Source organism: Equus asinus, chromosome 1 (assembly GCF_041296235.1).
Source record: "Equus asinus isolate D_3611 breed Donkey chromosome 1, EquAss-T2T_v2, whole genome shotgun sequence".
In the NCBI taxonomy this organism is placed as follows: Eukaryota; Metazoa; Chordata; class Mammalia; order Perissodactyla; family Equidae; genus Equus; species Equus asinus.
Window position 1 is genome coordinate 5,918,859 of NC_091790.1, and position 142,276 is coordinate 6,061,134.

The following is a 142,276-nucleotide window of genomic DNA, read 5'->3' on the forward strand; positions in this document are numbered from 1 at the left end:
TCCTTCCTTCTTCCTCTGGGGAAGTGTACCAGATGCGTTCATGGATTGTAAAAGCCTCACGGTTCTATTTCGGGTGCGTATTGATAACGTGACCTCACCATTGCTACTTAGTTTATGATCCCTGTCCGCACCGTACCGTGAAATCTGTATGTCCTAACACTGCTAATGTGATCTGCACCCGTGATGTGAAACAGTGAGGCCTGGGCCGGCCAAGCGGAACGTGGGCGCTTACCCGCTCCGCCACAGGGCCGGCCCTGAATTGGACTTTTGGACCAACCTTTTGCCTGAGCTTGGGAACACGTGGGCCTGTTTGGATTATTCGTGAAGGTGATTAGTAGTAACATCCTGCACGGTAACCTTTTCCTGGGTGCATGGGTTTAGCAGGCAGCATGTTCTGTGGGTAGTATTCCTCTTCATCTATTTGGAATGGTCTACCTTTCTGTAGCATCAGTACGCATTTTGAGGTGATTTTCCAGCCTTGGAAGTTCACCTTCTCTAGTCTCTTTCAGCCCCAAAGCTTTATGCCGTCATTCTGGACCCCATTTTGGATTTTTTGCTTTTAGGTGAATTTATTGCCACAAGCCTGCATTAGAACATCCTATATCTTTCCGATTTGCATCCTCATCGATGTAGACTTCCGTGTAGCTGACATCATCTTCCCCTGCGCAAGCCTAATAGCAGGCCCTCACCACACACTTGTGCCTCATCATCTGTTTCACCCTGTCACACCTCCCCGCTTTGTCTCTGGGAACCCCCAATCAAATGTCCCGTGCCACCTGTTCCTGACCGCTTGTTTTTTCCTCTCCTCTTAAGTGAGGTCCTACGGTACTTGCCTTGCTCCCTGGGGCTGGTTTCACTTCCCTAAAACCCTCACAGCCATTCTGGTGGTCACAAATGGCTGGATTGCATCCTTGGTTCCGGCTGACTGGTATGCCATTGCGTGGCTATAGCCCATCTTCCTTCTGCACTCGTCCCTTGCTGGGCTCCAGGGAGGCTTCCAAGTCTTGGGTAGTGGGAGCGACGCTGTGGTGAACTCAGCGGTGCACATGTCTTTATGCAGGAGTGTTTCCGAGTTCTTTGGATCAACACACCGCAGAGGAATAGCTGGATCATATGGGACATGGATTCTTCAAGTTCTGAGGCAGTTCCACACTGCTTGGCGTAGTGGCTGCACCGGTCTGCACTCCCACCAACGGTGCAGGAGGCTTCCCTTCTCTCCACCTCCTCTCTGACACTTGTGGCTTCCTGTCTGCTTCCTTATAGCCATTCGGACCACAGTGAGCTGCTGTGCCCTTGCAGTTTGCATTTGCATTGGCCTGAGGCTTAATGACGGTGAACAAGTGTTCATGCACCCGTTGGCCCTCTTTCGATCTTCTTGGCAGAAATCTCTGTTTCCATCTTCTGCCCAGGTTTTCATTGGCTTGTTGTTTTTTTTTTTTTCTTGTGGGGACGTGCGAGTTGATTGCATCTTTGGGCTTTTCACCCCTTGTCCGATGTGTGGTTTGCAAACATCCTCCCCCAGTCGTTGTGCTATCTTTGCATTCAGTCGATGGTTTCCTTCACTGGGCAGAAGCGTCCGCATTTGACGTGGTCCCGTTGGTTTCTTGTTGACTTGGTTGCCCTGGCCCAGTCGGACTTGCTTCTTCCAAACAGGCGGCTCAGACAGATGGCAAAGAGCACTCTGCCTAGGTCTTCTGCTACAAGGTTCACGGTTTCAAGTCTGCCATTCAAGGCTTTGATCCATTTCAGGTGGTGTGTGTGCCAGGTGTAACATCATGGTGTACTCTCGTTGTGTTCCAGGTGGCTGTGCAGGCTTCCCAGCACCGTTTATGGTAGAGACTCTCCTTTCTCCGCTGTCTCCTCTTGGCTCCCTGGTCGAAGATGGGCTGTCCATGTACGTTTGAGTTGGGCTCTGGGTTCTCGATTCTGTTGCATGGGTCTGTGTGCCTGTTTTGGGGCCCAGACTGTGCCGTCTCGGTACCTAGTGCTTCGTCCTATATGTTGAAATCGGAAAGTGTGCCACGTCCTGCTTTTTTCGTTTTCCTGAGGATTCCTTTGCCTAGTCAGGGTCTCTTGTTGCTGGCTAGAAGCTTTAGGATTCCCTCTTCTGTCTCTGTGGGAAACATTGCTGCAACTTTGACTGGGATTGCATGGAATCCAGAGATTCCTTGCTCTGGTAGGGACGTTTCCAGTGTGTTGCTGCTTCCACTCCTAGATCCTGGAATCTCCTTCTTTCTCCTTGTGTCCTCTTGAATTTCTTCCCCCCAACGTTTGTTAGTTTTCCATTGCCATGGCTTTCACCTGTTTTGCTAAGTTTCTTCATAGAGATCTCATCCTTCTCACTGGCATGCAGTTTTTCACTTTTTCTTTTCAGCTTCAGTCTCTCTATGCTTTGCAACTTTGAATCGGTTTCGTTCTGGCAGAAGTGCATCGCTGAGCTCACATCTGCTGGCAATGCTCCTGTATTTGCTGTGGAAGTCTGGCCCTGTCTAACGTCCCTTCCCATCTGCCTCTACACTACCTCGGACGCCTGCCCCCGAAGGCCTGAAGCAGTGGTGAGCAGGCTCACCCGAGGGTCCACCCGGCCCACCCCGGGCCACCGACCCAGAAGGTGCGGACCTCACCGCTGCACCACCGGCCGGCCCCTTTCATGTTCCGTTGGCAACCTGCAGTTGAGGGCAATGGGACTTGAATATGCTACTTGAGCCCAAGTCTGGCACTGTGTAGATGAGGCCAGGTTGTTTTTCGGGTCCACTGCGATGTCAGAGGATTTGTCAGAATCGTGTCTCTGCTGTCCCGGCAAGCTTCACGGACACACGGTTTCCTGGCCCGCTTGGAGCAGTCTCATAACTCACCCTTCCCACTTAGCCCAGCCTTGACCTTCGCTGCCGTCTTTTGGCTTGTGAATTTCTCTGCCTTTCAAACGTTCCAGCAGAGTCTGTCTAAAGACGGACATCATCTTTCATTGTGGATTATCCAGGGGTGATTTCTGTTCGCCTTCCATTTTCTGGGACCTTTGTCTCTTTTCCATAGGAGAATCGTCATGGTATTTCTCAGCTATCCCCCTTAGACATGCTTATCAGTCCGTTCCCCTTCATTCCAAGTGATTCGTTTGGCATTTCTGGAATCACCGTATGTTCTCTAGGCCGAGGTGTGAGTGCTTTCATGACTCTTGGTTGTTGTCTTTGAATTTGCACCGGTCACCTGAAGGAGTCTTTGCTGTCCTAGCCTGGGTCAAACTAAGCACTGGGAACACGTGGTCATCTGGGTTGGTTTGACATCCTGAGGTCAGAAACTCCAAACTCGAGGTGGTCCTGGCATCCCCCTTCACGGACACAATGTTTCCAAGACAAATTAGACGAATGTGATGAATCCCTCTCTCCAGGAACGATATTTTTCTGTCTCCTTTCCGGATTTGGGAAGTTTCGAACTTCACCCCTGATCCTGGAACGTTCCCCCAGGTGCCGTCTAGATACGGGCTTCCTTTATTTCTATAGGCTGTGCCATTTGTTTGCCTTACATCCTCAGCCCTGGCCTGTTTCTTTTTCTTGAAACAGAATTGTAATGTTCTCATTTTCAGCCCACTTCCTTACATGTGGTGTCAAAACACATAATCCATAATCCTTCTACGGCAAGAGGTAGGGGGAGAGAATTTCGATGGAGGCAAACTGAGCACACTAGCCTGGGCGGGCAGCCTTCACGAAGGAACGAAGCCCTGTGGAAAAGGGTGCTTTTCAGCACCCTTGTAGAGCACTTCCAAACCAAGAGACATAGCCCAAGCGTGACGGGGCTCCATTCCTTCAAGGCTTCCAAGACATCTCTTGGGACACATTAGCATGTACCCGGTGGGCCCCCGTGACGCCAGAGCTATGGAAAGTGAGACTGATCTGCAAAGAATGCCAGGGGCCTAGGAAAGGAGGCATCGAGTCTTCTCTTCAACGTCCTCAAGACCTCATTCTTGACTTTGGCTTATGCTTAAGGCAGAAGGACCACGTAGGTCTGATAAGGCCCAAGTCCGGCCTCTTGCTTCCAATCAAGTTGCAAGCTTGAATCAGCATGGCCTCCCCATAGACTTGAATAGATGACAACGTTCTCCTCTCGGGGCTTGTCCCTCTATTCTCGCTTCTTGCCAAGGATTCCTTTCTTACCCCTCGAATCAGCGTCTGTTTTATGTCTTCCAGTTTCTGTGTCCGCTTTCTGTTTCTCAAAGCTGTTTCTGGGTATCCCTCCCTGTAATAGCCTAGCCTAGGCCAATCCTCAGTCTGTAACCGTGCGGCCATCTTGGCGGACATGATCCTCGTGACGTCATAAACAACCTCAAAATTCGAAGTTGTCCTGACAACCTGCGTGCACACAGAGTTTCAGAGCCATCTCAGGCCAGTCTGACTCCTCACCCTTTCCTGGTAGGATAGTTTTCCTTTTTCTCGATTTCTTGTCGGTTTCTGTCTTGCTCCTCGAACTTTGGAAGGCCTGCTACATTCTCTCTAGACACTGGTTTCTGTCCTGTAAGATTATCCTGGGTTTTACCTCTTACATTTTATGTAGATGGCCAAGTGGGTGGACGTTCCCCAGAGAAAGTCCTGGACTCCCTCCCAAGTTGAAGTTGCCCGGGCAGTCCTCTGATGCGCAATGATCGTGCCATCTCCTAGCACTCTGCCGATTCCACCTTGGCAGGTCCCATGTTTTCCTTCCTTCTTCCTCTGGGGAAGTGTACCAGATGCGTTCATGGATTGTAAAAGCCTCACGGTTCTATTTCGGGTGCGTATTGATAACGTGACCTCACCATTGCTACTTAGTTTATGATCCCTGTCCGCACCGTACCGTGAAATCTGTATGTCCTAACACTGCTAATGTGATCTGCACCCGTGATGTGAAACAGTGAGGCCTGGGCCGGCCAAGCGGAACGTGGGCGCTTACCCGCTCCGCCACAGGGCCGGCCCTGAATTGGACTTTTGGACCAACCTTTTGCCTGAGCTTGGGAACACGTGGGCCTGTTTGGATTATTCGTGAAGGTGATTAGTAGTAACATCCTGCACGGTAACCTTTTCCGTGGGTGCATGGGTTTAGCAGGCAGCATGTTCTGTGGGTAGTATTCCTCTTCATCTATTTGGAATGGTCTACCTTTCTGTAGCATCAGTACGCATTTTGAGGTGATTTTCCAGCCTTGGAAGTTCACCTTCTCTAGTCTCTTTCAGCCCCAAAGCTTTATGCCGTCATTCTGGACCCCATTTTGGATTTTTTGCTTTTAGGTGAATTTATTGCCGCAACCCTGCATTAGAACATCCTATATCTTTCCGATTTGCATCCTCATCGATGTAGACTTCCGTGTAGCTGACATCATCTTCCCCTGCGCAAGCCTAATAGCAGGCCCTCACCACACACTTGTGCCTCATCATCTGTTTCACCCTCTCACACCTCCCCGCTTTGTCTCTGGGAACCCCCAATCAAATGTCCCGTGCCACCTGTTCCTGACCGCTTGTTTTTTCCTCTCCTCTTAAGTGAGGTCCTACGGTACTTGCCTTGCTCCCTGGGGCTTGTTTCACTTCCCTAAAACCCTCACAGCCATTCTGGTGGTCACAAATGGCTGGATTGCATCCTTGGTTCCGGCTGACTGGTATGCCATTGCGTGGCTATAGCCCATCTTCCTTCTGCACTCGTCCCTTGCTGGGCTCCAGGGAGGCTTCCAAGTCTTGGGTAGTGGGAGCGACGCTGTGGTGAACTCAGCGGTGCACATGTCTTTATGCAGGAGTGTTTCCGAGTTCTTTGGATCAACACGCCGCAGAGGAATAGCTGGATCATATGGGACATGGATTCTTCAAGTTCTGAGGCAGTTCCACACCGCTTGGCGTAGTGGCTGCACCGGTCTGCACTCCCACCAACGGTGCAGGAGGCTTCCCTTCTCTCCACCTCCTCTCTGACACTTGTGGCTTCCTGTCTGCTTCCTTATAGCCATTCGGACCACAGTGAGCTGCTGTGCCCTTGCAGTTTGCATTTGCATTGGCCTGAGGCTTAATGACGGTGAACAAGTGTTCATGCACCCGTTGGCCCTCTTTCGATCTTCTTGGCAGAAATCTCTGTTTCCATCTTCTGCCCAGGTTTTCATTGGCTTGTTGTTTTTTTTTTTTTTCTTGTGGGGACGTGCGAGTTGATTGCATCTTTGGGCTTTTCACCCCTTGTCCGATGTGTGGTTTGCAAACATCCTCCCCCAGTCGTTGTGCTATCTTTGCATTCAGTCGATGGTTTCCTTCACTGGGCAGAAGCGTCCGCATTTGACGTGGTCCCGTTGGTTTCTTGTTGACTTGGTTGCCCTGGCCCAGTCGGACTTGCTTCTTCCAAACAGGCGGCTCAGACAGATGGCAAAGAGCACTCTGCCTAGGTCTTCTGCTACAAGGTTCACGGTTTCAAGTCTGCCATTCAAGGCTTTGATCCATTTCAGGTGGTGTGTGTGCCAGGTGTAACATCGTGGTGTACTCTCGTTGTGTTCCAGGTGGCTGTGCAGGCTTCCCAGCACCGTTTATGGTAGAGACTCTCCTTTCTCCGCTGTCTCCTCTTGGCTCCCTGGTCGAAGATGGGCTGTCCATGTACGTTTGAGTTGGGCTCTGGGTTCTCGATTCTGTTGCATGGGTCTGTGTGCCTGTTTTGGGGCCCAGACTGTGCCGTCTCGGTACCTAGTGCTTCGTCCTATATGTTGAAATCGGAAAGTGTGCCACGTCCTGCTTTTTTCGTTTTCCTGAGGATTCCTTTGCCTAGTCAGGGTCTCTTGTTGCTGGCCAGAAGCTTTAGGATTCCCTCTTCTGTCTCTGTGGGAAACATTGCTGCAACTTTGACTGGGATTGCATGGAATCCAGAGATTCCTTGCTCTGGTAGGGACGTTTCCAGTGTGTTGCTGCTTCCACTCCTAGATCCTGGAATCTCCTTCTTTCTCCTTGTGTCCTCTTGAATTTCTTCCCCCCAACGTTTGTTAGTTTTCCATTGCCATGGCTTTCACCTGTTTTGCTGAGTTTCTTCATAGAGATCTCATCCTTCTCACTGGCATGCAGTTTTTCACGTTTTCTTTTCAGCTTCAGTCTCTCTATGCTTTGCCACTTTGAATCGGTTTTGTTCTGGCAGAAGTGCATCGCTGAGCTCACATCTGCTGGCAATGCTCCTGTATTTGCTGTGGAAGTCTGGCCCTGTCTAACGTCCCTTCCCATCTGCCTCTACACTACCTCGGACGCCTGCCCCCGAAGGCCTGAAGCAGTGGTGAGCAGGCTCACCCGAGGGTCCACCCGGCCCACCCCGGGCCACCGACCCAGAAGGTGCGGACCTCACCGCTGCACCACCGTCCGGCCCCTTTCATGTTCCGTTGGCAACCTGCAGTTGAGGGCAATGGGACTTGAATATGCTACTTGAGCCCAAGTCTGGCACTGTGTAGATGAGGCCAGGTTGTTTTTCGGGTCCACTGCGATGTCAGAGGATTTGTCAGAATCGTGTCTCTGCTGTCCCGGCAAGCTTCACGGACACACGGTTTCCTGGCCCGCTTGGAGCAGTCTCATAACTCACCCTTCCCACTTAGCCCAGCCTTGACCTTCGCTGCCGTCTTTTGGCTTGTGAATTTCTCTGCCTTTCAAACGTTCCAGCAGAGTCTGTCTAAAGACGGACATCATCTTTCATTGTGGATTATCCTGGGGTGATTTCTGTTCGCCTTCCATTTTCTGGGACCTTTGTCTCTTTTCCATAGGAGAATCGTCATGGTATTTCTCAGCTATCCCCCTTAGACATGCTTATCAGTCCGTTCCCCTTCATTCCAAGTGATTCGTCTTGCATTTCTGGAATCACCGTATGTTCTCTAGGCCGAGGTGTGAGTGCTTTCGTGACTCTTGGTTGTTGTCTTTGAATTTGCACCGGTCACTTGAAGGAGTCTTTGCTGTCCTAGCCTGGGTCAAACTAAGCACTGGGAACACGTGGTCATCTGGGTTGGTTTGACATCCTGAGGTCAGAAACTCCAAACTCGAGGTGGTCCTGGCATCCCCCTTCACGGACACAATGTTTCCAAGACAAATTAGACGAATGTGATGAATCCCTCTCTCCAGGAAAGATATTTTTCTGTCTCCTTTCCGGATTTGGGAAGTTTCGAACTTCACCCCTGATCCTGGAACGTTCCCCCAGGTGCCGTCTAGATACGGGCTTCCTTTATTTCTATAGGCTGTGCCATTTGTTTGCCTTACATCCTCAGCCCTGGCCTGTTTATTTTTCTTGAAACAGAATTGTAATGTTCTCATTTTCAGCCCACTTCCTTACATGTGGTGTCAAAACACATAATCCATAATCCTTCTACGGCAAGAGGTAGGGGGAGAGAATTTCGATGGAGGCAAACTGAGCACACTAGCCTGGGCGGGCAGCCTTCAGGAAGGAACGAAGCCCTGTGGAAAAGGGTGCTTTTCAGCACCCTTGTAGAGCACTTCCAAACCAAGAGACATAGCCCAAGCGTGACGGGGCTCCATTCCTTCAAGGCTTCCAAGACATCTCTTGGGACACATTAGCATGTACCCGGTGGGCCCCCGTGACGCCAGAGCTATGGAAAGTGAGACTGATCTGCAAAGAATGCCAGGGGCCTAGGAAAGGAGGCATCGAGTCTTCTCTTCAACGTCCTCAAGACCTCATTCTTGACTTTGGCTTATGCTTAAGGCAGAAGGACCACGTAGGTCTGATAAGGCCCAAGTCCGGCCTCTTGCTTCCAATCAAGTTGCAAGCTTGAATCAGCATGGCCTCCCCATAGACTTGAATAGATGACAACGTTCTCCTCTCGGGGCTTGTCCCTCTATTCGCGCTTCTTGCCAAGGATTCCTTTCTTACCCCTCGAATCAGCGTCTGTTTTATGTCTTCCAGTTTCTGTGTCCGCTTTCTGTTTCTCAAAGCTGTTTCTGGGTATCCCTCCCTGTAATAGCCTAGCCTAGGCCAATCCTCAGTCTGTAACCGTGCGGCCATCTTGGCGGACATGATCCTCGTGACGTCATAAACAACCTCAAAATTCGAAGTTGTCCTGACAACCTGCGTGCACACAGAGTTTCAGAGCCATCTCAGGCCAGTCTGACTCCTCACCCTTTCCTGGTAGGATAGTTTTCCTTTTTCTCGATTTCTTGTCGGTTTCTGTCTTGCTCCTCGAACTTTGGAAGGCCTGCTACATTCTCTCTAGACACTGGTTTCTGTCCTGTAAGATTATCCTGGGTTTTACCTCTTACATTTTATGTAGATGGCCAAGTGGGTGGACGTTCCCCAGAGAAAGTCCTGGACTCCCTCCCAAGTTGAAGTTGCCCGGGCAGTCCTCTGATGCGCAATGATCCTGCCATCTCCTAGCACTCTGCCGATTCCACCTTGGCAGGTCCCATGTTTTCCTTCCTTCTTCCTCTGGGGAAGTGTACCAGATGCGTTCATGGATTGTAAAAGCCTCACGGTTCTATTTCGGGTGCGTATTGATAACGTGACCTCACCATTGCTACTTAGTTTATGATCCCTGTCCGCACCGTACCGTGAAATCTGTATGTCCTAACACTGCTAATGTGATCTGCACCCGTGATGTGAAACAGTGAGGCCTGGGCCGGCCAAGCGGAACGTGGGCGCTTACCCGCTCCGCCACAGGGCCGGCCCTGAATTGGACTTTTGGACCAACCTTTTGCCTGAGCTTGGGAACACGTGGGCCTGTTTGGATTATTCGTGAAGTTGATTAGTAGTAACATCCTGGACGGTAACCTTTTCCGTGGGTGCATGGGTTTAGCAGGCAGCATGTTCTGTGGGTAGTATTCCTCTTCATCTATTTGGAATGGTCTACCTTTCTGTAGCATCAGTACGCATTTTGAGGTGATTTTCCAGCCTTGGAAGTTCACCTTCTCTAGTCTCTTTCAGCCCCAAAGCTTTATGCCGTCATTCTGGACCCCATTTTGGATTTTTTGCTTTTAGGTGAATTTATTGCCACAAGCCTGCATTAGAACATCCTATATCTTTCCGATTTGCATCCTCATCGATGTAGACTTCCGTGTCGCTGACATCATCTTCCCCTGCGCAAGCCTAATAGCAGGCCCTCACCACACACTTGTGCCTCATCATCTGTTTCACCCTCTCACACCTCCCCGCTTTGTCTCTGGGAACCCCCAATCAAATGTCCCGTGCCACCTGTTCCTGACCGCTTGTTTTTTCCTCTCCTCTTAAGTGAGGTCCTACGGTACTTGCCTTGCTCCCTGGGGCTGGTTTCACTTCCCTAAAACCCTCACAGCCATTCTGGTGGTCACAAATGGCTGGATTGCATCCTTGGTTCCGGCTGACTGGTATGCCATTGCGTGGCTATAGCCCATCTTCCTTCTGCACTGGTCCCTTGCTGGGCTCCAGGGAGGCTTCCAAGTCTTGGGTAGTGGGAGCGACGCTGTGGTGAACTCAGCGGTGCACATGTCTTTATGCAGGAGTGTTTCCGAGTTCTTTGGATCAACACGCCGCAGAGGAATAGCTGGATCATATGGGACATGGATTCTTCAAGTTCTGAGGCAGTTCCACACCGCTTGGCGTAGTGGCTGCACCGGTCTGCACTCCCACCAACGGTGCAGGAGGCTTCCCTTCTCTCCACCTCCTCTCTGACACTTGTGGCTTCCTGTCTGCTTCCTTATAGCCATTCGGACCACAGTGAGCTGCTGTGCCCTTGCAGTTTGCATTTGCATTGGCCTGAGGCTTAATGACGGTGAACAAGTGTTCATGCACCCGTTGGCCCTCTTTCGATCTTCTTGGCAGAAATCTCTGTTTCCATCTTCTGCCCAGGTTTTCATTGGCTTGTTGTTTTTTTTTTTTTTCTTGTGGGGACGTGCGAGTTGATTGCATCTTTGGGCTTTTCACCCCTTGTCCGATGTGTGGTTTGCAAACATCCTCCCCCAGTCGTTGTGCTATCTTTGCATTCAGTCGATGGTTTCCTTCACTGGGCAGAAGCGTCCGCATTTGACGTGGTCCCGTTGGTTTCTTGTTGACTTGGTTGCCCTGGCCCAGTCGGACTTGCTTCTTCCAAACAGGCGGCTCAGACAGATGGCCAAGAGCACTCTGCCTAGGTCTTCTGCTACAAGGTTCACGGTTTCAAGTCTGCCATTCAAGGCTTTGATCCATTTCAGGTGGTGTGTGTGCCAGGTGTAACATCGTGGTGTACTCTCGTTGTGTTCCAGGTGGCTGTGCAGGCTTCCCAGCACCGTTTATGGTAGAGACTCTCCTTTCTCCGCTGTCTCCTCTTGGCTCCCTGGTCGAAGATGGGCTGTCCATGTACGTTTGAGTTGGGCTCTGGGTTCTCGATTCTGTTGCATGGGTCTGTGTGCCTGTTTTGGGGCCCAGACTGTGCCGTCTCGGTACCTAGTGCTTCGTCCTATATGTTGAAATCGGAAAGTGTGCCACGTCCTGCTTTTTTCGTTTTCCTGAGGATTCCTTTGCCTAGTCAGGGTCTCTTGTTGCTGGCCAGAAGCTTTAGGATTCCCTCTTCTGTCTCTGTGGGAAACATTGCTGCAACTTTGACTGGGATTGCATGGAATCCAGAGATTCCTTGCTCTGGTAGGGACGTTTCCAGTGTGTTGCTGCTTCCACTCCTAGATCCTGGAATCTCCTTCTTTCTCCTTGTGTCCTCTTGAATTTCTTCCCCCCAACGTTTGTTAGTTTTCCATTGCCATGGCTTTCACCTGTTTTGCTAAGTTTCTTCATAGAGATCTCATCCTTCTCACTGGCATGCAGTTTTTCACTTTTTCTTTTCAGCTTCAGTCTCTCTATGCTTTGCAACTTTGAATCGGTTTTGTTCTGGCAGAAGTGCATCGCTGAGCTCACATCTGCTGGCAATGCTCCTGTATTTGCTGTGGAAGTCTGGCCCTGTCTAACGTCCCTTCCCATCTGCCTCTACACTACCTCGGACGCCTGCCCCCGAAGGCCTGAAGCAGTGGTGAGCAGGCTCACCCGAGGGTCCACCCGGCCCACCCCGGGCCACCGACCCAGAAGGTGCGGACCTCACCGCTGCACCACCGTCCGGCCCCTTTCATGTTCCGTTGGCAACCTGCAGTTGAGGGCAATGGGACTTGAATATGCTACTTGAGCCCAAGTCTGGCACTGTGTAGATGAGGCCAGGTTGTTTTTCGGGTCCACTGCGATGTCAGAGGATTCGTCAGAATCGTGTCTCTGCTGTCCCGGCAAGCTTCACGGACACACGGTTTCCTGGCCCGCTTGGAGCAGTCTCATAACTCACCCTTCCCACTTAGCCCAGCCTTGACCTTCGCTGCCGTCTTTTGGCTTGTGAATTTCTCTGCCTTTCAAACGTTCCAGCAGAGTCTGTCTAAAGACGGACATCATCTTTCATTGTGGATTATCCAGGGGTGATTTCTGTTCGCCTTCCATTTTCTGGGACCTTTGTCTCTTTTCCATAGGAGAATCGTCATGGTATTTCTCAGCTATCCCCCTTAGACATGCTTATCAGTCCGTTCCCCTTCATTCCAAGTGATTCGTCTTGCATTTCTGGAATCACCGTATGTTCTCTAGGCCGAGGTGTGAGTGCTTTCGTGACTCTTGGTTGTTGTCTTTGAATTTGCACCGGTCACTTGAAGGAGTCTTTGCTGTCCTAGCCTGGGTCAAACTAAGCACTGGGAACACGTGGTCATCTGGGTTGGTTTGACATCCTGAGGTCAGAAACTCCAAACTCGAGGTGGTCCTGGCATCCCCCTTCACGGACACAATGTTTCCAAGACAAATTAGACGAATGTGATGAATCCCTCTCTCCAGGAAAGATATTTTTCTGTCTCCTTTCCGGATTTGGGAAGTTTCGAACTTCACCCCTGATCCTGGAACGTTCCCCCAGGTGCCGTCTAGATACGGGCTTCCTTTATTTCTATAGGCTGTGCCATTTGTTTGCCTTACATCCTCAGCCCTGGCCTGTTTATTTTTCTTGAAACAGAATTGTAATGTTCTCATTTTCAGCCCACTTCCTTACATGTGGTGTCAAAACACATAATCCATAATCCTTCTACGGCAAGAGGTAGGGGGAGAGAATTTCGATGGAGGCAAACTGAGCACACTAGCCTGGGCGGGCAGCCTTCACGAAGGAACGAAGCCCTGTGGAAAAGGGTGCTTTTCAGCACCCTTGTAGAGCACTTCCAAACCAAGAGACATAGCCCAAGCGTGACGGGGCTCCATTCCTTCAAGGCTTCCAAGACATCTCTTGGGACACATTAGCATGTACCCGGTGGGCCCCCGTGACGCCAGAGCTATGGAAAGTGAGACTGATCTGCAAAGAATGCCAGGGGCCTAGGAAAGGAGGCATCGAGTCTTCTCTTCAACGTCCTCAAGACCTCATTCTTGACTTTGGCTTATGCTTAAGGCAGAAGGACCACGTAGGTCTGATAAGGCCCAAGTCCGGCCTCTTGCTTCCAATCAAGTTGCAAGCTTGAATCAGCATGGCCTCCCCATAGACTTGAATAGATGACAACGTTCTCCTCTCGGGGCTTGTCCCTCTATTCGCGCTTCTTGCCAAGGATTCCTTTCTTACCCCTCGAATCAGCGTCTGTTTTATGTCTTCCAGTTTCTGTGTCCGCTTTCTGTTTCTCAAAGCTGTTTCTGGGTATCCCTCCCTGTAATAGCCTAGCCTAGGCCAATCCTCAGTCTGTAACCGTGCGGCCATCTTGGCGGACATGATCCTCGTGACGTCATAAACAACCTCAAAATTCGAAGTTGTCCTGACAACCTGCGTGCACACAGAGTTTCAGAGCCATCTCAGGCCAGTCTGACTCCTCACCCTTTCCTGGTAGGATAGTTTTCCTTTTTCTCGATTTCTTGTCGGTTTCTGTCTTGCTCCTCGAACTTTGGAAGGCCTGCTACATTCTCTCTAGACACTGGTTTCTGTCCTGTAAGATTATCCTGGGTTTTACCTCTTACATTTTATGTAGATGGCCAAGTGGGTGGACGTTCCCCAGAGAAAGTCCTGGACTCCCTCCCAAGTTGAAGTTGCCCGGGCAGTCCTCTGATGCGCAATGATCCTGCCATCTCCTAGCACTCTGCCGATTCCACCTTGGCAGGTCCCATGTTTTCCTTCCTTCTTCCTCTGGGGAAGTGTACCAGATGCGTTCATGGATTGTAAAAGCCTCACGGTTCTATTTCGGGTGCGTATTGATAACGTGACCTCACCATTGCTACTTAGTTTATGATCCCTGTCCGCACCGTACCGTGAAATCTGTATGTCCTAACACTGCTAATGTGATCTGCACCCGTGATGTGAAACAGTGAGGCCTGGGCCGGCCAAGCGGAACGTGGGCACTTACCCGCTCCGCCACAGGGCCGGCCCTGAATTGGACTTTTGGACCAACCTTTTGCCTGAGCTTGGGAACACGTGGGCCTGTTTGGATTATTCGTGAAGGTGATTAGTAGTAACATCCTGCACGGTAACCTTTTCCGTGGGTGCATGGGTTTAGCAGGCAGCATGTTCTGTGGGTAGTATTCCTCTTCATCTATTTGGAATGGTCTACCTTTCTGTAGCATCAGTACGCATTTTGAGGTGATTTTCCAGCCTTGGAAGTTCACCTTCTCTAGTCTCTTTCAGCCCCAAAGCTTTATGCCGTCATTCTGGACCCCATTTTGGATTTTTTGCTTTTAGGTGAATTTATTGCCACAAGCCTGCATTAGAACATCCTATATCTTTCCGATTTGCATCCTCATCGATGTAGACTTCCGTGTAGCTGACATCATCTTCCCCTGCGCAAGCCTAATAGCAGGCCCTCACCACACACTTGTGCCTCATCATCTGTTTCACCCTCTCACACCTCCCCGCTTTGTCTCTGGGAACCCCCAATCAAATGTCCCGTGCCACCTGTTCCTGACCGCTTGTTTTTTCCTCTCCTCTTAAGTGAGGTACTACGGTACTTGCCTTGCTCCCTGGGGCTTGTTTCACTTCCCTAAAACCCTCACAGCCATTCTGGTGGTCACAAATGGCTGGATTGCATCCTTGGTTCCGGCTGACTGGTATGCCATTGCGTGGCTATAGCCCATCTTCCTTCTGCACTCGTCCCTTGCTGGGCTCCAGGGAGGCTTCCAAGTCTTGGGTAGTGGGAGCGACGCTGTGGTGAACTCAGCGGTGCACATGTCTTTATGCAGGAGTGTTTCCGAGTTCTTTGGATCAACACGCCGCAGAGGAATAGCTGGATCATATGGGACATGGATTCTTCAAGTTCTGAGGCAGTTCCACACCGCTTGGCGTAGTGGCTGCACCGGTCTGCACTCCCACCAACGGTGCAGGAGGCTTCCCTTCTCTCCACCTCCTCTCTGACACTTGTGGCTTCCTGTCTGCTTCCTTATAGCCATTCGGACCACAGTGAGCTGCTGTGCCCTTGCAGTTTGCATTTGCATTGGCCTGAGGCTTAATGACGGTGAACAAGTGTTCATGCACCCGTTGGCCCTCTTTCGATCTTCTTGGCAGAAATCTCTGTTTCCATCTTCTGCCCAGGTTTTCATTGGCTTGTTGTTTTTTTTTTTTTCTTGTGGGGACGTGCGAGTTGATTGCATCTTTGGGCTTTTCACCCCTTGTCCGATGTGTGGTTTGCAAACATCCTCCCCCAGTCGTTGTGCTATCTTTGCATTCAGTCGATGGTTTCCTTCACTGGGCAGAAGCGTCCGCATTTGACGTGGTCCCGTTGGTTTCTTGTTGACTTGGTTGCCCTGGCCCAGTCGGACTTGCTTCTTCCAAACAGGCGGCTCAGACAGATGGCAAAGAGCACTCTGCCTAGGTCTTCTGCTACAAGGTTCACGGTTTCAAGTCTGCCATTCAAGGCTTTGATCCATTTCAGGTGGTGTGTGTGCCAGGTGTAACATCATGGTGTACTCTCGTTGTGTTCCAGGTGGCTGTGCAGGCTTCCCAGCACCGTTTATGGTAGAGACTCTCCTTTCTCCGCTGTCTCCTCTTGGCTCCCTGGTCGAAGATGGGCTGTCCATGTACGTTTGAGTTGGGCTCTGGGTTCTCGATTCTGTTGCATGGGTCTGTGTGCCTGTTTTGGGGCCCAGACTGTGCCGTCTCGGTACCTAGTGCTTCGTCCTATATGTTGAAATCGGAAAGTGTGCCACGTCCTGCTTTTTTCGTTTTCCTGAGGATTCCTTTGCCTAGTCAGGGTCTCTTGTTGCTGGCTAGAAGCTTTAGGATTCCCTCTTCTGTCTCTGTGGGAAACATTGCTGCAACTTTGACTGGGATTGCATGGAATCCAGAGATTCCTTGCTCTGGTAGGGACGTTTCCAGTGTGTTGCTGCTTCCACTCCTAGATCCTGGAATCTCCTTCTTTCTCCTTGTGTCCTCTTGAATTTCTTCCCCCCAACGTTTGTTAGTTTTCCATTGCCATGGCTTTCACCTGTTTTGCTAAGTTTCTTCATAGAGATCTCATCCTTCTCACTGGCATGCAGTTTTTCACTTTTTCTTTTCAGCTTCAGTCTCTCTATGCTTTGCAACTTTGAATCGGTTTTGTTCTGGCAGAAGTGCATCGCTGAGCTCACATCTGCTGGCAATGCTCCTGTATTTGCTGTGGAAGTCTGGCCCTGTCTAACGTCCCTTCCCATCTGCCTCTACACTACCTCGGACGCCTGCCCCCGAAGGCCTGAAGCAGTGGTGAGCAGGCTCACCCGAGGGTCCACCCGGCCCACCCCGGGCCACCGACCCAGAAGGTGCGGACCTCACCGCTGCACCACCGGCCGGCCCCTTTCATGTTCCGTTGGCAACCTGCAGTTGAGGGCAATGGGACTTGAATATGCTACTTGAGCCCAAGTCTGGCACTGTGTAGATGAGGCCAGGTTGTTTTTCGGGTCCACTGCGATGTCAGAGGATTCGTCAGAATCGTGTCTCTGCTGTCCCGGCAAGCTTCACGGACACACGGTTTCCTGGCCCGCTTGGAGCAGTCTCATAACTCACCCTTCCCACTTAGCCCAGCCTTGACCTTCGCTGCCGTCTTTTGGCTTGTGAATTTCTCTGCCTTTCAAACGTTCCAGCAGAGTCTGTCTAAAGACGGACATCATCTTTCATTGTGGATTATCCAGGGGTGATTTCTGTTCGCCTTCCATTTTCTGGGACCTTTGTCTCTTTTCCATAGGAGAATCGTCATGGTATTTCTCAGCTATCCCCCTTAGACATGCTTATCAGTCCGTTCCCCTTCATTCCAAGTGATTCGTTTGGCATTTCTGGAATCACCGTATGTTCTCTAGGCCGAGGTGTGAGTGCTTTCGTGACTCTTGGTTGTTGTCTTTGAATTTGCACCGGTCACTTGAAGGAGTCTTTGCTGTCCTAGCCTGGGTCAAACTAAGCACTGGGAACACGTGGTCATCTGGGTTGGTTTGACATCCTGAGGTCAGAAACTCCAAACTCGAGGTGGTCCTGGCATCCCCCTTCACGGACACAATGTTTCCAAGACAAATTAGACGAATGTGATGAATCCCTCTCTCCAGGAACGATATTTTTCTGTCTCCTTTCCGGATTTGGGAAGTTTCGAACTTCACCCCTGATCCTGGAACGTTCCCCCAGGTGCCGTCTAGATACGGGCTTCCTTTATTTCTATAGGCTGTGCCATTTGTTTGCCTTACATCCTCAGCCCTGGCCTGTTTCTTTTTCTTGAAACAGAATTGTAATGTTCTCATTTTCAGCCCACTTCCTTACATGTGGTGTCAAAACACATAATCCATAATCCTTCTACGGCAAGAGGTGGGGGAGAGAATTTCGATGGAGGCAAACTGAGCACACTAGCCTGGGCGGGCAGCCTTCACGAAGGAACGAAGCCCTGTGGAAAAGGGTGCTTTTCAGCACCCTTGTAGAGCACTTCCAAACCAAGAGACATAGCCCAAGCGTGACGGGGCTCCATTCCTTCAAGGCTTCCAAGACATCTCTTGGGACACATTAGCATGTACCCGGTGGGCCCCCGTGACGCCAGAGCTATGGAAAGTGAGACTGATCTGCAAAGAATGCCAGGGGCCTAGGAAAGGAGGCATCGAGTCTTCTCTTCAACGTCCTCAAGACCTCATTCTTGACTTTGGCTTATGCTTAAGGCAGAAGGACCACGTAGGTCTGATAAGGCCCAAGTCCGGCCTCTTGCTTCCAATCAAGTTGCAAGCTTGAATCAGCATGGCCTCCCCATAGACTTGAATAGATGACAACGTTCTCCTCTCGGGGCTTGTCCCTCTATTCTCGCTTCTTGCCAAGGATTCCTTTCTTACCCCTCGAATCAGCGTCTGTTTTATGTCTTCCAGTTTCTGTGTCCGCTTTCTGTTTCTCAAAGCTGTTTCTGGGTATCCCTCCCTGTAATAGCCTAGCCTAGGCCAATCCTCAGTCTGTAACCGTGCGGCCATCTTGGCGGACATGATCCTCGTGACGTCATAAACAACCTCAAAATTCGAAGTTGTCCTGACAACCTGCGTGCACACAGAGTTTCAGAGCCATCTCAGGCCAGTCTGACTCCTCACCCTTTCCTGGTAGGATAGTTTTCCTTTTTCTCGATTTCTTGTCGGTTTCTGTCTTGCTCCTCGAACTTTGGAAGGCCTGCTACATTCTCTCTAGACACTGGTTTCTGTCCTGTAAGATTATCCTGGGTTTTACCTCTTACATTTTATGTAGATGGCCAAGTGGGTGGACGTTCCCCAGAGAAAGTCCTGGACTCCCTCCCAAGTTGAAGTTGCCCGGGCAGTCCTCTGATGCGCAATGATCGTGCCATCTCCTAGCACTCTGCCGATTCCACCTTGGCAGGTCCCATGTTTTCCTTCCTTCTTCCTCTGGGGAAGTGTACCAGATGCGTTCATGGATTGTAAAAGCCTCACGGTTCTATTTCGGGTGCGTATTGATAACGTGACCTCACCATTGCTACTTAGTTTATGATCCCTGTCCGCACCGTACCGTGAAATCTGTATGTCCTAACACTGCTAATGTGATCTGCACCCGTGATGTGAAACAGTGAGGCCTGGGCCGGCCAAGCGGAACGTGGGCGCTTACCCGCTCCGCCACAGGGCCGGCCCTGAATTGGACTTTTGGACCAACCTTTTGCCTGAGCTTGGGAACACGTGGGCCTGTTTGGATTATTCGTGAAGGTGATTAGTAGTAACATCCTGCACGGTAACCTTTTCCGTGGGTGCATGGGTTTAGCAGGCAGCATGTTCTGTGGGTAGTATTCCTCTTCATCTATTTGGAATGGTCTACCTTTCTGTAGCATCAGTACGCATTTTGAGGTGATTTTCCAGCCTTGGAAGTTCACCTTCTCTAGTCTCTTTCAGCCCCAAAGCTTTATGCCGTCATTCTGGACCCCATTTTGGATTTTTTGCTTTTAGGTGAATTTATTGCCACAAGCCTGCATTAGAACATCCTATATCTTTCCGATTTGCATCCTCATCGATGTAGACTTCCGTGTAGCTGACATCATCTTCCCCTGCGCAAGCCTAATAGCAGGCCCTCACCACACACTTGTGCCTCATCATCTGTTTCACCCTCTCACACCTCCCCGCTTTGTCTCTGGGAACCCCCAATCAAATGTCCCGTGCCACCTGTTCCTGACCGCTTGTTTTTTCCTCTCCTCTTAAGTGAGGTCCTACGGTACTTGCCTTGCTCCCTGGGGCTTGTTTCACTTCCCTAAAACCCTCACAGCCATTCTGGTGGTCACAAATGGCTGGATTGCATCCTTGGTTCCGGCTGACTGGTATGCCATTGCGTGGCTATAGCCCATCTTCCTTCTGCACTCGTCCCTTGCTGGGCTCCAGGGAGGCTTCCAAGTCTTGGGTAGTGGGAGCGACGCTGTGGTGAACTCAGCGGTGCACATGTCTTTATGCAGGAGTGTTTCCGAGTTCTTTGGATCAACACGCCGCAGAGGAATAGCTGGATCATATGGGACATGGATTCTTCAAGTTCTGAGGCAGTTCCACACCGCTTGGCGTAGTGGCTGCACCGGTCTGCACTCCCACCAACGGTGCAGGAGGCTTCCCTTCTCTCCACCTCCTCTCTGACACTTGTGGCTTCCTGTCTGCTTCCTTATAGCCATTCGGACCACAGTGAGCTGCTGTGCCCTTGCAGTTTGCATTTGCATTGGCCTGAGGCTTAATGACGGTGAACAAGTGTTCATGCACCCGTTGGCCCTCTTTCGATCTTCTTGGCAGAAATCTCTGTTTCCATCTTCTGCCCAGGTTTTCATTGGCTTGTTGTTTTTTTTTTTTTCTTGTGGGGACGTGCGAGTTGATTGCATCTTTGGGCTTTTCACCCCTTGTCCGATGTGTGGTTTGCAAACATCCTCCCCCAGTCGTTGTGCTATCTTTGCATTCAGTCGATGGTTTCCTTCACTGGGCAGAAGCGTCCGCATTTGACGTGGTCCCGTTGGTTTCTTGTTGACTTGGTTGCCCTGGCCCAGTCGGACTTGCTTCTTCCAAACAGGCGGCTCAGACAGATGGCAAAGAGCACTCTGCCTAGGTCTTCTGCTACAAGGTTCACGGTTTCAAGTCTGCCATTCAAGGCTTTGATCCATTTCAGGTGGTGTGTGTGCCAGGTGTAACATCATGGTGTACTCTCGTTGTGTTCCAGGTGGCTGTGCAGGCTTCCCAGCACCGTTTATGGTAGAGACTCTCCTTTCTCCGCTGTCTCCTCTTGGCTCCCTGGTCGAAGATGGGCTGTCCATGTACGTTTGAGTTGGGCTCTGGGTTCTCGATTCTGTTGCATGGGTCTGTGTGCCTGTTTTGGGGCCCAGACTGTGCCGTCTCGGTACCTAGTGCTTCGTCCTATATGTTGAAATCGGAAAGTGTGCCACGTCCTGCTTTTTTCGTTTTCCTGAGGATTCCTTTGCCTAGTCAGGGTCTCTTGTTGCTGGCTAGAAGCTTTAGGATTCCCTCTTCTGTCTCTGTGGGAAACATTGCTGCAACTTTGACTGGGATTGCATGGAATCCAGAGATTCCTTGCTCTGGTAGGGACGTTTCCAGTGTGTTGCTGCTTCCACTCCTAGATCCTGGAATCTCCTTCTTTCTCCTTGTGTCCTCTTGAATTTCTTCCCCCCAACGTTTGTTAGTTTTCCATTGCCATGGCTTTCACCTGTTTTGCTAAGTTTCTTCATAGAGATCTCATCCTTCTCACTGGCATGCAGTTTTTCACTTTTTCTTTTCAGCTTCAGTCTCTCTATGCTTTGCCACTTTGAATCGGTTTTGTTCTGGCAGAAGTGCATCGCTGAGCTCACATCTGCTGGCAATGCTCCTGTATTTGCTGTGGAAGTCTGGCCCTGTCTAACGTCCCTTCCCATCTGCCTCTACACTACCTCGGACGCCTGCCCCAGAAGGCCTGAAGCAGTGGTGAGCAGGCTCACCCGAGGGTCCACCCGGCCCACCCCGGGCCACCGACCCAGAAGGTGCGGACCTCACCGCTGCACCACCGGCCGGCCCCTTTCATGTTCCGTTGGCAACCTGCAGTTGAGGGCAATGGGACTTGAATATGCTACTTGAGCCCAAGTCTGGCACTGTGTAGATGAGGCCAGGTTGTTTTTCGGGTCCACTGCGATGTCAGAGGATTCGTCAGAATCGTGTCTCTGCTGTCCCGGCAAGCTTCACGGACACACGGTTTCCTGGCCCGCTTGGAGCAGTCTCATAACTCACCCTTCCCACTTAGCCCAGCCTTGACCTTCGCTGCCGTCTTTTGGCTTGTGAATTTCTCTGCCTTTCAAACGTTCCAGCAGAGTCTGTCTAAAGACGGACATCATCTTTCATTGTGGATTATCCAGGGGTGATTTCTGTTCGCCTTCCATTTTCTGGGACCTTTGTCTCTTTTCCATAGGAGAATCGTCATGGTATTTCTCAGCTATCCCCCTTAGACATGCTTATCAGTCCGTTCCCCTTCATTCCAAGTGATTCGTTTGGCATTTCTGGAATCACCGTATGTTCTCTAGGCCGAGGTGTGAGTGCTTTCGTGACTCTTGGTTGTTGTCTTTGAATTTGCACCGGTCACTTGAAGGAGTCTTTGCTGTCCTAGCCTGGGTCAAACTAAGCACTGGGAACACGTGGTCATCTGGGTTGGTTTGACATCCTGAGGTCAGAAACTCCAAACTCGAGGTGGTCCTGGCATCCCCCTTCACGGACACAATGTTTCCAAGACAAATTAGACGAATGTGATGAATCCCTCTCTCCAGGAACGATATTTTTCTGTCTCCTTTCCGGATTTGGGAAGTTTCGAACTTCACCCCTGATCCTGGAACGTTCCCCCAGATGCCGTCTAGATACGGGCTTCCTTTATTTCTATAGGCTGTGCCATTTGTTTGCCTTACATCCTCAGCCCTGGCCTGTTTATTTTTCTTGAAACAGAATTGTAATGTTCTCATTTTCAGCCCACTTCCTTACATGTGGTGTCAAAACACATAATCCATAATCCTTCTACGGCAAGAGGTAGGGGGAGAGAATTTCGATGGAGGCAAACTGAGCACACTAGCCTGGGCGGGCAGCCTTCACGAAGGAACGAAGGCCTGTGGAAAAGGGTGCTTTTCAGCACCCTTGTAGAGCACTTCCAAACCAAGAGACATAGCCCAAGCGTGACGGGGCTCCATTCCTTCAAGGCTTCCAAGACATCTCTTGGGACACATTAGCATGTACCCGGTGGGCCCCCGTGACGCCAGAGCTATGGAAAGTGAGACTGATCTGCAAAGAATGCCAGGGGCCTGGGAAAGGAGGCATCGAGTGTTCTCTTCAACGTCCTCAAGACCTCATTCTTGACTTTGGCTTATGCTTAAGGCAGAAGGACCACGTAGGTCTGATAAGGCCCAAGTCCGGCCTCTTGCTTCCAATCAAGTTGCAAGCTTGAATCAGCATGGCCTCCCCATAGACTTGAATAGATGACAACGTTCTCCTCTCGGGGCTTGTCCCTCTATTCGCGCTTCTTGCCAAGGATTCCTTTCTTACCCCTCGAATCAGCGTCTGTTTTATGTCTTCCAGTTTCTGTGTCCGCTTTCTGTTTCTCAAAGCTGTTTCTGGGTATCCCTCCCTGTAATAGCCTAGCCTAGGCCAATCCTCAGTCTGTAACCGTGCGGCCATCTTGGCGGACATGATCCTCGTGACGTCATAAACAACCTCAAAATTCGAAGTTGTCCTGACAACCTGCGTGCACACAGAGTTTCAGAGCCATCTCAGGCCAGTCTGACTCCTCACCCTTTCCTGGTAGGATAGTTTTCCTTTTTCTCGATTTCTTGTCGGTTTCTGTCTTGCCCCTCGAACTTTGGAAGGCCTGCTACATTCTCTCTAGACACTGGTTTCTGTCCTGTAAGATTATCCTGGGTTTTACCTCTTACATTTTATGTAGATGGCCAAGTGGGTGGACGTTCCCCAGAGAAAGTCCTGGACTCCCTCCCAAGTTGAAGTTGCCCGGGCAGTCCTCTGATGCGCAATGATCCTGCCATCTCCTAGCACTCTGCCGATTCCACCTTGGCAGGTCCCATGTTTTCCTTCCTTCTTCCTCTGGGGAAGTGTACCAGATGCGTTCATGGATTGTAAAAGCCTCACGGTTCTTTTTCGGGTGCGTATTGATAACGTGACCTCACCATTGCTACTTAGTTTATGATCCCTGTCCGCACCGTACCGTGAAATCTGTATGTCCTAACACTGCTAATGTGATCTGCACCCGTGATGTGAAACAGTGAGGCCTGGGCCGGCCAAGCGGAACGTGGGCACTTACCCGCTCCGCCACAGGGCCGGCCCTGAATTGGACTTTTGGACCAACCTTTTGCCTGAGCTTGGGAACACGTGGGCCTGTTTGGATTATTCGTGAAGGTGATTAGTAGTAACATCCTGCACGGTAACCTTTTCCGTGGGTGCATGGGTTTAGCAGGCAGCATGTTCTGTGGGTAGTATTCCTCTTCATCTATTTGGAATGGTCTACCTTTCTGTAGCATCAGTACGCATTTTGAGGTGATTTTCCAGCCTTGGAAGTTCACCTTCTCTAATCTCTTTCAGCCCCAAAGCTTTATGCCGTCATTCTGGACCCCATTTTGGATTTTTTGCTTTTAGGTGAATTTATTGCCACAAGCCTGCATTAGAACATCCTATATCTTTCCGATTTGCATCCTCATCGATGTAGACTTCCGTGTCGCTGACATCACCTTCCCCTGCGCAAGCCTAATTGCAGGCCCTCACCACACACTTGTGCCTCATCATCTGTTTCACCCTCTCACACCTCCCCGCTTTGTCTCTGGGAACCCCCAATCAAATGTCCCGTGCCACCTGTTCCTGACCGCTTGTTTTTTCCTCTCCTCTTAAGTGAGGTCCTACGGTACTTGCCTTGCTCCCTGGGGCTGGTTTCACTTCCCTAAAACCCTCACAGCCATTCTGGTGGTCACAAATGGCTGGATTGCATCCTTGGTTCCGGCTGACTGGTATGCCATTGCGTGGCTATAGCCCATCTTCCTTCTGCACTGGTCCCTTGCTGGGCTCCAGGGAGGCTTCCAAGTCTTGGGTAGTGGGAGCGACGCTGTGGTGAACTCAGCGGTGCACATGTCTTTATGCAGGAGTGTTTCCGAGTTCTTTGGATCAACACGCCGCAGAGGAATAGCTGGATCATATGGGACATGGATTCTTCAAGTTCTGAGGCAGTTCCACACCGCTTGGCGTAGTGGCTGCACCGGTCTGCACTCCCACCAACGGTGCAGGAGGCTTCCCTTCTCTCCACCTCCTCTCTGACACTTGTGGCTTCCTGTCTGCTTCCTTATAGCCATTCTGACCACAGTGAGCTGCTGTGCCCTTGCAGTTTGCATTTGCATTGGCCTGAGGCTTAATGACGGTGAACAAGTGTTCATGCACCCGTTGGCCCTCTTTCGATCTTCTTGGCAGAAATCTCTGTTTCCATCTTCTGCCCAGGTTTTCATTGGCTTGTTGTTTTTTTTTTTTTTCTTGTGGGGACGTGCGAGTTGATTGCATCTTTGGGCTTTTCACCCCTTGTCCGATGTGTGGTTTGCAAACATCCTCCCCCAGTCGTTGTGCTATCTTTGCATTCAGTCGATGGTTTCCTTCACTGGGCAGAAGCGTCCGCATTTGACGTGGTCCCGTTGGTTTCTTGTTGACTTGGTTGCCCTGGCCCAGTCGGACTTGCTTCTTCCAAACAGGCGGCTCAGACAGATGGCCAAGAGCACTCTGCCTAGGTCTTCTGCTACAAGGTTCACGGTTTCAAGTCTGCCATTCAAGGCTTTGATCCATTTCAGGTGGTGTGTGTGCCAGGTGTAACATCATGGTGTACTCTCGTTGTGTTCCAGGTGGCTGTGCAGGCTTCCCAGCACCGTTTATGGTAGAGACTCTCCTTTCTCCGCTGTCTCCTCTTGGCTCCCTGGTCGAAGATGGGCTGTCCATGTACGTTTGAGTTGGGCTCTGGGTTCTCGATTCTGTTGCATGGGTCTGTGTGCCTGCTTTGGGGCCCAGACTGTGCCGTCTCGGTACCTAGTGCTTCGTCCTATATGTTGAAATCGGAAAGTGTGCCACGTCCTGCTTTTTTCGTTTTCCTGAGGATTCCTTTGCCTAGTCAGGGTCTCTTGTTGCTGGCCAGAAGCTTTAGCATTCCCTCTTCTGTCTCTGTGGGAAACATTGCTGCAACTTTGACTGGGATTGCATGGAATCCAGAGATTCCTTGCTCTGGTAGGGACGTTTCCAGTGTGTTGCTGCTTCCACTCCTAGATCCTGGAATCTCCTTCTTTCTCCTTGTGTCCTCTTGAATTTCTTTCCCCCAACGTTTGTTAGTTTTCCATTGCCATGGCTTTCACCTGTTTTGCTGAGTTTCTTCATAGAGATCTCATCCTTCTCACTGGCATGCAGTTTTTCACTTTTTCTTTTCAGCTTCAGTCTCTCTATGCTTTGCCACTTTGAATCGGTTTTGTTCTGGCAGAAGTGCATCGCTGAGCTCACATCTGCTGGCAATGCTCCTGTATTTGCTGTGGAAGTCTGGCCCTGTCTAACGTCCCTTCCCATCTGCCTCTACACTACCTCGGACGCCTGCCCCCGAAGGCCTGAAGCAGTGGTGAGCAGGCTCACCCGAGGGTCCACCCGGCCCACCCCGGGCCACCGACCCAGAAGGTGCGGACCTCACCGCTGCACCACCGGCCGGCCCCTTTCATGTTCCGTTGGCAACCTGCAGTTGAGGGCAATGGGACTTGAATATGCTACTTGAGCCCAAGTCTGGCACTGTGTAGATGAGGCCAGGTTGTTTTTCGGGTCCACTGCGATGTCAGAGGATTTGTCAGAATCGTGTCTCTGCTGTCCCGGCAAGCTTCACGGACACACGGTTTCCTGGCCCGCTTGGAGCAGTCTCATAACTCACCCTTCCCACTTAGCCCAGCCTTGACCTTCGCTGCCGTCTTTTGGCTTGTGAATTTCTCTGCCTTTCAAACGTTCCAGCAGAGTCTGTCTAAAGACGGACATCATCTTTCATTGTGGATTATCCAGGGGTGATTTCTGTTCGCCTTCCATTTTCTGGGACCTTTGTCTCTTTTCCATAGGAGAATCGTCATGGTATTTCTCAGCTATCCCCCTTAGACATGCTTATCAGTCCGTTCCCCTTCATTCCAAGTGATTCGTTTGGCATTTCTGGAATCACCGTATGTTCTCTAGGCCGAGGTGTGAGTGCTTTCGTGACTCTTGGTTGTTGTCTTTGAATTTGCACCGGTCACTTGAAGGAGTCTTTGCTGTCCTAGCCTGGGTCAAACTAAGCACTGGGAACACGTGGTCATCTGGGTTGGTTTGACATCCTGAGGTCAGAAACTCCAAACTCGAGGTGGTCCTGGCATCCCCCTTCACGGACACAATGTTTCCAAGACAAATTAGACGAATGTGATGAATCCCTCTCTCCAGGAAAGATATTTTTCTGTCTCCTTTCCGGATTTGGGAAGTTTCGAACTTCACCCCTGATCCTGGAACGTTCCCCCAGGTGCCGTCTAGATACGGGCTTCCTTTATTTCTATAGGCTGTGCCATTTGTTTGCCTTACATCCTCAGCCCTGGCCTGTTTATTTTTCTTGAAACAGAATTGTAATGTTCTCATTTTCAGCCCACTTCCTTACATGTGGTGTCAAAACACATAATCCATAATCCTTCTACGGCAAGAGGTGGGGGAGAGAATTTCGATGGAGGCAAACTGAGCACACTAGCCTGGGCGGGCAGCCTTCACGAAGGAACGAAGCCCTGTGGAAAAGGGTGCTTTTCAGCACCCTTGTAGAGCACTTCCAAACCAAGAGACATAACCCAAGCGTGACGGGGCTCCATTCCTTCAAGGCTTCCAAGACATCTCTTGGGACACATTAGCATGTACCCGGTGGGCCCCCGTGACGCCAGAGCTATGGAAAGTGAGACTGATCTGCAAAGAATGCCAGGGGCCTGGGAAAGGAGGCATCGAGTGTTCTCTTCAACGTCCTCAAGACCTCATTCTTGACTTTGGCTTATGCTTAAGGCAGAAGGACCACGTAGGTCAGATAAGGCCCAAGTCCGGCCTCTTGCTTCCAATCAAGTTGCAAGCTTGAATCAGCATGGCCTCCCCATAGACTTGAATAGATGACAACGTTCTCCTCTCGGGGCTTGTCCCTCTATTCGCGCTTCTTGCCAAGGATTCCTTTCTTACCCCTCGAATCAGCGTCTGTTTTATGTCTTCCAGTTTCTGTGTCCGCTTTCTGTTTCTCAAAGCTGTTTCTGGGTATCCCTCCCTGTAATAGCCTAGCCTAGGCCAATCCTCAGTCTGTAACCGTGCGGCCATCTTGGCGGACATGATCCTCGTGACGTCATAAACAACCTCAAAATTCGAAGTTGTCCTGACAACCTGCGTGCACACAGAGTTTCAGAGCCATCTCAGGCCAGTCTGACTCCTCACCCTTTCCTGGTAGGATAGTTTTCCTTTTTCTCGATTTCTTGTCGGTTTCTGTCTTGCCCCTCGAACTTTGGAAGGCCTGCTACATTCTCTCTAGACACTGGTTTCTGTCCTGTAAGATTATCCTGGGTTTTACCTCTTACATTTTATGTAGATGGCCAAGTGGGTGGACGTTCCCCAGAGAAAGTCCTGGACTCCCTCCCAAGTTGAAGTTGCCCGGGCAGTCCTCTGATGCGCAATGATCCTGCCATCTCCTAGCACTCTGCCGATTCCACCTTGGCAGGTCCCATGTTTTCCTTCCTTCTTCCTCTGGGGAAGTGTACCAGATGCGTTCATGGATTGTAAAAGCCTCACGGTTCTTTTTCGGGTGCGTATTGATAACGTGACCTCACCATTGCTACTTAGTTTATGATCCCTGTCCGCACCGTACCATGAAATCTGTATGTCCTAACACTGCTAATGTGATCTGCACCCGTGATGTGAAACAGTGAGGCCTGGGCCGGCCAAGCGGAACGTGGGCACTTACCCGCTCCGCCACAGGGCCGGCCCTGAATTGGACTTTTGGACCAACCTTTTGCCTGAGCTTGGGAACACGTGGGCCTGTTTGGATTATTCGTGAAGGTGATTAGTAGTAACATCCTGGACGGTAACCTTTTCCGTTGGTGCATGGGTTTAGCAGGCAGCATGTTCTGTGGGTAGTATTCCTCTTCATCTATTTGGAATGGTCTACCTTTCTGTAGCATCAGTACGCATTTTGAGGTGATTTTCCAGCCTTGGAAGTTCACCTTCTCTAATCTCTTTCAGCCCCAAAGCTTTATGCCGTCATTCTGGACCCCATTTTGGATTTTTTGCTTTTAGGTGAATTTATTGCCACAAGCCTGCATTAGAACATCCTATATCTTTCCGATTTGCATCCTCATCGATGTAGACTTCCGTGTCGCTGACATCACCTTCCCCTGCGCAAGCCTAATTGCAGGCCCTCACCACACACTTGTGCCTCATCATCTGTTTCACCCTCTCACACCTCCCCGCTTTGTCTCTGGGAACCCCCAATCAAATGTCCCGTGCCACCTGTTCCTGACCGCTTGTTTTTTCCTCTCCTCTTAAGTGAGGTCCTACGGTACTTGCCTTGCTCCCTGGGGCTGGTTTCACTTCCCTAAAACCCTCACAGCCATTCTGGTGGTCACAAATGGCTGGATTGCATCCTTGGTTCCGGCTGACTGGTATGCCATTGCGTGGCTATAGCCCATCTTCCTTCTGCACTGGTCCCTTGCTGGGCTCCAGGGAGGCTTCCAAGTCTTGGGTAGTGGGAGCGACGCTGTGGTGAACTCAGCGGTGCACATGTCTTTATGCAGGAGTGTTTCCGAGTTCTTTGGATCAACACGCCGCAGAGGAATAGCTGGATCATATGGGACATGGATTCTTCAAGTTCTGAGGCAGTTCCACACCGCTTGGCGTAGTGGCTGCACCGGTCTGCACTCCCACCAACGGTGCAGGAGGCTTCCCTTCTCTCCACCTCCTCTCTGACACTTGTGGCTTCCTGTCTGCTTCCTTATAGCCATTCGGACCACAGTGAGCTGCTGTGCCCTTGCAGTTTGCATTTGCATTGGCCTGAGGCTTAATGACGGTGAACAAGTGTTCATGCACCCGTTGGCCCTCTTTCGATCTTCTTGGCAGAAATCTCTGTTTCCATCTTCTGCCCAGGTTTTCATTGGCTTGTTGTTTTTTTTTTTTTTCTTGTGGGGACGTGCGAGTTGATTGCATCTTTGGGCTTTTCACCCCTTGTCCGATGTGTGGTTTGCAAACATCCTCCCCCAGTCGTTGTGCTATCTTTGCATTCAGTCGATGGTTTCCTTCACTGGGCAGAAGCGTCCGCATTTGACGTGGTCCCGTTGGTTTCTTGTTGACTTGGTTGCCCTGGCCCAGTCGGACTTGCTTCTTCCAAACAGGCGGCTCAGACAGATGGCAAAGAGCACTCTGCCTAGGTCTTCTGCTACAAGGTTCACGGTTTCAAGTCTGCCATTCAAGGCTTTGATCCATTTCAGGTGGTGTGTGTGCCAGGTGTAACATCGTGGTGTACTCTCGTTGTGTTCCAGGTGGCTGTGCAGGCTTCCCAGCACCGTTTATGGTAGAGACTCTCCTTTCTCCGCTGTCTCCTCTTGGCTCCCTGGTCGAAGATGGGCTGTCCATGTACGTTTGAGTTGGGCTCTGGGTTCTCGATTCTGTTGCATGGGTCTGTGTGCCTGTTTTGGGGCCCAGACTGTGCCGTCTCGGTACCTAGTGCTTCGTCCTATATGTTGAAATCGGAAAGTGTGCCACGTCCTGCTTTTTTCGTTTTCCTGAGGATTCCTTTGCCTAGTCAGGGTCTCTTGTTGCTGGCCAGAAGCTTTAGCATTCCCTCTTCTGTCTCTGTGGGAAACATTGCTGCAACTTTGACTGGGATTGCATGGAATCCAGAGATTCCTTGCTCTGGTAGGGACGTTTCCAGTGTGTTGCTGCTTCCACTCCTAGATCCTGGAATCTCCTTCTTTCTCCTTGTGTCCTCTTGAATTTCTTCCCCCCAACGTTTGTTAGTTTTCCATTGCCATGGCTTTCACCTGTTTTGCTGAGTTTCTTCATAGAGATCTCATCCTTCTCACTGGCATGCAGTTTTTCACTTTTTCTTTTCAGCTTCAGTCTCTCTATGCTTTGCAACTTTGAATCGGTTTTGTTCTGGCAGAAGTGCATCGCTGAGCTCACATCTGCTGGCAATGCTCCTGTATTTGCTGTGGAAGTCTGGCCCTGTCTAACGTCCCTTCCCATCTGCCTCTACACTACCTCGGACGCCTGCCCCCGAAGGCCTGAAGCAGTGGTGAGCAGGCTCACCCGAGGGTCCACCCGGCCCACCCCGGGCCACCGACCCAGAAGGTGCGGACCTCACCGCTGCACCACCGGCCGGCCCCTTTCATGTTCCGTTGGCAACCTGCAGTTGAGGGCAATGGGACTTGAATATGCTACTTGAGCCCAAGTCTGGCACTGTGTAGATGAGGCCAGGTTGTTTTTCGGGTCCACTGCGATGTCAGAGGATTCGTCAGAATCGTGTCTCTGCTGTCCCGGCAAGCTTCACGGACACACGGTTTCCTGGCCCGCTTGGAGCAGTCTCATAACTCACCCTTCCCACTTAGCCCAGCCTTGACCTTCGCTGCCGTCTTTTGGCTTGTGAATTTCTCTGCCTTTCAAACGTTCCAGCAGAGTCTGTCTAAAGACGGACATCATCTTTCATTGTGGATTATCCAGGGGTGATTTCTGTTCGCCTTCCATTTTCTGGGACCTTTGTCTCTTTTCCATAGGAGAATCGTCATGGTATTTCTCAGCTATCCCCCTTAGACATGCTTATCAGTCCGTTCCCCTTCATTCCAAGTGATTCGTTTGGCATTTCTGGAATCACCGTATGTTCTCTAGGCCGAGGTGTGAGTGCTTTCGTGACTCTTGGTTGTTGTCTTTGAATTTGCACCGGTCACTTGAAGGAGTCTTTGCTGTCCTAGCCTGGGTCAAACTAAGCACTGGGAACACGTGGTCATCTGGGTTGGTTTGACATCCTGAGGTCAGAAACTCCAAACTCGAGGTGGTCCTGGCATCCCCCTTCACGGACACAATGTTTCCAAGACAAATTAGACGAATGTGATGAATCCCTCTCTCCAGGAAAGATATTTTTCTGTCTCCTTTCCGGATTTGGGAAGTTTCGAACTTCACCCCTGATCCTGGAACGTTCCCCCAGGTGCCGTCTAGATACGGGCTTCCTTTATTTCTATAGGCTGTGCCATTTGTTTGCCTTACATCCTCAGCCCTGGCCTGTTTATTTTTCTTGAAACAGAATTGTAATGTTCTCATTTTCAGCCCACTTCCTTACATGTGGTGTCAAAACACATAATCCATAATCCTTCTACGGCAAGAGGTAGGGGGAGAGAATTTCGATGGAGGCAAACTGAGCACACTAGCCTGGGCGGGCAGCCTTCAGGAAGGAACGAAGCCCTGTGGAAAAGGGTGCTTTTCAGCACCCTTGTAGAGCACTTCCAAACCAAGAGACATAGCCCAAGCGTGACGGGGCTCCATTCCTTCAAGGCTTCCAAGACATCTCTTGGGACACATTAGCATGTACCCGGTGGGCCCCCGTGACGCCAGAGCTATGGAAAGTGAGACTGATCTGCAAAGAATGCCAGGGGCCTAGGAAAGGAGGCATCGAGTGTTCTCTTCAACGTCCTCAAGACCTCATTCTTGACTTTGGCTTATGCTTAAGGCAGAAGGACCACGTAGGTCTGATAAGGCCCAAGTCCGGCCTCTTGCTTCCAATCAAGTTGCAAGCTTGAATCAGCATGGCCTCCCCATAGACTTGAATAGATGACAACGTTCTCCTCTCGGGGCTTGTCCCTCTATTTGCGCTTCTTGCCAAGGATTCCTTTCTTACCCCTCGAATCAGCGTCTGTTTTATGTCTTCCAGTTTCTGTGTCCGCTTTCTGTTTCTCAAAGCTGTTTCTGGGTATCCCTCCCTGTAATAGCCTAGCCTAGGCCAATCCTCAGTCTGTAACCGTGCGGCCATCTTGGCGGACATGATCCTCGTGACGTCATAAACAACCTCAAAATTCGAAGTTGTCCTGACAACCTGCGTGCACACAGAGTTTCAGAGCCATCTCAGGCCAGTCTGACTCCTCACCCTTTCCTGGTAGGATAGTTTTCCTTTTTCTCGATTTCTTGTCGGTTTCTGTCTTGCTCCTCGAACTTTGGAAGGCCTGCTACATTCTCTCTAGACACTGGTTTCTGTCCTGTAAGATTATTCTGGGTTTTACCTCTTACATTTTATGTAGATGGCCAAGTGGGTGGACGTTCCCCAGAGAAAGTCCTGGACTCCCTCCCAAGTTGAAGTTGCCCGGGCAGTCCTCTGATGCGCAATGATCGTGCCATCTCCTAGCACTCTGCCGATTCCACCTTGGCAGGTCCCATGTTTTCCTTCCTTCTTCCTCTGGGGAAGTGTACCAGATGCGTTCATGGATTGTAAAAGCCTCACGGTTCTATTTCGGGTGCGTATTGATAACGTGACCTCACCATTGCTACTTAGTTTATGATCCCTGTCCGCACCGTACCGTGAAATCTGTATGTCCTAACACTGCTAATGTGATCTGCACCCGTGATGTGAAACAGTGAGGCCTGGGCCGGCCAAGCGGAACGTGGGCACTTACCCGCTCCGCCACAGGGCCGGCCCTGAATTGGACTTTTGGACCAACCTTTTGCCTGAGCTTGGGAACACGTGGGCCTGTTTGGATTATTCGTGAAGGTGATTAGTAGTAACATCCTGCACGGTAACCTTTTCCGTGGGTGCATGGGTTTAGCAGGCAGCATGTTCTGTGGGTAGTATTCCTCTTCATCTATTTGGAATGGTCTACCTTTCTGTAGCATCAGTACGCATTTTGAGGTGATTTTCCAGCCTTGGAAGTTCACCTTCTCTAGTCTCTTTCAGCCCCAAAGCTTTATGCCGTCATTCTGGACCCCATTTTGGATTTTTTGCTTTTAGGTGAATTTATTGCCACAAGCCTGCATTAGAACATCCTATATCTTTCCGATTTGCATCCTCATCGATGTAGACTTCCGTGTAGCTGACATCATCTTCCCCTGCGCAAGCCTAATAGCAGGCCCTCACCACACACTTGTGCCTCATCATCTGTTTCACCCTCTCACACCTCCCCGCTTTGTCTCTGGGAACCCCCAATCAAATGTCCCGTGCCACCTGTTCCTGACCGCTTGTTTTTTCCTCTCCTCTTAAGTGAGGTCCTACGGTACTTGCCTTGCTCCCTGGGGCTTGTTTCACTTCCCTAAAACCCTCACAGCCATTCTGGTGGTCACAAATGGCTGGATTGCATCCTTGGTTCCGGCTGACTGGTATGCCATTGCGTGGCTATAGCCCATCTTCCTTCTGCACTCGTCCCTTGCTGGGCTCCAGGGAGGCTTCCAAGTCTTGGGTAGTGGGAGCGACGCTGTGGTGAACTCAGCGGTGCACATGTCTTTATGCAGGAGTGTTTCCGAGTTCTTTGGATCAACACGCCGCAGAGGAATAGCTGGATCATATGGGACATGGATTCTTCAAGTTCTGAGGCAGTTCCACACCGCTTGGCGTAGTGGCTGCACCGGTCTGCACTCCCACCAACGGTGCAGGAGGCTTCCCTTCTCTCCACCTCCTCTCTGACACTTGTGGCTTCCTGTCTGCTTCCTTATAGCCATTCGGACCACAGTGAGCTGCTGTGCCCTTGCAGTTTGCATTTGCATTGGCCTGAGGCTTAATGACGGTGAACAAGTGTTCATGCACCCGTTGGCCCTCTTTCGATCTTCTTGGCAGAAATCTCTGTTTCCATCTTCTGCCCAGGTTTTCATTGGCTTGTTGTTTTTTTTTTTTTCTTGTGGGGACGTGCGAGTTGATTGCATCTTTGGGCTTTTCACCCCTTGTCCGATGTGTGGTTTGCAAACATCCTCCCCCAGTCGTTGTGCTATCTTTGCATTCAGTCGATGGTTTCCTTCACTGGGCAGAAGCGTCCGCATTTGACGTGGTCCCGTTGGTTTCTTGTTGACTTGGTTGCCCTGGCCCAGTCGGACTTGCTTCTTCCAAACAGGCGGCTCAGACAGATGGCCAAGAGCACTCTGCCTAGGTCTTCTGCTACAAGGTTCACGGTTTCAAGTCTGCCATTCAAGGCTTTGATCCATTTCAGGTGGTGTGTGTGCCAGGTGTAACATCATGGTGTACTCTCGTTGTGTTCCAGGTGGCTGTGCAGGCTTCCCAGCACCGTTTATGGTAGAGACTCTCCTTTCTCCGCTGTCTCCTCTTGGCTCCCTGGTCGAAGATGGGCTGTCCATGTACGTTTGAGTTGGGCTCTGGGTTCTCGATTCTGTTGCATGGGTCTGTGTGCCTGTTTTGGGGCCCAGACTGTGCCGTCTCGGTACCTAGTGCTTCGTCCTATATGTTGAAATCGGAAAGTGTGCCACGTCCTGCTTTTTTCGTTTTCCTGAGGATTCCTTTGCCTAGTCAGGGTCTCTTGTTGCTGGCCAGAAGCTTTAGGATTCCCTCTTCTGTCTCTGTGGGAAACATTGCTGCAACTTTGACTGGGATTGCATGGAATCCAGAGATTCCTTGCTCTGGTAGGGACGTTTCCAGTGTGTTGCTGCTTCCACTCCTAGATCCTGGAATCTCCTTCTTTCTCCTTGTGTCCTCTTGAATTTCTTCCCCCCAACGTTTGTTAGTTTTCCATTGCCATGGCTTTCACCTGTTTTGCTGAGTTTCTTCATAGAGATCTCATCCTTCTCACTGGCATGCAGTTTTTCACGTTTTCTTTTCAGCTTCAGTCTCTCTATGCTTTGCCACTTTGAATCGGTTTTGTTCTGGCAGAAGTGCATCGCTGAGCTCACATCTGCTGGCAATGCTCCTGTATTTGCTGTGGAAGTCTGGCCCTGTCTAACGTCCCTTCCCATCTGCCTCTACACTACCTCGGACGCCTGCCCCCGAAGGCCTGAAGCAGTGGTGAGCAGGCTCACCCGAGGGTCCACCCGGCCCACCCCGGGCCACCGACCCAGAAGGTGCGGACCTCACCGCTGCACCACCGGCCGGCCCCTTTCATGTTCCGTTGGCAACCTGCAGTTGAGGGCAATGGGACTTGAATATGCTACTTGAGCCCAAGTCTGGCACTGTGTAGATGAGGCCAGGTTGTTTTTCGGGTCCACTGCGATGTCAGAGGATTCGTCAGAATCGTGTCTCTGCTGTCCCGGCAAGCTTCACGGACACACGGTTTCCTGGCCCGCTTGGAGCAGTCTCATAACTCACCCTTCCCACTTAGCCCAGCCTTGACCTTCGCTGCCGTCTTTTGGCTTGTGAATTTCTCTGCCTTTCAAACGTTCCAGCAGAGTCTGTCTAAAGACGGACATCATCTTTCATTGTGGATTATCCAGGGGTGATTTCTGTTCGCCTTCCATTTTCTGGGACCTTTGTCTCTTTTCCATAGGAGAATCGTCATGGTATTTCTCAGCTATCCCCCTTAGACATGCTTATCAGTCCGTTCCCCTTCATTCCAAGTGATTCGTTTGGCATTTCTGGAATCACCGTATGTTCTCTAGGCCGAGGTGTGAGTGCTTTCGTGACTCTTGGTTGTTGTCTTTGAATTTGCACCGGTCACTTGAAGGAGTCTTTGCTGTCCTAGCCTGGGTCAAACTAAGCACTGGGAACACGTGGTCATCTGGGTTGGTTTGACATCCTGAGGTCACAAACTCCAAACTCGAGCTGGTCCTGGCATCCCCCTTCACGGACACAAGGTTTCCAAGACAAATTAGACGAATCTGATGAATCCCTCTCTCCAGGAAAGATATTTTTCTGTCTCCTTTCCGGATTTGGGAAGTTTCGAACTTCATCCCTGATCCTGGAACGTTCCCCCAGGTGCCGTCTAGATACGGGCTTGCTTTATTTCTATAGGCTGTGCCATTTGTTTGCCTTACATCCTCAGCCCTGGCCTGTTTATTTTCTGGAAACAGAATTGTAATGTTCTCATTTTCAGGGCAATTCCTTACATGTGGTGTCAAAACACATAATCAATAATCCTTCTACGGCAAGAGGTAGGGGGAGAGAATTTCGATGGAGGCAAACTGAGCACACTAGCCTGGGCGGGCATCCTTCACGAAGGAACGAAGCCCTGTGGAAAAGGGTGCTTTTCAGCACCCTTGTAGAGCACTTCCAAACAAAGAGACATAGCCCAAGCAGAACGGGGCTCCATTCCTTCAAGGCTTCCAAGACATCTCTTGGGGCACATTAGCATGTACCCGGTGGGCCCCCGTGACGCCAGAGCTATGCAAAGTGAGACTGATCTGCAAAGAATGCCAGGGGCCTAGGAAAGGAGGCATCGAGTCTTCTCTTCAGCGTCCTCAAGACCTCATTCTTGACTTTATCTTATGCTTAAGGCAGAAGGACCACGTAGGTCTGATAAGGCCCAAGTCCGGCCTCTTGCTTCCAATCAAGTTGCAAGCTTGAATCAGCATGGCCTCCCCATAGACTTGAATAGATGACAACGTTCTCCTCTCGGGGCTTGTCCCTCTATTCGCGCTTCTTGCCAAGGATTCCTTTCTTACCCCTCGAATCAGCGTCTGTTTTATGTCTTCCAGTTTCTGTGTCCGCTTTCTGTTTCTCAAAGCTGTTTCTGGGTGTCCCTCCCTGTAATAGCCTAGCCTAGGCCAATCCTCAGTCTGTAACCGTGCGGCCATCTTGGCGGACATGATCCTCGTGACGTCATAAACAACCTCAAAATTCGAAGTTGTCCTGACAACCTGCGTGCACACAGAGTTTCAGAGCCATCTCAGGCCAGTCTGACTCCTCACCCTTTCCTGGTAGGATAGTTTTCCTTTTTCTCGATTTCTTGTCGGTTTCTGTCTTGCTCCTCGAACTTTGGAAGGCCTGCTACATTCTCTCTAGACACTGGTTTCTGTCCTGTAAGATTATCCTGGGTTTTACCTCTTACATTTTATGTAGATGGCCAAGTGGGTGGACGTTCCCCAGAGAAAGTCCTGGACTCCCTCCCAAGTTGAAGTTGCCCGGGCAGTCCTCTGATGCGCAATGATCGGGCCATCTCCTAGCACTCTGCCGATTCCACCTTGGCAGGTCCCATGTTTTCCTTCCTTCTTCCTCTGGGGAAGTGTACCAGATGCGTTCATGGATTGTAAAAGCCTCACGGTTCTATTTCGGGTGCGTATTGATAACGTGACCTCACCATTGCTACTTAGTTTATGATCCCTGTCCGCACCGTACCGTGAAATCTGTATGTCCTAACACTGCTAATGTGATCTGCACCCGTGATGTGAAACAGTGAGGCCTGGGCCGGCCAAGCGGAACGTGGGCACTTACCCGCTCCGCCACAGGGCCGGCCCTGAATTGGACTTTTGGACCAACCTTTTGCCTGAGCTTGGGAACACGTGGGCCTGTTTGGATTATTCGTGAAGGTGATTAGTAGTAACATCCTGCACGGTAACCTTTTCCGTGGGTGCATGGGTTTAGCAGGCAGCATGTTCTGTGGGTAGTATTCCTCTTCATCTATTTGGAATGGTCTACCTTTCTGTAGCATCAGTACGCATTTTGAGGTGATTTTCCAGCCTTGGAAGTTCACCTTCTCTAGTCTCTTTCAGCCCCAAAGCTTTATGCCGTCATTCTGGACCCCATTTTGGATTTTTTGCTTTTAGGTGAATTTATTGCCACAAGCCTGCATTAGAACATCCTATATCTTTCCGATTTGCATCCTCATCGATGTAGACTTCCGTGTAGCTGACATCATCTTCCCCTGCGCAAGCCTAATAGCAGGCCCTCACCACACACTTGTGCCTCATCATATGTTTCACCCTCTCACACCTCCCCGCTTTGTCTCTGGGAACCCCCAATCAAATGTCCCGTGCCACCTGTTCCTGACCGCTTGTTTTTTCCTCTCCTCTTAAGTGAGGTCCTACGGTACTTGCCTTGCTCCCTGGGGCTTGTTTCACTTCCCTAAAACCCTCACAGCCATTCTGGTGGTCACAAATGGCTGGATTGCATCCTTGGTTCCGGCTGACTGGTATGCCATTGCGTGGCTATAGCCCATCTTCCTTCTGCACTCGTCCCTTGCTGGGCTCCAGGGAGGCTTCCAAGTCTTGGGTAGTGGGAGCGACGCTGTGGTGAACTCAGCGGTGCACATGTCTTTATGCAGGAGTGTTTCCGAGTTCTTTGGATCAACACGCCGCAGAGGAATAGCTGGATCATATGGGACATGGATTCTTCAAGTTCTGAGGCAGTTCCACACCGCTTGGCGTAGTGGCTGCACCGGTCTGCACTCCCACCAACGGTGCAGGAGGCTTCCCTTCTCTCCACCTCCTCTCTGACACTTGTGGCTTCCTGTCTGCTTCCTTATAGCCATTCGGACCACAGTGAGCTGCTGTGCCCTTGCAGTTTGCATTTGCATTGGCCTGAGGCTTAATGACGGTGAACAAGTGTTCATGCACCCGTTGGCCCTCTTTCGATCTTCTTGGCAGAAATCTCTGTTTCCATCTTCTGCCCAGGTTTTCATTGGCTTGTTGTTTTTTTTTTTTTCTTGTGGGGACGTGCGAGTTGATTGCATCTTTGGGCTTTTCACCCCTTGTCCGATGTGTGGTTTGCAAACATCCTCCCCCAGTCGTTGTGCTATCTTTGCATTCAGTCGATGGTTTCCTTCACTGGGCAGAAGCGTCCGCATTTGACGTGGTCCCGTTGGTTTCTTGTTGACTTGGTTGCCCTGGCCCAGTCGGACTTGCTTCTTCCAAACAGGCGGCTCAGACAGATGGCAAAGAGCACTCTGCCTAGGTCTTCTGCTACAAGGTTCACGGTTTCAAGTCTGCCATTCAAGGCTTTGATCCATTTCAGGTGGTGTGTGTGCCAGGTGTAACATCATGGTGTACTCTCGTTGTGTTCCAGGTGGCTGTGCAGGCTTCCCAGCACCGTTTATGGTAGAGACTCTCCTTTCTCCGCTGTCTCCTCTTGGCTCCCTGGTCGAAGATGGGCTGTCCATGAACGTTTGAGTTGGGCTCTGGGTTCTCGTTTCTGTTGCATGGGTCTGTGTGCCTGTTTTGGGGCCCAGACTGTGCCGTCTCGGTACCTAGTGCTTCGTCCTATATGTTGAAATTGGAAAGTGTGCCACGTCCTGCTTTTTTCGTTTTCCTGAGGATTCCTTTGCCTAGTCAGGTTCTCTTGTTGCTGGCTAGAAGCTTTAGGATTCCCTCTTCTGTCTCTGTGGGAAACATTGCTGCAACTTTGACTGGGATTGCATGGAATCCAGAGATTCCTTGCTCTGGTAGGGACGTTTCCAGTGTGTTGCTGCTTCCACTCCTAGATCCTGGAATCTCCTTCTTTCTCCTTGTGTCCTCTTGAATTTCTTCCCCCCAACGTTTGTTAGTTTTCCATTGCCATGGCTTTCACCTGTTTTGCTAAGTTTCTTCATAGAGATCTCATCCTTCTCACTGGCATGCAGTTTTTCACTTTTTCTTTTCAGCTTCAGTCTCTCTATGCTTTGCAACTTTGAATCGGTTTTGTTCTGGCAGAAGTGCATCGCTGAGCTCACATCTGCTGGCAATGCTCCTGTATTTGCTGTGGAAGTCTGGCCCTGTCTAACGTCCCTTCCCATCTGCCTCTACACTACCTCGGACGCCTGCCCCCGAAGGCCTGAAGCAGTGGTGAGCAGGCTCACCCGAGGGTCCACCCGGCCCACCCCGGGCCACCGACCCAGAAGGTGCGGACCTCACCGCTGCACCACCGGCCGGCCCCTTTCATGTTCCGTTGGCAACCTGCAGTTGAGGGCAATGGGACTTGAATATGCTACTTGAGCCCAAGTCTGGCACTGTGTAGATGAGGCCAGGTTGTTTTTCGGGTCCACTGCGATGTCAGAGGATTCGTCAGAATCGTGTCTCTGCTGTCCCGGCAAGCTTCACGGACACACGGTTTCCTGGCCCGCTTGGAGCAGTCTCATAACTCACCCTTCCCACTTAGCCCAGCCTTGACCTTCGCTGCCGTCTTTTGGCTTGTGAATTTCTCTGCCTTTCAAACGTTCCAGCAGAGTCTGTCTAAAGACGGACATCATCTTTCATTGTGGATTATCCAGGGGTGATTTCTGTTCGCCTTCCATTTTCTGGGACCTTTGTCTCTTTTCCATAGGAGAATCGTCATGGTATTTCTCAGCTATCCCCCTTAGACATGCTTATCAGTCCGTTCCCCTTCATTCCAAGTGATTCGTTTGGCATTTCTGGAATCACCGTATGTTCTCTAGGCCGAGGTGTGAGTGCTTTCGTGACTCTTGGTTGTTGTCTTTGAATTTGCACCGGTCACTTGAAGGAGTCTTTGCTGTCCTAGCCTGGGTCAAACTAAGCACTGGGAACACGTGGTCATCTGGGTTGGTTTGACATCCTGAGGTCAGAAACTCCAAACTCGAGGTGGTCCTGGCATCCCCCTTCACGGACACAATGTTTCCAAGACAAATTAGACGAATGTGATGAATCCCTCTCTCCAGGAACGATATTTTTCTGTCTCCTTTCCGGATTTGGGAAGTTTCGAACTTCACCCCTGATCCTGGAACGTTCCCCCAGGTGCCGTCTAGATACGGGCTTCCTTTATTTCTATAGGCTGTGCCATTTGTTTGCTTTACATCCTCAGCCCTGGCCTGTTTATTTTTCTTGAAACAGAATTGTAATGTTCTCATTTTCAGCCCACTTCCTTACATGTGGTGTCAAAACACATAATCCATAATCCTTCTACGGCAAGAGGTGGGGGAGAGAATTTCGATGGAGGCAAACTGAGCACACTAGCCTGGGCGGGCAGCCTTCACGAAGGAACGAAGCCCTGTGGAAAAGGGTGCTTTTCAGCACCCTTGTAGAGCACTTCCAAACCAAGAGACATAGCCCAAGCGTGACGGGGCTCCATTCCTTCAAGGCTTCCAAGACATCTCTTGGGACACATTAGCATGTACCCGGTGGGCCCCCGTGACGCCAGAGCTATGGAAAGTGAGACTGATCTGCAAAGAATGCCAGGGGCCTGGGAAAGGAGGCATCGAGTGTTCTCTTCAACGTCCTCAAGACCTCATTCTTGACTTTGGCTTATGCTTAAGGCAGAAGGACCACGTAGGTCTGATAAGGCCCAAGTCCGGCCTCTTGCTTCCAATCAAGTTGCAAGCTTGAATCAGCATGGCCTCCCCATAGACTTGAATAGATGACAACGTTCTCCTCTCGGGGCTTGTCCCTCTATTCGCGCTTCTTGCCAAGGATTCCTTTCTTACCCCTCGAATCAGCGTCTGTTTTATGTCTTCCAGTTTCTGTGTCCGCTTTCTGTTTCTCAAAGCTGTTTCTGGGTATCCCTCCCTGTAATAGCCTAGCCTAGGCCAATCCTCAGTCTGTAACCGTGCGGCCATCTTGGCGGACATGATCCTCGTGACGTCATAAACAACCTCAAAATTCGAAGTTGTCCTGACAACCTGCGTGCACACAGAGTTTCAGAGCCATCTCAGGCCAGTCTGACTCCTCACCCTTTCCTGGTAGGATAGTTTTCCTTTTTCTCGATTTCTTGTCGGTTTCTGTCTTGCCCCTCGAACTTTGGAAGGCCTGCTACATTCTCTCTAGACACTGGTTTCTGTCCTGTAAGATTATCCTGGGTTTTACCTCTTACATTTTATGTAGATGGCCAAGTGGGTGGACGTTCCCCAGAGAAAGTCCTGGACTCCCTCCCAGGTTGAAGTTGCCCGGGCAGTCCTCTGATGCGCAATGATCTTGCCATCTCCTAGCACTCTGCCGATTCCACCTTGGCAGGTCCCATGTTTTCCTTCCTTCTTCCTCTGGGGAAGTGTACCAGATGCGTTCATGGATTGTAAAAGCCTCACGGTTCTTTTTCGGGTGCGTATTGATAATGTGACCTCACCATTGCTACTTAGTTTATGATCCCTGTCCGCACCGTACCATGAAATCTGTATGTCCTAACACTGCTAATGTGATCTGCACCCGTGATGTGAAACAGTGAGGCCTGGGCCGGCCAAGCGGAACGTGGGCACTTACCCGCTCCGCCACAGGGCCGGCCCTGAATTGGACTTTTGGACCAACCTTTTGCCTGAGCTTGGGAACACGTGGGCCTGTTTGGATTATTCGTGAAGGTGATTAGTAGTAACATCCTGGACGGTAACCTTTTCCGTCGGTGCATGGGTTTAGCAGGCAGCATGTTCTGTGGGTAGTATTCCTCTTCATCTATTTGGAATGGTCTACCTTTCTGTAGCAGCAGTACGCATTTTGAGGTGATTTTCCAGCCTTGGAAGTTCACCTTCTCTAGTCTCTTTCAGCCCCAAAGCTTTATGCCGTCATTCTGGACCCCATTTTGGATTTTTTGCTTTTAGGTGAATTTATTGCCACAAGCCTGCATTAGAACATCCTATATCTTTCCGATTTGCATCCTCATCGATGTAGACTTCCGTGTCGCTGACATCATCTTCCCCTGCGCAAGCCTAATTGCAGGCCCTCACCACACACTTGTGCCTCATCATCTGTTTCACCCTCTCACACCTCCCCGCTTTGTCTCTGGGAACCCCCAATCAAATGTCCCATGCCACCTGTTCCTGACCGCTTGTTTTTTCCTCTCCTCTTAAGTGAGGTCCTACGGTACTTGCCTTGCTCCCTGGGGCTGGTTTCACTTCCCTAAAACCCTCACAGCCATTCTGGTGGTCACAAATGGCTGGATTGCATCCTTGGTTCCGGCTGACTGGTATGCCATTGCGTGGCTATAGCCCATCTTCCTTCTGCACTGGTCCCTTGCTGGGCTCCAGGGAGGCTTCCAAGTCTTGGGTAGTGGGAGCGACGCTGTGGTGAACTCAGCGGTGCACATGTCTTTATGCAGGAGTGTTTCCGAGTTCTTTGGATCAACACGCCGCAGAGGAATAGCTGGATCATATGGGACATGGATTCTTCAAGTTCTGAGGCAGTTCCACACCGCTTGGCGTAGTGGCTGCACCGGTCTGCACTCCCACCAACGGTGCAGGAGGCTTCCCTTCTCTCCACCTCCTCTCTGACACTTGTGGCTTCCTGTCTGCTTCCTTATAGCCATTCGGACCACAGTGAGCTGCTGTGCCCTTGCAGTTTGCATTTGCATTGGCCTGAGGCTTAATGACGGTGAACAAGTGTTCATGCACCCGTTGGCCCTCTTTCGATCTTCTTGGCAGAAATCTCTGTTTCCATCTTCTGCCCAGGTTTTCATTGGCTTGTTGTTTTTTTTTTTTTTCTTGTGGGGACGTGCGAGTTGATTGCATCTTTGGGCTTTTCACCCCTTGTCCGATGTGTGGTTTGCAAACATCCTCCCCCAGTCATTGTGCTATCTTTGCATTCAGTCGATGGTTTCCTTCACTGGGCAGAAGGGTCCGCATTTGACGTGGTCCCGTTGGTTTCTTGTTGACTTGGTTGCCCTGGCCCAGTCGGACTTGCTTCTTCCAAACAGGCGGCTCAGACAGATGGCCAAGAGCACTCTGCCTAGGTCTTCTGCTACAAGGTTCACGGTTTCAAGTCTGCCATTCAAGGCTTTGATCCATTTCAGGTGGTGTGTGTGCCAGGTGTAACATCATGGTGTACTCTCGTTGTGTTCCAGGTGGCTGTGCAGGCTTCCCAGCACCGTTTATGGTAGAGACTCTCCTTTCTCCGCTGTCTCCTCTTGGCTCCCTGGTCGAAGATGGGCTGTCCATGTACGTTTGAGTTGGGCTCTGGGTTCTCGATTCTGTTGCATGGGTCTGTGTGCCTGTTTTGGGGCCCAGACTGTGCCGTCTCGGTACCTAGTGCTTCGTCGTATATGTTGAAATCGGAAAGTGTGCCACGTCCTGCTTTTTTCGTTTTCCTGAGGATTCCTTTGCCTAGTCAGGGTCTCTTGTTGCTGGCCAGAAGCTTTAGGATTCCCTCTTCTGTCTCTGTGGGAAACATTGCTGCAACTTTGACTGGGATTGCATGGAATCCAGAGATTCCTTGCTCTGGTAGGGACGTTTCCAGTGTGTTGCTGCTTCCACTCCTAGATCCTGGAATCTCCTTCTTTCTCCTTGTGTCCTCTTGAATTTCTTCCCCCCAACGTTTGTTAGTTTTCCATTGCCATGGCTTTCACCTGTTTTGCTAAGTTTCTTCATAGAGATCTCATCCTTCTCACTGGCATGCAGTTTTTCACTTTTTCTTTTCAGCTTCAGTCTCTCTATGCTTTGCAACTTTGAATCGGTTTTGTTCTGGCAGAAGTGCATCGCTGAGCTCACATCTGCTGGCAATGCTCCTGTATTTGCTGTGGAAGTCTGGCCCTGTCTAACGTCCCTTCCCATCTGCCTCTACACTACCTCGGACGCCTGCCCCCGAAGGCCTGAAGCAGTGGTGAGCAGGCTCACCCGAGGGTCCACCCGGCCCACCCCGGGCCACCGACCCAGAAGGTGCGGACCTCACCGCTGCACCACCGGCCGGCCCCTTTCATGTTCCGTTGGCAACCTGCAGTTGAGGGCAATGGGACTTGAATATGCTACTTGAGCCCAAGTCTGGCACTGTGTAGATGAGGCCAGGTTGTTTTTCGGGTCCACTGCGATGTCAGAGGATTCGTCAGAATCGTGTCTCTGCTGTCCCGGCAAGCTTCACGGACACACGGTTTCCTGGCCCGCTTGGAGCAGTCTCATAACTCACCCTTCCCACTTAGCCCAGCCTTGACCTTCGCTGCCGTCTTTTGGCTTGTGAATTTCTCTGCCTTTCAAACGTTCCAGCAGAGTCTGTCTAAAGACGGACATCATCTTTCATTGTGGATTCTCCAGGGGTGATTTCTGTTCGCCTTCCATTTTCTGGGACCTTTGTCTCTTTTCCATAGGAGAATCGTCATGGTATTTCTCAGCTATCCCCCTTAGACATGCTTATCAGTCCGTTCCCCTTCATTCCAAGTGATTCGTCTTGCATTTCTGGAATCACCGTATGTTCTCTAGGCCGAGGTGTGAGTGCTTTCGTGACTCTTGGTTGTTGTCTTTGAATTTGCACCGGTCACTTGAAGGAGTCTTTGCTGTCCTAGCCTGGGTCAAACTAAGCACTGGGAACACGTGGTCATCTGGGTTGGTTTGACATCCTGAGGTCAGAAACTCCAAACTCGAGGTGGTCCTGGCATCCCCCTTCACGGACACAATGTTTCCAAGACAAATTAGACGAATGTGATGAATCCCTCTCTCCAGGAAAGATATTTTTCTGTCTCCTTTCCGGATTTGGGAAGTTTCGAACTTCACCCCTGATCCTGGAACGTTCCCCCAGGTGCCGTCTAGATACGGGCTTCCTTTATTTCTATAGGCTGTGCCATTTGTTTGCCTTACATCCTCAGCCCTGGCCTGTTTATTTTTCTTGAAACAGAATTGTAATGTTCTCATTTTCAGCCCACTTCCTTACATGTGGTGTCAAAACACATAATCCATAATCCTTCTACGGCAAGAGGTAGGGGGAGAGAATTTCGATGGAGGCAAACTGAGCACACTAGCCTGGGCGGGCAGCCTTCAGGAAGGAACGAAGCCCTGTGGAAAAGGGTGCTTTTCAGCACCCTTGTAGAGCACTTCCAAACCAAGAGACATAGCCCAAGCGTGACGGGGCTCCATTCCTTCAAGGCTTCCAAGACATCTCTTGGGACACATTAGCATGTACCCGGTGGGCCCCCGTGACGCCAGAGCTATGGAAAGTGAGACTGATCTGCAAAGAATGCCAGGGGCCTAGGAAAGGAGGCATCGAGTCTTCTCTTCAACGTCCTCAAGACCTCATTCTTGACTTTGGCTTATGCTTAAGGCAGAAGGACCACGTAGGTCTGATAAGGCCCAAGTCCGGCCTCTTGCTTCCAATCAAGTTGCAAGCTTGAATCAGCATGGCCTCCCCATAGACTTGAATAGATGACAACGTTCTCCTCTCGGGGCTTGTCCCTCTATTCGCGCTTCTTGCCAAGGATTCCTTTCTTACCCCTCGAATCAGCGTCTGTTTTATGTCTTCCAGTTTCTGTGTCCGCTTTCTGTTTCTCAAAGCTGTTTCTGGGTATCCCTCCCTGTAATAGCCTAGCCTAGGCCAATCCTCAGTCTGTAACCGTGCGGCCATCTTGGCGGACATGATCCTCGTGACGTCATAAACAACCTCAAAATTCGAAGTTGTCCTGACAACCTGCGTGCACACAGAGTTTCAGAGCCATCTCAGGCCAGTCTGACTCCTCACCCTTTCCTGGTAGGATAGTTTTCCTTTTTCTCGATTTCTTGTCGGTTTCTGTCTTGCCCCTCGAACTTTGGAAGGCCTGCTACATTCTCTCTAGACACTGGTTTCTGTCCTGTAAGATTATCCTGGGTTTTACCTCTTACATTTTATGTAGATGGCCAAGTGGGTGGACGTTCCCCAGAGAAAGTCCTGGACTCCCTCCCAGGTTGAAGTTTCCCGGGCAGTCATCTGATGCGCAATGATCCTGCCATCTCCTAGCACTCTGCCGATTCCACCTTGGCAGGTCCCATGTTTTCCTTCCTTCTTCCTCTGGGGAAGTGTACCAGATGCGTTCATGGATTGTAAAAGCCTCACGGTTCTTTTTCGGGTGCGTATTGATAACGTGACCTCACCATTGCTACTTAGTTTATGATCCCTGTCCGCACCGTACCATGAAATCTGTATGTCCTAACACTGCTAATGTGATCTGCACCCGTGATGTGAAACAGTGAGGCCTGGGCCGGCCAAGCGGAACGTGGGCACTTACCCGCTCCGCCACAGGGCCAGCCCTGAATTGGACTTTTGGACCAACCTTTTGCCTGAGCTTGGGAACACGTGGGCCTGTTTGGATTATTCGTGAAGGTGATTAGTAGTAACATCCTGGACGGTAACCTTTTCCGTGGGTGCATGGGTTTAGCAGGCAGCATGTTCTGTGGGTAGTATTCCTCTTCATCTATTTGGAATGGTCTACCTTTCTGTAGCATCAGTACGCATTTTGAGGTGATTTTCCAGCCTTGGAAGTTCACCTTCTCTAGTCTCTTTCAGCCCCAAAGCTTTATGCCGTCATTCTGGACCCCATTTTGGATTTTTTGCTTTTAGGTGAATTTATTGCCACAAGCCTGCATTAGAACATCCTATATCTTTCCGATTTGCATCCTCATCGATGTAGACTTCCGTGTCGCTGACATCATCTTCCCCTGCGCAAGCCTAATAGCAGGCCCTCACCACACACTTGTGCCTCATCATCTGTTTCACCCTCTCACACCTCCCCGCTTTGTCTCTGGGAACCCCCAATCAAATGTCCCATGCCACCTGTTCCTGACCGCTTGTTTTTTCCTCTCCTCTTAAGTGAGGTCCTACGGTACTTGCCTTGCTCCCTGGGGCTGGTTTCACTTCCCTAAAACCCTCACAGCCATTCTGGTGGTCACAAATGGCTGGATTGCATCCTTGGTTCCGGCTGACTGGTATGCCATTGCGTGGCTATATCCCATCTTCCTTCTGCACTCGTCCCTTGCTGGGCTCCAGGGAGGCTTCCAAGTCTTGGGTAGTGGGAGCGACGCTGTGGTGAACTCAGCGGTGCACATGTCTTTATGCAGGAGTGTTTCCGAGTTCTTTGGATCAACACGCCGCAGAGGAATAGCTGGATCATATGGGACATGGATTCTTCAAGTTCTGAGGCAGTTCCACACCGCTTGGCGTAGTGGCTGCACCGGTCTGCACTCCCACCAACGGTGCAGGAGGCTTCCCTTCTCTCCACCTCCTCTCTGACACTTGTGGCTTCCTGTCTGCTTCCTTATAGCCATTCGGACCACAGTGAGCTGCTGTGCCCTTGCAGTTTGCATTTGCATTGGCCTGAGGCTTAATGACGGTGAACAAGTGTTCATGCACCCGTTGGCCCTCTTTCGATCTTCTTGGCAGAAATCTCTGTTTCCATCTTCTGCCCAGGTTTTCATTGGCTTGTTGTTTTTTTTTTTTTCTTGTGGGGACGTGCGAGTTGATTGCATCTTTGGGCTTTTCACCCCTTGTCCGATGTGTGGTTTGCAAACATCCTCCCCCAGTCGTTGTGCTATCTTTGCATTCAGTCGATGGTTTCCTTCACTGGGCAGAAGCGTCCGCATTTGACGTGGTCCCGTTGGTTTCTTGTTGACTTGGTTGCCCTGGCCCAGTCGGACTTGCTTCTTCCAAACAGGCGGCTCAGACAGATGGCAAAGAGCACTCTGCCTAGGTCTTCTGCTACAAGGTTCACGGTTTCAAGTCTGCCATTCAAGGCTTTGATCCATTTCAGGTGGTGTGTGTGCCAGGTGTAACATCGTGGTGTACTCTCGTTGTGTTCCAGGTGGCTGTGCAGGCTTCCCAGCACCGTTTATGGTAGAGACTCTCCTTTCTCCGCTGTCTCCTCTTGGCTCCCTGGTCGAAGATGGGCTGTCCATGTACGTTTGAGTTGGGCTCTGGGTTCTCGATTCTGTTGCATGGGTCTGTGTGCCTGTTTTGGGGCCCAGACTGTGCCGTCTCGGTACCTAGTGCTTCGTCCTATATGTTGAAATCGGAAAGTGTGCCACGTCCTGCTTTTTTCGTTTTCCTGAGGATTCCTTTGCCTAGTCAGGGTCTCTTGTTGCTGGCCAGAAGCTTTAGGATTCCCTCTTCTGTCTCTGTGGGAAACATTGCTGCAACTTTGACTGGGATTGCATGGAATCCAGAGATTCCTTGCTCTGGTAGGGACGTTTCCAGTGTGTTGCTGCTTCCACTCCTAGATCCTGGAATCTCCTTCTTTCTCCTTGTGTCCTCTTGAATTTCTTCCCCCCAACGTTTGTTAGTTTTCCATTGCCATGGCTTTCACCTGTTTTGCTGAGTTTCTTCATAGAGATCTCATCCTTCTCACTGGCATGCAGTTTTTCACGTTTTCTTTTCAGCTTCAGTCTCTCTATGCTTTGCCACTTTGAATCGGTTTTGTTCTGGCAGAAGTGCATCGCTGAGCTCACATCTGCTGGCAATGCTCCTGTATTTGCTGTGGAAGTCTGGCCCTGTCTAACGTCCCTTCCCATCTGCCTCTACACTACCTCGGACGCCTGCCCCCGAAGGCCTGAAGCAGTGGTGAGCAGGCTCACCCGAGGGTCCACCCGGCCCACCCCGGGCCACCGACCCAGAAGGTGCGGACCTCACCGCTGCACCACCGGCCGGCCCCTTTCATGTTCCGTTGGCAACCTGCAGTTGAGGGCAATGGGACTTGAATATGCTACTTGAGCCCAAGTCTGGCACTGTGTAGATGAGGCCAGGTTGTTTTTCGGGTCCACTGCGATGTCAGAGGATTTGTCAGAATCGTGTCTCTGCTGTCCCGGCAAGCTTCACGAACACACGGTTTCCTGGCCCGCTTGGAGCAGTCTCATAACTCACCCTTCCCACTTAGCCCAGCCTTGACCTTCGCTGCCGTCTTTTGGCTTGTGAATTTCTCTGCCTTTCAAACGTTCCAGCAGAGTCTGTCTAAAGACGGACATCATCTTTCATTGTGGATTATCCAGGGGTGATTTCTGTTCGCCTTCCATTTTCTGGGACCTTTGTCTCTTTTCCATAGGAGAATCGTCATGGTATTTCTCAGCTATCCCCCTTAGACATGCTTATCAGTCCGTTCCCCTTCATTCCAAGTGATTCGTTTGGCATTTCTGGAATCACCGTATGTTCTCTAGGCCGAGGTGTGAGTGCTTTCGTGACTCTTGGTTGTTGTCTTTGAATTTGCACCGGTCACTTGAAGGAGTCTTTGCTGTCCTAGCCTGGGTCAAACTAAGCACTGGGAACACGTGGTCATCTGGGTTGGTTTGACATCCTGAGGTCAGAAACTCCAAACTCGAGGTGGTCCTGGCATCCCCCTTCACGGACACAATGTTTCCAAGACAAATTAGACGAATGTGATGAATCCCTCTCTCCAGGAAAGATATTTTTCTGTCTCCTTTCCGGATTTGGGAAGTTTCGAACTTCACCCCTGATCCTGGAACGTTCCCCCAGGTGCCGTCTAGATACGGGCTTCCTTTATTTCTATAGGCTGTGCCATTTGTTTGCCTTACATCCTCAGCCCTGGCCTGTTTATTTTTCTTGAAACAGAATTGTAATGTTCTCATTTTCAGCCCACTTCCTTACATGTGGTGTCAAAACACATAATCCATAATCCTTCTACGGCAAGAGGTAGGGGGAGAGAATTTCGATGGAGGCAAACTGAGCACACTAGCCTGGGCGGGCAGCCTTCAGGAAGGAACGAAGCCCTGTGGAAAAGGGTGCTTTTCAGCACCCTTGTAGAGCACTTCCAAACCAAGAGACATAGCCCAAGCGTGACGGGGCTCCATTCCTTCAAGGCTTCCAAGACATCTCTTGGGACACATTAGCATGTACCCGGTGGGCCCCCGTGACGCCAGAGCTATGGAAAGTGAGACTGATCTGCAAAGAATGCCAGGGGCCTAGGAAAGGAGGCATCGAGTGTTCTCTTCAACGTCCTCAAGACCTCATTCTTGACTTTGGCTTATGCTTAAGGCAGAAGGACCACGTAGGTCTGATAAGGCCCAAGTCCGGCCTCTTGCTTCCAATCAAGTTGCAAGCTTGAATCAGCATGGCCTCCCCATAGACTTGAATAGATGACAACGTTCTCCTCTCGGGGCTTGTCCCTCTATTCGCGCTTCTTGCCAAGGATTCCTTTCTTACCCCTCGAATCAGCGTCTGTTTTATGTCTTCCAGTTTCTGTGTCCGCTTTCTGTTTCTCAAAGCTGTTTCTGGGTATCCCTCCCTGTAATAGCCTAGCCTAGGCCAATCCTCAGTCTGTAACCGTGCGGCCATCTTGGCGGACATGATCCTCGTGACGTCATAAACAACCTCAAAATTCGAAGTTGTCCTGACAACCTGCGTGCACACAGAGTTTCAGAGCCATCTCAGGCCAGTCTGACTCCTCACCCTTTCCTGGTAGGATAGATTTCCTTTTTCTCGATTTCTTGTCGGTTTCTGTCTTGCCCCTCGAACTTTGGAAGGCCTGCTACATTCTCTCTAGACACTGGTTTCTGTCCTGTAAGATTATCCTGGGTTTTACCTCTTACATTTTATGTAGATGGCCAAGTGGGTGGACGTTCCCCAGAGAAAGTCCTGGACTCCCTCCCAGGTTGAAGTTGCCCGGGCAGTCCTCTGATGCGCAATGATCCTGCCATCTCCTAGCACTCTGCCGATTCCACCTTGGCAGGTCCCATGTTTTCCTTCCTTCTTCCTCTGGGGAAGTGTACCAGATGCGTTCATGGATTGTAAAAGCCTCACGGTTCTTTTTCGGGTGCGTATTGATAACGTGACCTCACCATTGCTACTTAGTTTATGATCCCTGTCCGCACCGTACCATGAAATCTGTATGTCCTAACACTGCTAATGTGATCTGCACCCGTGATGTGAAACAGTGAGGCCTGGGCCGGCCAAGCGGAACGTGGGCACTTACCCGCTCCGCCACAGGGCCAGCCCTGAATTGGACTTTTGGACCAACCTTTTGCCTGAGCTTGGGAACACGTGGGCCTGTTTGGATTATTCGTGAAGGTGATTAGTAGTAACATCCTGGACGGTAACCTTTTCCGTGGGTGCATGGGTTTAGCAGGCAGCATGTTCTGTGGGTAGTATTCCTCTTCATCTATTTGGAATGGTCTACCTTTCTGTAGCATCAGTACGCATTTTGAGGTGATTTTCCAGCCTTGGAAGTTCACCTTCTCTAGTCTCTTTCAGCCCCAAAGCTTTATGCCGTCATTCTGGACCCCATTTTGGATTTTTTGCTTTTAGGTGAATTTATTGCCACAAGCCTGCATTAGAACATCCTATATCTTTCCGATTTGCATCCTCATCGATGTAGACTTCCGTGTAGCTGACATCATCTTCCCCTGCGCAAGCCTAATAGCAGGCCCTCACCACACACTTGTGCCTCATCATCTGTTTCACCCTCTCACACCTCCCCGCTTTGTCTCTGGGAACCCCCAATCAAATGTCCCATGCCACCTGTTCCTGACCGCTTGTTTTTTCCTCTCCTCTTAAGTGAGGTCCTACGGTACTTGCCTTGCTCCCTGGGGCTGGTTTCACTTCCCTAAAACCCTCACAGCCATTCTGGTGGTCACAAATGGCTGGATTGCATCCTTGGTTCCGGCTGACTGGTATGCCATTGCGTGGCTATATCCCATCTTCCTTCTGCACTCGTCCCTTGCTGGGCTCCAGGGAGGCTTCCAAGTCTTGGGTAGTGGGAGCGACGCTGTGGTGAACTCAGCGGTGCACATGTCTTTATGCAGGAGTGTTTCCGAGTTCTTTGGATCAACACGCCGCAGAGGAATAGCTGGATCATATGGGACATGGATTCTTCAAGTTCTGAGGCAGTTCCACACCGCTTGGCGTAGTGGCTGCACCGGTCTGCACTCCCACCAACGGTGCAGGAGGCTTCCCTTCTCTCCACCTCCTCTCTGACACTTGTGGCTTCCTGTCTGCTTCCTTATAGCCATTCGGACCACAGTGAGCTGCTGTGCCCTTGCAGTTTGCATTTGCATTGGCCTGAGGCTTAATGACGGTGAACAAGTGTTCATGCACCCGTTGGCCCTCTTTCGATCTTCTTGGCAGAAATCTCTGTTTCCATCTTCTGCCCAGGTTTTCATTGGCTTGTTGTTTTTTTTTTTTTTCTTGTGGGGACGTGCGAGTTGATTGCATCTTTGGGCTTTTCACCCCTTGTCCGATGTGTGGTTTGCAAACATCCTCCCCCAGTCGTTGTGCTATCTTTGCATTCAGTCGATGGTTTCCTTCACTGGGCAGAAGCGTCCGCATTTGACGTGGTCCCGTTGGTTTCTTGTTGACTTGGTTGCCCTGGCCCAGTCGGACTTGCTTCTTCCAAACAGGCGGCTCAGACAGATGGCAAAGAGCACTCTGCCTAGGTCTTCTGCTACAAGGTTCACGGTTTCAAGTCTGCCATTCAAGGCTTTGATCCATTTCAGGTGGTGTGTGTGCCAGGTGTAACATCGTGGTGTACTCTCGTTGTGTTCCAGGTGGCTGTGCAGGCTTCCCAGCACCGTTTATGGTAGAGACTCTCCTTTCTCCGCTGTCTCCTCTTGGCTCCCTGGTCGAAGATGGGCTGTCCATGTACGTTTGAGTTGGGCTCTGGGTTCTCGATTCTGTTGCATGGGTCTGTGTGCCTGTTTTGGGGCCCAGACTGTGCCGTCTCGGTACCTAGTGCTTCGTCCTATATGTTGAAATCGGAAAGTGTGCCACGTCCTGCTTTTTTCGTTTTCCTGAGGATTCCTTTGCCTAGTCAGGGTCTCTTGTTGCTGGCCAGAAGCTTTAGGATTCCCTCTTCTGTCTCTGTGGGAAACATTGCTGCAACTTTGACTGGGATTGCATGGAATCCAGAGATTCCTTGCTCTGGTAGGGACGTTTCCAGTGTGTTGCTGCTTCCACTCCTAGATCCTGGAATCTCCTTCTTTCTCCTTGTGTCCTCTTGAATTTCTTCCCCCCAACGTTTGTTAGTTTTCCATTGCCATGGCTTTCACCTGTTTTGCTGAGTTTCTTCATAGAGATCTCATCCTTCTCACTGGCATGCAGTTTTTCACGTTTTCTTTTCAGCTTCAGTCTCTCTATGCTTTGCCACTTTGAATCGGTTTTGTTCTGGCAGAAGTGCATCGCTGAGCTCACATCTGCTGGCAATGCTCCTGTATTTGCTGTGGAAGTCTGGCCCTGTCTAACGTCCCTTCCCATCTGCCTCTACACTACCTCGGACGCCTGCCCCCGAAGGCCTGAAGCAGTGGTGAGCAGGCTCACCCGAGGGTCCACCCGGCCCACCCCGGGTCACCGACCCAGAAGGTGCGGACCTCACCGCTGCACCACCGGCCGGCCCCTTTCATGTTCCGTTGGCAACCTGCAGTTGAGGGCAATGGGACTTGAATATGCTACTTGAGCCCAAGTCTGGCACTGTGTAGATGAGGCCAGGTTGTTTTTCGGGTCCACTGCGATGTCAGAGGATTTGTCAGAATCGTGTCTCTGCTGTCCCGGCAAGCTTCACGGACACACGGTTTCCTGGCCCGCTTGGAGCAGTCTCATAACTCACCCTTCCCACTTAGCCCAGCCTTGACCTTCGCTGCCGTCTTTTGGCTTGTGAATTTCTCTGCCTTTCAAACGTTCCAGCAGAGTCTGTCTAAAGACGGACATCATCTTTCATTGTGGATTCTCCAGGGGTGATTTCTGTTCGCCTTCCATTTTCTGGGACCTTTGTCTCTTTTCCATAGGAGAATCGTCATGGTATTTCTCAGCTATCCCCCTTAGACATGCTTATCAGTCCGTTCCCCTTCATTCCAAGTGATTCGTTTGGCATTTCTGGAATTACCGTATGTTCTCTAGGCCGAGGTGTGAGTGCTTTCGTGACTCTTGGTTGTTGTCTTTGAATTTGCACCGGTCACTTGAAGGAGTCTTTGCTGTCCTAGCCTGGGTCAAACTAAGCACTGGGAACACGTGGTCATCTGGGTTGGTTTGACATCCTGAGGTCAGAAACTCCAAACTCGAGGTGGTCCTGGCATCCCCCTTCACGGACACAATGTTTCCAAGACAAATTAGACGAATGTGATGAATCCCTCTCTCCAGGAAAGATATTTTTCTGTCTCCTTTCCGGATTTGGGAAGTTTCGAACTTCACCCCTGATCCTGGAACGTTCCCCCAGGTGCCGTCTAGATACGGGCTTCCTTTATTTCTATAGGCTGTGCCATTTGTTTGCCTTACATCCTCAGCCCTGGCCTGTTTATTTTTCTTGAAACAGAATTGTAATGTTCTCATTTTCAGCCCACTTCCTTACATGTGGTGTCAAAACACATAATCCATAATCCTTCTACGGCAAGAGGTAGGGGGAGAGAATTTCGATGGAGGCAAACTGAGCACACTAGCCTGGGCGGGCAGCCTTCACGAAGGAACGAAGCCCTGTGGAAAAGGGTGCTTTTCAGCACCCTTGTAGAGCACTTCCAAACCAAGAGACATAGCCCAAGCGTGACGGGGCTCCATTCCTTCAAGGCTTCCAAGACATCTCTTGGGACACATTAGCATGTACCCGGTGGGCCCCCGTGACGCCAGAGCTATGGAAAGTGAGACTGATCTGCAAAGAATGCCAGGGGCCTAGGAAAGGAGGCATCGAGTCTTCTCTTCAACGTCCTCAAGACCTCATTCTTGACTTTGGCTTATGCTTAAGGCAGAAGGACCACGTAGGTCTGATAAGGCCCAAGTCCGGCCTCTTGCTTCCAATCAAGTTGCAAGCTTGAATCAGCATGGCCTCCCCATAGACTTGAATAGATGACAACGTTCTCCTCTCGGGGCTTGTCCCTCTATTCGCGCTTCTTGCCAAGGATTCCTTTCTTACCCCTCGAATCAGCGTCTGTTTTATGTCTTCCAGTTTCTGTGTCCGCTTTCTGTTTCTCAAAGCTGTTTCTGGGTATCCCTCCCTGTAATAGCCTAGCCTAGGCCAATCCTCAGTCTGTAACCGTGCGGCCATCTTGGCGGACATGATCCTCGTGACGTCATAAACAACCTCAAAATTCGAAGTTGTCCTGACAACCTGCGTGCACACAGAGTTTCAGAGCCATCTCAGGCCAGTCTGACTCCTCACCCTTTCCTGGTAGGATAGTTTTCCTTTTTCTCGATTTCTTGTCGGTTTCTGTCTTGCCCCTCGAACTTTGGAAGGCCTGCTACATTCTCTCTAGACACTGGTTTCTGTCCTGTAAGATTATCCTGGGTTTTACCTCTTACATTTTATGTAGATGGCCAAGTGGGTGGACGTTCCCCAGAGAAAGTCCTGGACTCCCTCCCAGGTTGAAGTTGCCCGGGCAGTCCTCTGATGCGCAATGATCCTGCCATCTCCTAGCACTCTGCCGATTCCACCTTGGCAGGTCCCATGTTTTCCTTCCTTCTTCCTCTGGGGAAGTGTACCAGATGCGTTCATGGATTGTAAAAGCCTCACGGTTCTTTTTCGGGTGCGTATTGATAACGTGACCTCACCATTGCTACTTAGTTTATGATCCCTGTCCGCACCGTACCATGAAATCTGTATGTCCTAACACTGCTAATGTGATCTGCACCCGTGATGTGAAACAGTGAGGCCTGGGCCGGCCAAGCGGAACGTGGGCACTTACCCGCTCCGCCACAGGGCCAGCCCTGAATTGGACTTTTGGACCAACCTTTTGCCTGAGCTTGGGAACACGTGGGCCTGTTTGGATTATTCGTGAAGGTGATTAGTAGTAACATCCTGGACGGTAACCTTTTCCGTGGGTGCATGGGTTTAGCAGGCAGCATGTTCTGTGGGTAGTATTCCTCTTCATCTATTTGGAATGGTCTACCTTTCTGTAGCATCAGTACGCATTTTGAGGTGATTTTCCAGCCTTGGAAGTTCACCTTCTCTAGTCTCTTTCAGCCCCAAAGCTTTATGCCGTCATTCTGGACCCCATTTTGGATTTTTTGCTTTTAGGTGAATTTATTGCCACAAGCCTGCATTAGAACATCCTATATCTTTCCGATTTGCATCCTCATCGATGTAGACTTCCGTGTAGCTGACATCATCTTCCCCTGCGCAAGCCTAATAGCAGGCCCTCACCACACACTTGTGCCTCATCATCTGTTTCACCCTCTCACACCTCCCCGCTTTGTCTCTGGGAACCCCCAATCAAATGTCCCATGCCACCTGTTCCTGACCGCTTGTTTTTTCCTCTCCTCTTAAGTGAGGTCCTACGGTACTTGCCTTGCTCCCTGGGGCTGGTTTCACTTCCCTAAAACCCTCACAGCCATTCTGGTGGTCACAAATGGCTGGATTGCATCCTTGGTTCCGGCTGACTGGTATGCCATTGCGTGGCTATATCCCATCTTCCTTCTGCACTCGTCCCTTGCTGGGCTCCAGGGAGGCTTCCAAGTCTTGGGTAGTGGGAGCGACGCTGTGGTGAACTCAGCGGTGCACATGTCTTTATGCAGGAGTGTTTCCGAGTTCTTTGGATCAACACGCCGCAGAGGAATAGCTGGATCATATGGGACATGGATTCTTCAAGTTCTGAGGCAGTTCCACACCGCTTGGCGTAGTGGCTGCACCGGTCTGCACTCCCACCAACGGTGCAGGAGGCTTCCCTTCTCTCCACCTCCTCTCTGACACTTGTGGCTTCCTGTCTGCTTCCTTATAGCCATTCGGACCACAGTGAGCTGCTGTGCCCTTGCAGTTTGCATTTGCATTGGCCTGAGGCTTAATGACGGTGAACAAGTGTTCATGCACCCGTTGGCCCTCTTTCGATCTTCTTGGCAGAAATCTCTGTTTCCATCTTCTGCCCAGGTTTTCATTGGCTTGTTGTTTTTTTTTTTTTTCTTGTGGGGACGTGCGAGTTGATTGCATCTTTGGGCTTTTCACCCCTTGTCCGATGTGTGGTTTGCAAACATCCTCCCCCAGTCGTTGTGCTATCTTTGCATTCAGTCGATGGTTTCCTTCACTGGGCAGAAGCGTCCGCATTTGACGTGGTCCCGTTGGTTTCTTGTTGACTTGGTTGCCCTGGCCCAGTCGGACTTGCTTCTTCCAAACAGGCGGCTCAGACAGATGGCAAAGAGCACTCTGCCTAGGTCTTCTGCTACAAGGTTCACGGTTTCAAGTCTGCCATTCAAGGCTTTGATCCATTTCAGGTGGTGTGTGTGCCAGGTGTAACATCGTGGTGTACTCTCGTTGTGTTCCAGGTGGCTGTGCCGGCTTCCCAGCACCGTTTATGGTAGAGACTCTCCTTTCTCCGCTGTCTCCTCTTGGCTCCCTGGTCGAAGATGGGCTGTCCATGTACGTTTGAGTTGGGCTCTGGGTTCTCGATTCTGTTGCATGGGTCTGTGTGCCTGTTTTGGGGCCCAGACTGTGCCGTCTCGGTACCTAGTGCTTCGTCCTATATGTTGAAATCGGAAAGTGTGCCACGTCCTGCTTTTTTCGTTTTCCTGAGGATTCCTTTGCCTAGTCAGGGTCTCTTGTTGCTGGCCAGAAGCTTTAGGATTCCCTCTTCTGTCTCTGTGGGAAACATTGCTGCAACTTTGACTGGGATTGCATGGAATCCAGAGATTCCTTGCTCTGGTAGGGACGTTTCCAGTGTGTTGCTGCTTCCACTCCTAGATCCTGGAATCTCCTTCTTTCTCCTTGTGTCCTCTTGAATTTCTTCCCCCCAACGTTTGTTAGTTTTCCATTGCCATGGCTTTCACCTGTTTTGCTGAGTTTCTTCATAGAGATCTCATCCTTCTCACTGGCATGCAGTTTTTCACGTTTTCTTTTCAGCTTCAGTCTCTCTATGCTTTGCAACTTTGAATCGGTTTTGTTCTGGCAGAAGTGCATCGCTGAGCTCACATCTGCTGGCAATGCTCCTGTATTTGCTGTGGAAGTCTGGCCCTGTCTAACGTCCCTTCCCATCTGCCTCTACACTACCTCGGACGCCTGCCCCCGAAGGCCTGAAGCAGTGGTGAGCAGGCTCACCCGAGGGTCCACCCGGCCCACCCCGGGTCACCGACCCAGAAGGTGCGGACCTCACCGCTGCACCACCGGCCGGCCCCTTTCATGTTCCGTTGGCAACCTGCAGTTGAGGGCAATGGGACTTGAATATGCTACTTGAGCCCAAGTCTGGCACTGTGTAGATGAGGCCAGGTTGTTTTTCGGGTCCACTGCGATGTCAGAGGATTTGTCAGAATCGTGTCTCTGCTGTCCCGGCAAGCTTCACGGACACACGGTTTCCTGGCCCGCTTGGAGCAGTCTCATAACTCACCCTTCCCACTTAGCCCAGCCTTGACCTTCGCTGCCGTCTTTTGGCTTGTGAATTTCTCTGCCTTTCAAACGTTCCAGCAGAGTCTGTCTAAAGACGGACATCATCTTTCATTGTGGATTATCCAGGGGTGATTTCTGTTCGCCTTCCATTTTCTGGGACCTTTGTCTCTTTTCCATAGGAGAATCGTCATGGTATTTCTCAGCTATCCCCCTTAGACATGCTTATCAGTCCGTTCCCCTTCATTCCAAGTGATTCGTCTTGCATTTCTGGAATCACCGTATGTTCTCTAGGCCGAGGTGTGAGTGCTTTCGTGACTCTTGGTTGTTGTCTTTGAATTTGCACCGGTCACTTGAAGGAGTCTTTGCTGTCCTAGCCTGGGTCAAACTAAGCACTGGGAACACGTGGTCATCTGGGTTGGTTTGACATCCTGAGGTCAGAAACTCCAAACTCGAGGTGGTCCTGGCATCCCCCTTCACGGACACAATGTTTCCAAGACAAATTAGACGAATGTGATGAATCCCTCTCTCCAGGAAAGATATTTTTCTGTCTCCTTTCCGGATTTGGGAAGTTTCGAACTTCACCCCTGATCCTGGAACGTTCCCCCAGGTGCCGTCTAGATACGGGCTTCCTTTATTTCTATAGGCTGTGCCATTTGTTTGCCTTACATCCTCAGCCCTGGCCTGTTTATTTTTCTTGAAACAGAATTGTAATGTTCTCATTTTCAGCCCACTTCCTTACATGTGGTGTCAAAACACATAATCCATAATCCTTCTACGGCAAGAGGTAGGGGGAGAGAATTTCGATGGAGGCAAACTGAGCACACTAGCCTGGGCGGGCAGCCTTCACGAAGGAACGAAGCCCTGTGGAAAAGGGTGCTTTTCAGCACCCTTGTAGAGCACTTCCAAACCAAGAGACATAGCCCAAGCGTGACGGGGCTCCATTCCTTCAAGGCTTCCAAGACATCTCTTGGGACACATTAGCATGTACCCGGTGGGCCCCCGTGACGCCAGAGCTATGGAAAGTGAGACTGATCTGCAAAGAATGCCAGGGGCCTAGGAAAGGAGGCATCGAGTCTTCTCTTCAACGTCCTCAAGACCTCATTCTTGACTTTGGCTTATGCTTAAGGCAGAAGGACCACGTAGGTCTGATAAGGCCCAAGTCCGGCCTCTTGCTTCCAATCAAGTTGCAAGCTTGAATCAGCATGGCCTCCCCATAGACTTGAATAGATGACAACGTTCTCCTCTCGGGGCTTGTCCCTCTATTCGCGCTTCTTGCCAAGGATTCCTTTCTTACCCCTCGAATCAGCGTCTGTTTTATGTCTTCCAGTTTCTGTGTCCGCTTTCTGTTTCTCAAAGCTGTTTCTGGGTATCCCTCCCTGTAATAGCCTAGCCTAGGCCAATCCTCAGTCTGTAACCGTGCGGCCATCTTGGCGGACATGATCCTCGTGACGTCATAAACAACCTCAAAATTCGAAGTTGTCCTGACAACCTGCGTGCACACAGAGTTTCAGAGCCATCTCAGGCCAGTCTGACTCCTCACCCTTTCCTGGTAGGATAGTTTTCCTTTTTCTCGATTTCTTGTCGGTTTCTGTCTTGCCCCTCGAACTTTGGAAGGCCTGCTACATTCTCTCTAGACACTGGTTTCTGTCCTGTAAGATTATCCTGGGTTTTACCTCTTACATTTTATGTAGATGGCCAAGTGGGTGGACGTTCCCCAGAGAAAGTCCTGGACTCCCTCCCAGGTTGAAGTTGCCCGGGCAGTCCTCTGATGCGCAATGATCCTGCCATCTCCTAGCACTCTGCCGATTCCACCTTGGCAGGTCTCATGTTTTCCTTCCTTCTTCCTCTGGGGAAGTGTACCAGATGCGTTCATGGATTGTAAAAGCCTCACGGTTCTTTTTCGGGTGCGTATTGATAACGTGACCTCACCATTGCTACTTAGTTTATGATCCCTGTCCGCACCGTACCATGAAATCTGTATGTCCTAACACTGCTAATGTGATCTGCACCCGTGATGTGAAACAGTGAGGCCTGGGCCGGCCAAGCGGAACGTGGGCACTTACCCGCTCCGCCACAGGGCCAGCCCTGAATTGGACTTTTGGACCAACCTTTTGCCTGAGCTTGGGAACACGTGGGCCTGTTTGGATTATTCGTGAAGGTGATTAGTAGTAACATCCTGGACGGTAACCTTTTCCGTGGGTGCATGGGTTTAGCAGGCAGCATGTTCTGTGGGTAGTATTCCTCTTCATCTATTTGGAATGGTCTACCTTTCTGTAGCATCAGTACGCATTTTGAGGTGATTTTCCAGCCTTGGAAGTTCACCTTCTCTAGTCTCTTTCAGCCCCAAAGCTTTATGCCGTCATTCTGGACCCCATTTTGGATTTTTTGCTTTTAGGTGAATTTATTGCCACAAGCCTGCATTAGAACATCCTATATCTTTCCGATTTGCATCCTCATCGATGTAGACTTCCGTGTCGCTGACATCATCTTCCCCTGCGCAAGCCTAATAGCAGGCCCTCACCACACACTTGTGCCTCATCATCTGTTTCACCCTCTCACACCTCCCCGCTTTGTCTCTGGGAACCCCCAATCAAATGTCCCATGCCACCTGTTCCTGACCGCTTGTTTTTTCCTCTCCTCTTAAGTGAGGTCCTACGGTACTTGCCTTGCTCCCTGGGGCTGGTTTCACTTCCCTAAAACCCTCACAGCCATTCTGGTGGTCACAAATGGCTGGATTGCATCCTTGGTTCCGGCTGACTGGTATGCCATTGCGTGGCTATAGCCCATCTTCCTTCTGCACTGGTCCCTTGCTGGGCTCCAGGGAGGCTTCCAAGTCTTGGGTAGTGGGAGCGACGCTGTGGTGAACTCAGCGGTGCACATGTCTTTATGCAGGAGTGTTTCCGAGTTCTTTGGATCAACACGCCGCAGAGGAATAGCTGGATCATATGGGACATGGATTCTTCAAGTTCTGAGGCAGTTCCACACCGCTTGGCGTAGTGGCTGCACCGGTCTGCACTCCCACCAACGGTGCAGGAGGCTTCCCTTCTCTCCACCTCCTCTCTGACACTTGTGGCTTCCTGTCTGCTTCCTTATAGCCATTCGGACCACAGTGAGCTGCTGTGCCCTTGCAGTTTGCATTTGCATTGGCCTGAGGCTTAATGACGGTGAACAAGTGTTCATGCACCCGTTGGCCCTCTTTCGATCTTCTTGGCAGAAATCTCTGTTTCCATCTTCTGCCCAGGTTTTCATTGGCTTGTTGTTTTTTTTTTTTTTCTTGTGGGGACGTGCGAGTTGATTGCATCTTTGGGCTTTTCACCCCTTGTCCGATGTGTGGTTTGCAAACATCCTCCCCCAGTCGTTGTGCTATCTTTGCATTCAGTCGATGGTTTCCTTCACTGGGCAGAAGCGTCCGCATTTGACGTGGTCCCGTTGGTTTCTTGTTGACTTGGTTGCCCTGGCCCAGTCGGACTTGCTTCTTCCAAACAGGCGGCTCAGACAGATGGCAAAGAGCACTCTGCCTAGGTCTTCTGCTACAAGGTTCACGGTTTCAAGTCTGCCATTCAAGGCTTTGATCCATTTCAGGTGGTGTGTGTGCCAGGTGTAACATCATGGTGTACTCTCGTTGTGTTCCAGGTGGCTGTGCAGGCTTCCCAGCACCGTTTATGGTAGAGACTCTCCTTTCTCCGCTGTCTCCTCTTGGCTCCCTGGTCGAAGATGGGCTGTCCATGTACGTTTGAGTTGGGCTCTGGGTTCTCGATTCTGTTGCATGGGTCTGTGTGCCTGTTTTGGGGCCCAGACTGTGCCGTCTCGGTACCTAGTGCTTCGTCCTATATGTTGAAATCGGAAAGTGTGCCACGTCCTGCTTTTTTCGTTTTCCTGAGGATTCCTTTGCCTAGTCAGGTTCTCTTGTTGCTGGCTAGAAGCTTTAGCATTCCCTCTTCTGTCTCTGTGGGAAACATTGCTGCAACTTTGACTGGGATTGCATGGAATCCAGAGATTCCTTGCTCTGGTAGGGACGTTTCCAGTGTGTTGCTGCTTCCACTCCTAGATCCTGGAATCTCCTTCTTTCTCCTTGTGTCCTCTTGAATTTCTTCCCCCCAACGTTTGTTAGTTTTCCATTGCCATGGCTTTCACCTGTTTTGCTAAGTTTCTTCATAGAGATCTCATCCTTCTCACTGGCATGCAGTTTTTCACTTTTTCTTTTCAGCTTCAGTCTCTCTATGCTTTGCAACTTTGAATCGGTTTTGTTCTGGCAGAAGTGCATCGCTGAGCTCACATCTGCTGGCAATGCTCCTGTATTTGCTGTGGAAGTCTGGCCCTGTCTAACGTCCCTTCCCATCTGCCTCTACACTACCTCGGACGCCTGCCCCCGAAGGCCTGAAGCAGTGGTGAGCAGGCTCACCCGAGGGTCCACCCGGCCCACCCCGGGCCACCGACCCAGAAGGTGCGGACCTCACCGCTGCACCACCGGCCGGCCCCTTTCATGTTCCGTTGGCAACCTGCAGTTGAGGGCAATGGGACTTGAATATGCTACTTGAGCCCAAGTCTGGCACTGTGTAGATGAGGCCAGGTTGTTTTTCGGGTCCACTGCGATGTCAGAGGATTCGTCAGAATCGTGTCTCTGCTGTCCCGGCAAGCTTCACGGACACACGGTTTCCTGGCCCGCTTGGAGCAGTCTCATAACTCACCCTTCCCACTTAGCCCAGCCTTGACCTTCGCTGCCGTCTTTTGGCTTGTGAATTTCTCTGCCTTTCAAACGTTCCAGCAGAGTCTGTCTAAAGACGGACATCATCTTTCATTGTGGATTATCCAGGGGTGATTTCTGTTCGCCTTCCATTTTCTGGGACCTTTGTCTCTTTTCCATAGGAGAATCGTCATGGTATTTCTCAGCTATCCCCCTTAGACATGCTTATCAGTCCGTTCCCCTTCATTCCAAGTGATTCGTTTGGCATTTCTGGAATCACCGTATGTTCTCTAGGCCGAGGTGTGAGTGCTTTCGTGACTCTTGGTTGTTGTCTTTGAATTTGCACCGGTCACTTGAAGGAGTCTTTGCTGTCCTAGCCTGGGTCAAACTAAGCACTGGGAACACGTGGTCATCTGGGTTGGTTTGACATCCTGAGGTCAGAAACTCCAAACTCGAGGTGGTCCTGGCATCCCCCTTCACGGACACAATGTTTCCAAGACAAATTAGACGAATGTGATGAATCCCTCTCTCCAGGAAAGATATTTTTCTGTCTCCTTTCCGGATTTGGGAAGTTTCGAACTTCACCCCTGATCCTGGAACGTTCCCCCAGGTGCCGTCTAGATACGGGCTTCCTTTATTTCTATAGGCTGTGCCATTTGTTTGCCTTACATCCTCAGCCCTGGCCTGTTTCTTTTTCTTGAAACAGAATTGTAATGTTCTCATTTTCAGCCCACTTCCTTACATGTGGTGTCAAAACACATAATCCATAATCCTTCTACGGCAAGAGGTGGGGGAGAGAATTTCGATGGAGGCAAACTGAGCACACTAGCCTGGGCGGGCAGCCTTCACGAAGGAACGAAGCCCTGTGGAAAAGGGTGCTTTTCAGCACCCTTGTAGAGCACTTCCAAACCAAGAGACATAGCCCAAGCGTGACGGGGCTCCATTCCTTCAAGGCTTCCAAGACATCTCTTGGGACACATTAGCATGTACCCGGTGGGCCCCCGTGACGCCAGAGCTATGGAAAGTGAGACTGATCTGCAAAGAATGCCAGGGGCCTGGGAAAGGAGGCATCGAGTGTTCTCTTCAACGTCCTCAAGACCTCATTCTTGACTTTGGCTTATGCTTAAGGCAGAAGGACCACGTAGGTCTGATAAGGCCCAAGTCCGGCCTCTTGCTTCCAATCAAGTTGCAAGCTTGAATCAGCATGGCCTCCCCATAGACTTGAATAGATGACAACGTTCTCCTCTCGGGGCTTGTCCCTCTATTCGCGCTTCTTGCCAAGGATTCCTTTCTTACCCCTCGAATCAGCGTCTGTTTTATGTCTTCCAGTTTCTGTGTCCGCTTTCTGTTTCTCAAAGCTGTTTCTGGGTATCCCTCCCTGTAATAGCCTAGCCTAGGCCAATCCTCAGTCTGTAACCGTGCGGCCATCTTGGCGGACATGATCCTCGTGACGTCATAAACAACCTCAAAATTCGAAGTTGTCCTGACAACCTGCGTGCACACAGAGTTTCAGAGCCATCTCAGGCCAGTCTGACTCCTCACCCTTTCCTGGTAGGATAGTTTTCCTTTTTCTCGATTTCTTGTCGGTTTCTGTCTTGCCCCTCGAACTTTGGAAGGCCTGCTACATTCTCTCTAGACACTGGTTTCTGTCCTGTAAGATTATCCTGGGTTTTACCTCTTACATTTTATGTAGATGGCCAAGTGGGTGGACGTTCCCCAGAGAAAGTCCTGGACTCCCTCCCAAGTTGAAGTTGCCCGGGCAGTCCTCTGATGCGCAATGATCGTGCCATCTCCTAGCACTCTGCCGATTCCACCTTGGCAGGTCCCATGTTTTCCTTCCTTCTTCCTCTGGGGAAGTGTACCAGATGCGTTCATGGATTGTAAAAGCCTCACGGTTCTTTTTCGGGTGCGTATTGATAACGTGACCTCACCATTGCTACTTAGTTTATGATCCCTGTCCGCACCGTACCATGAAATCTGTATGTCCTAACACTGCTAATGTGATCTGCACCCGTGATGTGAAACAGTGAGGCCTGGGCCGGCCAAGCGGAACGTGGGCACTTACCCGCTCCGCCACAGGGCCGGCCCTGAATTGGACTTTTGGACCAACCTTTTGCCTGAGCTTGGGAACACGTGGGCCTGTTTGGATTATTCGTGAAGGTGATTAGTAGTAACATCCTGGACGGTAACCTTTTCCGTGGGTGCATGGGTTTAGCAGGCAGCATGTTCTGTGGGTAGTATTCCTCTTCATCTATTTGGAATGGTCTACCTTTCTGTAGCATCAGTACGCATTTTGAGGTGATTTTCCAGCCTTGGAAGTTCACCTTCTCTAATCTCTTTCAGCCCCAAAGCTTTATGCCGTCATTCTGGACCCCATTTTGGATTTTTTGCTTTTAGGTGAATTTATTGCCACAAGCCTGCATTAGAACATCCTATATCTTTCCGATTTGCATCCTCATCGATGTAGACTTCCGTGTCGCTGACATCATCTTCCCCTGCGCAAGCCTAATTGCAGGCCCTCACCACACACTTGTGCCTCATCATCTGTTTCACCCTCTCACACCTCCCCGCTTTGTCTCTGGGAACCCCCAATCAAATGTCCCGTGCCACCTGTTCCTGACCGCTTGTTTTTTCCTCTCCTCTTAAGTGAGGTCCTACGGTACTTGCCTTGCTCCCTGGGGCTGGTTTCACTTCCCTAAAACCCTCACAGCCATTCTGGTGGTCACAAATGGCTGGATTGCATCCTTGGTTCCGGCTGACTGGTATGCCATTGCGTGGCTATAGCCCATCTTCCTTCTGCACTGGTCCCTTGCTGGGCTCCAGGGAGGCTTCCAAGTCTTGGGTAGTGGGAGCGACGCTGTGGTGAACTCAGCGGTGCACATGTCTTTATGCAGGAGTGTTTCCGAGTTCTTTGGATCAACACGCCGCAGAGGAATAGCTGGATCATATGGGACATGGATTCTTCAAGTTCTGAGGCAGTTCCACACCGCTTGGCGTAGTGGCTGCACCGGTCTGCACTCCCACCAACGGTGCAGGAGGCTTCCCTTCTCTCCACCTCCTCTCTGACACTTGTGGCTTCCTGTCTGCTTCCTTATAGCCATTCGGACCACAGTGAGCTGCTGTGCCCTTGCAGTTTGCATTTGCATTGGCCTGAGGCTTAATGACGGTGAACAAGTGTTCATGCACCCGTTGGCCCTCTTTCGATCTTCTTGGCAGAAATCTCTGTTTCCATCTTCTGCCCAGGTTTTCATTGGCTTGTTGTTTTTTTTTTTTTTCTTGTGGGGACGTGCGAGTTGATTGCATCTTTGGGCTTTTCACCCCTTGTCCGATGTGTGGTTTGCAAACATCCTCCCCCAGTCGTTGTGCTACCTTTGCATTCAGTCGATGGTTTCCTTCACTGGGCAGAAGCGTCCGCATTTGACGTGGTCCCGTTGGTTTCTTGTTGACTTGGTTGCCCTGGCCCAGTCGGACTTGCTTCTTCCAAACAGGCGGCTCAGACAGATGGCAAAGAGCACTCTGCCTAGGTCTTCTGCTACAAGGTTCACGGTTTCAAGTCTGCCATTCAAGGCTTTGATCCATTTCAGGTGGTGTGTGTGCCAGGTGTAACATCGTGGTGTACTCTCGTTGTGTTCCAGGTGGCTGTGCAGGCTTCCCAGCACCGTTTATGGTAGAGACTCTCCTTTCTCCGCTGTCTCCTCTTGGCTCCCTGGTCGAAGATGGGCTGTCCATGTACGTTTGAGTTGGGCTCTGGGTTCTCGATTCTGTTGCATGGGTCTGTGTGCCTGTTTTGGGGCCCAGACTGTGCCGTCTCGGTACCTAGTGCTTCGTCGTATATGTTGAAATCGGAAAGTGTGCCACGTCCTGCTTTTTTCGTTTTCCTGAGGATTCCTTTGCCTAGTCAGGGTCTCTTGTTGCTGGCCAGAAGCTTTAGGATTCCCTCTTCTGTCTCTGTGGGAAACATTGCTGCAACTTTGACTGGGATTGCATGGAATCCAGAGATTCCTTGCTCTGGTAGGGACGTTTCCAGTGTGTTGCTGCTTCCACTCCTAGATCCTGGAATCTCCTTCTTTCTCCTTGTGTCCTCTTGAATTTCTTTCCCCCAACGTTTGTTAGTTTTCCATTGCCATGGCTTTCACCTGTTTTGCTGAGTTTCTTCATAGAGATCTCATCCTTCTCACTGGCATGCAGTTTTTCACGTTTTCTTTTCAGCTTCAGTCTCTCTATGCTTTGCCACTTTGAATCGGTTTTGTTCTGGCAGAAGTGCATCGCTGAGCTCACATCTGCTGGCAATGCTCCTGTATTTGCTGTGGAAGTCTGGCCCTGTCTAACGTCCCTTCCCATCTGCCTCTACACTACCTCGGACGCCTGCCCCCGAAGGCCTGAAGCAGTGGTGAGCAGGCTCACCCGAGGGTCCACCCGGCCCACCCCGGGCCACCGACCCAGAAGGTGCGGACCTCACCGCTGCACCACCGGCCGGCCCCTTTCATGTTCCGTTGGCAACCTGCAGTTGAGGGCAATGGGACTTGAATATGCTACTTGAGCCCAAGTCTGGCACTGTGTAGATGAGGCCAGGTTGTTTTTCGGGTCCACTGCGATGTCAGAGGATTTGTCAGAATCGTGTCTCTGCTGTCCCGGCAAGCTTCACGGACACACGGTTTCCTGGCCCGCTTGGAGCAGTCTCATAACTCACCCTTCCCACTTAGCCCAGCCTTGACCTTCGCTGCCGTCTTTTGGCTTGTGAATTTCTCTGCCTTTCAAACGTTCCAGCAGAGTCTGTCTAAAGACGGACATCATCTTTCATTGTGGATTATCCAGGGGTGATTTCTGTTCGCCTTCCATTTTCTGGGACCTTTGTCTCTTTTCCATAGGAGAATCGTCATGGTATTTCTCAGCTATCCCCCTTAGACATGCTTATCAGTCCGTTCCCCTTCATTCCAAGTGATTCGTCTTGCATTTCTGGAATCACCGTATGTTCTCTAGGCCGAGGTGTGAGTGCTTTCGTGACTCTTGGTTGTTGTCTTTGAATTTGCACCGGTCACTTGAAGGAGTCTTTGCTGTCCTAGCCTGGGTCAAACTAAGCACTGGGAACACGTGGTCATCTGGGTTGGTTTGACATCCTGAGGTCAGAAACTCCAAACTCGAGGTGGTCCTGGCATCCCCCTTCACGGACACAATGTTTCCAAGACAAATTAGACGAATGTGATGAATCCCTCTCTCCAGGAAAGATATTTTTCTGTCTCCTTTCCGGATTTGGGAAGTTTCGAACTTCACCCCTGATCCTGGAACGTTCCCCCAGGTGCCGTCTAGATACGGGCTTCCTTTATTTCTATAGGCTGTGCCATTTGTTTGCCTTACATCCTCAGCCCTGGCCTGTTTATTTTTCTTGAAACAGAATTGTAATGTTCTCATTTTCAGCCCACTTCCTTACATGTGGTGTCAAAACACATAATCCATAATCCTTCTACGGCAAGAGGTAGGGGGAGAGAATTTCGATGGAGGCAAACTGAGCACACTAGCCTGGGCGGGCAGCCTTCACGAAGGAACGAAGCCCTGTGGAAAAGGGTGCTTTTCAGCACCCTTGTAGAGCACTTCCAAACCAAGAGACATAGCCCAAGCGTGACGGGGCTCCATTCCTTCAAGGCTTCCAAGACATCTCTTGGGACACATTAGCATGTACCCGGTGGGCCCCCGTGACGCCAGAGCTATGGAAAGTGAGACTGATCTGCAAAGAATGCCAGGGGCCTAGGAAAGGAGGCATCGAGTCTTCTCTTCAACGTCCTCAAGACCTCATTCTTGACTTTGGCTTATGCTTAAGGCAGAAGGACCACGTAGGTCTGATAAGGCCCAAGTCCGGCCTCTTGCTTCCAATCAAGTTGCAAGCTTGAATCAGCATGGCCTCCCCATAGACTTGAATAGATGACAACGTTCTCCTCTCGGGGCTTGTCCCTCTATTCGCGCTTCTTGCCAAGGATTCCTTTCTTACCCCTCGAATCAGCGTCTGTTTTATGTCTTCCAGTTTCTGTGTCCGCTTTCTGTTTCTCAAAGCTGTTTCTGGGTATCCCTCCCTGTAATAGCCTAGCCTAGGCCAATCCTCAGTCTGTAACCGTGCGGCCATCTTGGCGGACATGATCCTCGTGACGTCATAAACAACCTCAAAATTCGAAGTTGTCCTGACAACCTGCGTGCACACAGAGTTTCAGAGCCATCTCAGGCCAGTCTGACTCCTCACCCTTTCCTGGTAGGATAGTTTTCCTTTTTCTCGATTTCTTGTCGGTTTCTGTCTTGCTCCTCGAACTTTGGAAGGCCTGCTACATTCTCTCTAGACACTGGTTTCTGTCCTGTAAGATTATCCTGGGTTTTACCTCTTACATTTTATGTAGATGGCCAAGTGGGTGGACGTTCCCCAGAGAAAGTCCTGGACTCCCTCCCAGGTTGAAGTTGCCCGGGCAGTCCTCTGATGCGCAATGATCCTGCCATCTCCTAGCACTCTGCCGATTCCACCTTGGCAGGTCCCATGTTTTCCTTCCTTCTTCCTCTGGGGAAGTGTACCAGATGCGTTCATGGATTGTAAAAGCCTCACGGTTCTTTTTCGGGTGCGTATTGATAACGTGACCTCACCATTGCTACTTAGTTTATGATCCCTGTCCGCACCGTACCATGAAATCTGTATGTCCTAACACTGCTAATGTGATCTGCACCCGTGATGTGAAACAGTGAGGCCTGGGCCGGCCAAGCGGAACGTGGGCACTTACCCGCTCCGCCACAGGGCCAGCCCTGAATTGGACTTTTGGACCAACCTTTTGCCTGAGCTTGGGAACACGTGGGCCTGTTTGGATTATTCGTGAAGGTGATTAGTAGTAACATCCTGGACGGTAACCTTTTCCGTGGGTGCATGGGTTTAGCAGGCAGCATGTTCTGTGGGTAGTATTCCTCTTCATCTATTTGGAATGGTCTACCTTTCTGTAGCATCAGTACGCATTTTGAGGTGATTTTCCAGCCTTGGAAGTTCACCTTCTCTAGTCTCTTTCAGCCCCAAAGCTTTATGCCGTCATTCTGGACCCCATTTTGGATTTTTTGCTTTTAGGTGAATTTATTGCCACAAGCCTGCATTAGAACATCCTATATCTTTCCGATTTGCATCCTCATCGATGTAGACTTCCGTGTCGCTGACATCATCTTCCCCTGCGCAAGCCTAATAGCAGGCCCTCACCACACACTTGTGCCTCATCATCTGTTTCACCCTCTCACACCTCCCCGCTTTGTCTCTGGGAACCCCCAATCAAATGTCCCGTGCCACCTGTTCCTGACCGCTTGTTTTTTCCTCTCCTCTTAAGTGAGGTCCTACGGTACTTGCCTTGCTCCCTGGGGCTGGTTTCACTTCCCTAAAACCCTCACAGCCATTCTGGTGGTCACAAATGGCTGGATTGCATCCTTGGTTCCGGCTGACTGGTATGCCATTGCGTGGCTATAGCCCATCTTCCTTCTGCACTGGTCCCTTGCTGGGCTCCAGGGAGGCTTCCAAGTCTTGGGTAGTGGGAGCGACGCTGTGGTGAACTCAGCGGTGCACATGTCTTTATGCAGGAGTGTTTCCGAGTTCTTTGGATCAACACGCCGCAGAGGAATAGCTGGATCATATGGGACATGGATTCTTCAAGTTCTGAGGCAGTTCCACACCGCTTGGCGTAGTGGCTGCACCGGTCTGCACTCCCACCAACGGTGCAGGAGGCTTCCCTTCTCTCCACCTCCTCTCTGACACTTGTGGCTTCCTGTCTGCTTCCTTATAGCCATTCGGACCACAGTGAGCTGCTGTGCCCTTGCAGTTTGCATTTGCATTGGCCTGAGGCTTAATGACGGTGAACAAGTGTTCATGCACCCGTTGGCCCTCTTTCGATCTTCTTGGCAGAAATCTCTGTTTCCATCTTCTGCCCAGGTTTTCATTGGCTTGTTGTTTTTTTTTTTTTCTTGTGGGGACGTGCGAGTTGATTGCATCTTTGGGCTTTTCACCCCTTGTCCGATGTGTGGTTTGCAAACATCCTCCCCCAGTCGTTGTGCTATCTTTGCATTCAGTCGATGGTTTCCTTCACTGGGCAGAAGCGTCCGCATTTGACGTGGTCCCGTTGGTTTCTTGTTGACTTGGTTGCCCTGGCCCAGTCGGACTTGCTTCTTCCAAACAGGCGGCTCAGACAGATGGCAAAGAGCACTCTGCCTAGGTCTTCTGCTACAAGGTTCACGGTTTCAAGTCTGCCATTCAAGGCTTTGATCCATTTCAGGTGGTGTGTGTGCCAGGTGTAACATCATGGTGTACTCTCGTTGTGTTCCAGGTGGCTGTGCAGGCTTCCCAGCACCGTTTATGGTAGAGACTCTCCTTTCTCCGCTGTCTCCTCTTGGCTCCCTGGTCGAAGATGGGCTGTCCATGTACGTTTGAGTTGGGCTCTGGGTTCTCGATTCTGTTGCATGGGTCTGTGTGCCTGTTTTGGGGCCCAGACTGTGCCGTCTCGGTACCTAGTGCTTCGTCCTATATGTTGAAATCGGAAAGTGTGCCACGTCCTGCTTTTTTCGTTTTCCTGAGGATTCCTTTGCCTAGTCAGGGTCTCTTGTTGCTGGCTAGAAGCTTTAGGATTCCCTCTTCTGTCTCTGTGGGAAACATTGCTGCAACTTTGACTGGGATTGCATGGAATCCAGAGATTCCTTGCTCTGGTAGGGACGTTTCCAGTGTGTTGCTGCTTCCACTCCTAGATCCTGGAATCTCCTTCTTTCTCCTTGTGTCCTCTTGAATTTCTTCCCCCCAACGTTTGTTAGTTTTCCATTGCCATGGCTTTCACCTGTTTTGCTAAGTTTCTTCATAGAGATCTCATCCTTCTCACTGGCATGCAGTTTTTCACTTTTTCTTTTCAGCTTCAGTCTCTCTATGCTTTGCAACTTTGAATCGGTTTTGTTCTGGCAGAAGTGCATCGCTGAGCTCACATCTGCTGGCAATGCTCCTGTATTTGCTGTGGAAGTCTGGCCCTGTCTAACGTCCCTTCCCATCTGCCTCTACACTACCTCGGACGCCTGCCCCCGAAGGCCTGAAGCAGTGGTGAGCAGGCTCACCCGAGGGTCCACCCGGCCCACCCCGGGCCACCGACCCAGAAGGTGCGGACCTCACCGCTGCACCACCGGCCGGCCCCTTTCATGTTCCGTTGGCAACCTGCAGTTGAGGGCAATGGGACTTGAATATGCTACTTGAGCCCAAGTCTGGCACTGTGTAGATGAGGCCAGGTTGTTTTTCGGGTCCACTGCGATGTCAGAGGATTCGTCAGAATCGTGTCTCTGCTGTCCCGGCAAGCTTCACGGACACACGGTTTCCTGGCCCGCTTGGAGCAGTCTCATAACTCACCCTTCCCACTTAGCCCAGCCTTGACCTTCGCTGCCGTCTTTTGGCTTGTGAATTTCTCTGCCTTTCAAACGTTCCAGCAGAGTCTGTCTAAAGACGGACATCATCTTTCATTGTGGATTATCCAGGGGTGATTTCTGTTCGCCTTCCATTTTCTGGGACCTTTGTCTCTTTTCCATAGGAGAATCGTCATGGTATTTCTCAGCTATCCCCCTTAGACATGCTTATCAGTCCGTTCCCCTTCATTCCAAGTGATTCGTTTGGCATTTCTGGAATCACCGTATGTTCTCTAGGCCGAGGTGTGAGTGCTTTCGTGACTCTTGGTTGTTGTCTTTGAATTTGCACCGGTCACTTGAAGGAGTCTTTGCTGTCCTAGCCTGGGTCAAACTAAGCACTGGGAACACGTGGTCATCTGGGTTGGTTTGACATCCTGAGGTCAGAAACTCCAAACTCGAGGTGGTCCTGGCATCCCCCTTCACGGACACAATGTTTCCAAGACAAATTAGACGAATGTGATGAATCCCTCTCTCCAGGAACGATATTTTTCTGTCTCCTTTCCGGATTTGGGAAGTTTCGAACTTCACCCCTGATCCTGGAACGTTCCCCCAGGTGCCGTCTAGATACGGGCTTCCTTTATTTCTATAGGCTGTGCCATTTGTTTGCCTTACATCCTCAGCCCTGGCCTGTTTCTTTTTCTTGAAACAGAATTGTAATGTTCTCATTTTCAGCCCACTTCCTTACATGTGGTGTCAAAACACATAATCCATAATCCTTCTACGGCAAGAGGTGGGGGAGAGAATTTCGATGGAGGCAAACTGAGCACACTAGCCTGGGCGGGCAGCCTTCACGAAGGAACGAAGCCCTGTGGAAAAGGGTGCTTTTCAGCACCCTTGTAGAGCACTTCCAAACAAAGAGACATAGCCCAAGCGTGACGGGGCTCCATTCCTTCAAGGCTTCCAAGACATCTCTTGGGACACATTAGCATGTACCCGGTGGGCCCCCGTGACGCCAGAGCTATGGAAAGTGAGACTGATCTGCAAAGAATGCCAGGGGCCTAGGAAAGGAGGCATCGAGTCTTCTCTTCAACGTCCTCAAGACCTCATTCTTGACTTTGGCTTATGCTTAAGGCAGAAGGACCACGTAGGTCTGATAAGGCCCAAGTCCGGCCTCTTGCTTCCAATCAAGTTGCAAGCTTGAATCAGCATGGCCTCCCCATAGACTTGAATAGATGACAACGTTCTCCTCTCGGGGCTTGTCCCTCTATTCGCGCTTCTTGCCAAGGATTCCTTTCTTACCCCTCGAATCAGCGTCTGTTTTATGTCTTCCAGTTTCTGTGTCCGCTTTCTGTTTCTCAAAGCTGTTTCTGGGTATCCCTCCCTGTAATAGCCTAGCCTAGGCCAATCCTCAGTCTGTAACCGTGCGGCCATCTTGGCGGACATGATCCTCGTGACGTCATAAACAACCTCAAAATTCGAAGTTGTCCTGACAACCTGCGTGCACACAGAGTTTCAGAGCCATCTCAGGCCAGTCTGACTCCTCACCCTTTCCTGGTAGGATAGTTTTCCTTTTTCTCGATTTCTTGTCGGTTTCTGTCTTGCCCCTCGAACTTTGGAAGGCCTGCTACATTCTCTCTAGACACTGGTTTCTGTCCTGTAAGATTATCCTGGGTTTTACCTCTTACATTTTATGTAGATGGCCAAGTGGGTGGACGTTCCCCAGAGAAAGTCCTGGACTCCCTCCCAGGTTGAAGTTGCCCGGGCAGTCCTCTGATGCGCAATGATCCTGCCATCTCCTAGCACTCTGCCGATTCCACCTTGGCAGGTCCCATGTTTTCCTTCCTTCTTCCTCTGGGGAAGTGTACCAGATGCGTTCATGGATTGTAAAAGCCTCACGGTTCTTTTTCGGGTGCGTATTGATAACGTGACCTCACCATTGCTACTTAGTTTATGATCCCTGTCCGCACCGTACCATGAAATCTGTATGTCCTAACACTGCTAATGTGATCTGCACCCGTGATGTGAAACAGTGAGGCCTGGGCCGGCCAAGCGGAACGTGGGCACTTACCCGCTCCGCCACAGGGCCAGCCCTGAATTGGACTTTTGGACCAACCTTTTGCCTGAGCTTGGGAACACGTGGGCCTGTTTGGATTATTCGTGAAGGTGATTAGTAGTAACATCCTGGACGGTAACCTTTTCCGTGGGTGCATGGGTTTAGCAGGCAGCATGTTCTGTGGGTAGTATTCCTCTTCATCTATTTGGAATGGTCTACCTTTCTGTAGCATCAGTACGCATTTTGAGGTGATTTTCCAGCCTTGGAAGTTCACCTTCTCTAGTCTCTTTCAGCCCCAAAGCTTTATGCCGTCATTCTGGACCCCATTTTGGATTTTTTGCTTTTAGGTGAATTTATTGCCACAAGCCTGCATTAGAACATCCTATATCTTTCCGATTTGCATCCTCATCGATGTAGACTTCCGTGTAGCTGACATCATCTTCCCCTGCGCAAGCCTAATAGCAGGCCCTCACCACACACTTGTGCCTCATCATCTGTTTCACCCTCTCACACCTCCCCGCTTTGTCTCTGGGAACCCCCAATCAAATGTCCCATGCCACCTGTTCCTGACCGCTTGTTTTTTCCTCTCCTCTTAAGTGAGGTCCTACGGTACTTGCCTTGCTCCCTGGGGCTGGTTTCACTTCCCTAAAACCCTCACAGCCATTCTGGTGGTCACAAATGGCTGGATTGCATCCTTGGTTCCGGCTGACTGGTATGCCATTGCGTGGCTATATCCCATCTTCCTTCTGCACTCGTCCCTTGCTGGGCTCCAGGGAGGCTTCCAAGTCTTGGGTAGTGGGAGCGACGCTGTGGTGAACTCAGCGGTGCACATGTCTTTATGCAGGAGTGTTTCCGAGTTCTTTGGATCAACACGCCGCAGAGGAATAGCTGGATCATATGGGACATGGATTCTTCAAGTTCTGAGGCAGTTCCACACCGCTTGGCGTAGTGGCTGCACCGGTCTGCACTCCCACCAACGGTGCAGGAGGCTTCCCTTCTCTCCACCTCCTCTCTGACACTTGTGGCTTCCTGTCTGCTTCCTTATAGCCATTCGGACCACAGTGAGCTGCTGTGCCCTTGCAGTTTGCATTTGCATTGGCCTGAGGCTTAATGACGGTGAACAAGTGTTCATGCACCCGTTGGCCCTCTTTCGATCTTCTTGGCAGAAATCTCTGTTTCCATCTTCTGCCCAGGTTTTCATTGGCTTGTTGTTTTTTTTTTTTTCTTGTGGGGACGTGCGAGTTGATTGCATCTTTGGGCTTTTCACCCCTTGTCCGATGTGTGGTTTGCAAACATCCTCCCCCAGTCGTTGTGCTATCTTTGCATTCAGTCGATGGTTTCCTTCACTGGGCAGAAGCGTCCGCATTTGACGTGGTCCCGTTGGTTTCTTGTTGACTTGGTTGCCCTGGCCCAGTCGGACTTGCTTCTTCCAAACAGGCGGCTCAGACAGATGGCAAAGAGCACTCTGCCTAGGTCTTCTGCTACAAGGTTCACGGTTTCAAGTCTGCCATTCAAGGCTTTGATCCATTTCAGGTGGTGTGTGTGCCAGGTGTAACATCATGGTGTACTCTCGTTGTGTTCCAGGTGGCTGTGCAGGCTTCCCAGCACCGTTTATGGTAGAGACTCTCCTTTCTCCGCTGTCTCCTCTTGGCTCCCTGGTCGAAGATGGGCTGTCCATGTACGTTTGAGTTGGGCTCTGGGTTCTCGATTCTGTTGCATGGGTCTGTGTGCCTGTTTTGGGGCCCAGACTGTGCCGTCTCGGTACCTAGTGCTTCGTCCTATATGTTGAAATCGGAAAGTGTGCCACGTCCTGCTTTTTTCGTTTTCCTGAGGATTCCTTTGCCTAGTCAGGGTCTCTTGTTGCTGGCTAGAAGCTTTAGGATTCCCTCTTCTGTCTCTGTGGGAAACATTGCTGCAACTTTGACTGGGATTGCATGGAATCCAGAGATTCCTTGCTCTGGTAGGGACGTTTCCAGTGTGTTGCTGCTTCCACTCCTAGATCCTGGAATCTCCTTCTTTCTCCTTGTGTCCTCTTGAATTGCTTCCCCCCAACGTTTGTTAGTTTTCCATTGCCATGGCTTTCACCTGTTTTGCTAAGTTTCTTCATAGAGATCTCATCCTTCTCACTGGCATGCAGTTTTTCACTTTTTCTTTTCAGCTTCAGTCTCTCTATGCTTTGCAACTTTGAATCGGTTTTGTTCTGGCAGAAGTGCATCGCTGAGCTCACATCTGCTGGCAATGCTCCTGTATTTGCTGTGGAAGTCTGGCCCTGTCTAACGTCCCTTCCCATCTGCCTCTACACTACCTCGGACGCCTGCCCCCGAAGGCCTGAAGCAGTGGTGAGCAGGCTCACCCGAGGGTCCACCCGGCCCACCCCGGGCCACCGACCCAGAAGGTGCGGACCTCACCGCTGCACCACCGGCCGGCCCCTTTCATGTTCCGTTGGCAACCTGCAGTTGAGGGCAATGGGACTTGAATATGCTACTTGAGCCCAAGTCTGGCACTGTGTAGATGAGGCCAGGTTGTTTTTCGGGTCCACTGCGATGTCAGAGGATTCGTCAGAATCGTGTCTCTGCTGTCCCGGCAAGCTTCACGGACACACGGTTTCCTGGCCCGCTTGGAGCAGTCTCATAACTCACCCTTCCCACTTAGCCCAGCCTTGACCTTCGCTGCCGTCTTTTGGCTTGTGAATTTCTCTGCCTTTCAAACGTTCCAGCAGAGTCTGTCTAAAGACGGACATCATCTTTCATTGTGGATTATCCAGGGGTGATTTCTGTTCGCCTTCCATTTTCTGGGACCTTTGTCTCTTTTCCATAGGAGAATCGTCATGGTATTTCTCAGCTATCCCCCTTAGACATGCTTATCAGTCCGTTCCCCTTCATTCCAAGTGATTCGTTTGGCATTTCTGGAATCACCGTATGTTCTCTAGGCCGAGGTGTGAGTGCTTTCGTGACTCTTGGTTGTTGTCTTTGAATTTGCACCGGTCACTTGAAGGAGTCTTTGCTGTCCTAGCCTGGGTCAAACTAAGCACTGGGAACACGTGGTCATCTGGGTTGGTTTGACATCCTGAGGTCAGAAACTCCAAACTCGAGGTGGTCCTGGCATCCCCCTTCACGGACACAATGTTTCCAAGACAAATTAGACGAATGTGATGAATCCCTCTCTCCAGGAACGATATTTTTCTGTCTCCTTTCCGGATTTGGGAAGTTTCGAACTTCACCCCTGATCCTGGAACGTTCCCCCAGGTGCCGTCTAGATACGGGCTTCCTTTATTTCTATAGGCTGTGCCATTTGTTTGCCTTACATCCTCAGCCCTGGCCTGTTTCTTTTTCTTGAAACAGAATTGTAATGTTCTCATTTTCAGCCCACTTCCTTACATGTGGTGTCAAAACACATAATCCATAATCCTTCTACGGCAAGAGGTGGGGGAGAGAATTTCGATGGAGGCAAACTGAGCACACTAGCCTGGGCGGGCAGCCTTCACGAAGGAACGAAGCCCTGTGGAAAAGGGTGCTTTTCAGCACCCTTGTAGAGCACTTCCAAACCAAGAGACATAGCCCAAGCGTGACGGGGCTCCATTCCTTCAAGGCTTCCAAGACATCTCTTGGGACACATTAGCATGTACCCGGTGGGCCCCCGTGACGCCAGAGCTATGGAAAGTGAGACTGATCTGCAAAGAATGCCAGGGGCCTAGGAAAGGAGGCATCGAGTGTTCTCTTCAACGTCCTCAAGACCTCATTCTTGACTTTGGCTTATGCTTAAGGCAGAAGGACCACGTAGGTCTGATAAGGCCCAAGTCCGGCCTCTTGCTTCCAATCAAGTTGCAAGCTTGAATCAGCATGGCCTCCCCATAGACTTGAATAGATGACAACGTTCTCCTCTCGGGGCTTGTCCCTCTATTCGCGCTTCTTGCCAAGGATTCCTTTCTTACCCCTCGAATCAGCGTCTGTTTTATGTCTTCCAGTTTCTGTGTCCGCTTTCTGTTTCTCAAAGCTGTTTCTGGGTATCCCTCCCTGTAATAGCCTAGCCTAGGCCAATCCTCAGTCTGTAACCGTGCGGCCATCTTGGCGGACATGATCCTCGTGACGTCATAAACAACCTCAAAATTCGAAGTTGTCCTGACAACCTGCGTGCACACAGAGTTTCAGAGCCATCTCAGGCCAGTCTGACTCCTCACCCTTTCCTGGTAGGATAGTTTTCCTTTTTCTCGATTTCTTGTCGGTTTCTGTCTTGCCCCTCGAACTTTGGAAGGCCTGCTACATTCTCTCTAGACACTGGTTTCTGTCCTGTAAGATTATCCTGGGTTTTACCTCTTACATTTTATGTAGATGGCCAAGTGGGTGGACGTTCCCCAGAGAAAGTCCTGGACTTCCTCCCAAGTTGAAGTTGCCCGGGCAGTCCTCTGATGCGCAATGATCCTGCCATCTCCTAGCACTCTGCCGATTCCACCTTGGCAGGTCCCATGTTTTCCTTCCTTCTTCCTCTGGGGAAGTGTACCAGATGCGTTCATGGATTGTAAAAGCCTCACGGTTCTTTTTCGGGTGCGTATTGATAACGTGACCTCACCATTGCTACTTAGTTTATGATCCCTGTCCGCACCGTACCATGAAATCTGTATGTCCTAACACTGCTAATGTGATCTGCACCCGTGATGTGAAACAGTGAGGCCTGGGCCGGCCAAGCGGAACGTGGGCACTTACCCGCTCCGCCACAGGGCCGGCCCTGAATTGGACTTTTGGACCAACCTTTTGCCTGAGCTTGGGAACACGTGGGCCTGTTTGGATTATTCGTGAAGGTGATTAGTAGTAACATCCTGGACGGTAACCTTTTCCGTTGGTGCATGGGTTTAGCAGGCAGCATGTTCTGTGGGTAGTATTCCTCTTCATCTATTTGGAATGGTCTACCTTTCTGTAGCATCAGTACGCATTTTGAGGTGATTTTCCAGCCTTGGAAGTTCACCTTCTCTAATCTCTTTCAGCCCCAAAGCTTTATGCCGTCATTCTGGACCCCATTTTGGATTTTTTGCTTTTAGGTGAATTTATTGCCACAAGCCTGCATTAGAACATCCTATATCTTTCCGATTTGCATCCTCATCGATGTAGACTTCCGTGTCGCTGACATCATCTTCCCCTGCGCAAGCCTAATTGCAGGCCCTCACCACACACTTGTGCCTCATCATCTGTTTCACCCTCTCACACCTCCCCGCTTTGTCTCTGGGAACCCCCAATCAAATGTCCCGTGCCACCTGTTCCTGACCGCTTGTTTTTTCCTCTCCTCTTAAGTGAGGTCCTACGGTACTTGCCTTGCTCCCTGGGGCTGGTTTCACTTCCCTAAAACCCTCACAGCCATTCTGGTGGTCACAAATGGCTGGATTGCATCCTTGGTTCCGGCTGACTGGTATGCCATTGCGTGGCTATAGCCCATCTTCCTTCTGCACTGGTCCCTTGCTGGGCTCCAGGGAGGCTTCCAAGTCTTGGGTAGTGGGAGCGACGCTGTGGTGAACTCAGCGGTGCACATGTCTTTATGCAGGAGTGTTTCCGAGTTCTTTGGATCAACACGCCGCAGAGGAATAGCTGGATCATATGGGACATGGATTCTTCAAGTTCTGAGGCAGTTCCACACCGCTTGGCGTAGTGGCTGCACCGGTCTGCACTCCCACCAACGGTGCAGGAGGCTTCCCTTCTCTCCACCTCCTCTCTGACACTTGTGGCTTCCTGTCTGCTTCCTTATAGCCATTCGGACCACAGTGAGCTGCTGTGCCCTTGCAGTTTGCATTTGCATTGGCCTGAGGCTTAATGACGGTGAACAAGTGTTCATGCACCCGTTGGCCCTCTTTCGATCTTCTTGGCAGAAATCTCTGTTTCCATCTTCTGCCCAGGTTTTCATTGGCTTGTTGTTTTTTTTTTTTTTCTTGTGGGGACGTGCGAGTTGATTGCATCTTTGGGCTTTTCACCCCTTGTCCGATGTGTGGTTTGCAAACATCCTCCCCCAGTCGTTGTGCTATCTTTGCATTCAGTCGATGGTTTCCTTCACTGGGCAGAAGCGTCCGCATTTGACGTGGTCCCGTTGGTTTCTTGTTGACTTGGTTGCCCTGGCCCAGTCGGACTTGCTTCTTCCAAACAGGCGGCTCAGACAGATGGCCAAGAGCACTCTGCCTAGGTCTTCTGCTACAAGGTTCACGGTTTCAAGTCTGCCATTCAAGGCTTTGATCCATTTCAGGTGGTGTGTGTGCCAGGTGTAACATCGTGGTGTACTCTCGTTGTGTTCCAGGTGGCTGTGCAGGCTTCCCAGCACCGTTTATGGTAGAGACTCTCCTTTCTCCGCTGTCTCCTCTTGGCTCCCTGGTCGAAGATGGGCTGTCCATGTACGTTTGAGTTGGGCTCTGGGTTCTCGATTCTGTTGCATGGGTCTGTGTGCCTGTTTTGGGGCCCAGACTGTGCCGTCTCGGTACCTAGTGCTTCGTCGTATATGTTGAAATCGGAAAGTGTGCCACGTCCTGCTTTTTTCGTTTTCCTGAGGATTCCTTTGCCTAGTCAGGGTCTCTTGTTGCTGGCCAGAAGCTTTAGGATTCCCTCTTCTGTCTCTGTGGGAAACATTGCTGCAACTTTGACTGGGATTGCATGGAATCCAGAGATTCCTTGCTCTGGTAGGGACGTTTCCAGTGTGTTGCTGCTTCCACTCCTAGATCCTGGAATCTCCTTCTTTCTCCTTGTGTCCTCTTGAATTTCTTTCCCCCAACGTTTGTTAGTTTTCCATTGCCATGGCTTTCACCTGTTTTGCTGAGTTTCTTCATAGAGATCTCATCCTTCTCACTGGCATGCAGTTTTTCACGTTTTCTTTTCAGCTTCAGTCTCTCTATGCTTTGCCACTTTGAATCGGTTTTGTTCTGGCAGAAGTGCATCGCTGAGCTCACATCTGCTGGCAATGCTCCTGTATTTGCTGTGGAAGTCTGGCCCTGTCTAACGTCCCTTCCCATCTGCCTCTACACTACCTCGGACGCCTGCCCCCGAAGGCCTGAAGCAGTGGTGAGCAGGCTCACCCGAGGGTCCACCCGGCCCACCCCGGGCCACCGACCCAGAAGGTGCGGACCTCACCGCTGCACCACCGGCCGGCCCCTTTCATGTTCCGTTGGCAACCTGCAGTTGAGGGCAATGGGACTTGAATATGCTACTTGAGCCCAAGTCTGGCACTGTGTAGATGAGGCCAGGTTGTTTTTCGGGTCCACTGCGATGTCAGAGGATTCGTCAGAATCGTGTCTCTGCTGTCCCGGCAAGCTTCACGGACACACGGTTTCCTGGCCCGCTTGGAGCAGTCTCATAACTCACCCTTCCCACTTAGCCCAGCCTTGACCTTCGCTGCCGTCTTTTGGCTTGTGAATTTCTCTGCCTTTCAAACGTTCCAGCAGAGTCTGTCTAAAGACGGACATCATCTTTCATTGTGGATTATCCAGGGGTGATTTCTGTTCGCCTTCCATTTTCTGGGACCTTTGTCTCTTTTCCATAGGAGAATCGTCATGGTATTTCTCAGCTATCCCCCTTAGACATGCTTATCAGTCCGTTCCCCTTCATTCCAAGTGATTCGTCTTGCATTTCTGGAATCACCGTATGTTCTCTAGGCCGAGGTGTGAGTGCTTTCGTGACTCTTGGTTGTTGTCTTTGAATTTGCACCGGTCACTTGAAGGAGTCTTTGCTGTCCTAGCCTGGGTCAAACTAAGCACTGGGAACACGTGGTCATCTGGGTTGGTTTGACATCCTGAGGTCAGAAACTCCAAACTCGAGGTGGTCCTGGCATCCCCCTTCACGGACACAATGTTTCCAAGACAAATTAGACGAATGTGATGAATCCCTCTCTCCAGGAAAGATATTTTTCTGTCTCCTTTCCGGATTTGGGAAGTTTCGAACTTCACCCCTGATCCTGGAACGTTCCCCCAGGTGCCGTCTAGATACGGGCTTCCTTTATTTCTATAGGCTGTGCCATTTGTTTGCCTTACATCCTCAGCCCTGGCCTGTTTCTTTTTCTTGAAACAGAATTGTAATGTTCTCATTTTCAGCCCACTTCCTTACATGTGGTGTCAAAACACATAATCCATAATCCTTCTACGGCAAGAGGTAGGGGGAGAGAATTTCGATGGAGGCAAACTGAGCACACTAGCCTGGGCGGGCAGCCTTCACGAAGGAACGAAGCCCTGTGGAAAAGGGTGCTTTTCAGCACCCTTGTAGAGCACTTCCAAACCAAGAGACATAGCCCAAGCGTGACGGGGCTCCATTCCTTCAAGGCTTCCAAGACATCTCTTGGGACACATTAGCATGTACCCGGTGGGCCCCCGTGACGCCAGAGCTATGGAAAGTGAGACTGATCTGCAAAGAATGCCAGGGGCCTGGGAAAGGAGGCATCGAGTCTTCTCTTCAACGTCCTCAAGACCTCATTCTTGACTTTGGCTTATGCTTAAGGCAGAAGGACCACGTAGGTCTGATAAGGCCCAAGTCCGGCCTCTTGCTTCCAATCAAGTTGCAAGCTTGAATCAGCATGGCCTCCCCATAGACTTGAATAGATGACAACGTTCTCCTCTCGGGGCTTGTCCCTCTATTCGCGCTTCTTGCCAAGGATTCCTTTCTTACCCCTCGAATCAGCGTCTGTTTTATGTCTTCCAGTTTCTGTGTCCGCTTTCTGTTTCTCAAAGCTGTTTCTGGGTATCCCTCCCTGTAATAGCCTAGCCTAGGCCAATCCTCAGTCTGTAACCGTGCGGCCATCTTGGCGGACATGATCCTCGTGACGTCATAAACAACCTCAAAATTCGAAGTTGTCCTGACAACCTGCGTGCACACAGAGTTTCAGAGCCATCTCAGGCCAGTCTGACTCCTCACCCTTTCCTGGTAGGATAGTTTTCCTTTTTCTCGATTTCTTGTCGGTTTCTGTCTTGCCCCTCGAACTTTGGAAGGCCTGCTACATTCTCTCTAGACACTGGTTTCTGTCCTGTAAGATTATCCTGGGTTTTACCTCTTACATTTTATGTAGATGGCCAAGTGGGTGGACGTTCCCCAGAGAAAGTCCTGGACTCCCTCCCAGGTTGAAGTTGCCCGGGCAGTCCTCTGATGCGCAATGATCCTGCCATCTCCTAGCACTCTGCCGATTCCACCTTGGCAGGTCCCATGTTTTCCTTCCTTCTTCCTCTGGGGAAGTGTACCAGATGCGTTCATGGATTGTAAAAGCCTCACGGTTCTTTTTCGGGTGCGTATTGATAACGTGACCTCACCATTGCTACTTAGTTTATGATCCCTGTCCGCACCGTACCATGAAATCTGTATGTCCTAACACTGCTAATGTGATCTGCACCCGTGATGTGAAACAGTGAGGCCTGGGCCGGCCAAGCGGAACGTGGGCACTTACCCGCTCCGCCACAGGGCCAGCCCTGAAATGGACTTTTGGACCAACCTTTTGCCTGAGCTTGGGAACACGTGGGCCTGTTTGGATTATTCGTGAAGGTGATTAGTAGTAACATCCTGGACGGTAACCTTTTCCGTGGGTGCATGGGTTTAGCAGGCAGCATGTTCTGTGGGTAGTATTCCTCTTCATCTATTTGGAATGGTCTACCTTTCTGTAGCATCAGTACGCATTTTGAGGTGATTTTCCAGCCTTGGAAGTTCACCTTCTCTAGTCTCTTTCAGCCCCAAAGCTTTATGCCGTCATTCTGGACCCCATTTTGGATTTTTTGCTTTTAGGTGAATTTATTGCCACAAGCCTGCATTAGAACATCCTATATCTTTCCGATTTGCATCCTCATCGATGTAGACTTCCGTGTCGCTGACATCATCTTCCCCTGCGCAAGCCTAATAGCAGGCCCTCACCACACACTTGTGCCTCATCATCTGTTTCACCCTCTCACACCTCCCCGCTTTGTCTCTGGGAACCCCCAATCAAATGTCCCATGCCACCTGTTCCTGACCGCTTGTTTTTTCCTCTCCTCTTAAGTGAGGTCCTACGGTACTTGCCTTGCTCCCTGGGGCTGGTTTCACTTCCCTAAAACCCTCACAGCCATTCTGGTGGTCACAAATGGCTGGATTGCATCCTTGGTTCCGGCTGACTGGTATGCCATTGCGTGGCTATAGCCCATCTTCCTTCTGCACTGGTCCCTTGCTGGGCTCCAGGGAGGCTTCCAAGTCTTGGGTAGTGGGAGCGACGCTGTGGTGAACTCAGCGGTGCACATGTCTTTATGCAGGAGTGTTTCCGAGTTCTTTGGATCAACACGCCGCAGAGGAATAGCTGGATCATATGGGACATGGATTCTTCAAGTTCTGAGGCAGTTCCACACCACTTGGCGTAGTGGCTGCACCGGTCTGCACTCCCACCAACGGTGCAGGAGGCTTCCCTTCTCTCCACCTCCTCTCTGACACTTGTGGCTTCCTGTCTGCTTCCTTATAGCCATTCGGACCACAGTGAGCTGCTGTGCCCTTGCAGTTTGCATTTGCATTGGCCTGAGGCTTAATGACGGTGAACAAGTGTTCATGCACCCGTTGGCCCTCTTTCGATCTTCTTGGCAGAAATCTCTGTTTCCATCTTCTGCCCAGGTTTTCATTGGCTTGTTGTTTTTTTTTTTTTTCTTGTGGGGACGTGCGAGTTGATTGCATCTTTGGGCTTTTCACCCCTTGTCCGATGTGTGGTTTGCAAACATCCTCCCCCAGTCGTTGTGCTATCTTTGCATTCAGTCGATGGTTTCCTTCACTGGGCAGAAGCGTCCGCATTTGACGTGGTCCCGTTGGTTTCTTGTTGACTTGGTTGCCCTGGCCCAGTCGGACTTGCTTCTTCCAAACAGGCGGCTCAGACAGATGGCAAAGAGCACTCTGCCTAGGTCTTCTGCTACAAGGTTCACGGTTTCAAGTCTGCCATTCAAGGCTTTGATCCATTTCAGGTGGTGTGTGTGCCAGGTGTAACATCGTGGTGTACTCTCGTTGTGTTCCAGGTGGCTGTGCAGGCTTCCCAGCACCGTTTATGGTAGAGACTCTCCTTTCTCCGCTGTCTCCTCTTGGCTCCCTGGTCGAAGATGGGCTGTCCATGTACGTTTGAGTTGGGCTCTGGGTTCTCGATTCTGTTGCATGGGTCTGTGTGCCTGTTTTGGGGCCCAGACTGTGCCGTCTCGGTACCTAGTGCTTCGTCCTATATGTTGAAATCGGAAAGTGTGCCACGTCCTGCTTTTTTCGTTTTCCTGAGGATTCCTTTGCCTAGTCAGGGTCTCTTGTTGCTGGCCAGAAGCTTTAGGATTCCCTCTTCTGTCTCTGTGGGAAACATTGCTGCAACTTTGACTGGGATTGCATGGAATCCAGAGATTCCTTGCTCTGGTAGGGACGTTTCCAGTGTGTTGCTGCTTCCACTCCTAGATCCTGGAATCTCCTTCTTTCTCCTTGTGTCCTCTTGAATTTCTTCCCCCCAACGTTTGTTAGTTTTCCATTGCCATGGCTTTCACCTGTTTTGCTGAGTTTCTTCATAGAGATCTCATCCTTCTCACTGGCATGCAGTTTTTCACGTTTTCTTTTCAGCTTCAGTCTCTCTATGCTTTGCCACTTTGAATCGGTTTTGTTCTGGCAGAAGTGCATCGCTGAGCTCACATCTGCTGGCAATGCTCCTGTATTTGCTGTGGAAGTCTGGCCCTGTCTAACGTCCCTTCCCATCTGCCTCTACACTACCTCGGACGCCTGCCCCCGAAGGCCTGAAGCAGTGGTGAGCAGGCTCACCCGAGGGTCCACCCGGCCCACCCCGGGCCACCGACCCAGAAGGTGCGGACCTCACCGCTGCACCACCGTCCGGCCCCTTTCATGTTCCGTTGGCAACCTGCAGTTGAGGGCAATGGGACTTGAATATGCTACTTGAGCCCAAGTCTGGCACTGTGTAGATGAGGCCAGGTTGTTTTTCGGGTCCACTGCGATGTCAGAGGATTTGTCAGAATCGTGTCTCTGCTGTCCCGGCAAGCTTCACGGACACACGGTTTCCTGGCCCGCTTGGAGCAGTCTCATAACTCACCCTTCCCACTTAGCCCAGCCTTGACCTTCGCTGCCGTCTTTTGGCTTGTGAATTTCTCTGCCTTTCAAACGTTCCAGCAGAGTCTGTCTAAAGACGGACATCATCTTTCATTGTGGATTATCCAGGGGTGATTTCTGTTCGCCTTCCATTTTCTGGGACCTTTGTCTCTTTTCCATAGGAGAATCGTCATGGTATTTCTCAGCTATCCCCCTTAGACATGCTTATCAGTCCGTTCCCCTTCATTCCAAGTGATTCGTCTTGCATTTCTGGAATCACCGTATGTTCTCTAGGCCGAGGTGTGAGTGCTTTCGTGACTCTTGGTTGTTGTCTTTGAATTTGCACCGGTCACTTGAAGGAGTCTTTGCTGTCCTAGCCTGGGTCAAACTAAGCACTGGGAACACGTGGTCATCTGGGTTGGTTTGACATCCTGAGGTCAGAAACTCCAAACTCGAGGTGGTCCTGGCATCCCCCTTCACGGACACAATGTTTCCAAGACAAATTAGACGAATGTGATGAATCCCTCTCTCCAGGAAAGATATTTTTCTGTCTCCTTTCCGGATTTGGGAAGTTTCGAACTTCACCCCTGATCCTGGAACGTTCCCCCAGGTGCCGTCTAGATACGGGCTTCCTTTATTTCTATAGGCTGTGCCATTTGTTTGCCTTACATCCTCAGCCCTGGCCTGTTTCTTTTTCTTGAAACAGAATTGTAATGTTCTCATTTTCAGCCCACTTCCTTACATGTGGTGTCAAAACACATAATCCATAATCCTTCTACGGCAAGAGGTAGGGGGAGAGAATTTCGATGGAGGCAAACTGAGCACACTAGCCTGGGCGGGCAGCCTTCACGAAGGAACGAAGCCCTGTGGAAAAGGGTGCTTTTCAGCACCCTTGTAGAGCACTTCCAAACCAAGAGACATAGCCCAAGCGTGACGGGGCTCCATTCCTTCAAGGCTTCCAAGACATCTCTTGGGACACATTAGCATGTACCCGGTGGGCCCCCGTGACGCCAGAGCTATGGAAAGTGAGACTGATCTGCAAAGAATGCCAGGGGCCTAGGAAAGGAGGCATCGAGTGTTCTCTTCAACGTCCTCAAGACCTCATTCTTGACTTTGGCTTATGCTTAAGGCAGAAGGACCACGTAGGTCTGATAAGGCCCAAGTCCGGCCTCTTGCTTCCAATCAAGTTGCAAGCTTGAATCAGTATGGCCTCCCCATAGACTTGAATAGATGACAACGTTCTCCTCTCGGGGCTTGTCCCTCTATTCGCGCTTCTTGCCAAGGATTCCTTTCTTACCCCTCGAATCAGCGTCTGTTTTATGTCTTCCAGTTTCTGTGTCCGCTTTCTGTTTCTCAAAGCTGTTTCTGGGTATCCCTCCCTGTAATAGCCTAGCCTAGGCCAATCCTCAGTCTGTAACCGTGCGGCCATCTTGGCGGACATGATCCTCGTGACGTCATAAACAACCTCAAAATTCGAAGTTGTCCTGACAACCTGCGTGCACACAGAGTTTCAGAGCCATCTCAGGCCAGTCTGACTCCTCACCCTTTCCTGGTAGGATAGTTTTCCTTTTTCTCGATTTCTTGTCGGTTTCTGTCTTGCTCCTCGAACTTTGGAAGGCCTGCTACATTCTCTCTAGACACTGGTTTCTGTCCTGTAAGATTATCCTGGGTTTTACCTCTTACATTTTATGTAGATGGCCAAGTGGGTGGACGTTCCCCAGAGAAAGTCCTGGACTCCCTCCCAAGTTGAAGTTGCCCGGGCAGTCCTCTGATGCGCAATGATCCTGCCATCTCCTAGCACTCTGCCGATTCCACCTTGGCAGGTCCCATGTTTTCCTTCCTTCTTCCTCTGGGGAAGTGTACCAGATGCGTTCATGGATTGTAAAAGCCTCACGGTTCTATTTCGGGTGCGTATTGATAACGTGACCTCACCATTGCTACTTAGTTTATGATCCCTGTCCGCACCGTACCGTGAAATCTGTATGTCCTAACACTGCTAATGTGATCTGCACCCGTGATGTGAAACAGTGAGGCCTGGGCCGGCCAAGCGGAACGTGGGCGCTTACCCGCTCCGCCACAGGGCCGGCCCTGAATTGGACTTTTGGACCAACCTTTTGCCTGAGCTTGGGAACACGTGGGCCTGTTTGGATTATTCGTGAAGGTGATTAGTAGTAACATCCTGGACGGTAACCTTTTCCGTGGGTGCATGGGTTTAGCAGGCAGCATGTTCTGTGGGTAGTATTCCTCTTCATCTATTTGGAATGGTCTACCTTTCTGTAGCATCAGTACGCATTTTGAGGTGATTTTCCAGCCTTGGAAGTTCACCTTCTCTAGTCTCTTTCAGCCCCAAAGCTTTATGCCGTCATTCTGGACCCCATTTTGGATTTTTTGCTTTTAGGTGAATTTATTGCCACAAGCCTGCATTAGAACATCCTATATCTTTCCGATTTGCATCCTCATCGATGTAGACTTCCGTGTCGCTGACATCATCTTCCCCTGCGCAAGCCTAATAGCAGGCCCTCACCACACACTTGTGCCTCATCATCTGTTTCACCCTCTCACACCTCCCCGCTTTGTCTCTGGGAACCCCCAATCAAATGTCCCGTGCCACCTGTTCCTGACCGCTTGTTTTTTCCTCTCCTCTTAAGTGAGGTCCTACGGTACTTGCCTTGCTCCCTGGGGCTGGTTTCACTTCCCTAAAACCCTCACAGCCATTCTGGTGGTCACAAATGGCTGGATTGCATCCTTGGTTCCGGCTGACTGGTATGCCATTGCGTGGCTATAGCCCATCTTCCTTCTGCACTGGTCCCTTGCTGGGCTCCAGGGAGGCTTCCAAGTCTTGGGTAGTGGGAGCGACGCTGTGGTGAACTCAGCGGTGCACATGTCTTTATGCAGGAGTGTTTCCGAGTTCTTTGGATCAACACGCCGCAGAGGAATAGCTGGATCATATGGGACATGGATTCTTCAAGTTCTGAGGCAGTTCCACACCGCTTGGCGTAGTGGCTGCACCGGTCTGCACTCCCACCAACGGTGCAGGAGGCTTCCCTTCTCTCCACCTCCTCTCTGACACTTGTGGCTTCCTGTCTGCTTCCTTATAGCCATTCGGACCACAGTGAGCTGCTGTGCCCTTGCAGTTTGCATTTGCATTGGCCTGAGGCTTAATGACGGTGAACAAGTGTTCATGCACCCGTTGGCCCTCTTTCGATCTTCTTGGCAGAAATCTCTGTTTCCATCTTCTGCCCAGGTTTTCATTGGCTTGTTGTTTTTTTTTTTTTTCTTGTGGGGACGTGCGAGTTGATTGCATCTTTGGGCTTTTCACCCCTTGTCCGATGTGTGGTTTGCAAACATCCTCCCCCAGTCGTTGTGCTATCTTTGCATTCAGTCGATGGTTTCCTTCACTGGGCAGAAGCGTCCGCATTTGACGTGGTCCCGTTGGTTTCTTGTTGACTTGGTTGCCCTGGCCCAGTCGGACTTGCTTCTTCCAAACAGGCGGCTCAGACAGATGGCAAAGAGCACTCTGCCTAGGTCTTCTGCTACAAGGTTCACGGTTTCAAGTCTGCCATTCAAGGCTTTGATCCATTTCAGGTGGTGTGTGTGCCAGGTGTAACATCGTGGTGTACTCTCGTTGTGTTCCAGGTGGCTGTGCAGGCTTCCCAGCACCGTTTATGGTAGAGACTCTCCTTTCTCCGCTGTCTCCTCTTGGCTCCCTGGTCGAAGATGGGCTGTCCATGTACGTTTGAGTTGGGCTCTGGGTTCTCGATTCTGTTGCATGGGTCTGTGTGCCTGTTTTGGGGCCCAGACTGTGCCGTCTCGGTACCTAGTGCTTCGTCCTATATGTTGAAATCGGAAAGTGTGCCACGTCCTGCTTTTTTCGTTTTCCTGAGGATTCCTTTGCCTAGTCAGGGTCTCTTGTTGCTGGCCAGAAGCTTTAGGATTCCCTCTTCTGTCTCTGTGGGAAACATTGCTGCAACTTTGACTGGGATTGCATGGAATCCAGAGATTCCTTGCTCTGGTAGGGACGTTTCCAGTGTGTTGCTGCTTCCACTCCTAGATCCTGGAATCTCCTTCTTTCTCCTTGTGTCCTCTTGAATTTCTTCCCCCCAACGTTTGTTAGTTTTCCATTGCCATGGCTTTCACCTGTTTTGCTGAGTTTCTTCATAGAGATCTCATCCTTCTCACTGGCATGCAGTTTTTCACGTTTTCTTTTCAGCTTCAGTCTCTCTATGCTTTGCCACTTTGAATCGGTTTTGTTCTGGCAGAAGTGCATCGCTGAGCTCACATCTGCTGGCAATGCTCCTGTATTTGCTGTGGAAGTCTGGCCCTGTCTAACGTCCCTTCCCATCTGCCTCTACACTACCTCGGACGCCTGCCCCCGAAGGCCTGAAGCAGTGGTGAGCAGGCTCACCCGAGGGTCCACCCGGCCCACCCCGGGCCACCGACCCAGAAGGTGCGGACCTCACCGCTGCACCACCGGCCGGCCCCTTTCATGTTCCGTTGGCAACCTGCAGTTGAGGGCAATGGGACTTGAATATGCTACTTGAGCCCAAGTCTGGCACTGTGTAGATGAGGCCAGGTTGTTTTTCGGGTCCACTGCGATGTCAGAGGATTTGTCAGAATCGTGTCTCTGCTGTCCCGGCAAGCTTCACGGACACACGGTTTCCTGGCCCGCTTGGAGCAGTCTCATAACTCACCCTTCCCACTTAGCCCAGCCTTGACCTTCGCTGCCGTCTTTTGGCTTGTGAATTTCTCTGCCTTTCAAACGTTCCAGCAGAGTCTGTCTAAAGACGGACATCATCTTTCATTGTGGATTATCCAGGGGTGATTTCTGTTCGCCTTCCATTTTCTGGGACCTTTGTCTCTTTTCCATAGGAGAATCGTCATGGTATTTCTCAGCTATCCCCCTTAGACATGCTTATCAGTCCGTTCCCCTTCATTCCAAGTGATTCGTCTTGCATTTCTGGAATCACCGTATGTTCTCTAGGCCGAGGTGTGAGTGCTTTCGTGACTCTTGGTTGTTGTCTTTGAATTTGCACCGGTCACTTGAAGGAGTCTTTGCTGTCCTAGCCTGGGTCAAACTAAGCACTGGGAACACGTGGTCATCTGGGTTGGTTTGACATCCTGAGGTCAGAAACTCCAAACTCGAGGTGGTCCTGGCATCCCCCTTCACGGACACAATGTTTCCAAGACAAATTAGACGAATGTGATGAATCCCTCTCTCCAGGAAAGATATTTTTCTGTCTCCTTTCCGGATTTGGGAAGTTTCGAACTTCACCCCTGATCCTGGAACGTTCCCCCAGGTGCCGTCTAGATACGGGCTTCCTTTATTTCTATAGGCTGTGCCATTTGTTTGCCTTACATCCTCAGCCCTGGCCTGTTTATTTTTCTTGAAACAGAATTGTAATGTTCTCATTTTCAGCCCACTTCCTTACATGTGGTGTCAAAACACATAATCCATAATCCTTCTACGGCAAGAGGTAGGGGGAGAGAATTTCGATGGAGGCAAACTGAGCACACTAGCCTGGGCGGGCAGCCTTCACGAAGGAACGAAGCCCTGTGGAAAAGGGTGCTTTTCAGCACCCTTGTAGAGCACTTCCAAACCAAGAGACATAGCCCAAGCGTGACGGGGCTCCATTCCTTCAAGGCTTCCAAGACATCTCTTGGGACACATTAGCATGTACCCGGTGGGCCCCCGTGACGCCAGAGCTATGGAAAGTGAGACTGATCTGCAAAGAATGCCAGGGGCCTAGGAAAGGAGGCATCGAGTCTTCTCTTCAACGTCCTCAAGACCTCATTCTTGACTTTGGCTTATGCTTAAGGCAGAAGGACCACGTAGGTCTGATAAGGCCCAAGTCCGGCCTCTTGCTTCCAATCAAGTTGCAAGCTTGAATCAGCATGGCCTCCCCATAGACTTGAATAGATGACAACGTTCTCCTCTCGGGGCTTGTCCCTCTATTCGCGCTTCTTGCCAAGGATTCCTTTCTTACCCCTCGAATCAGCGTCTGTTTTATGTCTTCCAGTTTCTGTGTCCGCTTTCTGTTTCTCAAAGCTGTTTCTGGGTATCCCTCCCTGTAATAGCCTAGCCTAGGCCAATCCTCAGTCTGTAACCGTGCGGCCATCTTGGCGGACATGATCCTCGTGACGTCATAAACAACCTCAAAATTCGAAGTTGTCCTGACAACCTGCGTGCACACAGAGTTTCAGAGCCATCTCAGGCCAGTCTGACTCCTCACCCTTTCCTGGTAGGATAGTTTTCCTTTTTCTCGATTTCTTGTCGGTTTCTGTCTTGCTCCTCGAACTTTGGAAGGCCTGCTACATTCTCTCTAGACACTGGTTTCTGTCCTGTAAGATTATCCTGGGTTTTACCTCTTACATTTTATGTAGATGGCCAAGTGGGTGGACGTTCCCCAGAGAAAGTCCTGGACTCCCTCCCAAGTTGAAGTTGCCCGGGCAGTCCTCTGATGCGCAATGATCGTGCCATCTCCTAGCACTCTGCCGATTCCACCTTGGCAGGTCCCATGTTTTCCTTCCTTCTTCCTCTGGGGAAGTGTACCAGATGCGTTCATGGATTGTAAAAGCCTCACGGTTCTATTTCGGGTGCGTATTGATAACGTGACCTCACCATTGCTACTTAGTTTATGATCCCTGTCCGCACCGTACCGTGAAATCTGTATGTCCTAACACTGCTAATGTGATCTGCACCCGTGATGTGAAACAGTGAGGCCTGGGCCGGCCAAGCGGAACGTGGGCACTTACCCGCTCCGCCACAGGGCCGGCCCTGAATTGGACTTTTGGACCAACCTTTTGCCTGAGCTTGGGAACACGTGGGCCTGTTTGGATTATTCGTGAAGGTGATTAGTAGTAACATCCTGCACGGTAACCTTTTCCGTGGGTGCATGGGTTTAGCAGGCAGCATGTTCTGTGGGTAGTATTCCTCTTCATCTATTTGGAATGGTCTACCTTTCTGTAGCATCAGTACGCATTTTGAGGTGATTTTCCAGCCTTGGAAGTTCACCTTCTCTAGTCTCTTTCAGCCCCAAAGCTTTATGCCGTCATTCTGGACCCCATTTTGGATTTTTTGCTTTTAGGTGAATTTATTGCCACAAGCCTGCATTAGAACATCCTATATCTTTCCGATTTGCATCCTCATCGATGTAGACTTCCGTGTACCTGACATCATCTTCCCCTGCGCAAGCCTAATAGCAGGCCCTCACCACACACTTGTGCCTCATCATCTGTTTCACCCTCTCACACCTCCCCGCTTTGTCTCTGGGAACCCCCAATCAAATGTCCCGTGCCACCTGTTCCTGACCGCTTGTTTTTTCCTCTCCTCTTAAGTGAGGTCCTACGGTACTTGCCTTGCTCCCTGGGGCTTGTTTCACTTCCCTAAAACCCTCACAGCCATTCTGGTGGTCACAAATGGCTGGATTGCATCCTTGGTTCCGGCTGACTGGTATGCCATTGCGTGGCTATAGCCCATCTTCCTTCTGCACTCGTCCCTTGCTGGGCTCCAGGGAGGCTTCCAAGTCTTGGGTAGTGGGAGCGACGCTGTGGTGAACTCAGCGGTGCACATGTCTTTATGCAGGAGTGTTTCCGAGTTCTTTGGATCAACACGCCGCAGAGGAATAGCTGGATCATATGGGACATGGATTCTTCAAGTTCTGAGGCAGTTCCACACCGCTTGGCGTAGTGGCTGCACCGGTCTGCACTCCCACCAACGGTGCAGGAGGCTTCCCTTCTCTCCTCCTCTCTGACACTTGTGGCTTCCTGTCTGCTTCCTTATAGCCATTCGGACCACAGTGAGCTGCTGTGCCCTTGCAGTTTGCATTTGGATTGGCCTGAGGCTTAATGACGGTGAACAAGTGTTCATGCACCCGTTGGCCCTCTTTCGATCTTCTTGGCAGAAATCTCTGTTTCCATCTTCTGCCCAGGTTTTCATTGGCTTGTTGTTTTTTTTTTTTTTCTTGTGGGGACGTGCGAGTTGATTGCATCTTTGGGCTTTTCACCCCTTGTCCGATGTGTGGTTTGCAAACATCCTCCCCCAGTCGTTGTGCTATCTTTGCATTCAGTCGATGGTTTCCTTCACTGGGCAGAAGCGTCCGCATTTGACGTGGTCCCGTTGGTTTCTTGTTGACTTGGTTGCCCTGGCCCAGTCGGACTTGCTTCTTCCAAACAGGCGGCTCAGACAGATGGCAAAGAGCACTCTGCCTAGGTCTTCTGCTACAAGGTTCACGGTTTCAAGTCTGCCATTCAAGGCTTTGATCCATTTCAGGTGGTGTGTGTGCCAGGTGTAACATCATGGTGTACTCTCGTTGTGTTCCAGGTGGCTGTGCAGGCTTCCCAGCACCGTTTATGGTAGAGACTCTCCTTTCTCCGCTGTCTCCTCTTGGCTCCCTGGTCGAAGATGGGCTGTCCATGTACGTTTGAGTTGGGCTCTGGGTTCTCGATTCTGTTGCATGGGTCTGTGTGCCTGTTTTGGGGCCCAGACTGTGCCGTCTCGGTACCTAGTGCTTCGTCCTATATGTTGAAATCGGAAAGTGTGCCACGTCCTGCTTTTTTCGTTTTCCTGAGGATTCCTTTGCCTAGTCAGGGTCTCTTGTTGCTGGCTAGAAGCTTTAGGATTCCCTCTTCTGTCTCTGTGGGAAACATTGCTGCAACTTTGACTGGGATTGCATGGAATCCAGAGATTCCTTGCTCTGGTAGGGACGTTTCCAGTGTGTTGCTGCTTCCACTCCTAGATCCTGGAATCTCCTTCTTTCTCCTTGTGTCCTCTTGAATTTCTTCCCCCCAACGTTTGTTAGTTTTCCATTGCCATGGCTTTCACCTGTTTTGCTAAGTTTCTTCATAGAGATCTCATCCTTCTCACTGGCATGCAGTTTTTCACTTTTTCTTTTCAGCTTCAGTCTCTCTATGCTTTGCAACTTTGAATCGGTTTTGTTCTGGCAGAAGTGCATCGCTGAGCTCACATCTGCTGGCAATGCTCCTGTATTTGCTGTGGAAGTCTGGCCCTGTCTAACGTCCCTTCCCATCTGCCTCTACACTACCTCGGACGCCTGCCCCCGAAGGCCTGAAGCAGTGGTGAGCAGGCTCACCCGAGGGTCCACCCGGCCCACCCCGGGCCACCGACCCAGAAGGTGCGGACCTCACCGCTGCACCACCGGCCGGCCCCTTTCATGTTCCGTTGGCAACCTGCAGTTGAGGGCAATGGGACTTGAATATGCTACTTGAGCCCAAGTCTGGCACTGTGTAGATGAGGCCAGGTTGTTTTTCGGGTCCACTGCGATGTCAGAGGATTCGTCAGAATCGTGTCTCTGCTGTCCCGGCAAGCTTCACGGACACACGGTTTCCTGGCCCGCTTGGAGCAGTCTCATAACTCACCCTTCCCACTTAGCCCAGCCTTGACCTTCGCTGCCGTCTTTTGGCTTGTGAATTTCTCTGCCTTTCAAACGTTCCAGCAGAGTCTGTCTAAAGACGGACATCATCTTTCATTGTGGATTATCCAGGGGTGATTTCTGTTCGCCTTCCATTTTCTGGGACCTTTGTCTCTTTTCCATAGGAGAATCGTCATGGTATTTCTCAGCTATCCCCCTTAGACATGCTTATCAGTCCGTTCCCCTTCATTCCAAGTGATTCGTTTGGCATTTCTGGAATCACCGTATGTTCTCTAGGCCGAGGTGTGAGTGCTTTCGTGACTCTTGGTTGTTGTCTTTGAATTTGCACCGGTCACTTGAAGGAGTCTTTGCTGTCCTAGCCTGGGTCAAACTAAGCACTGGGAACACGTGGTCATCTGGGTTGGTTTGACATCCTGAGGTCAGAAACTCCAAACTCGAGGTGGTCCTGGCATCCCCCTTCACGGACACAATGTTTCCAAGACAAATTAGACGAATGTGATGAATCCCTCTCTCCAGGAAAGATATTTTTCTGTCTCCTTTCCGGATTTGGGAAGTTTCAAACTTCACCCCTGATCCTGGAACGTTCCCCCAGGTGCCGTCTAGATACGGGCTTCCTTTATTTCTATAGGCTGTGCCATTTGTTTGCCTTACATCCTCAGCCCTGGCCTGTTTATTTTTCTTGAAACAGAATTGTAATGTTCTCATTTTCAGCCCACTTCCTTACATGTGGTGTCAAAACACATAATCCATAATCCTTCTACGGCAAGAGGTAGGGGGAGAGAATTTCGATGGAGGCAAACTGAGCACACTAGCCTGGGCGGGCAGCCTTCACGAAGGAACAAAGCCCTGTGGAAAAGGGTGCTTTTCAGCACCCTTGTAGAGCACTTCCAAACCAAGAGACATAGCCCAAGCGTGACGGGGCTCCATTCCTTCAAGGCTTCCAAGACATCTCTTGGGACACATTAGCATGTACCCGGTGGGCCCCCGTGACGCCAGAGCTATGGAAAGTGAGACTGATCTGCAAAGAATGCCAGGGGCCTAGGAAAGGAGGCATCGAGTGTTCTCTTCAACGTCCTCAAGACCTCATTCTTGACTTTGGCTTATGCTTAAGGCAGAAGGACCACGTAGGTCTGATAAGGCCCAAGTCCGGCCTCTTGCTTCCAATCAAGTTGCAAGCTTGAATCAGCATGGCCTCCCCATAGACTTGAATAGATGACAACGTTCTCCTCTCGGGGCTTGTCCCTCTATTCGCGCTTCTTGCCAAGGATTCCTTTCTTACCCCTCGAATCAGCGTCTGTTTTATGTCTTCCAGTTTCTGTGTCCGCTTTCTGTTTCTCAAAGCTGTTTCTGGGTATCCCTCCCTGTAATAGCCTAGCCTAGGCCAATCCTCAGTCTGTAACCGTGCGGCCATCTTGGCGGACATGATCCTCGTGACGTCATAAACAACCTCAAAATTCGAAGTTGTCCTGACAACCTGCGTGCACACAGAGTTTCAGAGCCATCTCAGGCCAGTCTGACTCCTCACCCTTTCCTGGTAGGATAGTTTTCCTTTTTCTCGATTTCTTGTCGGTTTCTGTCTTGCTCCTCGAACTTTGGAAGGCCTGCTACATTCTCTCTAGACACTGGTTTCTGTCCTGTAAGATTATCCTGGGTTTTACCTCTTACATTTTATGTAGATGGCCAAGTGGGTGGACGTTCCCCAGAGAAAGTCCTGGACTCCCTCCCAAGTTGAAGTTGCCCGGGCAGTCCTCTGATGCGCAATGATCGTGCCATCTCCTAGCACTCTGCCGATTCCACCTTGGCAGGTCCCATGTTTTCCTTCCTTCTTCCTCTGGGGAAGTGTACCAGATGCGTTCATGGATTGTAAAAGCCTCACGGTTCTATTTCGGGTGCGTATTGATAACGTGACCTCACCATTGCTACTTAGTTTATGATCCCTGTCCGCACCGTACCGTGAAATCTGTATGTCCTAACACTGCTAATGTGATCTGCACCCGTGATGTGAAACAGTGAGGCCTGGGCCGGCCAAGCGGAACGTGGGCACTTACCCGCTCCGCCACAGGGCCGGCCCTGAATTGGACTTTTGGACCAACCTTTTGCCTGAGCTTGGGAACACGTGGGCCTGTTTGGATTATTCGTGAAGGTGATTAGTAGTAACATCCTGCACGGTAACCTTTTCCGTGGGTGCATGGGTTTAGCAGGCAGCATGTTCTGTGGGTAGTATTCCTCTTCATCTATTTGGAATGGTCTACCTTTCTGTAGCATCAGTACGCATTTTGAGGTGATTTTCCAGCCTTGGAAGTTCACCTTCTCTAGTCTCTTTCAGCCCCAAAGCTTTATGCCGTCATTCTGGACCCCATTTTGGATTTTTTGCTTTTAGGTGAATTTATTGCCACAAGCCTGCATTAGAACATCCTATATCTTTCCGATTTGCATCCTCATCGATGTAGACTTCCGTGTAGCTGACATCATCTTCCCCTGCGCAAGCCTAATAGCAGGCCCTCACCACACACTTGTGCCTCATCATCTGTTTCACCCTCTCACACCTCCCCGCTTTGTCTCTGGGAACCCCCAATCAAATGTCCCGTGCCACCTGTTCCTGACCGCTTGTTTTTTCCTCTCCTCTTAAGTGAGGTCCTACGGTACTTGCCTTGCTCCCTGGGGCTTGTTTCACTTCCCTAAAACCCTCACAGCCATTCTGGTGGTCACAAATGGCTGGATTGCATCCTTGGTTCCGGCTGACTGGTATGCCATTGCGTGGCTATAGCCCATCTTCCTTCTGCACTCGTCCCTTGCTGGGCTCCAGGGAGGCTTCCAAGTCTTGGGTAGTGGGAGCGACGCTGTGGTGAACTCAGCGGTGCACATGTCTTTATGCAGGAGTGTTTCCGAGTTCTTTGGATCAACACGCCGCAGAGGAATAGCTGGATCATATGGGACATGGATTCTTCAAGTTCTGAGGCAGTTCCACACCGCTTGGCGTAGTGGCTGCACCAGTCTGCACTCCCACCAACGGTGCAGGAGGCTTCCCTTCTCTCCACCTCCTCTCTGACACTTGTGGCTTCCTGTCTGCTTCCTTATAGCCATTCGGACCACAGTGAGCTGCTGTGCCCTTGCAGTTTGCATTTGCATTGGCCTGAGGCTTAATGACGGTGAACAAGTGTTCATGCACCCGTTGGCCCTCTTTCGATCTTCTTGGCAGAAATCTCTGTTTCCATCTTCTGCCCAGGTTTTCATTGGCTTGTTGTTTTTTTTTTTTTCTTGTGGGGACGTGCGAGTTGATTGCATCTTTGGGCTTTTCACCCCTTGTCCGATGTGTGGTTTGCAAACATCCTCCCCCAGTCGTTGTGCTATCTTTGCATTCAGTCGATGGTTTCCTTCACTGGGCAGAAGCGTCCGCATTTGACGTGGTCCCGTTGGTTTCTTGTTGACTTGGTTGCCCTGGCCCAGTCGGACTTGCTTCTTCCAAACAGGCGGCTCAGACAGATGGCAAAGAGCACTCTGCCTAGGTCTTCTGCTACAAGGTTCACGGTTTCAAGTCTGCCATTCAAGGCTTTGATCCATTTCAGGTGGTGTGTGTGCCAGGTGTAACATCATGGTGTACTCTCGTTGTGTTCCAGGTGGCTGTGCAGGCTTCCCAGCACCGTTTATGGTAGAGACTCTCCTTTCTCCGCTGTCTCCTCTTGGCTCCCTGGTCGAAGATGGGCTGTCCATGTACGTTTGAGTTGGGCTCTGGGTTCTCGATTCTGTTGCATGGGTCTGTGTGCCTGTTTTGGGGCCCAGACTGTGCCGTCTCGGTACCTAGTGCTTCGTCCTATATGTTGAAATCGGAAAGTGTGCCACGTCCTGCTTTTTTCGTTTTCCTGAGGATTCCTTTGCCTAGTCAGGGTCTCTTGTTGCTGGCTAGAAGCTTTAGGATTCCCTCTTCTGTCTCTGTGGGAAACATTGCTGCAACTTTGACTGGGATTGCATGGAATCCAGAGATTCCTTGCTCTGGTAGGGACGTTTCCAGTGTGTTGCTGCTTCCACTCCTAGATCCTGGAATCTCCTTCTTTCTCCTTGTGTCCTCTTGAATTTCTTCCCCCCAACGTTTGTTAGTTTTCCATTGCCATGGCTTTCACCTGTTTTGCTAAGTTTCTTCATAGAGATCTCATCCTTCTCACTGGCATGCAGTTTTTCACTTTTTCTTTTCAGCTTCAGTCTCTCTATGCTTTGCAACTTTGAATCGGTTTTGTTCTGGCAGAAGTGCATCGCTGAGCTCACATCTGCTGGCAATGCTCCTGTATTTGCTGTGGAAGTCTGGCCCTGTCTAACGTCCCTTCCCATCTGCCTCTACACTACCTCGGACGCCTGCCCCCGAAGGCCTGAAGCAGTGGTGAGCAGGCTCACCCGAGGGTCCACCCGGCCCACCCCGGGCCACCGACCCAGAAGGTGCGGACCTCACCGCTGCACCACCGGCCGGCCCCTTTCATGTTCCGTTGGCAACCTGCAGTTGAGGGCAATGGGACTTGAATATGCTACTTGAGCCCAAGTCTGGCACTGTGTAGATGAGGCCAGGTTGTTTTTCGGGTCCACTGCGATGTCAGAGGATTTGTCAGAATCGTGTCTCTGCTGTCCCGGCAAGCTTCACGGACACACGGTTTCCTGGCCCGCTTGGAGCAGTCTCATAACTCACCCTTCCCACTTAGCCCAGCCTTGACCTTCGCTGCCGTCTTTTGGCTTGTGAATTTCTCTGCCTTTCAAACGTTCCAGCAGAGTCTGTCTAAAGACGGACATCATCTTTCATTGTGGATTATCCAGGGGTGATTTCTGTTCGCCTTCCATTTTCTGGGACCTTTGTCTCTTTTCCATAGGAGAATCGTCATGGTATTTCTCAGCTATCCCCCTTAGACATGCTTATCAGTCCGTTCCCCTTCATTCCAAGTGATTCGTTTGGCATTTCTGGAATCACCGTATGTTCTCTAGGCCGAGGTGTGAGTGCTTTCGTGACTCTTGGTTGTTGTCTTTGAATTTGCACCGGTCACTTGAAGGAGTCTCTGCTGTCCTAGCCTGGGTCAAACTAAGCACTGGGAACACGTGGTCATCTGGGTTGGTTTGACATCCTGAGGTCAGAAACTCCAAACTCGAGGTGGTCCTGGCATCCCCCTTCACGGACACAATGTTTCCAAGACAAATTAGACGAATGTGATGAATCCCTCTCTCCAGGAACGATATTTTTCTGTCTCCTTTCCGGATTTGGGAAGTTTCGAACTTCACCCCTGATCCTGGAACGTTCCCCCAGGTGCCGTCTAGATACGGGCTTCCTTTATTTCTATAGGCTGTGCCATTTGTTTGCCTTACATCCTCAGCCCTGGCCTGTTTATTTTTCTTGAAACAGAATTGTAATGTTCTCATTTTCAGCCCACTTCCTTACATGTGGTGTCAAAACACATAATCCATAATCCTTCTACGGCAAGAGGTAGGGGGAGAGAATTTCGATGGAGGCAAACTGAGCACACTAGCCTGGGCGGGCAGCCTTCACGAAGGAACGAAGCCCTGTGGAAAAGGGTGCTTTTCAGCACCCTTGTAGAGCACTTCCAAACCAAGAGACATAGCCCAAGCGGGACGGGGCTCCATTCCTTCAAGGCTTCCAAGACATCTCTTGGGGCACATTAGCATGTACCCGGTGGGCCCCCGTGACGCCAGAGCTATGGAAAGTGAGACTGATCTGCAAAGAATGCCAGGGGCCTAGGAAAGGAGGCATCGAGTCTTCTCTTCAACGTCCTCAAGACCTCATTCTTGACTTTGGCTTATGCTTAAGGCAGAAGGACCACGTAGGTCTGATAAGGCCCAAGTCCGGCCTCTTGCTTCCAATCAAGTTGCAAGCCTGAAGCAGCATGGCCTCCCCATAGACTTGAATAGATGACAACGTTCTCCTCTCGGGGCTTGTCCCTCTATTCTCGCTTCTTGCCAAGGATTCCTTTCTTACCCCTCGAATCAGCGTCTGTTTTATGTCTTCCAGTTTCTGTGTCCGCTTTCTGTTTCTCAAAGCTGTTTCTGGGTATCCCTCCCTGTAATAGCCTAGCCTAGGCCAATCCTCAGTCTGTAACCGTGCGGCCATCTTGGCGGACATGATCCTCGTGACGTCATAAACAACCTCGAAATTCGAAGCTGTCCTGACAACCTGCGTGCACACAGAGTTTCAGAGCCATCTCAGGCCAGTCTGACTCCTCACCCTTTCCTGGTAGGATAGTTTTCCTTTTTCTCGATTTCTTGTCGGTTTCTGTCTTGCTCCTCGAACTTTGGAAGGCCTGCTACATCCTCTCTAGACACTGGTTTCTGTCCTGTAAGATTATCCTGGGTTTTACCTCTTACATTTTATGTAGATGGCCAAGTGGGTGGACGTTCCCCAGAGAAAGTCCTGGACTCCCTCCCAAGTTGAAGTTGCCCGGGCAGTCCTCTGATGCGCAATGATCGTGCCATCTCCTAGCACTCTGCCGATTCCACCTTGGCAGGTCCCATGTTTTCCTTCCTTCTTCCTCTGGGGAAGTGTACCAGATGCGTTCATGGATTGTAAAAGCCTCACGGTTCTTTTTCGGGTGCGTATTGATAACGTGACCTCCCCATTGCTACTTAGTTTATGATCCCTGTCCGCACCGTACCGTGAAATCTGTATGTCCTAACACTGCTAATGTGATCTGCACCCGTGATGTGAAACAGTGAGGCCTGGGCCGGCCAAGCGGAACGTGGGCGCTTACCCGCTCCGCCACAGGGCCGGCCCTGAATTGGACTTTTGGACCAACCTTTTGCCTGAGCTTGGGAACACGTGGGCCTGTTTGGATTATTCGTGAAGGTGATTAGTAGTAACATCCTGCACGGTAACCTTTTCCGTGGGTGCATGGGTTTAGCAGGCAGCATGTTCTGTGGGTAGTATTCCTCTTCATCTATTTGGAATGGTCTACCTTTCTGTAGCATCAGTACGCATTTTGAGGTGATTTTCCAGCCTTGGAAGTTCACCTTCTCTAGTCTCTTTCAGCCCCAAAGCTTTATGCCGTCATTCTGGACCCCATTTTGGATTTTTTGCTTTTAGGTGAATTTATTGCCACAAGCCTGCATTAGAACATCCTATATCTTTCCGATTTGCATCCTCATCGATGTAGACTTCCGTGTAGCTGACATCATCTTCCCCTGCGCAAGCCTAATAGCAGGCCCTCACCACACACTTGTGCCTCATCATCTGTTTCACCCTCTCACACCTCCCCGCTTTGTCTCTGGGAACCCCCAATCAAATGTCCCGTGCCACCTGTTCCTGACCGCTTGTTTTTTCCTCTCCTCTTAAGTGAGGTCCTACGGTACTTGCCTTGCTCCCTGGGGCTTGTTTCACTTCCCTAAAACCCTCACAGCCATTCTGGTGGTCACAAATGGCTGGATTGCATCCTTGGTTCCGGCTGACTGGTATGCCATTGCGTGGCTATAGCCCATCTTCCTTCTGCACTCGTCCCTTGCTGGGCTCCAGGGAGGCTTCCAAGTCTTGGGTAGTGGGAGCGACGCTGTGGTGAACTCAGTGGTGCACATGTCTTTATGCAGGAGTGTTTCCGAGTTCTTTGGATCAACACGCCGCAGAGGAATAGCTGGATCATATGGGACATGGATTCTTCAAGTTCTGAGGCAGTTCCACACCGCTTGGCGTAGTGGCTGCACCGGTCTGCACTCCCACCAACGGTGCAGGAGGCTTCCCTTCTCTCCACCTCCTCTCTGACACTTGTGGCTTCCTGTCTGCTTCCTTATAGCCATTCGGACCACAGTGAGCTGCTGTGCCCTTGCAGTTTGCATTTGCATTGGCCTGAGGCTTAATGACGGTGAACAAGTGTTCATGCACCCGTTGGCCCTCTTTCGATCTTCTTGGCAGAAATCTCTGTTTCCATCTTCTGCCCAGGTTTTCATTGGCTTGTTGTTTTTTTTTTTTTCTTGTGGGGACGTGCGAGTTGATTGCATCTTTGGGCTTTTCACCCCTTGTCCGATGTGTGGTTTGCAAACATCCTCCCCCAGTCGTTGTGCTATCTTTGCATTCAGTCGATGGTTTCCTTCACTGGGCAGAAGCGTCCGCATTTGACGTGGTCCCGTTGGTTTCTTGTTGACTTGGTTGCCCTGGCCCAGTCGGACTTGCTTCTTCCAAACAGGCGGCTCAGACAGATGGCAAAGAGCACTCTGCCTAGGTCTTCTGCTACAAGGTTCACGGTTTCAAGTCTGCCATTCAAGGCTTTGATCCATTTCAGGTGGTGTGTGTGCCAGGTGTAACATCATGGTGTACTCTCGTTGTGTTCCAGGTGGCTGTGCAGGCTTCCCAGCACCGTTTATGGTAGAGACTCTCCTTTCTCCGCTGTCTCCTCTTGGCTCCCTGGTCGAAGATGGGCTGTCCATGTACGTTTGAGTTGGGCTCTGGGTTCTCGATTCTGTTGCATGGGTCTGTGTGCCTGTTTTGGGGCCCAGACTGTGCCGTCTCGGTACCTAGTGCTTCGTCCTATATGTTGAAATCGGAAAGTGTGCCACGTCCTGCTTTTTTCGTTTTCCTGAGGATTCCTTTGCCTAGTCAGGGTCTCTTGTTGCTGGCTAGAAGCTTTAGGATTCCCTCTTCTGTCTCTGTGGGAAACATTGCTGCAACTTTGACTGGGATTGCATGGAATCCAGAGATTCCTTGCTCTGGTAGGGACGTTTCCAGTGTGTTGCTGCTTCCACTCCTAGATCCTGGAATCTCCTTCTTTCTCCTTGTGTCCTCTTGAATTTCTTCCCCCCAACGTTTGTTAGTTTTCCATTGCCATGGCTTTCACCTGTTTTGCTAAGTTTCTTCATAGAGATCTCATCCTTCTCACTGGCATGCAGTTTTTCACTTTTTCTTTTCAGCTTCAGTCTCTCTATGCTTTGCAACTTTGAATCGGTTTCGTTCTGGCAGAAGTGCATCGCTGAGCTCACATCTGCTGGCAATGCTCCTGTATTTGCTGTGGAAGTCTGGCCCTGTCTAACGTCCCTTCCCATCTGCCTCTACACTACCTCGGACGCCTGCCCCCGAAGGCCTGAAGCAGTGGTGAGCAGGCTCACCCGAGGGTCCACCCGGCCCACCCCGGGCCACCGACCCAGAAGGTGCGGACCTCACCGCTGCACCACCGGCCGGCCCCTTTCATGTTCCGTTGGCAACCTGCAGTTGAGGGCAATGGGACTTGAATATGCTACTTGAGCCCAAGTCTGGCACTGTGTAGATGAGGCCAGGTTGTTTTTTGGGTCCACTGCGATGTCAGAGGATTTGTCAGAATCGTGTCTCTGCTGTCCCGGCAAGCTTCACGGACACACGGTTTCCTGGCCCGCTTGGAGCAGTCTCATAACTCACCCTTCCCACTTAGCCCAGCCTTGACCTTCGCTGCCGTCTTTTGGCTTGTGAATTTCTCTGCCTTTCAAACGTTCCAGCAGAGTCTGTCTAAAGACGGACATCATCTTTCATTGTGGATTATCCAGGGGTGATTTCTGTTCGCCTTCCATTTTCTGGGACCTTTGTCTCTTTTCCATAGGAGAATCGTCATGGTATTTCTCAGCTATCCCCCTTAGACATGCTTATCAGTCCGTTCCCCTTCATTCCAAGTGATTCGTTTGGCATTTCTGGAATCACCGTATGTTCTCTAGGCCGAGGTGTGAGTGCTTTCGTGACTCTTGGTTGTTGTCTTTGAATTTGCACCGGTCACTTGAAGGAGTCTTTGCTGTCCTAGCCTGGGTCAAACTAAGCACTGGGAACACGTGGTCATCTGGGTTGGTTTGACATCCTGAGGTCAGAAACTCCAAACTCGAGGTGGTCCTGGCATCCCCCTTCACGGACACAATGTTTCCAAGACAAATTAGACGAATGTGATGAATCCCTCTCTCCAGGAACGATATTTTTCTGTCTCCTTTCCGGATTTGGGAAGTTTCGAACTTCACCCCTGATCCTGGAACGTTCCCCCAGGTGCCGTCTAGATACGGGCTTCCTTTATTTCTATAGGCTGTGCCATTTGTTTGCCTTACATCCTCAGCCCTGGCCTGTTTATTTTTCTTGAAACAGAATTGTAATGTTCTCATTTTCAGCCCACTTCCTTACATGTGGTGTCAAAACACATAATCCATAATCCTTCTACGGCAAGAGGTAGGGGGAGAGAATTTCGATGGAGGCAAACTGAGCACACTAGCCTGGGCGGGCAGCCTTCACGAAGGAACGAAGGCCTGTGGAAAAGGGTGCTTTTCAGCACCCTTGTAGAGCACTTCCAAACCAAGAGACATAGCCCAAGCGTGACGGGGCTCCATTCCTTCAAGGCTTCCAAGACATCTCTTGGGACACATTAGCATGTACCCGGTGGGCCCCCGTGACGCCAGAGCTATGGAAAGTGAGACTGATCTGCAAAGAATGCCAGGGGCCTAGGAAAGGAGGCATCGAGTCTTCTCTTCAACGTCCTCAAGACCTCATTCTTGACTTTGGCTTATGCTTAAGGCAGAAGGACCACGTAGGTCTGATAAGGCCCAAGTCCGGCCTCTTGCTTCCAATCAAGTTGCAAGCTTGAATCAGCATGGCCTCCCCATAGACTTGAATAGATGACAACGTTCTCCTCTCGGGGCTTGTCCCTCTATTCGCGCTTCTTGCCAAGGATTCCTTTCTTACCCCTCGAATCAGCGTCTGTTTTATGTCTTCCAGTTTCTGTGTCCGCTTTCTGTTTCTCAAAGCTGTTTCTGGGTATCCCTCCCTGTAATAGCCTAGCCTAGGCCAATCCTCAGTCTGTAACCGTGCGGCCATCTTGGCGGACATGATCCTCGTGACGTCATAAACAACCTCAAAATTCGAAGTTGTCCTGACAACCTGCGTGCACACAGAGTTTCAGAGCCATCTCAGGCCAGTCTGACTCCTCACCCTTTCCTGGTAGGATAGTTTTCCTTTTTCTCGATTTCTTGTCGGTTTCTGTCTTGCTCCTCGAACTTTGGAAGGCCTGCTACATTCTCTCTAGACACTGGTTTCTGTCCTGTAAGATTATCCTGGGTTTTACCTCTTACATTTTATGTAGATGGCCAAGTGGGTGGACGTTCCCCAGAGAAAGTCCTGGACTCCCTCCCAAGTTGAAGTTGCCCGGGCAGTCCTCTGATGCGCAATGATCCTGCCATCTCCTAGCACTCTGCCGATTCCACCTTGGCAGGTCCCATGTTTTCCTTCCTTCTTCCTCTGGGGAAGTGTACCAGATGCGTTCATGGATTGTAAAAGCCTCACGGTTCTATTTCGGGTGCGTATTGATAACGTGACCTCACCATTGCTACTTAGTTTATGATCCCTGTCCGCACCGTACCGTGAAATCTGTATGTCCTAACACTGCTAATGTGATCTGCACCCGTGATGTGAAACAGTGAGGCCTGGGCCGGCCAAGCGGAACGTGGGCGCTTACCCGCTCCGCCACAGGGCCGGCCCTGAATTGGACTTTTGGACCAACCTTTTGCCTGAGCTTGGGAACACGTGGGCCTGTTTGGATTATTCGTGAAGGTGATTAGTAGTAACATCCTGCACGGTAACCTTTTCCGTGGGTGCATGGGTTTAGCAGGCAGCATGTTCTGTGGGTAGTATTCCTCTTCATCTATTTGGAATGGTCTACCTTTCTGTAGCATCAGTACGCATTTTGAGGTGATTTTCCAGCCTTGGAAGTTCACCTTCTCTAGTCTCTTTCAGCCCCAAAGCTTTATGCCGTCATTCTGGACCCCATTTTGGATTTTTTGCTTTTAGGTGAATTTATTGCCACAAGCCTGCATTAGAACATCCTATATCTTTCCGATTTGCATCCTCATCGATGTAGACTTCCGTGTAGCTGACATCATCTTCCCCTGCGCAAGCCTAATAGCAGGCCCTCACCACACACTTGTGCCTCATCATCTGTTTCACCCTCTCACACCTCCCCGCTTTGTCTCTGGGAACCCCCAATCAAATGTCCCGTGCCACCTGTTCCTGACCGCTTGTTTTTTCCTCTCCTCTTAAGTGAGGTCCTACGGTACTTGCCTTGCTCCCTGGGGCTGGTTTCACTTCCCTAAAACCCTCACAGCCATTCTGGTGGTCACAAATGGCTGGATTGCATCCTTGGTTCCGGCTGACTGGTATGCCATTGCGTGGCTATAGCCCATCTTCCTTCTGCACTCGTCCCTTGCTGGGCTCCAGGGAGGCTTCCAAGTCTTGGGTAGTGGGAGCGACGCTGTGGTGAACTCAGCGGTGCACATGTCTTTATGCAGGAGTGTTTCCGAGTTCTTTGGATCAACACGCCGCAGAGGAATAGCTGGATCATATGGGACATGGATTCTTCAAGTTCTGAGGCAGTTCCACACTGCTTGGCGTAGTGGCTGCACCGGTCTGCACTCCCACCAACGGTGCAGGAGGCTTCCCTTCTCTCCACCTCCTCTCTGACACTTGTGGCTTCCTGTCTGCTTCCTTATAGCCATTCGGACCACAGTGAGCTGCTGTGCCCTTGCAGTTTGCATTTGCATTGGCCTGAGGCTTAATGACGGTGAACAAGTGTTCATGCACCCGTTGGCCCTCTTTCGATCTTCTTGGCAGAAATCTCTGTTTCCATCTTCTGCCCAGGTTTTCATTGGCTTGTTGTTTTTTTTTTTTTCTTGTGGGGACGTGCGAGTTGATTGCATCTTTGGGCTTTTCACCCCTTGTCCGATGTGTGGTTTGCAAACATCCTCCCCCAGTCGTTGTGCTATCTTTGCATTCAGTCGATGGTTTCCTTCACTGGGCAGAAGCGTCCGCATTTGACGTGGTCCCGTTGGTTTCTTGTTGACTTGGTTGCCCTGGCCCAGTCGGACTTGCTTCTTCCAAACAGGCGGCTCAGACAGATGGCAAAGAGCACTCTGCCTAGGTCTTCTGCTACAAGGTTCACGGTTTCAAGTCTGCCATTCAAGGCTTTGATCCATTTCAGGTGGTGTGTGTGCCAGGTGTAACATCATGGTGTACTCTCGTTGTGTTCCAGGTGGCTGTGCAGGCTTCCCAGCACCGTTTATGGTAGAGACTCTCCTTTCTCCGCTGTCTCCTCTTGGCTCCCTGGTCGAAGATGGGCTGTCCATGTACGTTTGAGTTGGGCTCTGGGTTCTCGATTCTGTTGCATGGGTCTGTGTGCCTGTTTTGGGGCCCAGACTGTGCCGTCTCGGTACCTAGTGCTTCGTCCTATATGTTGAAATCGGAAAGTGTGCCACGTCCTGCTTTTTTCGTTTTCCTGAGGATTCCTTTGCCTAGTCAGGGTCTCTTGTTGCTGGCTAGAAGCTTTAGGATTCCCTCTTCTGTCTCTGTGGGAAACATTGCTGCAACTTTGACTGGGATTGCATGGAATCCAGAGATTCCTTGCTCTGGTAGGGACGTTTCCAGTGTGTTGCTGCTTCCACTCCTAGATCCTGGAATCTCCTTCTTTCTCCTTGTGTCCTCTTGAATTTCTTCCCCCCAACGTTTGTTAGTTTTCCATTGCCATGGCTTTCACCTGTTTTGCTAAGTTTCTTCATAGAGATCTCATCCTTCTCACTGGCATGCAGTTTTTCACTTTTTCTTTTCAGCTTCAGTCTCTCTATGCTTTGCAACTTTGAATCGGTTTCGTTCTGGCAGAAGTGCATCGCTGAGCTCACATCTGCTGGCAATGCTCCTGTATTTGCTGTGGAAGTCTGGCCCTGTCTAACGTCCCTTCCCATCTGCCTCTACACTACCTCGGACGCCTGCCCCCGAAGGCCTGAAGCAGTGGTGAGCAGGCTCACCCGAGGGTCCACCCGGCCCACCCCGGGCCACCGACCCAGAAGGTGCGGACCTCACCGCTGCACCACCGGCCGGCCCCTTTCATGTTCCGTTGGCAACCTGCAGTTGAGGGCAATGGGACTTGAATATGCTACTTGAGCCCAAGTCTGGCACTGTGTAGATGAGGCCAGGTTGTTTTTCGGGTCCACTGCGATGTCAGAGGATTTGTCAGAATCGTGTCTCTGCTGTCCCGGCAAGCTTCACGGACACACGGTTTCCTGGCCCGCTTGGAGCAGTCTCATAACTCACCCTTCCCACTTAGCCCAGCCTTGACCTTCGCTGCCGTCTTTTGGCTTGTGAATTTCTCTGCCTTTCAAACGTTCCAGCAGAGTCTGTCTAAAGACGGACATCATCTTTCATTGTGGATTATCCAGGGGTGATTTCTGTTCGCCTTCCATTTTCTGGGACCTTTGTCTCTTTTCCATAGGAGAATCGTCATGGTATTTCTCAGCTATCCCCCTTAGACATGCTTATCAGTCCGTTCCCCTTCATTCCAAGTGATTCGTTTGGCATTTCTGGAATCACCGTATGTTCTCTAGGCCGAGGTGTGAGTGCTTTCGTGACTCTTGGTTGTTGTCTTTGAATTTGCACCGGTCACCTGAAGGAGTCTTTGCTGTCCTAGCCTGGGTCAAACTAAGCACTGGGAACACGTGGTCATCTGGGTTGGTTTGACATCCTGAGGTCAGAAACTCCAAACTCGAGGTGGTCCTGGCATCCCCCTTCACGGACACAATGTTTCCAAGACAAATTAGACGAATGTGATGAATCCCTCTCTCCAGGAACGATATTTTTCTGTCTCCTTTCCGGATTTGGGAAGTTTCGAACTTCACCCCTGATCCTGGAACGTTCCCCCAGGTGCCGTCTAGATACGGGCTTCCTTTATTTCTATAGGCTGTGCCATTTGTTTGCCTTACATCCTCAGCCCTGGCCTGTTTATTTTTCTTGAAACAGAATTGTAATGTTCTCATTTTCAGCCCACTTCCTTACATGTGGTGTCAAAACACATAATCCATAATCCTTCTACGGCAAGAGGTAGGGGGAGAGAATTTCGATGGAGGCAAACTGAGCACACTAGCCTGGGCGGGCAGCCTTCACGAAGGAACGAAGCCCTGTGGAAAAGGGTGCTTTTCAGCACCCTTGTAGAGCACTTCCAAACCAAGAGACATAGCCCAAGCGTGACGGGGCTCCATTCCTTCAAGGCTTCCAAGACATCTCTTGGGACACATTAGCATGTACCCGGTGGGCCCCCGTGACGCCAGAGCTATGGAAAGTGAGACTGATCTGCAAAGAATGCCAGGGGCCTAGGAAAGGAGGCATCGAGTGTTCTCTTCAACGTCCTCAAGACCTCATTCTTGACTTTGGCTTATGCTTAAGGCAGAAGGACCACGTAGGTCTGATAAGGCCCAAGTCCGGCCTCTTGCTTCCAATCAAGTTGCAAGCTTGAATCAGCATGGCCTCCCCATAGACTTGAATAGATGACAACGTTCTCCTCTCGGGGCTTGTCCCTCTATTTGCGCTTCTTGCCAAGGATTCCTTTCTTACCCCTCGAATCAGCGTCTGTTTTATGTCTTCCAGTTTCTGTGTCCGCTTTCTGTTTCTCAAAGCTGTTTCTGGGTATCCCTCCCTGTAATAGCCTAGCCTAGGCCAATCCTCAGTCTGTAACCGTGCGGCCATCTTGGCGGACATGATCCTCGTGACGTCATAAACAACCTCAAAATTCGAAGTTGTCCTGACAACCTGCGTGCACACAGAGTTTCAGAGCCATCTCAGGCCAGTCTGACTCCTCACCCTTTCCTGGTAGGATAGTTTTCCTTTTTCTCGATTTCTTGTCGGTTTCTGTCTTGCTCCTCGAACTTTGGAAGGCCTGCTACATTCTCTCTAGACACTGGTTTCTGTCCTGTAAGATTATCCTGGGTTTTACCTCTTACATTTTATGTAGATGGCCAAGTGGGTGGACGTTCCCCAGAGAAAGTCCTGGACTCCCTCCCAAGTTGAAGTTGCCCGGGCAGTCCTCTGATGCGCAATGATCGTGCCATCTCCTAGCACTCTGCCGATTCCACCTTGGCAGGTCCCATGTTTTCCTTCCTTCTTCCTCTGGGGAAGTGTACCAGATGCGTTCATGGATTGTAAAAGCCTCACGGTTCTATTTCGGGTGCGTATTGATAACGTGACCTCACCATTGCTACTTAGTTTATGATCCCTGTCCGCACCGTACCGTGAAATCTGTATGTCCTAACACTGCTAATGTGATCTGCACCCGTGATGTGAAACAGTGAGGCCTGGGCCGGCCAAGCGGAACGTGGGCGCTTACCCGCTCCGCCACAGGGCCGGCCCTGAATTGGACTTTTGGACCAACCTTTTGCCTGAGCTTGGGAACACGTGGGCCTGTTTGGATTATTCGTGAAGGTGATTAGTAGTAACATCCTGCACGGTAACCTTTTCCGTGGGTGCATGGGTTTAGCAGGCAGCATGTTCTGTGGGTAGTATTCCTCTTCATCTATTTGGAATGGTCTACCTTTCTGTAGCATCAGTACGCATTTTGAGGTGATTTTCCAGCCTTGGAAGTTCACCTTCTCTAGTCTCTTTCAGCCCCAAAGCTTTATGCCGTCATTCTGGACCCCATTTTGGATTTTTTGCTTTTAGGTGAATTTATTGCCGCAACCCTGCATTAGAACATCCTATATCTTTCCGATTTGCATCCTCATCGATGTAGACTTCCGTGTAGCTGACATCATCTTCCCCTGCGCAAGCCTAATAGCAGGCCCTCACCACACACTTGTGCCTCATCATCTGTTTCACCCTCTCACACCTCCCCGCTTTGTCTCTGGGAACCCCCAATCAAATGTCCCGTGCCACCTGTTCCTGACCGCTTGTTTTTTCCTCTCCTCTTAAGTGAGGTCCTACGGTACTTGCCTTGCTCCCTGGGGCTTGTTTCACTTCCCTAAAACCCTCACAGCCATTCTGGTGGTCACAAATGGCTGGATTGCATCCTTGGTTCCGGCTGACTGGTATGCCATTGCGTGGCTATAGCCCATCTTCCTTCTGCACTCGTCCCTTGCTGGGCTCCAGGGAGGCTTCCAAGTCTTGGGTAGTGGGAGCGACGCTGTGGTGAACTCAGCGGTGCACATGTCTTTATGCAGGAGTGTTTCCGAGTTCTTTGGATCAACACGCCGCAGAGGAATAGCTGGATCATATGGGACATGGATTCTTCAAGTTCTGAGGCAGTTCCACACCGCTTGGCGTAGTGGCTGCACCGGTCTGCACTCCCACCAACGGTGCAGGAGCCTTCCCTTCTCTCCACCTCCTCTCTGACACTTGTGGCTTCCTGTCTGCTTCCTTATAGCCATTCGGACCACAGTGAGCTGCTGTGCCCTTGCAGTTTGCATTTGCATTGGCCTGAGGCTTAATGACGGTGAACAAGTGTTCATGCACCCGTTGGCCCTCTTTCGATCTTCTTGGCAGAAATCTCTGTTTCCATCTTCTGCCCAGGTTTTCATTGGCTTGTTGTTTTTTTTTTTTTTTCTTGTGGGGACGTGCGAGTTGATTGCATCTTTGGGCTTTTCACCCCTTGTCCGATGTGTGGTTTGCAAACATCCTCCCCCAGTCGTTGTGCTATCTTTGCATTCAGTCGATGGTTTCCTTCACTGGGCAGAAGCGTCCGCATTTGACGTGGTCCCGTTGGTTTCTTGTTGACTTGGTTGCCCTGGCCCAGTCGGACTTGCTTCTTCCAAACAGGCGGCTCAGACAGATGGCAAAGAGCACTCTGCCTAGGTCTTCTGCTACAAGGTTCACGGTTTCAAGTCTGCCATTCAAGGCTTTGATCCATTTCAGGTGGTGTGTGTGCCAGGTGTAACATCATGGTGTACTCTCGTTGTGCTCCAGGTGGCTGTGCAGGCTTCCCAGCACCGTTTATGGTAGAGACTCTCCTTTCTCCGCTGTCTCCTCTTGGCTCCCTGGTCGAAGATGGGCTGTCCATGTACGTTTGAGTTGGGCTCTGGGTTCTCGATTCTGTTGCATGGGTCTGTGTGCCTGTTTTGGGGCCCAGACTGTGCCGTCTCGGTACCTAGTGCTTCGTCCTATATGTTGAAATCGGAAAGTGTGCCACGTCCTGCTTTTTTCCGTTTTCCTGAGGATTCCTTTGCCTAGTCAGGGTCTCTTGTTGCTGGCTAGAAGCTTTAGGATTCCCTCTTCTGTCTCTGTGGGAAACATTGCTGCAACTTTGACTGGGATTGCATGGAATCCAGAGATTCCTTGCTCTGGTAGGGACGTTTCCAGTGTGTTGCTGCTTCCACTCCTAGATCCTGGAATCTCCTTCTTTCTCCTTGTGTCCTCTTGAATTTCTTCACCCCAACGTTTGTTAGTTTTCCATTGCCATGGCTTTCACCTGTTTTGCTAAGTTTCTTCATAGAGATCTCATCCTTCTCACTGGCATGCAGTTTTTCACGTTTTCTTTTCAGCTTCAGTCTCTCTATGCTTTGCAACTTTGAATCGGTTTTGTTCTGGCAGAAGTGCATCGCTGAGCTCACATCTGCTGGCAATGCTCCTGTCTTTGCTGTGGAAGTCTGGCCCTGTCTAACGTCCCTTCCCATCTGCCTCTACACTACCTCGGACGCCTGCCCCAGAAGGCCTGAAGCAGTGGTGAGCAGGCTCACCCGAGGGTCCACCCGGCCCACCCCGGGCCACCGACCCAGAAGGTGCGGACCTCACCGCTGCACCACCGGCCGGCCCCTTTCATGTTCCGTTGGCAACCTGCAGTTGAGGGCAATGGGACTTGAATATGCTACTTGAGCCCAAGTCTGGCACTGTGTAGATGAGGCCAGGTTGTTTTTCGGGTCCACTGCGATGTCAGAGGATTTGTCAGAATCGTGTCTCTGCTGTCTCGGCAAGCTTCACGGACACACGGTTTCCTGGCCCGCTTGGAGCAGTCTCATAACTCACCCTTCCCACTTAGCCCAGCCTTGACCTTCGCTGCCGTCTTTTGGCTTGTGAATTTCTCTGCCTTTCAAACGTTCCAGCAGAGTCTGTCTAAAGACGGACATCATCTTTCATTGTGGATTCTCCAGGGGTGATTTCTGTTCGCCTTCCATTTTCTGGGACCTTTGTCTCTTTTCCATAGGAGAATCGTCATGGTATTTCTCAGCTATCCCCCTTAGACATGCTTATCAGTCCGTTCCCCTTCATTCCAAGTGATTCGTTTGGCATTTCTGGAATCACCGTATGTTCTCTAGGCCGAGGTGTGAGTGCTTTCGTGACTCTTGGTTGTTGTCTTTGAATTTGCACCGGTCACTTGAAGGAGTCTTTGCTGTCCTAGCCTGGGTCAAACTAAGCACTGGGAACACGTGGTCATCTGGGTTGGTTTGACATCCTGAGGTCAGAAACTCCAAACTCGAGGTGGTCCTGGCATCCCCCTTCACGGACACAATGTTTCCAAGACAAATTAGACGAATGTGATGAATCCCTCTCTCCAGGAAAGATATTTTTCTGTCTCCTTTCCGGATTTGGGAAGTTTCGAACTTCACCCCTGATCCTGGAACGTTCCCCCAGGTGCCGTCTAGATACGGGCTTCCTTTATTTCTATAGGCTGTGCCATTTGTTTGCCTTACATCCTCAGCCCTGGCCTGTTTCTTTTTCTTGAAACAGAATTGTAATGTTCTCATTTTCAGCCCACTTCCTTACATGTGGTGTCAAAACACATAATCCATAATCCTTCTACGGCAAGAGGTAGGGGGAGAGAATTTCGATGGAGGCAAACTGAGCACACTAGCCTGGGCGGGCAGCCTTCACGAAGGAACGAAGCCCTGTGGAAAAGGGTGCTTTTCAGCACCCTTGTAGAGCACTTCCAAACCAAGAGACATAGCCCAAGCGTGACGGGGCTCCATTCCTTCAAGGCTTCCAAGACATCTCTTGGGACACATTAGCATGTACCCGGTGGGCCCCCGTGACGCCAGAGCTATGGAAAGTGAGACTGATCTGCAAAGAATGCCAGGGGCCTGGGAAAGGAGGCATCGAGTGTTCTCTTCAACGTCCTCAAGACCTCATTCTTGACTTTGGCTTATGCTTAAGGCAGAAGGACCACGTAGGTCTGATAAGGCCCAAGTCCGGCCTCTTGCTTCCAATCAAGTTGCAAGCTTGAATCAGCATGGCCTCCCCATAGACTTGAATAGATGACAACGTTCTCCTCTCGGGGCTTGTCCCTCTATTCTCGCTTCTTGCCAAGGATTCCTTTCTTACCCCTCGAATCAGCGTCTGTTTTATGTCTTCCAGTTTCTGTGTCCGCTTTCTGTTTCTCAAAGCTGTTTCTGGGTATCCCTCCCTGTAATAGCCTAGCCTAGGCCAATCCTCAGTCTGTAACCGTGCGGCCATCTTGGCGGACATGATCCTCGTGACGTCATAAACAACCTCAAAATTCGAAGTTGTCCTGACAACCTGCGTGCACACAGAGTTTCAGAGCCATCTCAGGCCAGTCTGACTCCTCACCCTTTCCTGGTGGGATAGTTTTCCTTTTTCTCGATTTCTTGTCGGTTTCTGTCTTGCTCCTCGAACTTTGGAAGGCCTGCTACATTCTCTCTAGACACTGGTTTCTGTCCTGTAAGATTATCCTGGGTTTTACCTCTTACATTTTATGTAGATGGCCAAGTGGGTGGACGTTCCCCAGAGAAAGTCCTGGACTCCATCCCAAGTTGAAGTTGCCTGGGCAGTCCTCTGATGCGCAATGATCGGGCCATCTCCTAGCACTCTGCCGATTCCACCTTGGCAGGTCCCATGTTTTCCTTCCTTCTTCCTCTGGGGAAGTGTACCAGATGCGTTCATGGATTGTAAAAGCCTCACGGTTCTATTTCGGGTGCGTATTGATAACGTGACCTCACCATTGCTACTTAGTTTATGATCCCTGTCCGCACCGTACCATGAAATCTGTATGTCCTAACACTGCTAATGTGATCTGCACCCGTGATGTGAAACAGTGAGGCCTGGGCCGGCCAAGCGGAACGTGGGCGCTTACCCGCTCCGCCACAGGGCCGGCCCTGAATTGGACTTTTGGACCAACCGTTTGCCTGAGCTTGGCAACACGTGGGCCTGTTTGGATTATTCGTGAAGGTGATTAGTAGTAACATCCTGCACGGTAACCTTTTCCGTGGGTGCATGGGTTTAGCAGGCAGCATGTTCTGTGGGTAGTATTCCTCTTCATCTATTTGGAATGGTCTACCTTTCTGTAGCAGCAGTACGCATTTTGAGGTGATTTTCCAGCCTTGGAAGTTCACCTTCTCTAGTCTCTCTCAGCCCCAAAGCTTTATGCCGTCATTCTGGACCCCATTTTGGATTTTTTGCTTTTAGGTGAATTTATTGCCGCAAGCCTGCATTAGAACATCCTATATCTTTCCGATTTGCATCCTCATCGATGTAGACTTCCGTGTCGCTGACATCATCTTCCCCTGCGTAAGCCTAATAGCAGCCCCTCACCACACACTTGTGCCTCATCATCTGTTTCACCCTCTCACACCTCCCCGCTTTGTCTCTGGGAACCCCCAATCAAATGTCCCGTGCCACCTGTTCCTGACCGCTTGTTTTTTCCTCTCCTCTTAAGTGAGGTCCTACGGTACTTGCCTTGCTCCCTGGGGCTGGTTTCACTTCCCTAAAACCCTCACAGCCATTCTGGTGGTCACAAATGGCTGGATTGCATCCTTGGTTCCGGCTGACTGGTATGCCATTGCGTGGCTATATCCCATCTTCCTTCTGCACTCGTCCCTTGCTGGGCTCCAGGGAGGCTTCCAAGTCTTGGGTAGTGGGAGCGACGCTGTGGTGAACTCAGCGGTGCACATGTCTTTATGCAGGAGTGTTTCCGAGTTCTTTGGATCAACACGCCGCAGAGGAATAGCTGGATCATATGGGACATGGATTCTTCAAGTTCTGAGGCAGTTCCACACCGCTTGGCGTAGTGGCTGCACCGGTCTGCACTCCCACCAACGGTGCAGGAGGCTTCCCTTCTCTCCACCTCCTCTCTGACACTTGTGGCTTCCTGTCTGCTTCCTTATAGCCATTCGGACCACAGTGAGCTGCTGTGCCCTTGCAGTTTGCATTTGCATTGGCCTGAGGCTTAATGACGTGAACAAGTGTTCATGCACCCGTTGGCCCTCTTTCGATCTTCTTGGCAGAAATCTCTGTTTCCATCTTCTGCCCAGGTTTTCATTGGCTTGTTGTTTTTTTTTTTTCTTGTGGGGACGTGCGAGTTGATTGCATCTTTGGGCTTTTCACCCCTTGTCCGATGTGTGGTTTGCAAACATCCTCCCCCAGTCGTTGTGCTATCTTTGCATTCAGTCGATGGTTTCCTTCACTGGGCAGAAGCGTCCGCATTTGACGTGGTCCCGTTGGTTTCTTGTTGACTTGGTTGCCCTGGCCCAGTCGGACTTGCTTCTTCCAAACAGGCGGCTCAGACAGATGGCAAAGAGCACTCTGCCTAGGTCTTCTGCTACAAGGTTCACGGTTTCAAGTCTGCCATTCAAGGCTTTGATCCATTTCAGGTGGTGTGTGTGCCAGGTGTAACATCATGGTGTACTCTCGTTGTGTTCCAGGTGGCTGTGCAGGCTTCCCAGCACCGTTTATGGTAGAGACTCTCCTTTCTCCGCTGTCTCCTCTTGGCTCCCTGGTCGAAGATGGGCTGTCCATGTACGTTTGAGTTGGGCTCTGGGTTCTCGATTCTGTTGCATGGGTCTGTGTGCCTGTTTTGGGGCCCAGACTGTGCCGTCTCGGTACCTAGTGCTTCGTCGTATATGTTGAAATAGGAAAGTGTGCCACGTCCTGCTTTTTTCCATTTTCGTGAGGATTCCTTTGCCTAGTCAGGGTCTCTTGTTGCTGGCCAGAAGCTTTAGGATTCCCTCTTCTGTCTCTGTGGGAAACATTGCTGCAACTTTGACTGGGATTGCATGGAATCCAGAGATTCCTTGCTCTGGTAGGGACGTTTCCAGTGTGTTGCTGCTTCCACTCCTAGATCCTGGAATCTCCTTCTTTCTCCTTGTGTCCTCTTGAATTTCTTCACCCCAACGTTTGTTAGTTTTCCATTGCCATGGCTTTCACCTGTTTTGCTAAGTTTCTTCATAGAGATCTCATCCTTCTCACTGGCATGCAGTTTTTCACGTTTTCTTTTCAGCTTCAGTCTCTCTATGCTTTGCAACTTTGAATCGGTTTTGTTCTGGCAGAAGTGCATCGCTGAGCTCACATCTGCTGGCAATGCTCCTGTCTTTGCTGTGGAAGTCTGGCCCTGTCTAACGTCCCTTCCCATCTGCCTCTACACTACCTCGGACGCCTGCCCCCGAAGGCCTGAAGCAGTGGTGAGCAGGCTCACCCGAGGGTCCACCCGGCCCACCCCGGGCCACCGACCCAGAAGGTGCGGACCTCACCGCTGCACCACCGGCCGGCCCCTTTCATGTTCCGTTGGCAACCTGCAGTTGAGGGCAATGGGACTTGAATATGCTACTTGAGCCCAAGTCTGGCACTGTGTAGATGAGGCCAGGTTGTTTTTCGGGTCCACTGCGATGTCAGAGGATTTGTCAGAATCGTGTCTCTGCTGTCCCGGCAAGCTTCACGGACACACGGTTTCCTGGCCCGCTTGGAGCAGTCTCATAACTCACCCTTCCCACTTAGCCCAGCCTTGACCTTCGCTGCCGTCTTTTGGCTTGTGAATTTCTCTGCCTTTCAAACGTTCCAGCAGAGTCTGTCTAAAGACGGACATCATCTTTCATTGTGGATTCTCCAGGGGTGATTTCTGTTCGCCTTCCATTTTCTGGGACCTTTGTCTCTTTTCCATAGGAGAATCGTCATGGTATTTCTCAGCTATCCCCCTTAGACATGCTTATCAGTCCGTTCCCCTTCATTCCAAGTGATTCGTTTTGCATTTCTGGAATCACCGTATGTTCTCTAGGCCGAGGTGTGAGTGCTTTCGTGACTCTTGGTTGTTGTCTTTGAATTTGCACCGGTCACTTGAAGGAGTCTTTGCTGTCCTAGCCTGGGTCAAACTAAGCACTGGGAACACGTGGTCATCTGGGTTGGTTTGACATCCTGAGGTCAGAAACTCCAAACTCGAGGTGGTCCTGGCATCCCCCTTCACGGACACAATGTTTCCAAGACAAATTAGACGAATGTGATGAATCCCTCTCTCCAGGAAAGATATTTTTCTGTCTCCTTTCCGGATTTGGGAAGTTTCGAACTTCACCCCTGATCCTGGAACGTTCCCCCAGGTGCCGTCTAGATACGGGCTTCCTTTATTTCTATAGGCTGTGCCATTTGTTTGCCTTACATCCTCAGCCCTGGCCTGTTTCTTTTTCTTGAAACAGAATTGTAATGTTCTCATTTTCAGCCCACTTCCTTACATGTGGTGTCAAAACACATAATCCATAATCCTTCTACAGCAAGAGGTAGGGGGAGAGAATTTCAATGGAGGCAAACTGAGCACACTAGCCTGGGCGGGCAGCCTTCACGAAGGAACGAAGCCCTGTGGAAAAGGGTGCTTTTCAGCACCCTTGTAGAGCACTTCCAAACCAAGAGACATAGCCCAAGCGTGACGGGGCTCCATTCCTTCAAGGCTTCCAAGACATGTCTTGGGACACATTAGCATGTACCCGGTGGGCCCCCGTGACGCCAGAGCTATGGAAAGTGAGACTGATCTGCAAAGAATGCCAGGGGCCTAGGAAAGGAGGCATCGAGTCTTCTCTTCAACGTCCTCAAGACCTCATTCTTGACTTTGGCTTATGCTTAAGGCAGAAGGACCACGTAGGTCTGATAAGGCCCAAGTCCGGCCTCTTGCTTCCAATCAAGTTGCAAGCTTGAATCAGCATGGCCTCCCCATAGACTTGAATAGATGACAACGTTCTCCTCTCGGGGCTTGTCCCTCTATTCGCGCTTCTTGCCAAGGATTCCTTTCTTACCCCTCGAATCAGCATCTGTTTTATGTCTTCCAGTTTCTGTGTCTGCTTTCTGTTTCTCAAAGCTGTTTCTGGGTATCCCTCCCTGTAATAGCCTAGCCTAGGCCAATCCTCAGTCTGTAACCGTGCGGCCATCTTGGCGGACATGATCCTCGTGACGTCATAAACAACCTCAAAATTCGAAGTTGTCCTGACAACCTGCGTGCACACAGAGTTTCAGAGCCATCTCAGGCCAGTCTGACTCCTCACCGTTTCCTGGGAGGATAGTTTTCCTTTTTCTCGATTTCTTGTCGGTTTCTGTCTTGCTCCTCGAACTTTGGAAGGCCTGCTACATTCTCTCTAGACACTGGTTTCTGTCCTGTAAGATTATCCTGGGTTTTACCTCTTACATTTTATGTAGATGGCCAAGTGGGTGGACGTTCCCCAGAGAAAGTCCTGGACTCCCTCCCAAGTTGAAGTTGCCCGGGCAGTCCTCTGATGCGCAATGATCGTGCCATCTCCTAGCACTCTGCCGATTCCACCTTGGCAGGTCCCATGTTTTCCTTCCTTCTTCCTCTGGGGAAGTGTACCAGATGCGTTCATGGATTGTAAAAGCCTCACGGTTCTTTTTCGGGTGCGTATTGATAACGTGACCTCACCATTGCTACTTAGTTTATGATCCCTGTCCGCACCGTACCATGAAATCTGAATGTCCTAACACTGCTAATGTGATCTGCACCCGTGATGTGAAACAGTGAGGCCTGGGTCGGCCAAGCGGAACGTGGGCACTTACCCGCTCCGCCACAGGGCCGGCCCTGAATTGGACTTTTGGACCAACCTTTTGCCTGAGCTTGGGAACACGTGGGCCTGTTTGGATTATTCGTGAAGGTGATTAGTAGTAACATCCTGGACGGTAACCTTTTCCGTTGGTGCATGGGTTTAGCAGGCAGCATGTTCTGTGGGTAGTATTCCTCTTCATCTATTTGGAATGGTCTACCTTTCTGTAGCATCAGTATGCATTTTGAGGTGATTTTCCAGCCTTGGAAGTTCACCTTCTCTAGTCTCTTTCAGCCCCAAAGCTTTATGCCGTCATTCTGGACCCCATTTTGGATTTTTTGCTTTTAGGTGAATTTATTGCCACAAGCCTGCATTAGAACATCCTATATCTTTCCGATTTGCATCCTCATCGATGTAGACTTCCGTGTAGCTGACATCATCTTCCCCTGCGCAAGCCTAATAGCAGGCCCTCACCACACACTTGTGCCTCATCATCTGTTTCACCCTCTCACACCTCCCCGCTTTGTCTCTGGGAACCCCCAATCAAATGTCCCGTGCCACCTGTTCCTGACCACTTGTTTTTTCCTCTCCACTTAAGTGAGGTCCTACGGTACTTGCCTTGCTCCCTGGGGCTGGTTTCACTTCCCTAAAACCCTCACAGCCATTCTGGTGGTCACAAATGGCTGGATTGCATCCTTGGTTCCGGCTGACTGGTATGCCATTGCGTGGCTATAGCCCATCTTCCTTCTGCACTCGTCCCTTGCTGGGCTCCAGGGAGGCTTCCAAGTCTTGGGTAGTGGGAGCGACGCTGTGGTGAACTCAGCGGTGCACATGTCTTTATGCAGGAGTGTTTCCGAGTTCTTTGGATCAACATGCCGCAGAGGAATAGCTGGATCATATGGGACATGGATTCTTCAAGTTCTGAGGCAGTTCCACACCGCTTGGCGTAGTGGCTGCACCGGTCTGCACTCCCACCAACGGTGCAGGAGCCTTCCCTTCTCTCCACCTCCTCTCTGACACTTGTGGCTTCCTGTCTGCTTCCTTATAGCCATTCGGACCACAGTGAGCTGCTGTGCCCTTGCAGTTTGCATTTGCATTGGGCTGAGGCTTAATGACGGTGAACAAGTGTTCATGCACCCGTTGGCCCTCTTTCGATCTTCTTGGCAGAAATCTCTGTTTCCATCTTCTGCCCAGGTTTTCATTGGCTTGTTGTTTTTTTTTTTTTCTTGTGGGGACGTGCGAGTTGATTGCATCTTTGGGCTTTTCACCCCTTGTCCGATGTGTGGTTTGCAAACATCCTCCCCCAGTCGTTGTGCTATCTTTGCATTCAGTCGATGGTCTCCTTCACTGGGCAGAAGCGTCCGCATTTGACGTGGTCCCGTTGGTTTCTTGTTGACTTGGTTGCCCTGGCCCAGTCGGACTTGCTTCTTCCAAACAGGCGGCTCAGACAGATGGCAAAGAGCACTCTGCCTAGGTCTTCTGCTACAAGGTTCACGGTTTCAAGTCTGCCATTCAAGGCTTTGATCCATTTCAGGTGGTGTGTGTGCCAGGTGTAACATCATGGTGTACTCTCGTTGTGTTCCAGGTGGCTGTGCAGGCTTCCCAGCACCGTTTATGGTAGAGACTCTCCTTTCTCCGCTGTCTCCTCTTGGCTCCCTGGTCGAAGATGGGCTGTCCATGTACGTTTGAGTTGGGCTCTGGGTTCTCGATTCTGTTGCATGGGTCTGTGTGCCTGTTTTGGGGCCCAGACTGTGCCGTCTCAGTACCTAGTGCTTCGTCCTATATGTTGAAATCGGAAAGTGTGCCACGTCCTGCTTTTTTCATTTTCCTGAGGATTCCTTTGCCTAGTCAGGGTCTCTTGTTGCTGGCCAGAAGCTTTAGGATTCCCTCTTCTGTCTCTGTGGGAAACATTGCTGCATCTTTGACTGGGATTGCATGGAATCCAGAGATTCCTTGCTCTGGTAGGGACGTTTCCAGTGTGTTGCTGCTTCCACTCCTAGATCCTGGAATCTCCTTCTTTCTCCTTGTGTCCTCTTGAATTTCTTCACCCCAACGTTTGTTAGTTTTCCATTGCCATGGCTTTCACCTGTTTTGCTAAGTTTCTTCATAGAGATCTCATCCTTCTCACTGGCATGCAGTTTTTCACGTTTTCTTTTCAGCTTCAGTCTCTCTATGCTTTGCAACTTTGAATCGGTTTTGTTCTGGCAGAAGTGCATCGCTGAGCTCACATCTGCTGGCAATGCTCCTGTCTTTGCTGTGGAAGTCTGGCCCTGTCTAACGTCCCTTCCCGTCTGCCTCTACACTACCTCGGACGCCTGCCCCAGAAGGCCTGAAGCAGTGGTGAGCAGGCTCACCCGAGGGTCCACCCGGCCCACCCCGGGCCACCGACCCAGAAGTTGCGGACCTCACTGCTGCACCACCGGCCGGCCCCTTTCATGTTCCGTTGGCAACCTGCAGTTGAGGGCAATGGGACTTGAATATGCTACTTGAGCCCAACTCTGGCACTGTGTAGATGAGGCCAGGTTGTTTTTCGGGTCCACTGCGATGTCAGAGGATTTGTCAGAATCGTGTCTCTGCTGTCCCGGCAAGCTTCACGGACACACGGTTTCCTGGCCCGCTTGGAGCAGTCTCATAACTCACCCTTCCCACTTAGCCCAGCCTTGACCTTCGCTGCCGTCTTTTGGCTTGTGAATTTCTCTGCCTTTCAAACGTTCCAGCAGAGTCTGTCTAAAGACGGACATCATCTTTCATTGTGGATTATCCAGGTGTGATTTCTGTTCGCCTTCCATTTTCTGGGACCTTTGTCTCTTTTCCATAGGAGAATCGTCATGGTATTTCTCAGCTATCCCCCTTAGACATGCTTATCAGTCCGTTGCCCTTCATTCCAAGTGATTCGTTTTGCATTTCGGGAATCACCGTATGTTCTCTAGGCCGAGGTGTGAGTGCTTTCGTGACTCTTGGTTGTTGTCTTTGAATTTGCACCGGTCACTTGAAGGAGTCTTTGCTGTCCTAGCCTGGGTCAAACTAAGCACTGGGAACACGTGGTCATCTGGGTTGGTTTGACATCCTGAGGTCACAAACTCCAAACTCGAGGTGGTCCTGGCATCCCCCTTCACGGACACAATGTTTCCAAGACAAATTAGACGAATCTGATGAATCCCTCTCTCCAGGAAAGATATTTTTCTGTCTCCTTTCCGGATTTGGGAAGTTTCGAACTTCACCCCTGATCCTGGAACGTTCCCCCAGGTGCCGTCTAGATACGGGCTTGCTTTATTTTTATAGGCTGTGCCATCTGTTTGCCTTACATCCTCAGCCCTGGCCTGTTTATTTTTCTTGAAACAGAATTGTAATGTTCTCATTTTCAGCCCACTTCCTTACATGTGGTGTCAAAACACATAATCAATAATCCTTCTACGGCAAGAGGTAGGGGGAGAGAATTTCGATGGAGGCAAACTGAGCACACTAGCCTGGGCGGGCAGCCTTCACGAAGGAACGAAGCCCTGTGGAAAAGGGTGCTTTTCAGCACCCTTGTAGAGCACTTCCAAACCAAGAGACATAGCCCAAGCGTGACGGGGCTCCATTCCTTCAAGGCTTCCAAGACATGTCTTGGGACACATTAGCAAGTACCCGGTGGGCCCCCGTGACGCCAGAGCTATGGAAAGTGAGACTGATCTGCAAAGAATGCCAGGGGCCTGGGAAAGGAGGCATCTAGTGTTCTCTTCAACGTCCTCAAGACCTCATTCTTGACTTTGGCTTATGCTTAAGGCAGAAGGACCACGTAGGTCTGATAAGGCCCAAGTCCGGCCTCTTGCTTCCAATCAAGTTGCAAGCTTGAATCAGCATGGCCTCCCCATAGACTTGAATAGATGACAACGTTCTCCTCTCGGGGCTTGTCCCTCTATTCGCGCTTCTTGCCAAGGATTCCTTTCTTACCCCTCGAATCAGCGTCTGTTTTATGTCTTCCAGTTTCTGTGTCCGCTTTCTGTTTCTCAAAGCTGTTTCTGGGTATCCCTCCCTGTAATAGCCTAGCCTAGGCCAATCCTCAGTCTGTAACCGTGCGGCCATCTTGGCGGACATGATCCTCGTGACGTCATAAACAACCTCAAAATTCGAAGTTGTCCTGACAACCTGCGTGCACACAGAGTTTCAGAGCCATCTCAGGCCAGTCTGACTCCTCACCCTTTCCTGGTGGGATAGTTTTCCTTTTTCTCGATTTCTTGTCGGTTTCTGTCTTGCCCCTCGAACTTTGGAAGGCCTGCTACATTCTCTCTAGACACTGGTTTCTGTCCTGTAAGATTATCCTGGGTTTTACCTCTTACATTTTATGTAGATGGCCAAGTGGGTGGACGTTCCCCAGAGAAAGTCCTGGACTCCCTCCCAAGTTGAAGTTGCCCGGGCAGTCCTCTGATGCGCAATGATCCTGCCATCTCCTAGCACTCTGCCGATTCCACCTTGGCAGGTCCCATGTTTTCCTTCCTTCTTCCTCTGGGGAAGTGTACCAGATGCGTTCATGGATTGTAAAAGCCTCACGGTTCTTTTTCGGGTGCGTATTGATAACGTGACCTCACCATTGCTACTTAGTTTATGATCCCTGTCCGCACCGTACCGTGAAATCTGTATGTCCTAACACTGCTAATGTGATCTGCACCCGTGATGTGAAACAGTGAGGCCTGGGCCGGCCAAGCGGAACGTGGGCGCTTACCCGCTCCGCCACAGGGCCGGCCCTAGATTGGACTTTTGGACCAACCTTTTGCCTGAGCTTGGGAACACGTGGGCCTGTTTGGATTATTCGTGAAGGTGATTAGTAGTAACATCCTGGACGGTAACCTTTTCCGTTGGTGCATGGGTTTAGCAGGCAGCATGTTCTGTGGGTAGTATTCCTCTTCATCTATTTGGAATGGTCTACCATTCTGTAGCATCAGTACGCATTTTGAGGTGATTTTCCAGCCTTGGAAGTTCACCTTCTCTAGTCTCTTTCAGCCCCAAAGCTTTATGCCGTCATTCTGGACCCCATTTTGGATTTTTTGCTTTCAGGTGAATTTATTGCCGCAAGCCTGCATTAGAACATCCTATATCTTTCCGATTTGCATCCTCATCGATGTAGACTTCCGTGTCGCTGACATCACCTTCCCCTGCGCAAGCCTAATTGCAGGCCCTCACCACACACTTGTGCCTCATCATCTGTTTCACCCTCTCACACCTCCCCGCTTTGTCTCTGGGAACCCCCAATCAAATGTCCCGTGCCACCTGTTCCTGACCGCTTGTTTTTTCCTCTCCTCTTAAGTGAGGTCCTACGGTACTTGCCTTGCTCCCTGGGGCTGGTTTCACTTCCCTAAAACCCTCACAGCCATTCTGGTGGTCACAAATGGCTGGATTGCATCCTTGGTTCCGGCTGACTGGTATGCCATTGCGTGGCTATAGCCCATCTTCCTTCTGCACTGGTCCCTTGCTGGGCTCCAGGGAGGCTTCCAAGTCTTGGGTCGTGGGAGCGACGCTGTGGTGAACTCAGCGGTGCACATGTCTTTATGCAGGAGTGTTTCCGAGTTCTTTGGATCAACACGCCGCAGAGGAATAGCTGGATCATATGGGACATGGATTCTTCAAGTTCTGAGGCAGTTCCACACCGCTTGGCGTAGTGGCTGCACTGGTCTGCACTCCCACCAACGGTGCAGGAGGCTTCCCTTCTCTCCACCTCCTCTCTGACACTTGTGGCTTCCTGTCTGCTTCCTTATAGCCATTCGGACCACAGTGAGCTGCTGTGCCCTTGCAGTTTGCATTTGCATTGGCCTGAGGCTTAATGACGGTGAACAAGTGTTCATGCACCCGTTGGCCCTCTTTCGATCTTCTTGGCAGAAATCTCTGTTTCCATCTTCTGCCCAGGTTTTCATTGGCTTGTTGTTTTTTTTTTTTTTCTTGTGGGGACGTGCGAGTTGATTGCATCTTTGGGCTTTTCACCCCTTGTCCGATGTGTGGTTTGCAAACATCCTCCCCCAGTCGTTGTGCTATCTTTGCATTCAGTCGATGGTTTCCTTCACTGGGCAGAAGGGTCCGCATTTGACGTGGTCCCGTTGGTTTCTTGTTGACTTGGTTGCCCTGGCCCAGTCGGACTTGCTTCTTCCAAACAGGCGGCTCAGACAGATGGCCAAGAGCACTCTGCCTAGGTCTTCTGCTACAAGGTTCACGGTTTCAAGTCTGCCATTCAAGGCTTTGATCCATTTCAGGTGGTGTGTGTGCCAGGTGTAACATCATGGTGTACTCTCGTTGTGTTCCAGGTGGCTGTGCAGGCTTCCCAGCACCGTTTATGGTAGAGACTCTCCTTTCTCCGCTGTCTCCTCTTGGCTCCCTGGTCGAAGATGGGCTGTCCATGTACGTTTGAGTTGGGCTCTGGGTTCTCGATTCTGTTGCATGGGTCTGTGTGCCTGTTTTGGGGCCCAGACTGTGCCGTCTCGGTACCTAGTGCTTCGTCCTATATGTTGAAATCGGAAAGTGTGCCACGTCCTGCTTTTTTTCGTTTTCCTGAGGATTCCTTTGCCTAGTCAGGGTCTCTTGTTGCTGGCTAGAAACTTCAGGATTCCCTCTTCTGTCTCTGTGGGAAACATTGCTGCAACTTTGACTGGGATTGCATGGAATCCAGAGATTCCTTGCTCTGGTAGGGACGTTTCCAGTGTGTTGCTGCTTCCACTCCTAGATCCTGGAATCTCCTTCTTTCTCCTTGTGTCCTCTTGAATTTCTTCCCCCCAACGTTTGTTAGATTTCCATTGCCATGGCTTTCACCTGTTTTGCTGAGTTTCTTCATAGAGATCTCATCCTTCTCACTGGCATGCAGTTTTTCACGTTTTCTTTTCAGCTTCAGTCTCTCTATGCTTTGCAACTTTGAATCGGTTTTGTTCTGGCAGAAGTGCATCGCTGAGCTCACATCTGCTGGCAATGCTCCTGTCTTTGCTGTGGAAGTCTGGCCCTGTCTAACGTCCCTTCCCATCTGCCTCTACACTACCTCGGACGCCTGCCCCCGAAGGCCTGAAGCAGTGGTGAGCAGGCTCACCCGAGGGTCCACCCGGCCCACCCCGGGCCACCGACCCAGAAGGTGCGGACCTCACCGCTGCACCACCGGCCGGCCCCTTTCATGTTCCGTTGGCAACCTGCAGTTGAGGGCAATGGGACTTGAATATGCTACTTGAGCCCAAGTCTGGCACTGTGTAGATGAGGCCAGGTTGTTTTTCGGGTCCACTGCGATGTCAGAGGATTTGTCAGAATCGTGTCTCTGCTGTCCCGGCAAGCTTCACGGACACACGGTTTCCTGGCCCGCTTGGAGCAGTCTCATAACTCACCCTTCCCACTTAGCCCAGCCTTGACCTTCGCTGCCGTCTTTTGGCTTGTGAATTTCTCTGCCTTTCAAACGTTCCAGCAGAGTCTGTCTAAAGACGGACATCATCTTTCATTGTGGATTATCCAGGGGTGATTTCTGTTCGCCTTCCATTTTCTGGGACCTTTGTCTCTTTTCCATAGGAGAATCGTCATGGTATTTCTCAGCTATCCCCCTTAGACATGCTTATCAGTCCGTTCCCCTTCATTCCAAGTGATTCGTCTTGCATTTCTGGAATCACCGTATGTTCTCTAGGCCGAGGTGTGAGTGCTTTCGTGACTCTTGGTTGTTGTCTTTGAATTTGCACCGGTCACTTGAAGGAGTCTTTGCTGTCCTAGCCTGGGTCAAACTAAGCACTGGGAACACGTGGTCATCTGGGTTGGTTTGACATCCTGAGGTCAGAAACTCCAAACTCGAGGTGGTCCTGGCATCCCCCTTCACGGACACAATGTTTCCAAGACAAATTAGAAGAATGTGATGAATCCCTCTCTCCAGGAAAGATATTTTTCTGTCTCCTTTCCGGATTTGGGAAGTTTCGAACTTCACCCCTGATCCTGGAACGTTCCCCCAGGTGCCGTCTAGATACGGGCTTCCTTTATTTCTATAGGCTGTGCCATTTGTTTGCCTTACATCCTCAGCCCTGGCCTGTTTATTTTTCTTGAAACAGAATTGTAATGTTCTCATTTTCAGCCCACTTCCTTACATGTGGTGTCAAAACACATAATCCATAATCCTTCTAGGGCAAGAGGTAGGGGGAGAGAATTTCGATGGAGGCAAACTGAGCACACTAGCCTGGGCGGGCAGCCTTCACGAAGGAACGAAGCCCTGTGGAAAAGGGTGCTTTTCAGCACCCTTGTAGAGCACTTCCAAACCAAGAGACATAGCCCAAGCGTGACGGGGCTCCATTCCTTCAAGGCTTCCAAGACATGTCTTGGGACACATTAGCATGTACCCGGTGGGCCCCCGTGACGCCAGAGCTATGGAAAGTGAGACTGATCTGCAAAGAATGCCAGGGGCCTGGGAAAGGAGGCATCGAGTGTTCTCTTCAACGTCCTCAAGACCTCATTCTTGACTTTGGCTTATGCTTAAGGCAGAAGGACCACGTAGGTCTGATAAGGCCCAAGTCCGGCCTCTTGCTTCCAATCAAGTTGCAAGCTTGAATCAGCATGGCCTCCCCATAGACTTGAATAGATGACAACGTTCTCCTCTCGGGGCTTGTCCCTCTATTCGCGCTTCTTGCCAAGGATTCCTTTCTTACCCCTCGAATCAGCGTCTGTTTTATGTCTTCCAGTTTCTGTGTCCGCTTTCTGTTTCTCAAAGCTGTTTCTGGGTATCCCTCCCTGTAATAGCCTAGCCTAGGCCAATCCTCAGTCTGTAACCGTGCGGCCATCTTGGCGGACATGATCCTCGTGACGTCATAAACAACCTCAAAATTCGAAGTTGTCCTGACAACCTGCGTGCACACAGAGTTTCAGAGCCATCTCAGGCCAGTCTGACTCCTCACCCTTTCCTGGTGGGATAGTTTTCCTTTTTCTCGATTTCTTGTCGGTTTCTGTCTTGCTCCTCGAACTTTGGAAGGCCTGCTACATTCTCTCTAGACACTGGTTTCTGTCCTGTAAGATTATCCTGGGTTTTACCTCTTACATTTTATGTAGATGGCCAAGTGGGTGGACGTTCCCCAGAGAAAGTCCTGGACTCCCTCCCAAGTTGAAGTTGCCCGGGCAGTCCTCTGATGCGCAATGATCGTGCCATCTCCTAGCACTCTGCCAATTCCACCTTGGCAGGTCCCATGTTTTCCTTCCTTCTTCCTCTGGGGAAGTGTACCAGATGCGTTCATGGATTGTAAAAGCCTCACGGTTCTTTTTCGGGTGCGTATTGATAACGTGACCTCACCATTGCTACTTAGTTTATGATCCCTGTCCGCACCGTACCATGAAATCTGTATGTCCTAACACTGCTAATGTGATCTGCACCCGTGATGTGAAACAGTGAGGCCTGGGCCGGCCAAGCGGAACGTGGGCACTTACCCGCTCCGCCACAGGGCCGTCCCTGAATTGGACTTTTGGACCAACCTTTTGCCTGAGCTTGGGAACACGTGGGCCTGTTTGGATTATTCGTGAAGGTGATTAGTAGTAACATCCTGGACGGTAACCTTTTCCGTGGGTGCATGGGTTTAGCAGGCAGCATGTTCTGTGGGTAGTATTCCTCTTCATCTATTTGGAATGGTCTGCCTTTCTGTAGCATCAGTACGCATTTTGAGGTGATTTTCCAGCCTTGGAAGTTCACCTTCTCTAGTCTCTTTCAGCCCCAAAGCTTTATGCCGTCATTCTGGACCCCATTTTGGATTTTTTGCTTTTAGGTGAATTTATTGCCACAAGCCTGCATTAGAACATCCTATATCTTTCCGATTTGCATCCTCATCGATGTAGACTTCCGTGTAGCTGACATCATCTTCCCCTGCGTAAGCCTAATAGCAGGCCCTCACCACACACTTGTGCCTCATCATCTGTTTCACCCTCTCACACCTCCCCGCTTTGTCTCTGGGAACCCCCAATCAAATGTCCCGTGCCACCTGTTCCTGACCGCTTGTTTTTTCCTCTCCTCTTAAGTGAGGTCCTACGGTAATTGCCTTGCTCCCTGGGGCTGGTTTCACTTCCCTAAAACCCTCACAGCCATTCTGGTGGTCACAAATGGCTGGATTGCATCCTTGGTTCCGGCTGACTGGTATGCCATTGCGTGGCTATAGCCCATCTTCCTTCTGCACTCGTCCCTTGCTGGGCTCCAGGGAGGCTTCCAAGTCTTGGGTAGTGGGAGCGACGCTGTGGTGAACTCAGCGGTGCACATGTCTTTATGCAGGAGTGTTTCCGAGTTCTTTGGATCAACACGCCGCAGAGGAATAGCTGGATCATATGGGACATGGATTCTTCAAGTTCTGAGGCAGTTCCACACCGCTTGGCGTAGTGGCTGCACCGGTCTGCACTCCCACCAACGGTGCAGGAGGCTTCCCTTCTCTCCACCTCCTCTCTGACACTTGTGGCTTCCTGTCTGCTTCCTTATAGCCATTTGGACCACAGTGAGCTGCTGTGCCCTTGCAGTTTGCATTTGCATTGGCCTGAGGCTTAATGACGGTGAACAAGTGTTCATGCACCCGTTGGCCCTCTTTCGATCTTCTTGGCAGAAATCTCTGTTTCCATCTTCTGCCCAGGTTTTCATTGGCTTGTTGTTTTTTTTTTTCTTGTGGGGACGTGCGAGTTGATTGCATCTTTGGGCTTTTCACCCCTTCTCCGATGTGTGGTTTGCAAACATCCTCCCCCAGTCGTTGTGCTATCTTTGCATTCAGTCGATGGTTTCCTTCACTGGGCAGAAGCGTCCGCATTTGACGTGGTCCCGTTGGTTTCTTGTTGACTTGGTTGCCCTGGCCCAGTCGGACTTGCTTCTTCCAAACAGGCGGCTCAGACAGATGGCAAAGAGCACTCTGCCTAGGTCTTCTGCTACAAGGTTCACGGTTTCAAGTCTGCCATTCAAGGCTTTGATCCATTTCAGGTGGTGTGTGTGCCAGGTGTAACATCATGGTGTACTCTCGTTGTGTTCCAGGTGGCTGTGCAGGCTTCCCAGCACCGTTTATGGTAGAGACTCTCCTTTCTCCGCTGTCTCCTCTTGGCTCCCTGGTCGAAGATGGGCTGTCCATGTACGTTTGAGTTGGGCTCTGGGTTCTCGATTCTGTTGCATGGGTCTGTGTGCCTGTTTTGGGGCCCAGACTGTGCCGTCTCGGTACCTAGTGCTTCGTCCTATATGTTGAAATCGGAAAGTGTGCCACGTCCTGCTTTTTTCATTTTCCTGAGGATTCCTTTGCCTAGTCAGGGTCTCTTGTTGCTGGCCAGAAGCTTTAGGATTCCCTCTTCTGTCTCTGTGGGAAACATTGCTGCATCTTTGACTGGGATTGCATGGAATCCAGAGATTCCTTGCTCTGGTAGGGACGTTTCCAGTGTGTTGCTGCTTCCACTCCTAGATCCTGGAATCTCCTTCTTTCTCCTTGTGTCCTCTTGAATTTCTTCACCCCAACGTTTGTTAGTTTTCCATTGCCATGGCTTTCACCTGTTTTGCTAAGTTTCTTCATAGAGATCTCATCCTTCTCACTGGCATGCAGTTTTTCACGTTTTCTTTTCAGCTTCAGTCTCTCTATGCTTTGCAACTTTGAATCGGTTTTGTTCTGGCAGAAGTGCATCGCTGAGCTCACATCTGCTGGCAATGCTCCTGTCTTTGCTGTGGAAGTCTGGCCCTGTCTAACGTCTCTTCCCATCTGCCTCTACACTACCTCGGACGCCTGCCCCAGAAGGCCTGAAGCAGTGGTGAGCAGGCTCACCCGAGGGTCCACCCGGCCCACCCAGGGCCACCGACCCAGCAGGTGCGGACCTCACCGCTGCACCACCGGCCGGCCCCTTTCATGTTCCGTTGGCAACCTGCAGTTGAGGGCATTGGGACTTGAATATGCTACTTGAGCCCAAGTCTGGCACTGTGTAGATGAGGCCAGGTTGTTTTTCGGGTCCACTGCGATGTCAGAGGATTTGTCAGAATCGTGTCTCTGCTGTCCCGGCAAGCTTCACGGACACACGGTTTCCTGGCCCGCTTGGAGCAGTCTCATAACTCACCCTTCCCACTTAGCCCAGCCTTGACCTTCGCTGCCGTCTTTTGGCTTGTGAATTTCTCTGCCTTTCAAACGTTCCAGCAGAGTCTGTCTAAAGACGGACATCATCTTTCATTGTGGATTCTCCAGGGGTGATTTCTGTTCGCCTTCCATTTTCTGGGACCTTTGTCTCTTTTCCATAGGAGAATCGTCATGGTATTTCTCAGCTATCCCCCTTAGACATGCTTATCAGTCCGTTCCCCTTCATTCCAAGTGATTCGTCTTGCATTTCTGGAATCACCGTATGTTCTCTAGGCCGAGGTGTGAGTGCTTTCGTGACTCTTGGTTGTTGTCTTTGAATTTGCACCGGTCACTTGAAGGAGTCTTTGCTGTCCTAGCCTGGGTCAAACTAAGCACTGGGAACACGTGGTCATCTGGGTTGGTTTGACATCCTGAGGTCAGAAACTCCAAACTCGAGGTGGTCCTGGCATCCCCCTTCACGGACACAATGTTTCCAAGACAAATTAGACGAATGTGATGAATCCCTCTCTCCAGGAAAGATATTTTTCTGTCTCCTTTCCGGATTTGGGAAGTTTCGAACTTCACCCCTGATCCTGGAACGTTCCCCCAGGTGCCGTCTAGATACGGGCTTCCTTTATTTCTATAGGCTGTGCCATTTGTTTGCCTTACATCCTCAGCCCTGGCCTGTTTATTTTTCTTGAAACAGAATTGTAATGTTCTCATTTTCAGCCCACTTCCTTACATGTGGTGTCAAAACACATAATCCATAATCCTTCTAGGGCAAGAGGTAGGGGGAGAGAATTTCGATGGAGGCAAACTGAGCACACTAGCCTGGGCGGGCAGCCTTCACGAAGGAACGAAGCCCTGTGGAAAAGGGTGCTTTTCAGCACCCTTGTAGAGCACTTCCAAACCAAGAGACATAGCCCAAGCGTGACGGGGCTCCATTCCTTCAAGGCTTCCAAGACATGTCTTGGGACACATTAGCATGTACCCGGTGGGCCCCCGTGACGCCAGAGCTATGGAAAGTGAGACTGATCTGCAAAGAATGCCAGGGGCCTGGGAAAGGAGGCATCGAGTGTTCTCTTCAACGTCCTCAAGACCTCATTCTTGACTTTGGCTTATGCTTAAGGCAGAAGGACCACGTAGGTCTGATAAGGCCCAAGTCCGGCCTCTTGCTTCCAATCAAGTTGCAAGCTTGAATCAGCATGGCCTCCCCATAGACTTGAATAGATGACAACGTTCTCCTCTCGGGGCTTGTCCCTCTATTCTCGCTTCTTGCCAAGGATTCCTTTCTTACCCCTCGAATCAGCGTCTGTTTTATGTCTTCCAGTTTCTGTGTCCGCTTTCTGTTTCTCAAAGCTGTTTCTGGGTATCCCTCCCTGTAATAGCCTAGCCTAGGCCAATCCTCAGTCTGTAACCGTGCGGCCATCTTGGCGGACATGATCCTCGTGACGTCATAAACAACCTCAAAATTCGAAGTTGTCCTGACAACCTGCGTGCACACAGAGTTTCAGAGCCATCTCAGGCCAGTCTGACTCCTCACCCTTTCCTGGTGGGATAGTTTTCCTTTTTCTCGATTTCTTGTCGGTTTCTGTCTTGCTCCTCGAACTTTGGAAGGCCTGCTACATTCTCTCTAGACACTGGTTTCTGTCCTGTAAGATTATCCTGGGTTTTACCTCTTACATTTTATGTAGATGGCCAAGTGGGTGGACGTTCCCCAGAGAAAGTCCTGGACTCCCTCCCAAGTTGAAGTTGCCCGGGCAGTCCTCTGATGCGCAATGATCGTGCCATCTCCTAGCACTCTGCCAATTCCACCTTGGCAGGTCCCATGTTTTCCTTCCTTCTTCCTCTGGGGAAGTGTACCAGATGCGTTCATGGATTGTAAAAGCCTCACGGTTCTTTTTCGGGTGCGTATTGATAACGTGACCTCACCATTGCTACTTAGTTTATGATCCCTGTCCGCACCGTACCATGAAATCTGTATGTCCTAACACTGCTAATGTGATCTGCACCCGTGATGTGAAACAGTGAGGCCTGGGCCGGCCAAGCGGAACGTGGGCACTTACCCGCTCCGCCACAGGGCCGTCCCTGAATTGGACTTTTGGACCAACCTTTTGCCTGAGCTTGGGAACACGTGGGCCTGTTTGGATTATTCGTGAAGGTGATTAGTAGTAACATCCTGGACGGTAACCTTTTCCGTGGGTGCATGGGTTTAGCAGGCAGCATGTTCTGTGGGTAGTATTCCTCTTCATCTATTTGGAATGGTCTGCCTTTCTGTAGCATCAGTACGCATTTTGAGGTGATTTTCCAGCCTTGGAAGTTCACCTTCTCTAGTCTCTTTCAGCCCCAAAGCTTTATGCCGTCATTCTGGACCCCATTTTGGATTTTTTGCTTTTAGGTGAATTTATTGCCACAAGCCTGCATTAGAACATCCTATATCTTTCCGATTTGCATCCTCATCGATGTAGACTTCCGTGTAGCTGACATCATCTTCCCCTGCGTAAGCCTAATAGCAGGCCCTCACCACACACTTGTGCCTCATCATCTGTTTCACCCTCTCACACCTCCCCGCTTTGTCTCTGGGAACCCCCAATCAAATGTCCCGTGCCACCTGTTCCTGACCGCTTGTTTTTTCCTCTCCTCTTAAGTGAGGTCCTACGGTAATTGCCTTGCTCCCTGGGGCTGGTTTCACTTCCCTAAAACCCTCACAGCCATTCTGGTGGTCACAAATGGCTGGATTGCATCCTTGGTTCCGGCTGACTGGTATGCCATTGCGTGGCTATAGCCCATCTTCCTTCTGCACTCGTCCCTTGCTGGGCTCCAGGGAGGCTTCCAAGTCTTGGGTAGTGGGAGCGACGCTGTGGTGAACTCAGCGGTGCACATGTCTTTATGCAGGAGTGTTTCCGAGTTCTTTGGATCAACACGCCGCAGAGGAATAGCTGGATCATATGGGACATGGATTCTTCAAGTTCTGAGGCAGTTCCACACCGCTTGGCGTAGTGGCTGCACCGGTCTGCACTCCCACCAACGGTGCAGGAGGCTTCCCTTCTCTCCACCTCCTCTCTGACACTTGTGGCTTCCTGTCTGCTTCCTTATAGCCATTCGGACCACAGTGAGCTGCTGTGCCCTTGCAGTTTGCATTTGCATTGGCCTGAGGCTTAATGACGGTGAACAAGTGTTCATGCACCCGTTGGCCCTCTTTCGATCTTCTTGGCAGAAATCTCTGTTTCCATCTTCTGCCCAGGTTTTCATTGGCTTGTTGTTTTTTTTTTTTCTTGTGGGGACGTGCGAGTTGATTGCATCTTTGGGCTTTTCACCCCTTGTCCGATGTGTGGTTTGCAAACATCCTCCCCCAGTCGTTGTGCTATCTTTGCATTCAGTCGATGGTTTCCTTCACTGGGCAGAAGCGTCCACATTTGACGTGGTCCCGTTGGTTTCTTGTTGACTTGGTTGCCCTGGCCCAGTCGGACTTGCTTCTTCCAAACAGGCGGCTCAGACAGATGGCAAAGAGCACTCTGCCTAGGTCTTCTGCTACAAGGTTCACGGTTTCAAGTCTGCCATTCAAGGCTTTGATCCATTTCAGGTGGTGTGTGTGCCAGGTGTAACATCATGGTGTACTCTCGTTGTGTTCCAGGTGGCTGTGCAGGCTTCCCAGCACCGTTTATGGTAGAGACTCTCCTTTCTCCGCTGTCTCCTCTTGGCTCCCTGGTCGAAGATGGGCTGTCCATGTACGTTTGAGTTGGGCTCTGGGTTCTCGATTCTGTTGCATGGGTCTGTGTGCCTGTTTTGGGGCCCAGACTGTGCCGTCTTGGTACCTAGTGCTTCGTCCTATATGTTGAAATCGGAAAGTGTGCCACGTCCTGCTTTTTTCATTTTTCTGAGGATTCCTTTGCCTAGTCAGGGTCTCTTGTTGCTGGCCAGAAGCTTTAGGATTCCCTCTTCTGTCTCTGTGGGAAACATTGCTGCATCTTTGACTGGGATTGCATGGAATCCAGAGATCCCTTGCTCTGGTAGGGACGTTTCCAGTGTGTTGCTGCTTCCACTCCTAGATCCTGGAATCTCCTTCTTTCTCCTTGTGTCCTCTTGAATTTCTTCACCCCAACGTTTGTTAGTTTTCCATTGCCATGGCTTTCACCTGTTTTGCTAAGTTTCTTCATAGAGATCTCATCCTTCTCACTGGCATGCAGTTTTTCACGTTTACTTTTCAGCTTCAGTCTCTCTATGCTTTGCAACTTTGAATCGGTTTTGTTCTGGCAGAAGTGCATCGCTGAGCTCACATCTGCTGGCAATGCTCCTGTCTTTGCTGTGGAAGTCTGGCCCTGTCTAACGTCCCTTCCCATCTGCCTCTACACTACCTCGGACGCCTGCCCCAGAAGGCCTGAAGCAGTGGTGAGCAGGCTCACCCGAGGGTCCACCCGGCCCACCACGGGCCACCGACCCAGAAGGTGCGGACCTCACCGCTGCACCACTGGCCGGCCCCTTTCATGTTCCGTTGGCAACCTGCAGTTGAGGGCATTGGGACTTGAATATGCTACTTGAGCCCAAGTCTGGCACTGTGTAGATGAGGCCAGGTTGTTTTTCGGGTCCACTGCGATGTCAGAGGATTTGTCAGAATCGTGTCTCTGCTGTCCCGGCAAGCTTCACGGACACACGGTTTCCTGGCCCGCTTGGAGCAGTCTCATAACTCACCCTTCCCACTTAGCCCAGCCTTGACCTTCGCTGCCGTCTTTTGGCTTGTGAATTTCTCTGCCTTTCAAACGTTCCAGCAGAGTCTGTCTAAAGACGGACATCATCTTTCATTGTGGATTCTCCAGGGGTGATTTCTGTTCGCCTTCCATTTTCTGGGACCTTTGTCTCTTTTCCATAGGAGAATCGTCATGGTATTTCTCAGCTATCCCCCTTAGACATGCTTATCAGTCCGTTCCCCTTCATTCCAAGTGATTCGTTTTGCATTTCTGGAATCACCGTATGTTCTCTAGGCCGAGGTGTGAGTGCTTTCGTGACTCTTGGTTGTTGTCTTTGAATTTGCACCGGTCACTTGAAGGAGTCTTTGCTGTCCTAGCCTGGGTCAAACTAAGCACTGGGAACACGTGGTCATCTGGGTTGGTTTGACATCCTGAGGTCAGAAACTCCAAACTCGAGGTGGTCCTGGCATCCCCCTTCACGGACACAATGTTTCCAAGACAAATTAGACGAATGTGATGAATCCCTCTCTCCAGGAACGATATTTTTCTGTCTCCTTTCCGGATTTGGGAAGTTTCGAACTTCACCCCTGCTCCTGGAACGTTCCCCCAGGTGCCGTCTAGATACGGGCTTCCTTTATTTCTATAGGCTGTGCCATTTGTTTGCCTTACATCCTCAGCCCTGGCCTGTTTATTTTTCTTGAAACAGAATTGTAATGTTCTCATTTTCAGCCCACTTCCTTACATGTGGTGTCAAAACACATAATCCATAATCCTTCTACGGCAAGAGGTAGGGGGAGAGAATTTCGATGGAGGCAAACTGAGCTCACTAGCCTGGGCGGGCAGCCTTCACGAAGGAACGAAGCCCTCTGGAAAAGGGTGCTTTTCAGCACCCTTGTAGAGCACTTCCAAACCAAGAGACATAGCCCAAGCGTGATGGGGCTCCATTCCTTCAAGGCTTCCAAGACATCTCTTGGGACACATTAGCATGTACCCGGTGGGCCCCCGTGACGCCAGAGCTATGGAAAGTGAGACTGATCTGCAAAGAATGCCAGGGGCCTGGGAAAGGAGGCATCGAGTCTTCTCTTCAACGTCCTCAAGACCTCATTCTTGACTTTGGCTTATGCTTAAGGCAGAAGGACCACGTAGGTCTGATAAGGCCCAAGTCCGGCCTCTTGCTTCCAATCAAGTTGCAAGCTTGAATCAGCATGGCCTCCCCATAGACTTGAATAGATGACAACGTTCTCCTCTCGGGGCTTGTCCCTCTATTCGCGCTTCTTGCCAAGGATTCCTTTCTTACCCCTCGAATCAGCGTCTGTTTTATGTCTTCCAGTTTCTGTGTCCGCTTTCTGTTTCTCAAAGCTGTTTCTGGGTATCCCTCCCTGTAATAGCCTAGCCTAGGCCAATCCTCAGTCTGTAACCGTGCGGCCATCTTGGCGGACATGATCCTCGTGACGTCATAAACAACCTCAAAATTCGAAGTTGTCCTGACAACCTGCGTGCACACAGAGTTTCAGAGCCATCTCAGGCCAGTCTGACTCCTCACCCTTTCCTGGTAGGATAGTTTTCCTTTTTCTCGATTTCTTGTCGGTTTCTGTCTTGCCCCTCGAACTTTGGAAGGCCTGCTACATTCTCTCTAGACACTGGTTTCTGTCCTGTAAGATTATCCTGGGTTTTACCTCTTACATTTTATGTAGATGGCCAAGTGGGTGGACGTTCCCCAGAGAAAGTCCTGGACTCCCTCCCAAGTTGAAGTTGCCCGGGCAGTCCTCTGATGCGCAATGATCCTGCCATCTCCTAGCACTCTGCCGATTCCACCTTGGCAGGTCCCATGTTTTCCTTCCTTCTTCCTCTGGGGAAGTGTACCAGATGCGTTCATGGATTGTAAAAGCCTCACGGTTCTTTTTCGGGTGCGTATTGATAACGTGACCTCACCATTGCTACTTAGTTTATGATCCCTGTCCGCACCGTACCGTGAAATCTGTATGTCCTAACACTGCTAATGTGATCTGCACCCGTGATGTGAAACAGTGAGGCCTGGGCCGGCCAAGCGGAACGTGGGCACTTACCCGCTCCGCCACAGGGCCGGCCCTGGATTGGACTTTTGGACCAACCTTTTGCCTGAGCTTGGGAACACGTGGGCCTGTTTGGATTATTCGTGAAGGTGATTAGTAGTAACATCCTGGACGGTAACCTTTTCCGTTGGTGCATGGGTTTAGCAGGCAGCATGTTCTGTGGGTAGTATTCCTCTTCATCTATTTGGAATGGTCTACCATTCTGTAGCATCAGTACGCATTTTGAGGTGATTTTCCAGCCTTGGAAGTTCACCTTCTCTAGTCTCTTTCAGCCCCAAAGCTTTATGCCGTCATTCTGGACCCCATTTTGGATTTTTTGCTTTCAGGTGAATTTATTGCCACAAGCCTGCATTAGAACATCCTATATCTTTCCGATTTGCATCCTCATCGATGTAGACTTCCGTGTCGCTGACATCACCTTCCCCTGCGCAAGCCTAATTGCAGGCCCTCACCACACACTTGTGCCTCATCATCTGTTTCACCCTCTCACACCTCCCCGCTTTGTCTCTGGGAACCCCCAATCAAATGTCCCGTGCCACCTGTTCCTGACCGCTTGTTTTTTCCTCTCCTCTTAAGTGAGGTCCTACGGTACTTGCCTTGCTCCCTGGGGCTGGTTTCACTTCCCTAAAACCCTCACAGCCATTCTGGTGGTCACAAATGGCTGGATTGCATCCTTGGTTCCGGCTGACTGGTATGCCATTGCGTGGCTATAGCCCATCTTCCTTCTGCACTGGTCCCTTGCTGGGCTCCAGGGAGGCTTCCAAGTCTTGGGTCGTGGGAGCGACGCTGTGGTGAACTCAGCGGTGCACATGTCTTTATGCAGGAGTGTTTCCGAGTTCTTTGGATCAACACGCCGCAGAGGAATAGCTGGATCATATGGGACATGGATTCTTCAAGTTCTGAGGCAGTTCCACACCGCTTGGCGTAGTGGCTGCACCGGTCTGCACTCCCACCAACGGTGCAGGAGGCTTCCCTTCTCTCCACCTCCTCTCTGACACTTGTGGCTTCCTGTCTGCTTCCTTATAGCCATTCGGACCACAGTGAGCTGCTGTGCCCTTGCAGTTTGCATTTGCATTGGCCTGAGGCTTAATGACGGTGAACAAGTGTTCATGCACCCGTTGGCCCTCTTTCGATCTTCTTGGCAGAAATCTCTGTTTCCATCTTCTGCCCAGGTTTTCATTGGCTTGTTGTTTTTTTTTTTTTTCTTGTGGGGACGTGCGAGTTGATTGCATCTTTGGGCTTTTCACCCCTTGTCCGATGTGTGGTTTGCAAACATCCTCCCCCAGTCGTTGTGCTATCTTTGCATTCAGTCGATGGTTTCCTTCACTGGGCAGAAGGGTCCGCATTTGACGTGGTCCCGTTGGTTTCTTGTTGACTTGGTTGCCCTGGCCCAGTCGGACTTGCTTCTTCCAAACAGGCGGCTCAGACAGATGGCCAAGAGCACTCTGCCTAGGT